Source organism: Nelumbo nucifera, chromosome 5 (genome assembly GCF_055504915.1).
Source record: "Nelumbo nucifera cultivar China Antique chromosome 5, China Antique-T2T, whole genome shotgun sequence".
In the NCBI taxonomy this organism is placed as follows: Eukaryota; Viridiplantae; Streptophyta; class Magnoliopsida; order Proteales; family Nelumbonaceae; genus Nelumbo; species Nelumbo nucifera.
Window position 1 is genome coordinate 30,281,167 of NC_142653.1, and position 121,896 is coordinate 30,403,062.

The 121,896-nt window shown below is 36.6% G+C and overlaps 4 protein-coding genes and 2 pseudogenes across 17 annotated transcripts; 4 read left to right on the plus strand and 2 right to left on the minus strand.

Annotated features, from left to right (window-relative positions):
• Positions 1 to 38,127: 38,127 nt before the first annotated feature.
• On the minus strand, positions 38,128 to 40,841 carry LOC104600056 (pentatricopeptide repeat-containing protein At4g18520, chloroplastic-like). Its single transcript, XM_010262863.3, has one exon. It carries the CDS (start codon positions 40,839 to 40,841, stop codon positions 39,000 to 39,002), a length of 1,842 nt encoding a protein of 613 aa, XP_010261165.1. The 3' UTR covers positions 38,128 to 38,999.
• On the plus strand, positions 40,519 to 47,321 carry LOC104600055 (uncharacterized protein At4g37920). The gene is made up of 6 exons (XM_010262862.3): positions 40,519 to 41,452; positions 42,261 to 42,673; positions 43,033 to 43,201; positions 43,464 to 43,708; positions 46,161 to 46,348; positions 46,838 to 47,321. The coding sequence occupies exons 1-6, from the start codon at positions 41,299 to 41,301 to the stop codon at positions 46,995 to 46,997; spliced, it is 1,329 nt and encodes a 442-aa protein (XP_010261164.1). The 5' UTR covers positions 40,519 to 41,298; the 3' UTR covers positions 46,998 to 47,321.
• A 19,201-nt stretch (positions 47,322 to 66,522) lies between these two features.
• Positions 66,523 to 68,545, minus strand: LOC104600174 (alpha-1,6-mannosyl-glycoprotein 2-beta-N-acetylglucosaminyltransferase pseudogene; annotated as a pseudogene).
• Positions 68,546 to 71,472: 2,927 nt separating this feature from the next.
• On the plus strand, positions 71,473 to 72,028 carry LOC104600173 (putative histone H2A variant 3 pseudogene; annotated as a pseudogene).
• Positions 72,029 to 78,672: 6,644 nt separating this feature from the next.
• Positions 78,673 to 112,994, plus strand: LOC104600052 (uncharacterized). Of its 14 annotated transcripts, none has more exons than XR_735600.3 (15): positions 78,673 to 78,851; positions 79,357 to 79,466; positions 80,337 to 80,424; positions 85,147 to 85,246; positions 85,326 to 85,399; positions 85,512 to 85,583; positions 85,793 to 85,870; positions 86,609 to 86,733; positions 96,812 to 96,884; positions 97,029 to 97,090; positions 97,173 to 97,553; positions 105,281 to 105,383; positions 111,438 to 111,709; positions 112,738 to 112,811; positions 112,908 to 112,963. XR_735600.3 is itself a non-coding variant. In XM_010262858.3 (14 exons), the coding sequence occupies exons 2-13, from the start codon at positions 79,387 to 79,389 to the stop codon at positions 111,636 to 111,638; spliced, it is 1,437 nt and encodes a 478-aa protein (XP_010261160.1). In that variant the 5' UTR covers positions 78,693 to 78,851; positions 79,357 to 79,386; the 3' UTR covers positions 111,639 to 111,666; positions 112,738 to 112,963. The 14 variants fall into 14 exon arrangements, 6 of the variants coding, with proteins under 6 accessions (XP_088743283.1, XP_010261160.1, XP_088743286.1 ...); XR_735604.3 differs by having other exon boundaries at positions 112,743 to 112,811; XR_016075952.1 differs by having other exon boundaries at positions 78,693 to 78,851; positions 111,438 to 111,666.
• Positions 112,995 to 117,610: 4,616 nt separating this feature from the next.
• On the plus strand, positions 117,611 to 120,113 carry LOC104600051 (multicopper oxidase LPR1 homolog 1-like). Its single transcript, XM_019198226.2, has 4 exons — positions 117,611 to 117,731; positions 118,033 to 118,285; positions 118,398 to 119,861; positions 119,962 to 120,113. Exons 2-4 carry the CDS (start codon positions 118,052 to 118,054, stop codon positions 120,013 to 120,015), a joined length of 1,752 nt encoding a protein of 583 aa, XP_019053771.1. The 5' UTR covers positions 117,611 to 117,731; positions 118,033 to 118,051; the 3' UTR covers positions 120,016 to 120,113.
• Positions 120,114 to 121,896: the final 1,783 nt, after the last annotated feature.

Sequence of the window (121,896 nt, forward strand, 5' to 3'; positions counted from 1 at the left end):
TATTGTTCACAGTCAGGAGGTAAAAATCTACCTCTGATCAATTGTTTCATGCGCCTCCAGGTTCGAACAGGACCCCTTCCTTCTCTCATCCGGGTCTCTCTCATCCGTTTCCACCAAACAGATGCGCCTCCCTTTAATCGGAAAGCTACTAATTTTACCCTTCATTCCTCTGGTATTTCCATGTAATCAAAGAACCTATCGACTTCTGTGATCCAATCAGAAGTCCCTCTATACCAAGATCTCCACTAAAAGTAGGAATATCTACCTTGAGTTTAAATTCATCATTATTCCTACGGGGGTTGAAATTACCTTGATTTTGAAATTACCTTGATTGTGCCAATTTCTACCGTTTCTGTCATTGCCGGGAAGAACTGGAGCACCACCAAATTCGAAATCGTCATCACTATCATCGTCAAGAACTGGGCGTCGGGACGCAGTAGCGACGGGTGGTCTATCGTGGTCGTCTCCTGTGATCTGCTGTGGATTTTCCCGGATTCGTGGGACAACCTCCCGTAACAAGGTTTGCAGTTGTTCAGTCACCTCTGCCAACTGCCGTTCGATGTTACGTGTGGCTGTACGCTGCTCTTCGATTGCTCTCCAAACAGCTGGAAACCCCTGATCTCCGTCACGGGGTGGGTTGCGACTGCTACCGTCTAAGTTGGACATGACTGGGCGAATTCCCTGCTCTGATACCACCTGACGCAGCATGGAAGCAATGAGAACCGGAGCTGGCGATGCAAGCACCGGGCGTTCGCTAGCACCTAGCGAAAAACACCGATTTCTCTAGGAGAGAGAAAAGGTGGCGAAAATAGGAAGAAGAGAACTTGAAGAAATTCTGAAAATCTGAAGTATGAATTGATGATTAACTTTGGGAAAATAGCAGTATTTATAATACATTTGGGAATTGTAAAAGAACTAGGAAAGAACATGAGTCTTGATCTTGATCCTCTTGGGCTATCTTGATAAGGTCGAACCCTGTTGGAATTCTTGGGCTTGATCTTCCACCGTCCGATCTCCCTAGCTCTCCTTATGCATGAATCTGGGAGTCTTGGATTTCTTGATGCTTCTTGGAGTCTTTGTTGGATCTTGATTGGAGTCTTGAATTCTTGCTAATCTTGAAGGACTCTTGATAATCTTGGATTCTTGATAAGTCTTGGAGTCTTGGAAGAGTCTTAATGGATCTTGAATTATCCTATTATCCTTTCTTGACTTATCTTGGACTCTTGACCTTATCCTAGGAGCTGCCGCCCCTAGGGGTGAGATGGGCTTTGGGATGGACCTCCATCACTGCCCCTCTATGGTTAGCTAGTGGTTTGTTTTCAGACTAGTCTGGTGTTTAATTTTCTGCTTTTCTGTTTCTTGGTAGGCTTTTAGATTTAGTCTTTGTTGTTTTTTTTTCAAGTTGCTGTTGTTTTCTTTCTGCTGCTGTATTGGCTTTGGCCTTCCTTGTTGTTAGTTTAATGAATGGCTGTTCACCAAAATAAAAATAAAAAAACAAATTATTTTCTTGTTGCTAGTTCTAAAAACAAATCAAGACTATCTGGTTTAAAAAAAAATTTGCTCTTAAGAAAAACTGTCTTAGTTGTATATGTGCTTTTTGTTTCCAAAACTGCAAAAAATAAAAAAATAAAAATAAACATGGTCTTGAATTTCTGGTTTAAAAACATGATGACATCTGATGACCTCTTATCACATTTCACACCGGAGGAGTTAAGCACACTATGTGTATAATGATATAGCAGAAAAGCATGATAAAAAAGGAGCTGTACTTTGTTAGGGCTTCACTTGGCCTGGGCTTGGGCTTGTGATAAGACTAATACCAATATTGCCCTCAAATGAGCCTTGCCTGTCCAAAGTTAAATCTTACTGCACCCATTGCATTATAAATTGAACCTTATGTTAGTGTGTTTGTTGCTGTATAGCTTGAATTTTATGTACATGGGGTGCACTATAAAGAAGCACAAGGTATAACTAAGAAGTGCTTAAAAGGGTTGGCTATACTAATGACTGCACAAATTCCAGTTGTGCCTGTTTGTTTCAACTTATCCAACACAACCAACTTTGTGAGGCCTGTTTCCAAACTCGATGAGACAGAGTGATGCTTAGTTGCTTAGCCTGACACATGACAATTATCTTTTTCACTTGACCAAAAAGACTGAATGATCAAGAGTCTTTCATATAAAATGTTAATCTTGGACCCATTGTTAGAACTTGGAGACTTTTCATCATTTTTTTCCTCCATTGATGGGTTAATTAAATTTGAGACCCAAAACCCTTGCAAGCTGGTAATTAGAATAAAATTCCCCTTGGGGGAAGATTTGGTATTAAAATATTAAAACGTGTAGACTGTTTTTGTTTTTGGTTCGACAAAAAAATAAAAGAGCAATAGAAAGTTAAGGGAAAGTTCTCAAGAAATTTCACAAAGTTTATTGAGAACTTTGCCTCAATTCTCCATTTCTCTCTGACCCAATTAGGGAGCCCCATTTCTTGATTTTGCTCAAAATTTCATCATCTAGGCAATTACCAATAGCCAAATGACTTAAGTCCCTCTGCAATGTCACTGTTTGGTTGAATTCTTATGAATCAACTTCTTGATATACTTCTATTCAACTGCATTATTTGGAAACAAAGAAATCAATTGGGTTGAGAAGAACAGTGGGCTTTAGAACACAAAGGCTGAGATGGCTAAACTGAATAACTTATTGTGGGGGTGTTCTCCAATGTGATGTTGTTTTCTTTGTTGCAAGTTTCAAAAACAAAACAAAACTTTGAAAACAAATTGTTGATTATTAAAGCAAGTGTGTTTTATGCAATCATATTTCATTGACCATATAATTTATATACCATAAAATTTGCTGTGTTTTTAAAAACCATTATTTTAATAGTTTTAAAAACATTTATTGTTCTTTGGAACAAAACCATCTTGTCTTTGCTTTTCAAAACAAAAACGCCATTCAAAAGCATGTTTTCGTTTTCTCACTAATGTGACAATTTCGAAAACAAATGAAGACAAAGGCATTCATGTTGTAGAAAACCCTTAAATAATTATATAATAAAATATTTCAAGATATTATCAAATATAACAATCAACCCAATTTCAGCTCCATCCAGAAGGAGCTCACAACCTTATTCATTAAAAAAGCATTAAGTCATATTTTGTAATAGGCCCATAATTTTCTACCCGGATATATAGCAATCAGGATCAGCATCAAATGGGTCTAATTTAACCTAAAACCAGAAAGAAACAGATGTATTTTTTTTTTCTTTTTTTCCTCCCTCTTACTTCTCAGTTCGAACATCTACCAGGGATCATCAGTGATCCCATGGTTGTTCTTGAATTGTGTCTTTGTTTTGAGAACCAAAAGCAAGTTTGTTTTATTTGAAAAAAAATTGATTCATATTTTGAGAAGGAGGCTCGCATAAGATCTCTTTTTGACATCAAGAGAGCTTTCAGACTTAAAGCCTGATTTAGAGTGTTTGGAAACAAAAGCATTTGGGACAAGTTGATAAAATCAAAGTATATTAGATCCACTCCTATCTACCCCTTTCTTGGACAAACCTAAATCTTGTTCTAGATTATGGCAAGAATTACTCGAGGAAAAGCAAATTAGTGTATGCAGTAATAGGGGTAAGCATTGTTTGGTTAAAACTAAAAAATCGAACTGAAAGTTTTGGTTTCAGTTTCAGTTTTCAGATTTGGAAATTCAGTTAATTAATCGAAAAAATCGAATTAACCAAATTTTATTATTTATAATATATATTGATGAAATTCAGTTTTAACTAAAAAATTTTGTCCCGATTTGGATTTTCATTTAAAATTTCAGTTTATTCAGTTTAATTTTTAACCAAATAAAGTAATAAACCATTGTTCATCCCTATACAGTAGCAGGTGGATAGTAGGTAAAGGAAACTGACTTGGCCCTGAACCATTGTTCTATATATGTGGTTGAAGATGTGTTAGTTGCTGAATTTGAGGTAAACAAGGTTTTAAATGATGAAGGAATTAACTTGGTCTTTTCAAGAGAAGTAAACCATACCTGGTCATATTAGACAGCTTTTTATACTAATTCTAAGTGTTGCTTAAGTTAAGATAATGATAAGTTATCAGGTCTCACGACACTCAAGTTAATTGTTACAAGTATGTTGGGGAATCTGGTCTTCCTCTTAAAAGTTTTTTATGTGAAAATTTGTGCATGGTGCTATCCAGGTGAATGATGTGATTGCTAAAAGAGGGGTTTCCTTAGTCTCAAAATGTGTTTGGTATGGCAGTCATGGCATTGAAACATTTAATCATCTTTTTGTTTCAGGGGTGATGGCTAAAAAGATTTGGTCCTATCAACTAGTGGCTCAGTTGGTAGGATCTCTGACTCATTGTAGCAGAAACCTGGGATCAAATTCCGTTGTCACCAGGGTTTGGGGGGTTAAGGGGATGGGGGATGGGCTATCCCTGTTGTGTAGCTCCATGAAAGAAGAAGAAGAAGAACATTTGGCCTTACTTCAGTTTCTTATTTGACATTTTTGTGTACCTTACTCAATCACTCTATGGAAAGAAAGAAGATGTAAAATAGCTTATGAGAACAAAAATTCATCACCAAATAGGGTCCTAATGTAATCTATTATATCTTCAAATATTCTCTCTCTTTTTAAGTCTTTCAAATTCCAATCAAACCTCTCAAAAAGGTTAAGAGTGAGGTGGATTATTTGGAAATTCTCTATATATCAGTTTCCTTTCAAGCTTAACGTGGATGGAGCTTTTTAAGGATGAATTCCTTGCTCTTCTTGATGGTCTTAAAATATGTATGGATTAACCGCATTTTGGTGGACTCTTTAGTTGGTGTTACCACTTGGCCGACTACTTATTACAAGGATCACAAGCATTGTTAGCACTATGTAGATTTAGGTTGTTCATTCTCTCTCTGTGAAGGAAATAAATGTGTTGACTATTTAACTAATTTGGAGTGAATGAAAGAAGTTTTAAGATCTTTGAAAGTGAATCAGCCCTTCCTAGAACCCTCTCTAAATTGCTTAGAGAAGATTACATGGGTCTCCCTTCTTTGTATATTGGTCAAATCTATGTTGTTTTTTATTTATTTTGTATGGTCTGTTTGTTTGAATGGGATCGAATTTGTGAATGAGTGGATTTACTCTCTAGGCTTGGGGCAAGGTGGGCTAAGTCCTCCTCTGTTATCTTTTTGTTTGATCATGGTTATTGATGGAGTAAAGTTTGGAGTAAAAAAAAAAAAAGATAAATAAAAGGGACACACTTATAACTTCTCTCAAAGAACAGAGAAAATATATTAAACGTTCTAGCATTATGGTGGGAGTGTTTGGGGGAATCTCCCAACCCTCCTTCCAGAAGGCAGGAGTCAATCTCAAAATCTCCACTTGGGGTGTTCAAATTCGATTGTCAAACAGAAAACCAAACTGAACCGAACCAAATAAGTCAATTTGGTTTGGTTACTTCAGTGTTCAGTTCGGTTCGGTTTTATGATTTTAGAAATTTCAGTTTTTGGTTTTTGGTTCGGCTTGAAAAAAAAAACAAAAATTGGATTAATCAAAATAAATATATATATTTATATTTTAATTATATATGTTAATATTAACATTACTATTTATAATAATAATAATATCTAATATGTATTTTAATTATAAATATTGATATAGTTCAATAATAATAATTATTAATATAAATATAAAATACATTTATTTTTAACTAACCAATTTGAATTTGGTTTCAAGTCTAATTCGGTTCGGTTTGGTTTATGAAAATGGCCTAACGGGTTGCTGTGTTCATGTTTTTTTTTTTTTTTTTTCATTTTTCTTTCGAAGTTGTCATACCAGAAAAATTAAAAACACCTTGAAATGTATTTTTGCTTTAACATTACCTATCTGCTTCCTCAGTATAGAATCCAATGTGAAAAATAAAATGCACAGGCCAAGATTGATTCCCACAGAAGTTAAAAGAGCAGAGATAATCATTACTTCAATTTGTTATCAAAAGGAGGTCAGAACAGAGTACATTCCTGTTCTCTTAAATGCCCAAATTCAACTTTAAAAAGGTGAAAACCTGTAGAAAAAGAGCGGGAAATGTTGTTCGAAGCAAATCACTCAATTGTCCGAAAGAAGGTAAACTAAATTTAATGTAAGAAGCCCCAAAACAAACAAGGAGCTACCAGGGAACAATTATTCTGATGGGTGGATAGTGAAACTAGTAACTTCATCCTACAACAAAAGAGCCAAGAAAAATAGATTATTCAGGCCAAAACATCTGTAACAGATGAGCAGATCTCCTTTGCTTGTTTCTTATCTGATTAGCATAAAAGTAAACAAAAGAATATAAATAAGTTTAACTACAATCTTATGGAATATGACAAGTAACTAGGTGGCTGATCATGATTTTGTCTTCTGATCAGAACTTGGGGTGAATTTAAACTTTTGCTCATTTCTTCCCCTTCTGTTCTGAGATGGATACCATGGAACCCGACATGTACAGTGGGTCATCTCTTCCTTTATGGATAGCATTTTTTTACTATGACTGTGCTTTATGGGTAGCATGAAACGAGTTATTTACATGAAGAAGGCTTGAGTTGCCAAGCTGTATTGATTTTTGCAAAATAGAGGGATTCATGGGTGTTTTCTTGATTAAGGCCTTCATGAGTTTAATCTGTGATGCCTATGACTGTTCATAAGAAGGTCCAATCCGACCAAACCGACCAACCCGAACTGAACCAATTAGTTTTCTAGTTCCGTAGTTCCTATTTTCCTACTTAATTAGTCTTCTACTAGAATTAGAACAGCCCTATCTTCTAGTTCATACTTAACTAAATTGTATCTATCCTAATTTCTCTAGTCTTTTACACCAAATAGGCAACCCATTAGGCAATTACAATTAGAATTAGGTGTCCTTCTAGTTCTACGCTTCTCTATCATTTTTGTACAGGAGCAAAACCGAAACCGACCCAACCCGACTCAAACCGACCAGGTCAGTTTTGCCTATCAGTGGGTCGATTTCGGTTTCCACCTCATGTAGCCCGACCAAGTCGGGTCGGTTGGGAAAACCCCTATAAACCGACCCAACCCGACCCGTGAACAGCCCTAGTGATGCCCATTCCAAGCGAAGCGAAGATAGAATGGGTCATGTTGGTCTATGTATGGTGTCCTGTAGGTCTTTTACAACCCAGATCCCGGCCGATTTGACGGAACCGTTTATATATGTAGGAGTTTTTAATTGTGCAATGTCAGCATGACACGTGGCAATGTTAAAATACTATTGTGACATGTCATCCAAAAAGCAAGTCTTATGTTGTAGAATTTGAGATTGTATGGATTTGTCAAAATATAATGAATTCAATCATCCTACAAAATTTTCTCAGCAACCAAACATTGGAAGTAAAATTGGTAGAATAATTGGTCTCAACAACCAAACACCCAGTGACAGGATTGATAAAAAAATATTTCCCTTCTCGTCCCTTGCCAATGCCATCTCATCTCATCCTTTCTCAGCAACCAAACAGATCAAACACAGCCTTAGTTTTCCTTTTAAGAAAATTTTGGCTGTCCACATTCAATGAATGCAGGTCTTTTGCCAACCAAAAAACTTTCCAATATGACAACATGATATGTATCCATACATCTCATACATGTGGATCCCAGTCTTATGATGAGACATGCGAATACAGATTATATTGGAATTGTATTGAAATCAAGGTTTTTAAAACCGACCTAGAGAACGGATCGGTCAAGGGTCCGGTTCCCAGGTTGAACAGTCCAACCGTTCGAACCAAACAATCGGCCTGTTCATATGGTCAAAACCGTTTGAATGATTAATCACCCAGGTCAGATTTGCTAACCAAAATCAATGGTTTTGAGGAAAAATCTAGTTTGGGGAAAAAAATGAAACTGATCACCTGACCGATTCATGGTTTTTCTGATCCGACCATCCGGTCCGGTCCGATTTTAAAAACCATAATTGAAACAGTTTTTATTGAAAGGAGATCCCGATTGACAGTCAACAGCCTTTGATGTCTATAAGACCTCTTCCCATGACACATTAGTGGATACAGTTATACCTGTTACTGTTACATGAAATTCATTTAGACTAACCTGATAGCCAAAGAGGGCCCTGTGGATAGCAGAGATCAGATATGAGAGGCCAAACCGAAGCCCACATGAGTCTTATTAAATTGTTTACATGATTTTGTTTTTGAAAGCTTTTTTTCGTTGGCTTCAGAAATAAGAACCCATATTGTTCTTTTTTTTTATTAAGCCTAAGAACCACTTATGCTATATTTCTTTTGCCGATATTTGTGGTTTTTTGCAAAAAATAATAATAAAAAGAATGAATGAAATTCGCCTTTCACTGATTTAAACATTATTTTCTAAACATCGCTAGTTTTGTCAAATGGAAAATTTTATGATGTAGAAAAGATATGATATGAAAAGAGTTTTGACCAATCAAAATTCATTCATTCATCAATTTTGATAAATAATACCTTATTTGCTATCACTTATGTTATTTCAATTTATTTGTCAGTTGTTTTTCCCATATCATAGTCGAACCCTTGAGAAGCATACGATACATGCCCCATATTGTAATATGCCTGATAAAAGGTGTATCATATCATACTTTGAATCTTGATATCAAATGCTAAAGACGTAGCTGCTGGGATGGTCACTTGGTTCCTCTGCATATAGATGTGCAATGTTTTAAAAACCGAATTGGAGGCTGAACCGTTTTCTAAATGTAACATATGCATTGTTTTATATTTAATTTATATTTTAATTTAATTTTTAAATTTTATTTATAAAAAATAAAAAATTATGATTTGAGGCCTAAAAAGGTTTTTTTGGTGAAAATAGTGGTACAAGGCACTTTCAGGAACTTGGAATGCATAGATCTTGAAAAGTTATCCGAAATAATAAAAAAGATCACCCCAATCGGACATCGAAGTGTAAAGTTATGGCCTCCAGAAGTTTGCATATACATTTTAGTTTGCAACCAATGACCTGATCACCTAGTCAAATGGGTCAACAGTCCAACTGCCTAGATTGAATGGTTTTTTACCAGTTTTTTGGTTCTAGTAGAACCAGACCTAGAATTATGGCTGGGTGAATGGTTCAACCAACAGGGTCAGCAATGGATTGGAAACACTATTGATGTACGGGATCAAATCCGCGTGATTATAGGCTTCCCATGATAAGGTCAATGGACCCCACATACACCTAGGCCTATCAATGATACCCAAAATCCGTGACCCAACCCGACATCCAATTTGATTATCTACGATTCTGATGTGTTTATGCAATCGGATCATATTTGTATTTTACAAAATGCATCTGATTAGTTATCAGATTGGCTCTAATTTGACCCATCAGATCTGATTAAAATTGGAATTTGATTATATTATATATGAATTTATATATATATAATAAATTCAGTATGTTATATTTAGATTAATTTATTATATATAACAGTTGAGAAGCAATTAACTTTCTAAGTTTTCAATAATAAGATCAGATTCGAACTTTGCTGAACCCGATCCGATTAGAGCCTTATATGCACCCTGTTTTTCTTTTATTAGGGAATGGTATGATAAGAAATGTTTCAGTGGGTTCTCATGTTTAGATAAAGAAGAAGAGTAGAGATTGAGATAGAGTTTTAAATTTTTTTAATTAATGCAATTATTTGAATGCAATGTTTTAAAAACCGACTTGAAACGAGAACCGGAGCCACTGGTTTCTGGGTCAGAGGTTTGGCCATCTGGTGTGAATAAATGGGTCATTATAATTAAGAAAAACCATTATGGGTCGATGGTTTAACTGCCTAGATCAGTGGATTGTTGATTAAGTCAATGATTTTTTATCAAAGAACAGGTTAAAAGTGAAATAGAATCAATTGCCTGGATGATTGAGCAATAAACTGACGATGTAGAATGAAACAATCTGTATGAATTTTCAATTTTCCACCAAAAAGAATGTGGTTGAAAGCCTTTTACCCTCCAAAGTCTGAATCATGAAATCCAAGGGAGTGTTGGCCATTTTTGCTGATGTGGCAAATTCACATCTATCTTTGTTTTAGAAAACCGAATCATTCTGATGGGTGCATTTTTTAGTTTGGAACAGCAGACTCTAATTTTGATTATAACTCCTCTTTTTCTTTTCCTTTTTTTTCATGATCAAGTCTCCCTCTTAATCCGACATGGACTGGTCATTGATGTGGCCCATCATACTGGTAGGTAGGTAGGAGAAAACGTTGGGTACAACCAAATGAAGGAAATAGAACTTACACTCATGTGGTGGTTGCCAACATCTTCAATTCATCACCATCTATTATCAAATCTAAAAGTGCTTTCTAGAATGTCAAACAAAGACCGGTCCAAAAGTATAGAGATTACTATATGACGTGGCAAGTTTCAACTCTTCAATTGTTGATTATTTACTTTAGCTATCCAGCCCAGTCCAAGCTTACCACGGGTCTGAGAAGACCCAAATCCGATCTTTGAGAAGTCAGGTTGGGCAGCTGGGCTTGGATTTCATGGTCCACTTTGCAATCCTAGTCACTGGACCACATTTATCACATGGCCTGTGATATCAGGTATTTAGGTGTGATAACTAAAAATGTGACAAAGAAAATGTTTTAAGCGTTTGGTAAGAGTTCTTCTAAGAAATATAATCAAAATCAAAACACTTTTAAGCCCTAAAATACAAAGTCTAAAATTGGGCCTTGTGTTTTAGGGCTTGACACAAACCCAGAAGTTTATCTAAATGAAAGTTAAATAATCTATTTATTGGGTTCGATTATGATACCGGAAAAATTTATAACCAATCAACGGGTATTGACAAAAGCCCAATTTGAGTCACCCAAATTGTACTTCTTATTTTTCAATTTTGTAATAAAATTATTACTTCATAAATAAAAATATCTTGTAAATCAGGTTATTCATTAGATATAAACTAATGGGAGATAAAAATATATTATAAATAAGAGAAATTGATGCAAGATAAATTATTTTACTTTTCAAAACAAAAATAATGTAACTTTACGGATATGAAAACTATGTTTTATTTAAGAAAAGTAAAAAACAAATAAGAGAAGAATTAACTGTAATACTAACGTTGTCACTTCACTTGTCAATCTCAGACCAAACACAAAACCGCAGCGCTCACTGGATCCCGTTGTACTTCTACTCTACCAATTAACCACCTTATTAGTCCATTCAAACCAAGGTTCAAAGTATAATCGTATCCGTACTTAGAAATGACCGAAACTTTATTTTTTTTAGTTTTTTTTCATATTTTGATTTTTTAGAAAATAGTTCGAAACATCTGGAAACTTTTTCAAAAGATACAATATGATACATCCTATATCGAGCATATTGTATCGATACTTTGAATCATGATTCAAACCGTAAAAACTGTCATTTGATCAAGATCTCAGAAGGCCGTTGGGTCACCAAGTCACCGGTTCAATCAACCAATCCAGTCGAAGTAAAATGATATGATAGTGGTTAGTAATTTATTATTAATAAGGCCTCGTTCGCTTTTCGGCAAGTTACTAATTCATTTAGTTAAATGCATTTGGATAATTTTTTTTAAGAAACACTTATCTGAGTAAGTGCATTTACCCATGTTGTTTTATTTCTCATGTAAATAAGGCAATAACCATTTTAACTATAAAAGTTCATTATTAAAAGGGACATTTTTGTTCTATTCAAGTGTTGACAACTTTCCCTTAAGTGGGGAAGTTATTTACCCACATAGTAGATGGGTATCACTTACCCACTTATCCGAATAAGAAAATAAACTTTCTCTAATCCCCACATAAATCTAAAAAAAGAACATGAGATTGAGTTAGTGGAGTCCAAATCACCTATCAACAATATGCATTCCAACACCCTCCCAACTCGACCTTGTGCCCCTCCATTTGTAGTTTGTTAATGAATGCTTAGTTTTATAGCCAAATATAATGGAAATTTTCTGTTATTTTAAAATGCAAAAAAAAGTCAGAAATGGGAAATTTATGGTTTGACCCCTTCATATATTTTAATTGTTTTTTTATTTTATTTTATCAAATTCCCACCTATGCTATAGTATCTCTATTGTATTTTGATAAATTCCTCCACCTATCATTATTTCCAATTGTACAAATTCATAAAAAAATTATGAGACGAGGAACTAATACCCCCAATAACTAAAAACTTATTTTCATTTCGTTCCAACACAAAGATGTATTTTTACCTTTTATTGTATATTATTTTGTATGCATTTATGCTATACATATTTATATGTGTATTCCTTCCAAATTGAGCCTTAGTTTGGAAAGAGTACAAATACAAATATGTAGAGCGCAGAATCTTATATTTTGTATTATTTTGTATGAATTTGTACTATACATATTTGTATTTGTATTCCTTCCAACTAAGCCTAAACACCTAGACAACTAAACCCAAGTGCAAATTCGCTTAAGATGAGAAGAATACTTGACAGTACTTCTTGGCCTAATCTGTCAAAGACGAATGTATGTCTTCAGGCTTCGTTCATTTATGGTAAATGTCTAACTTACCTACTTCAAAGAAGGATAAGTCTTTTTCAACTAAGGCTCCATTTGTTTGTGATACAAATACTGAATCGGGGTATTTATGTACTCCAGTTCGCATTTGTCAGCATTTATTTGATACGTAAAAAAATAATGGTTATCAGAGCAAAAATGCATTTTCTGACATTTTAGTACTCTGAAAAGAGAGCATTACTGTACCTATTTTTTGGATACAATTTCGCATTCTCTTGATAATTAACTTTTTTACCAAAGTTAAGGCATTAAAACATATGATATTTGGAGCATTTAATGATGGGTCCACACTTTTGCATTGATTTCAAACAAATAAGATGAATGCAAAAACGATTTAAAATGTGAACCATGTTTACATTGATGAACTGAAAAATAAGTAAATATATAATGTACATATTTGTGCTTACATTACAAACAAACGCAACCTAAATGATCAAAAACTTATTTGGATGAAGTTTATTTATCATGACACCCATACAATTTTTCAAGTGAATACAAGAAAATTGATCAAATTTCACATTGATAAACTCCCCTTCCCCCCCAATTTACCAATAAACAAACGACGCACAAGTATTAGAGATGTACTTGTGGTGGTGTAATTACCAAACTATCCTAATGTGAAAATGGTGCGAACACCGTTAATTGAATACATGTGAAAGCATAGTGAATGTACATATGATGTTTAATTAATTTTGAGTATTCTCATTATGACGTTCCTACCAAAGGCAACTCGCTGCATCTACTGCTCAAAGGAACGCTACCTGCCCCTATGTCATTTATGAGGAGATTGTCTATCCAATCACAAGTGAACACGCCAATGTTTTAGGTTATAAAAACTCACCCAACCATGTGAAATATCGGTGTATTTATTCATTATCTGTTCAATGCATATCTACAATGTAGTGTTTTTGAACCGTGTTGATTTGAACGGTCAAACCGTTTGGCCCAGAAACTATTTAGGCAATCGTTCTGTTTCATCCTTAACTCGGTCCTTGACCAAAATCCATTGATTTTGATCAATAACCTATAGGTGGTTGAATCATCAATCCATTTGACCTGAATAATAGTTTTTGGGTATTTTTGTTTTAATTTTTTTTATTTATTCACTTAGAATAAATCATTTATTCAAACTGGATGGTTGAACCACTGACCCAAAAACCAATGGTGAAAGCAATTCCGGCTGCAAGTGACTTATGGGTGGCGTCATGGTTTTTAAAACCAAATAGGTCAGGGGTCCAGTTACTGGTTCAAACGGTCCAACTATTCAAGCCGAACGGCCAGCCCGTTCTGACAAAATAAATTAAAAATTTTGAAAAACGATCAAAACCATTCTAACGGGTCAAACGATTAATCAGCCGATTCAACGGTTTGTTGATCAAAATCAACAGTTTTAAAAGAAAAAAACAGTATTGGAGAAAAACAAAACCGGCCTAATGACCGTTCCCAATTTTTTTGATCCGACCGTCCGATTCAATCAGGTTTTGAAAACAATGGGTGGCGTTCTTGTGGGTAAGTAAAGTAAATCCGACAATTAGTTGAAGTTAAGGACATGAGTAACCTGTGGTCCATGTCCATATGATGAATGTACACACTAGTTGAAGCTAAACTCAGCTTGGACTGTCTATCAAAGTAACCAATTCTGTGTACCTGCGAATTTGTGAAAATCTGTTGAGAATAGAGCTGAAAACGACACAGGGCTGGGCTGGTTGCAATGCAGCTGTTTGTCGGCAATGACCCGATAGTTGTGATTGTCATTTGGTGTCTCTCCAAAAATTATCAAGGCCCCATTTTGTTTGTAGGAATATGGGTTTGGAATTTCATTATTGTTGTAAGAGCATTTAGGGGTGGCAACGAGTTGAGTTTTTTACGAATTGCTCAAGTTCGATTGAAAGTATGAAATTGAGGCCCCATTTGGTTTGCAGGAATATGGGTTTGGAATCTCATTTCTGCCGGAGTAGTATTTAGGAGTGGCAACGAGTCAAGCTTTTCACGAACTGCTCGAGCTCAATTTGGCTCAGTTTCAATCGAGCTCAAGCTTGAGCTCAAACCCAATTTATAGACTCAATTAATAAACGAGCCAAGCTCGAACCTAATAGAACTCGACTTGTGAGGCTCGCAATCCGAGCTCAAATATATATAAATAAAATTATTATAATTCTTAATTTTTTAAATATCAAATAAAAAATATTTTTTATATATAATTTTTTATTTTTATAAAATATTTTTCCTCAAATCGAGCTTGAACTGAGTCGAGCTTGAGCTCGACATTCTAACTCAAACCGAACTCGAGCTCGAGCTCGAGCCTTATACAACCTTGGCGAGCCGAGCTTGAGCCTCATACTATTCGACTCGGCTCGAATCCACCCCTAATAGCATTCTCCTATTTGAGGGAATGGTCATTTCCTGCCCCTCCTTTGGAAATGAAATCTCATTCATGTTGATTCTAATTTTCATTCCCATTCTTGCTTGAGCTAAACATATTATGGAAATTGACCATTCCAATTCCCATTTCAAAGGATTCCGATTCCGACTGTAAACCAAATAAACCCTAAAATTTTAAGGGTTGTTTAACAACATGATTTGTATGCTTTAGGAAACAAAACCAACTGTCCACATCAGAAAATATATATATATATATATATATATACATATATATATATATATATATATATATATATATATATATGTGTGTGTATATGTTGTATGTATACATATATACTAATATGACAACACGGCCCAACCCATGAACCTAAAACCCCAAACCCAATATAGCCCATAAAATCATACCGGGCCCATGGCCATCGGCTGAGGTCATGCCAGCCGCGGGCAGCACGGCCAGCCTGAATTACACCTCTATTTATTAAAATCTCGCGAAGGTAAATTGATCCACTAAATAATTGATCAACTTTCTCGTTATAAACTAATTTTTCATGAAAAAAAATAAATTAATCAGATAACCAATATTCTCTTGAAGGATGGATAAATTGCTTAACTTTCCACCCGCACCCGAGTACAAATCCAGCATATTTTCGGTGAAAGCTGCTACGTTTGAAACCAGAGTATTTTTGCTTTCATGCTCAATCAAAGAAACAAATTCTTTTCCAATTTCCATGTAAAACTGTAAAGGCGTAAAGCCAAATCCGTTGGCTGCTTAGTTAGTGCTTACCAGTTTCTACCTAACTAATTCAATGAACTGAGCCAGTTACTTGGCACCAAACCCCAAAAAATAATGCTACGACACCAACCTCCAATATCTATACTACGGAAGATAGACACCAGAATTGAAGAGCAAGTGTCCAGATCTAGACCAGTATCCTGCTGTGAAACAGTAGAAGAATCCAAGCGATTCTGTACGATCTACGAGTCCACCTGTTATTTTGATCGGATGGTTTGATGAGTGAAATTGTTGACAAATCCAACGGCAAGAACGGCGTAGCATTGTAGTTCCAATAGTCCCTCGCCCACACAAATTTCCAATTAACAAGTGGACCGGAGACGGCCCACCCACTGACCCAACTCCCATGGCCCACCCGCCATGTCGCTGTCAAAGAAACCAGAGATGTGAAGATGACTGATGACTTCAATTCAAATATAACTGCAGAGAGAGAGAGAAACGAACCCCATTCGACATTAGTCGCTTTTATATTTTTGCGAAGTTGGATTCATCATTCATTGATCCATTCCTCCGGTTCCTCCTCTGCTCTGCAAGAAGATGAAACTAACAATGAGATCGTGGTCGGAGTTGGTGTCGAACCTTTACACCCTGACCATCTTCTCCTTCTATCTGTTAATGGAAATAGCCCACCTGATCAAATTCGCGGCAGGGAGCGCTTGGCGGTTCCAGAAATGTCCGGTCTCGACGGCCCAGTACCTCGCAATGGTGGAAGAAAAGCACCCGGCGGTTCGTTACCGGAGCGGAGGCAGAGGAGAGCCCAAGGAGTGCGTCGTTTGCCTATCCAAGTTCGAGGAAGGAGAAGAGGTGCGAGAGCTGCGATGCAAGCACGAGTTCCACAAGGACTGCTTGGATAAATGGCTCCAGCAGCGGCAGGCCACATGTCCGCTCTGCCGGCGGTCCGTGCTGGGCGACAAGATTGTGTTCGAACAATGCCAGTTTCAGATGGAGCAGTCGTACGACGGTTACGATGATGACCTGATTTTCCTGTTCTCCGCCTTACACGGTAGTTCCTTCCACGGAATGTCTCTGTCTTAGACGGAACCAGAACCAGAAACACTCTTCTTCCTGTAAATATTTTCGTTACTTTTTGACTTTTTTCCCATTATATATATACAAATTAATTGGATTTTTTTTATTAATTGCAAATATAAATGTCTAAAATTTCATATTAGGATTGAGTTCTGTGCTGGTTTCTGTCAAACGCTTTAGATCCAGGAATCGGAGATTGACAATAGAAAGTCAGAAACAGCTTTTCGTAGCGTAGCCGCGTTGAAAAGCTTGATTCAAAGTTGGTCAATAGGAATTGAGGTGCGGAACGATTACTTTTCTTATGCTTTTTTCTCCTCTCGTATCCTGGGAAACTTCGTCAATAGGAATTGAGGAGACTCAACACAAACAACTAATCTCGACCCGTTCTTTGCGTCACAAATGCGCTTGTCGCTCCAGAATTACGCCCGTATGTCGACAAGACGACAACGACAAAAGAAACAAGCGAACGATTAGATGTCTGGTCTCGGATGGAATCCCAACTCCTGTACACGCAACTCTCGACGGTCGACGTCCAAAGATAGCATACATTAGGATCCCATCCTTAAGATCAGCTACCACTACATCCCAGTCCCAGATTCCAGATTCCCCCCCCTCGACTAAAGACTAAGGCTGTGTTTGTTTTCATGTGAAAAGCGTCCAAAGTTAAAAATGGATAGTCATTTGAAAAAAAAATAAATAAATAAGCCGGAAATGGTTTATTTGTGGCATAAGTAAAAGAGGGAGAGGGTGGTCTGAGAGAAGTACTGAAATCAAAATTTGGATAAGCTTTTGCTTTTGAGGGTTGGACCATAAGGTTGCTTTCAGAAAAGGGGTTTTTATTGTTCAATACACACCCCATAAACTTTTTCACAGGTGGAAATAGTGAAGATGGGACTGATGGAGGAATGAATCAAAATTCAAGGGGTAGTGAATCATAGTTGGGGTGTTTGATAAATAAATAAAACAGAAAAAATAATAAAATTCTTTGAGGTGGACTGAACTCTACATTTCTCTTTAGAAAAAGTGTAAAACGTATATGTATTGATGCCGATGCAAATTTGGTCAAAATTTGAGAAAGCAAGCTTAATTTAATTTAAGTTAATAAAATTTGTATTGTGTTTGGTCTTGAAAAGTATACGTACAAATTTCAAGACCACAATCTATCGCTTTTTCTATTGACCAAATTTGAGTGTAAAAGTTTTTTTTAGAAAGTTAGCCTAAGGCTAAATGCATTCCACGACTCAGTTAAAGATTGCAAATTTGCAATAATTCTTTTAAGAATGAAGGGGTCATAGACAAGTATGAGTGCTATGTAGAGTAAGTCATGACGCGCCACACTGTGGGCATGAGAAAGTAAGCTCCAGGGTGGCATTATATAAGTATACGATCAGCCAGCCCAGGTCATTTCGGTCCATTTTACTAATTAAATTTTAGTGCTGGACATTTCAGCCAATCCATGTCTTTCTTCGTTCATCCATATTAGCCGTTTTCCATCTTCCTATGCAGTCATCCACCATTTTCTTTCACTTTTTTCCCTCTTTTCATCGGAATTTTAGCTCCCATAAACTATATTGGTTTAATCCCTCGTCACAGAGTATCTAGGCAGTAGACCTGTTCATGAACCAGGTAGCCCAACGGGCTGGCCTGGCCTGGCCCGTTATTGAGTCAGGCTTGGTCATAATTTTAGGCCTGTGGACTCGACCTCGGGCCTAAAGCATCTGGCCCGACTTTTTTTTGGGGCAAGGCTTCGGGCTTTCTCCGTGAACTATATTGGTTTAATCACTCGTCACAAAGTATGTAAGCAGTAGATCTATTCATGAGCCAAGTAGCCCGACGGGCTAGCTTGGCCCGACCTGTTATTAAGTTAGGCTTGGTCATAATTTTAGGCCTATGGACTTGGCCTCGGGCCTAAAGCATCAGGCTTGACTTTTTTTTTTTTGGCCAGGCTCGGGCTTTCTCAAAAAAGCTCGGCCCAAGCCCGAACCTGACTTGATACTATATATTAAATAAGAAATATATTTTATTTAATAAATAAATATATATATGTACAATATTTTTCTTTGTTCTTCTTCTCTTTTTTCCAAGTAATAGTGAGATGTTTATTATTTTTGAGTTTTGAAGGCTCTTAATATAAATAAAACACTTTTTATTGAATAAAAAAAAGAAAAAAATTCTATTTTCAAATTTCTGGCTAGACTCAAACTTGGGCCCGGGCTTTGGGCTCAAGACTTAGAACCGATGGTTGGACTGGGCTCGAGCTCGGGCTTAAGTGTATTCTATTGATAAATATACAAAGCCCGACCCAAACCCGGCCCGGTCCATGAACAGGTTTAGTAGGCAGCCCCTCTAGGGTTCAGCCACTTTCTTTTCCTCCCTTCCCCCTTCCCGGTTCATCCACTCAAGCCAACTCCGTGGATTTTAAGGTTTAGACCATCATCATTGTCGGCCTTACACATGTAATTGATCACCAATCTATTAGTCTCCAATGGGGATCAAAAGTCTCCACCGACAAAGGCTTGACAATTGTGAGAGCATCACCTTTAAATATAAATCTAAAAACTCCATTTCTAGGGCAAAGGAAATGACTTCATAAAAAGCATATGCTTCAGCCATTTGAGGATCACAAGGAGGGTAATTACTAACCTAGCAAATAGAAAAAGCACCATTGTGGTCCTGAACAACTAGACCAGTGGAAATGTCCTCTAAACCTACAACAACATCAATATTGACTTTTAATGAGCCCAATTGTGGAGCTTGCCAAAGGGTATGCATTTTTTAGTTTTCCAAGCCCTTAACATATGATATATGCTTTTATAATTACTTTCATTGGATTGAAAGCTAAAGTAATCATACAACCAATCATCTTTCTTGTTGTCATTCTCATGATCCATACTCTACCATAAGGCAATAAAGTTTGCTACATCTGAAAAACAAGCCACACCATATTGGTTGTACGCCATGACATATGAACAAAAGATGTAGAAGATCCTTAGCAATATTGCCACAAATCAAGTAGTTAGTAGATTTAAATTGCATGGACTGTAGTTTGGCTCTGGTAGATAGGGGTGGTCACGAGCTGAGCTCTTCGCAAGTTATTCGAGCTCGGTTTATGAAAAGCTCAGTTCGGCTCGGTTTCAATCGAGCTTCAACTCGAGTTCGAGCCTAATTTATAGGCTCGTTTATTAATCAAGCTAAACTCGAGCCTTATAAAGCTCGGCTCGTAAGGCTCGTGAACTGGCTCGAATAACTACATAATAATAATAATAATAATAATAATAATAATAATAATAATAATAATAATATTATTATTATTATTATTATTATTATTATTATTATTATTATTATTATTATTATTATTATTATAATTCTTAATTTTTTAAATATCAAATAAAAATATTTTTATATATAATTTTTTATATTTTTATAAAACATTTTTCTCAAGTTGAACTCGAGCTTACAAGCTTTTGACTCAAGTCGAGCTCGAGCTCAAGGTTCTAGCTTGAACCAAGTTCAAACCTTGTACTACATTGGCGAGCTGAGCTCAAATAGCTAGTTATTTGGCTTAGCTCGGCTTGAATATGCTATTGCTAGTAGGTAAAATATTATGCACAAGCATTTTACATATGAGTGTACAAGTTTGACTCCCCCTATTTTAAGTAAACTTTACTCTGATTTTGAGTCCAATTAACGGTGCAAAGCAAAAGCTAAACGATACAGAAAAAAAAATAACCAAACATATTAAAGTGATCATATTTCCACTTATCTTCTCATTGGTCCACAATTTAGAAAGTATATTTACCAATTACATTAAGTCATTAACAACATTATAAATAGGGAAAATTACACTTTAGTACCATAGAATTTTGGGGTAGTGTCAAGTTTGTACTCGAACCTTCAAATGTGTCACTGCAGTACCTAAACTTTCAAAAGTGTCGAGTTGGTCTCTGCTGTCAAGTGACCATCAGCTATCTGTTGAAAATGCCAAAACTATCCCTAAAAAAAGACATTGTTCATTGTCTTCTACCTTGAGATTGAACCGGTTATCTTCAAAGAAAAAGAGAGAAAAAACATAAAATGTGATAAAATAAAACAATAACTGAAAGCAAAGAAATAACTAGACAATAATATCTTTCAGACCTAAAGTTAGAAGACAATGACTTCATTAGTCTAGAATTTCAAACACCTCAACCGGTTCAGTTTGATCAAGCCATCAAGGTAGAAGACAATGAACAACTTCTTTTGATGGGTAGTTTTGATATTTTCAACAGATAACTGATGGTCAGTCAGTTAATGATATGGACCAACTTGACACTTTTTGAAAATTTAGGTACTGCAGTGACACATTTAAAAGTTTGGGTACTAACTTGACACTACCCTCAAAGTTAAGGATACTAAAGTGAAATTTCCCTTAAAAATATTAAGTGTGATGTTTCACTTTCTTACTAGTTCACAATTTTGTTTCATGATGCAATTTTTGCATCATAGATTTTGCCCTCCATTTGAATGCAAATGCATAAGAAAAAAACAAATTCACTTTCATTTTCCATGCAAAGATATCTTCTTACCAAACAATTGCAAAGCTGAACCGAAATGCATATTATATCACCCTAGTTCTTCATTTGCACTCTTACCAAACACAGCCTCAAAAACTAAAACGAACCCAATAAGTATTTTGATAATTTAGTAACAATTGTTTTAAAAATGTAATTATTTATAGCCAAAACACTATTGAGTTCATAGCATAAAGCTAAAAATTTGGGACTTTGTGTTGTGACACCATACCTACTTTATCATGGCAAATATTAAAAGTTTTTGGGTTGGATTATTTTTATTTGACTTAGTAAACTAAATTAGGTTTGATTTGTTAATTGTCATTAAAGAATATGACCTACTTTTTTAACTTGAATTATAAAACAATACATATCAAGATCAATAGAGGGCAATTTTATATATTGTTTTGTCTGAAACCTACTATACACGTTATAAATGATGCAGCACCTACGCTGCATTTTCATTTGATTTAGGAGACAAAAGGCTGTATTTGGTACCATTGCTATTTTTACTTGAAAGGATTGGGTCGTCTAAAGATTTCTTGTCACATTGCCTCAACTAGAATAAGACTTGCATTAAATGCATTTTGTTTTGAATCAAGGGGTAGTTAGGCTCATGATTGTGTGTGTCTAACCGATCAGTGTTTTATATGTTATTTGTATGTTATTGCTGATTTTGGAACTAGTGATCTATGGTTTTAGAACTAGCAACATGGCTTTCTGTCAAACACAACTTTTTGCATTAAGTGTTTGTTTGGAACCGTTGTTGTTGCTCTATAAAATGGTGCCACATCAGCATCATGTAGGAAAAAACGGTGCTGCAGAAAATAGTCATTTGTTTGGAATCGTTTTTCCATAGAAAATGGTGCTTCAAGCCACACCTTGGAAATCGGGAAGACATGGCTTGGAGCAACGTTAAATTTGGCGTTTCCTGGAGCTGCAGCTCATTGTTGCCAACAGGACAGTGATGTGGCAATGGATAATGGGTATGTGCAGAAAACGTTTCTTGGAGCATTGGTACCAAACAGAAAAAATTGTTGTGGCTCTAAGAAACGTCCTATCTGATAGCAACGATTCCAAACAAAAAAAAAAATCAGTAGAAAACGGTGCTGCAACTGCAGTATCATGCCAAACATATACTAAAAAAAAGATTAGGGTAAATTATATCTAATAGGTACCCTGTAATTTGGAGGTAATGACAGTTAAGGATTTAAATATTCAAATATGACTCTACCTTAAACTTATTAAAATATACACATAACCGTTGGCATTCCTTCAGTTATCTTGCACTAAACATTTTAAAATCCTAAAACAACCCTTCTTTTCTCATTTTTGTTCTCATTTTTGAACAAACTACACGTTGAAGCAGCACAACGATCCATAACCTACCTTCATTTTCTTTCACAATGCTGAACGAACTAGGCAGAATGGTTGCGCAACTCTGTTCTCTTTTTTCTAGCAACAAACAATGAAATCATGTCTCTTATTTCTATAAACATAAGAAATAGGAGACGTATTTGAAACTAGGGACGGAGTCAAGTATATTGGTTGGGGGGTCTTTTCCCCTAAACTATTTGTTAAAACCAAGTACGTGGAGGTTGGGTCAAGAATACAGTAAAATGGGTTCATGGCTTGAAGCAAACTCCAAATTCAGAGGTTTTAGATATTATTTTAGAGATGTGTTTCTGGTCTCAATACAATCATTCAGTCCTCCGAAATTCTTTCTAATCTATTTTTTTTTTTTTCAAGTAGTGCCATTGATCTTAAATAGATTGATAGATAATGAGCATTTTGGTAAATTTATCACCCATATTAACGTTTGTTAATAATGCTGGACCTGAGTGTATATTTCACAAAGTACAGGGCACTAAAGTGTTACAATTGAAAGTTCAGGCCCTTAAAGTGTCATTACTCCCAAAATAAGAGTACCAATATGTAATTTTCCCCAAAGATTGATATGATTTTCAAACCAGAACGTCTATTTTTAGAAGGGAAAATTTCCAATTAGTACCATATACTTTGGGTCCAGTGTCACTTTGGTCCCCCTAACTTTAAAATGAGACAATTCCGCACCTGAACTTTCAAAATGTGTCAATCCAATACCTACTGTTAATTAGACATTAAGTGGCCCTTGAAAAGACATAAATGCCCTTTGAATGTCATCTAAGTTTCTTTATCAACCATCCAAACCCAACTTTCTTGAATAGAAGATGTGAGGATTTTTTACTGTTCATTTTTATCAACGTTTGGATGGTTGATAACGAAAATTAGATAACACTTGAAGGGTATTTGTGTCTTTTCAAATGCCATTTAACGACTAGTTAACATATGGTTAATGGTAGGTACTAAAATGGCACGGTTTGAAAATCTGGGTATTGAATTGTCACATTTTAAAGTTCGGGGGCCAAAGTAGCATTAGGCCCAAAATACACGGTACTAATCGGGAATTTTCCCTTTTTAGAACCACAAACCACCTAAAATTTCATTAATTCGTTTTTTTAGTGGAAAGCTTGGCCATGGGTCATTCAACAAATAAATATGACTTGGGCTCTCTCAACTAAACACGTTTAAACAAATAATTGCGGTTGGGGCCTCTCAACTAATCATGTTTTTCGTAGTGCTTATTTGAATAAGCACTTATTTTGGGCCGGGGCCACACCAATAAGCACTTATTTGCATTTGGGAAATAAGCCTGAAATAAGTGCTTATTCTAACAATAAGTACTTATTTGAGAAGCCTAAGACTGCATTTGGCATTCCTTATTTTAAGGACCTATCTCCTTTTCTAGTTAAAATGCTCCTATGAACCTGAATTTTTAATTGAAAAAAGGAGACAAGTCCTTAAATAAGGAATGCCAAATGCAGCCTAAATTTTGGGCTTATTTTTAAGTACTTATTTCCTTTTTGGCTTATCTTAGCCTGTCACATCATTTTAAAAATACCTATACTACCCTTGTTCAAAATAAGTGCTTTTTCACCAAATGGTAATAAGTGCTTACTAGAATAAGCACTTGTTTTTAAGCACATATTTTTCAAATAAGCACTCCCAAACTTGACCATAGTTGGAGGGCACAAAACTCCCAATAGGTTGTGATGAAGGAAGATTTGGCCCGACCTCTTGACCACCCAACACGTGGCAGAAGCAACAGCTAGGCACGACAGTACGCTCAAGGCGCGAGCTCCTAGAGGAGGAACCAGTGGTCTGAGCTCCCCAAAAGGAGCCCGAACTCTCCCTTTGACCCCAAGCCTTACGAGGAGCGCAAAGGGCAACAACCCGAACTGGCCCGCCCCAGGGCAATTCGGGCCACACCTCTACCCGAACTCAAGACTTCACCTTGCACACCACTCTAGCACTTCGGCTCCAGGCCGCCGAATTGAACAACCGTACCTGACACCAAAGGAGTCTGTATCCTGAGGCAGTGCACCTGACTGACTTAGGATCTGACACTTGACAGCTGCACTTCAACGGCCACCTGCCACCGCCACCTCCAGTCACAGAGACGGCTCCGACAAAAAGAGCAGTGGCGGTTGTCTGCCCCAGCAAAGGTTATGACACCCGAACTGGAAGAAGTGCAGAGGTAATGATACCCGACCTGACAGAAGCTTGGGAGTGAATGCGCGAAGTGGTTATAAAAGGCTCTCTTCCCCCCCCCCCCCCCCCAAGAAGAGGTATGTGAGAACTTTGCGCCATCTGGTTTATTATATTGCCTTTGAGAAGATACTAACTTGAGCTTCGGAGCACTCTCACCGGGTTCATCCCCGGAGATACTCACTTTCTTCCCCGTTTCAGGCACCATCTGCTCCAACCAGAGGCAAGATCGTTGACAGCTAGGACCGGCCGAATTGCGCTCCATCAATTGGCACCGTCTGTGGGAAACGCTTCTAAAAGCCTCCCTCTAAAACTCTCATAACCCCCCTTTTTTCCAAGAAACCCCAACACCCATGGCTTCTTCCAGCAATGCCGGACGTAGCACGGAGATGAACGCCACCGGGGAACAACTTCAAGTCCCTGTGGTGTGCATCAGACAGTTCACCATCCCCCTTCCGGTGGATGGGATCCCCAGCCTGAATGCGCCACGAACAGTGGCGCCCGTGAATCTTCCCACCATGAACGTCCCCCTTCCTCTCCCTATCGAGACAACCTTTACCGAACCAACTGTTGTCCCCCTGGCGACTAGCCAAAACCAGTTTAATGACTTGATGCAGTGCATGCGGGCAATGCAAGCCCAAATGCAGCAGCACCAAGTATTGCACCACATCTTTCAGTATCACTATCAACAGCAGTTCCCCTAACTGCCTCTGAACCAACCACAACTTCCACCTCGGCACCCCGCTCCAAAGCCGGTTAAGCCCTCCCCTCAGGGCGGATGCCTTCACCGAGGAGAAGCCTTCCAACTTCAGAACCCCTCCAAGAGTCAGGCCTCATCCCCAGGCCAGAGGGAAAGAAAAATCACCCCCACCTCGCAACTCGCCGGAGGATCGGGAACCTCACCCGCCAAGTCAGTACCTCGGCACTCCAAGTCTAAGCTCCCGCCCACGGAGAACCGATTCAGCGTCCTAGCGGCAAACTACCAACAGTTCGGGCCCATCGAGCTCGGCAACACCGAAGCCAGCAGCGCCAGTACCAGGTCCACTCAGCAACGAAGACGTCGGCGGAGTCGCCGAACTACCACCCGCGTCCTACCCGAACTCCGAGGTAAAGAAGAGACAAGCTCGGACAAGGTAAAAGCTGCCCCTATTCTCTTAGTCCCTTCCCCCTCTCATCAGAACTCCTTGCAATCCCCATGCCCAGAGATTTCAAACTCCCCCCTTTAGACAAGTATGATGGGTTATTCGACCCCAACGACCACGTCGATGCCTTCCAGTCCCAAATGCACCTGGCAAGGGCCAGTGAATCATGCATGTGCGTGGCTTTCACTACCACCTTCAGGGGGTGGCCCGCACCTGGTACAGGAACCTAGCCCCCGGGTCAATAAGAAGTTGGACCTAGTTCATGCAGGTCTTCACCGCGCACTTTGTTACCAACAAACGGTGCCCCAGAACCGAGGAGAGCATCTTCGGAGTAGTCCAAAAAGAAGGAGAGTCCATCCGGGGCTACATCAAGCGGTTCAATGATGCGTGCTTGTAGATACCGCGACTGGACCCCGCGGTGCAGCTTGCGGCAGCCAAGAGATGGGTGACACAAAGGAGTTCAGGTGGCACATGGTAGTTAGCCAGCCCGCGACTGTAGCTGAATTCCTCAAGCTCGTGGATAAATTCATGATAACAGAGGAAGAGATCAACCAAAGAACCGAGAGCGGGATCGAGAAAAGGAAGAGGGAAGGCGAGCCCTCCAACCCAGATGACAGGAGGAGGAAAGATCCAGCTTGGGAGATGATGCCAAGCCAGCCGTTCCGAGCTCCCTTAACAGCTCGGACAGATTACACACCCTTAAACGCGAAGAGGGCTGAGATCTTGATGTCAATCAAAGACGCCCTGTACGTAAAGTGGCCACCTCGCCTAAAAGGGAACCCCAACGAGAGGAACAAAAACTTGTACTGCAGTTTCCATAGAGACCACAGTCATAGTACCGAACATTGTAATAATCTCCGGGACGAGATAGAGGGACTCATCCGTCGCGGGTACTTGAGGAATTTTGTACAGCATAGCAATAATAATAATAATAAGACAGGTCGGCAAGGGGAGCACGGTAAGGATGCCCCTGAGTCCAATAGCAGGCTGGCCGAACCGTCACAAAGACAGCCTCCGGAGGAGAGGCCTATTCGGGGAACCATCCACATGATAGTGGGAGGTTCGGTAAAAGCGGGTTGCACTTCGGCAGCGGCCCGGGTGTCAGTTCGCGAAGCTGCCCGAGAAGAACAGAACCCTCCAAAGAGGCCAAAGACGGAGGAACCGATTTTCTTCACAGAAGACGATGCGCGAGGGGTCCACTACCCCCACGATGATGCGCTAGTCATCAAACTAAGGATCAACAACTTCGAAGTCAGGCGCGTGCTTGTTGATTCAGGTAGCTCGGTGAACATTCTCTTCAAGTCGGCGTTTGACCAGCTTCAGTTGCAGAGAAGCGAGCTGAAGCCCGCAAACACTCCTCTGGTGGGCTTCAGCGGAGAGGAAGTCAGGCCCTTCGGGAAAATAACAATACCAGTGGAAGTCGGCACATGTCCCTGTGCGGTCAGACTCAACCATGATTTCTTGGTGGTTGCGACCCCCTCCCCATACAATGCCATAATATGGCGGCCAATCACTCATGTCCTACGAGCAGTGGTCTCCACCTACTACTTGGCAATGAAGTTTCCTACATACTTCGGTGTGGGGGTAGCGCGGGACGACCAGCTCGAGTCCCGCAAGTGCTATGTTGCCGCCCTGAAGGGAAAAACCAAGGTGGCCGACGACCTCGAACTGGAGCGGCCTACGAAGCAAGGCGAAGAACGAGCTGCGCCCACAGAAGAAATGATCGCAATCCAAACTTCAGTTGCGGACCCAGCTCGGATGCTACAGATCAGTGCTTCCGTCCAGGAACCTCTACGATCCGAACTGGTAAGTTTCTTACTTCAAAATTTAGATATTTTTGCATGGTCCGCGACCGATATGCCTGGTATTAACCGCAACCTTATAACTCACAAACTTAATACTGACCCTGTAGTCAGACCCATTAGACAGAAGAAACGCAACTTAGCCCCAGAACGCTAGAGGGCGGTCGACGAGGAGGTCGAAAAGCAGCTCGCAGCAGATTTCATAAGGGAAGTTCACTACCCGAGCTGGGTAGCCAACCTAGTGCTGGTAAAAAAGGCAAACGGCAAGTGGCGCATGTGCGTCGACTACACCGACCTGAACCGAGCCTACCCGAAAGATTGCTTCCCCCTCCCCAGAATTGACCGCCTAGTGGACGTGACCTTGGGACATGAGTTGCTAAGCTTCTTGGATGCCTACTCGGGCTACAACCAAATCAGGATGGACCAGTCTGATGAGGAAAAAACCACCTTGATAACTGAGTTCGGCCTGTACTACTACAAGGTCATGCCCTTCGAACTGAAGAATGCTGGGGCGACCTTCCAAAGACTCGTGAATAAGCTGTTTCAGCCCTTAATTGGCACAAAGATATAATGTTATGTAGACGACATGGTCGTCGAGACACAGTTTTCGCATGAATTAATACAAGACTTAGATTCTGTCTTCCAAATTCTGCGTCAATTTAGCATGAAACTAAACCCAAACAAGTGTGTCTTTGGAGTCACCTCGGGTAAGTTCCTAGGGTACATCGTCAACCGGCGCGGTATTGCGGCCAACCCGGACAAGATAAAGGTCATCCTAGATATGAAACCACCCCGAAAGGTAAAAGCGGTTCAGAGGCTAAATGGCCGCATAGCCACTCTGAGCCGCTTCATGTCCAAATCGGCATACCGCTGCCTGTCTTTCTTTAAAGCAATTAAAGGCAAAGGGTTCAAATGGACCCGAGACTGCCAACTCGCGTTCGACGAGCTAAAGAACTACCTCACTAGTGTGTCGGTCTTAACCAGGCCCGAGGAGGGCGAGGTCTTAGAACTGTACCTCTCGGCAAGCGACAAGGTGGTCAGTTCGGTACTAATAAAAGAAGTAGATTGGGTCCAACGACCCATCTATTATGTTAGTAAAATTTTGCAGGGAGCGGAGACAAGATACCCGCAGATAGAAAAGTTGGCATACGCATTGATAATTGCAGCTCGAAAACTCCGCCCATATTTCCAGGCTCGCACTGTCATCGTCTTGACTGACAAACCTCTGAGGCAAGTCTTACTCAAGCCCGAGGTTTCCGGCCGGCTGACAAAGTGGGCCATCGAGCTCAGCGAGTACGACCTCCAGTATAAGCCACGAACTGCTATTAAGGCCCAAGCCTTGGCATATTTTATCGTCGAGTTCACGTTCAGCCTCGAAGTCCCTAGGCCGGTTGAGCCCGAGATCCCTAGTTCGGGTGAGCCCGGAGCTCCTAGCCAATAGAGTCTGAACCCCGTAAAGTAGCAACCAGGATGGCATCTCTCCTAGTTAGGCCAAACGCGAACTGGGATGAGGAGCCATGGATCCTTCTCGTAGATGGCTCCTCGAACCAAAGGGGCAGCGGGGCTGGAATAGTCCTGCGCAGCCCGGATGGCACAAAATTGGAATACGCGCTACGCTTTGAGTTCGCAACATCCAACAACGAGGTAGAGTACGAGGCATTGATAGCCGGGCTGGCCCTAGCGCAAAAGGTAAGAGCGAAACACATAGTTATCTGCAGTGATTCCCAGCTTGTGGTAAACCAGGTTACGGGCGAATACGAAGCACGCGAGCTAACTATGATCACCTACTTGGCAAAGGTAAAGGAGGCTCTGCTCAACTTCCAATCACACTTCATCAAGCAAATCTCGATGTCAGAGAACACTGAGGCCGATGCCTTGTCCCGGATAGCCAGCATTAGTCACAACGCCATGAGAACCGTGTACATAGAGGACTTACCTCGGCCTAGCATTCTCGATGAGGCAGAGGAGGTCGCTCCTGTCCTTGAAGCAGAGCCGAGATGGATCGACCCACTCGCGATCTTCTTGCTAGATGGGACCCTCCCTGCGGACCGCAATGCAGCCAAAAGGGTGCAGCGCCAGACAGCCAAATATGTCATAATAGACGGACGACTGTACTGACGGTCCTACACGCTCCCCTACCTGCGTTGCTTGCAACCTGCCGAAGCCGAGCTCGTACTCCGTGACACTCATGAAGGTCTGTGCGGCGGACACTTGGGAGGCAGGGCCCTCGCTTAGAAGGCACTTCGACAAAGGTACTACTGGCCAACGATGAAGGCAGAGGCCATCAAGCTCGTCAGAAAATGCGACAAGTGTCAGAAGCATGCCAATATCCACCATCAGTCTGCCGCCAACCTCAAGTACGTCACCAGTCCATGGCATTTTGCACAATGGGGCATCGACCTTCTGGGGCCATTCCCACCAGCAACAGGTGGAAGGAAGTTCCTAGTGGTGGTGGTAGATTACTTCACAAAGTGGGTAGAAGCTAAACCTCTCACAACAGTTACAGCCCGAAACGTACAGAACTTCTTTTGAAAGAACATAGTATGTCGCTTCGGGTTACCTCGGGTATTGATCTCCAACAATGGCAAGCAGTTCGAGGACATCAAGTTTCAGGAATGGTGCCAAGATATGGGGATTCGACAGAACTTCACATCGGTCGGGCACCCGTAGGCAAACGGTCAAACGAAAGTGATGAACAGAGCTATCCTCCGCAGACTGAAAGCACGACTAGACCGAGCTAAAGGATTGTGGGCGGACGAGCTACCAAGTGTTCTATGGGCTCACCGAACTACGAAAAAACCGCCACGAGAGAGACCCCCTTTAACCTCACCTACGACACCGAAGCGGTAATCCCGGCGGAGATCGAAATACCTACACTACGACTAGAAGCATACAACGATCAGACAAACGGAGACGAGCTACATACCAACCTCGACCTATTGGACGAGATAAGAAACCTCGCGTACATCCAAACCGCAGCTTACCAGCAAAGAGTAGCTCGGTACTACAATGCCAATAAAAAAGCGGAACTTCGGCGTCGACGACCTGGTTCTCCGTAAGATCATGGCACCCGAGCCCGGTGTGGGCAAACTTGGACCGAATTGGGAAGAGCCCTACCAAGTAAAGAGGGCGCTCGGGAGAGCATACGAGCTCGAAACATTAGAGGGCAAACAAGTACCCCGAGCATGGAACGTTGTTAACTTAAGACGATACTACCTATAAATTACCAAGCGAAGTGGACTAGGAGTCGCTATCAGAGCTTGAGGGTTAGAATGACGAGCTAACAAGGACCTCGGCACCATAAGACTTAGTCACCTCTTCATGGACACGCAAAGGCAAAATGATAACGAGCTAACAAGGACCTTGGCATCTCATCATCAGAAGCATATGGTCAGTTTGGGAAAAAGAGGGTGACAACTTAATCAAAAGAACATTTCATTATAAAACACTCTGTTTACATTCCAAAAAAAAAAAAAACTTCATTTCCAGTAGTTCGACAAATCTCAGTCCTCACCCTCGGAAGGCACGTCGACGATACCCAAGGGTCCTGCCTCATCCTCAGAATCCGGTTCACCATCAGCCTCATCAGCCATCTCCTGAGTGATGTGCGAAGTAGTTATGACGCTGATGTCGAGCTCGGGGTACGTATTCCTGATCATCCACCGGCTCAGTTTAAAACCCCTTCTGTACGAGCCCACCATCAGGTCGTCAAAGTGCGGCGAGGCAATATAGTCTTCAATGGCCTTTTACTTGGCATCCTCGATGCCCTGAGAAAAGATCTCTATCCTCTCCCTAATATCCTCTTGAAGGTATTCGACCTGATGCTGCAAGTCCAGCCTCAGGTCCGCCATGTGCTTCACCACCACTCCCATGGCCTCGGTATCTCTCTGAGACCTTGCCAACCTGGTCTATGTAGCACGAGAAGCCGCTTCGGCAGCGCGAGAAGACGCTTCAGCAGCGCGGAAAGCCTCTTCGGCAGCTCGTGCCCGCCTCGAGCTCCTCTCTGCTTGGGCCACTAAGGCATGGATGGAGGAGTTCACCTACCAAAATGAAAAAATAACGAGAATGAGCAGCAGCGAGAAAGGTAATGACAAGGAGCCTGACAAGAAGTCGCTGACTTACCACCATGGCATGAGAGGCAGCACGCCCGGCTATATGGTTCAAAGGAAGCTCGGTCCAAGCCGCGACCTCCTCAGGGTAAATGGCCTCCCTACTTTTTTGAAGAGCATGGTTCGGCGACAACACGCTCCTAAACTCGCCTTGGCCTCCCGAGCTTGAAGGCCCAGTTCGCGTATAGGCAGTCTCAGTGTAAGGAGGAGCCCCCGTATAAGCAGCCTCGGTGTAAGGGGCCCCTGCCGCTTCTTGTACGGGAGGGGCCATCTCGGGCTCCTTGGGCGGATCCGCTGGCGGGTAGCCTGGCACCTCGGGCTCCGCATCTTGGGGCAGTTCAGCATGAGCCCGTTTGGCAACTCGCTTCCTCCTCTTCATGGCATGAAACAGGTTCCCACCACGAGTCTTCTCTGCCTCCATCACACCTGCACAAAGAGCTCGGCACAAAGAGCTCCATCACACCTACCCGAACTCAAACCGGCCTGGATGAGCTTGGCCTCCGTCAGATAATGGTGGCATTTTAGCCCAAGTCGGGCCCATTCCCGGAGGCCCTTTGCCACCTCCCTATCTAGCGTAACACCGGCATCGGGGGCAGCCATCCCCCACCCGGTTTGGAACGGCTACCTCATTGCACTTCGCACCCTGAAGTAGTCTTGTTTCCACGTCGGAACCTTGTTGGGAAGATTGTGTAAAAGCTTGAAACCCGGGCGAGGAGACAAGTAGTATGCCCGCCTACGCCCGGGAAGGGGACCCGCTTGCTTCTTAAGCATTAGAATGGAGAAAAAGATCTCAAGGTCTAAAGGCAAAATCTGTTCGCAAAAGAGGGAGATAGTCCCAACCAAATTTCAGATAGAATTCGGGTGGAGCTGACCAACGGTAACGCCGAAGTGGTTCATAACCTCGACGATGAGGGGGTGGAAAGGTAGGCGCAACCCAACGGCGAGCTGCTCCCGGAATATCACGATCTCATCAGGACTGTGTTCCCAAGGAAAGTCACCCGAGGGTATAAAGTAGGTATACTCCCTAGGCAGGTTAAACTGGGTGATAAGGGAGTAAAGCCCCTTAGGCGTCATGGTTGAGGGCCCAAACTTGTCCAACGTCCGACCTTGATGGGAGGAGGACGCCAAACTACCCGAAGCAACTCGGCCTACGGGTTCGAACTCTTCCTCGAGCTCCTCCTCGAGCTCTACCTCGGGTTCACTAAGGCTGTCGGGGGTTGCAGCTCGGTTCGTAGAACCTGCATCTGACCCCCTTGAAGAACCGTCTGAGTTGTCCAAGCTAGACATCAGGAGGAAAAGAATACCAGGAAGAAAGCACCGACTCACCCGGAAAAAGCAAACGGACTACGAAAGGTTGACGCGAGCTAAAAACTTGGACGTGAGCTCAAGAAACAAACGCAGGAGAATGGCAATGGAAAGCGACTGGGGGTCCCCCACTATTTATACCCACAGTGACCGAAAACCGACAGTTCTGATCGAGGCAAATCCAACGGCCCACGATCAAGCTGACCGCAAGCCTCCTAAGACCGAGACGTGATTGGCCGCACGTCTTTTGAAACTGAAGTAGCGCTGGCGCACGTCTCCCCGCATTGAAGGCAGCAGCGATGCGTTTTTTCAAATTTGAAATAACGCCCATTGTCACATCTCCCAGCCGCGCGTTTTTTTAATTTTGAAATAATGTGCGTTGTCACGTCTCCCGGCATTTAAAGATGGACTGGCGCGTTCCCTAACTTTTTGGCGCTCGAGAAACCTGGAAATCTCCTAACGAATGCACACTTCGCGCTATCAGTAAACCGGTTCGAAGTACGGGTCAAATCCACCCGCCACCTCGCGAACTCCCCGCGCCAGGGCAAGCCCCTTAGCGCGAGGAGTGGGGGACAATTGATGAAGGAAGATTTGGCCCGACCTCTTGACCACCCAACACGTGGCAGAAGCAACAGCTCGGCACGGCAGTACGCTCAAGGCGCGAGCTCCTAGAGGAGGAACCAGCGGTCCGAGCTCCCAAAAAGGAGCCCAAACTCTCCCTTTGACCCCGAGCCTTACGAGGAGCGCAAAGGGCAACAACCCGAACTGGCCCGCCCCAGGGCAATTCGGGCCACACCTCTACCCGAACTCAAGACTTCACCTCGCACACCACTCCAGCACTTCGGCTCCAGGCCGCCGAACTGAACAACCATACCTGACACCAAAGGAGTCAGTATCCTGAGGCGGCGCACCTAACTGACTTAGGATCTGACACTTGACAGCCGCACTTCAACGGCCACCTGCCACCGCCACCTCCAGTCACAGAGACAGCTCCGACAAAAAGAGCAGTGGCGGTTGTCTGCCCCAGCAGAGGTAATGACACCCGAACTGGTAGAAGTGCAAAGGTAATGATACCCGACCTGACAGAAGCTTGGGAGTGAGTGCGTGAAGTGGTTATAAAAGGCTCTCTTCCACCCCCCCCCCCAAGAAGAGGTATGTGAGAACTTTGCGCCATCTGATTTATTATCTTGACTTTGAGAAGATACTAACTTGAGCTTCGAAGCACTCTCACCGGGTTCCTCCCCGGAGATACTCGCTTTCTTCCCCGTTTCAGGCACCTTCTGTTCCAGCCAGAGGCAAGATCGTTGATAGCTAAGACCGGCCGGATTGCACTCCATCAAGTTGGTCCCATCCAAGATGGGTAGGGTTCAAAAAACCAAACAACTAGAGGTGTTCAATATATGGTCTAGACCAACAAACTGCACCAAACCAAAATGAAATTGGCGATTTGGTCTGATCTGGCCTTAAAAATTATTTGGTTTAGTTCAATTTTTTGAATTCCAGAAATTAAACCATAAATTAAACTAAACTTAATTATATTTGTAATGTATATGCATGTATGTATTCATTTACATTTAGACATTTCATAATTCTTAAGTAGTTAATACATTGTTGCTTGTTTCAATTTTTATATTGTAATTAGATGTGCAAGAAACTGTTTATGTTTGAGAAATTGTGGTGCTTCTTAATATTTCAATTTGATATTTGAAATATATTATGTAGGTATGCATTGTATTTGGACTTTCTAATTGGATTAAGCCCGATAGAATGACCAAACCGTATAAGAAAACAAACCATTTGGTTTCTATATTTGGCTTGAGAATTTATCAAGCTGTATTTACCGGTTTGATCTGAGATCTTTTCAAACCGAACTAAACAGAACCATGCATGAACACACCTACAAATGACAATATAAAATGGAGAAACAAGAAAGAAATTATATAAATACAAATTTCTGTTACTCTTAGAACTCACACGTGGAAGCTGGAGCCTTATTTTAGTCCATATGATTTTTGGGAAATTATCTATAATCTCCCTTTCACTTCGGTGGAAAAAAGGACCATGCAATGCACCAAGGAGCCTTCACACTTTAGGCCCAGTTTGGGAAGAATACAAATACAATTATGTAGAGCGCAAACCATATTTATATTTGCACTCTTTTCAAACTGAGCTTTAATGAAATGCCTTCAACTTCCACGCTGTGCATAAACGCCCACATAACCAAGCAGAACTACTAAACATATCAGTGTTCCGTATGCGTGGGCCCACACTCTGAAACCAATAATGTAATGGAATGAGAACAAATTAGCTCCCACACAATAAAAAATACATGGGCTCACAACCATTCAGGAAGTGTTTGGTTTCATTGCCGTTTTTCAAGAAAACGACGCCACATTGGAGCCACATCAGATATTCTTGAAAAGGCAAAAAATGCATGCATTGATTCTCAAAAATCGGTGCCACATCAGATATTTTGACGTTTTTTGCATTCTCCAAAGCCCAAACGTTGTAAGGAATGGTCACTAATGTGATTCCAACATGACACCAATTTCTCGGAAAATGACAATGAAACCAAGTACCTCCCGACCATTGCATTGCTGTTTTTCTGAGAAAGAGCAAAGAAACCAAACATCACCTCAATCTCTCACTTAGCATTTATGGCTGACATGGGGTATTATCATTGGTTCCACATCCCACAAAACATCCATGAGCCATCACTTATTATTCACTTTCAGCTTATCCAAATTATTATGAAAGACAGGCATACTCAGGATGACAAGTAGCAAATCCGGGCTCCAATGAGATTTGTTAACAGTCGCTCAGATCGGGTACATCCAAAATGAACCTAATGTGCAGCTGTAGTCTCCTGTGCTGTGGGTAGGTGTGGACAGGAGATCCACTGCCTCCTCATAATGGTATTAAATCGGATGGTAAATAAAAGAAAGTGAATGTACTATACCTCTCATACAGTGTATTGTTCAGACATGTATATTTCAATGTATACAAAATACCCTTAAAAGAAAGTGAATTTACAAATGAGCAAAATGCCACTGACTTAAAGACGAGGGACCCCTTGAAGTCACAAGAAGATGAAGATATATCAATGTTTAGGTGGTGGTGCATTGTATGGACACTCATGATTTAGGCATGTCAATGTACTTTATGGCTTTCTTATCCTTATAAATGTGATTTGAATAAAATTGATCAACAAAAATAGATGAATGGCATTAGTTATGGAACCTTTTTTTGGGCAGGAGAGAGAGAGAGAGAGAGAGAGAGAGAGAAAAGTATATGATTTAAACCTTTAAACCGTAAGGGCATCTAAAAGGAGCTTGAATCTACTACCCACAAGGTACTGCAGATGTTTCCAATGCATGGCTATGGTGTCTTGTGGGTAGTGTGGGTAGCATTGTGGGTAGAAAATGAAGATCCGGAGTCATCTAAATGTCGGGAAGTTTTAAGTTACAGGAAGTTTTAGATAGTTTCCTCTCCTCTTTGCTGATGTGTAAGACGGATTTATATTATTATATACAAGTTTAGATCTTTTCAACTATTAGACAACTCAACATGCTTAATAAACTGATCAACAAAAAATTAATGAAACAGTATTAGTGGTGGAACATTGTTTTGGCAGGAGAGAGAGAGAGAGAGAGAGTCATGAAGTATATGATTTACAAAACCTTGCAGGGTTCCTTGGAGGAGAAAAGATTAGCTGAACTTGATAGGACCAACCATGCGTTTTGCTCCACACCAGCCGTAGATGCAAGTGACAGATTGAGTAATTGTGAGGCATATGCACTTAATGGCTGGTATGGAGCAAAAAGATTGGTCCCACAGCCCATAAAACAGCTATATCAAGTTCAGTTAATCTGCTCTCAGAGGGAAGTATCTAAACATCGGGAAGTTTTAGATGTTGTCAATAAAGTGACAAGAGGTTTTAGATAATTTTCTTTTTTCTTTGCTGATGTGTAAGATGGACTTGTATAACCCTAGAAACTAATAGAATTTTCTGCAAACCCGATCAGATTTGGATGCTCCTTGTGATGAATGACTGAAGCTGGGGCACTCTAACCTAAGAAACAAAATAAAGAATCCGAGACATACAGTGATACAGTCTACTAGAGCAGTATACAATAGAGAGCAACCCAATCCAAATTGGGCTGAACGCAATGGGAGGTTACTTGCCCTTCCCAGTCTGTTATCCCATACACACATCATATAGTATATGAGATGGCATTATATAATGGCTTAATCCAACATTTATTTCCCTATTTTTAAGGTGAGGAACATAACTGATTTGCATGCACTTTGGGAGCAAGATACTCAATAGACTAATTCAAGCCCCTCCATATTGAGATTTGAGACAAGTGTCTCACTGACCAGGGATCTCATCACTTAATCACCCAACCTAAACCAAGCCAAATGGCTTTCTGTTGACCTAATAAGAGCTGGAAATAGGACCCAATGTAATCCAATAACAGTGGTTTCTCCATGCATAATAATTTTCAAGGAAACAAGCAACCAAATATTTTTTTCTTTTTATGGAAAATAGATAATAATAATATAGGAAAAAGAAAAAAAAAAGAATGTTGCCTGTGTGTGAAAGTGAAGCTGAAGCACAGAGATAACCAATCTTCCATCAACATGTAGCTTATCATGACCACTGGATTTTCCAACATGTTGAGGATCAAATGAGGGCCAATGGCTACTCATCCATCATTTTCCTCCCTACAAAGTTATCTAAAAGCATTGAAAACATGCAGTTATATTACTTGAAAAGTTTATTCTTGACCAAGAAAGTTATTAAAAAGACCTAAAAGAACTATTGAAACAAGTAATCCAACCTTCAGGGTAGGTTCTTTTAAAAATGATATGTTTGCATTATTTGCATAAAAAATAAAAAGCTAATCACAGAATAAAAGAAGTGAATTAAGAGAAAGTTGAATTGTATTTTGACCACCCCCTAAAACTAAGGCAAACATTTTTGCAATACAATACTTGGTCGTGGATACCATCCATTCAACCAATGAATCTGCATTTTGTAGGAATACCATGTGATTAAGTATGGTGGAGACCCAAGACATACAGTATTACATGATGGTCAATGAAATTCATTGGTGTGAACTGCCCAAATTATAATTTAAGCAAAATAGAGACTATTTTCTTCCGGTTGGTGAGATAGGTTTTCTTTTTTTTTTTTGATGAATGGTTGGTGAGATGGGTTTCAACAGCAATCTTTTCTTTTTACTACAGATTGTAAATCAAAAAATCAGACCAGAAAGTTCGGTCAGGGAAGTGTACCCATTTCATTTGACACTCTGATTGCCACCTTACTGAATGCCTTTGGGATGCATAAGAGATAGATATTGAGCAACTGAGATTCCATATGAATCTCTTGGAACTAACCTGCTTAAAATAAACATAGATGCATGCATCTGACAAAGCATAGATCATAGAGGAAGCACATTTCTCTTAACTGCCGGGTAGTTCATACATCTCTGAGACTGCTTCCAGCAATTTGTCATTCTCATACTCAGATTGGGACACTGGAATGTATTTGATTTCACTCCTTGTAAGGACTTCTAGGCCTTATTCTCAATCAGGCTTGTATATTTTCTTGTCATTCTCCATCCATAGCCCAACATTAACTAATGTAACATTGATCTACATGGACTAGCTACCATTTTGTCAATCCCCAGAATTCCATCTTTTGCTTGGATGACACAAAGGTTCAATTTGGCTGAAGGCAACGTTCAGATGAGGACTCTAGTTCCAATTCAACATCTCCACATGCACTAAGAACTGTGGTAAGGATGTAGTCATCCACCTTAATTCCTTCTGCTTGCATCCGATACATGAGCTTTAGAGCCTCTCGGCAAAGCCCATTTCTTGCATACCCTACAATCATTGCCTTCCAGGACACCGAATTCCGTTCAGGCATGCTATCAAAAACTTTAATTGCCTCAGAAACACACCCACATTTTGCATACATATCAATTAAAGCACTGCCCACAAACACATTAGACAAAGAGCAAGTCTTGTTAACAGATGAGTGAATCCATTTACCTTGCAAAAGAGCTTTTACATTGGCACATGCTTTTAAAGCTGATGAATAAGTAAATGGGTTTGGCACAACACCTTCGCACAGCATTTCTTTCAAGAACTCCAGAGCCTCTAAACCATATCCAAGATGTGCATAACCAGAGATTATTGCAGTCCATGAGACAACACCCCTAAAAGGCATGGATTGAAGAACTTTGGAAGCATAAATGAACTCTGCACATTTGCAGTAGAACCAGACAAGGGTGCTCCCTACATAGATATTGTTTTGGATGGAATTCTTCAAGACCTGAGTATGAACTTCCTTTCCAGTGGTTAAGGCCCCAATTGAGCCACAAGCCCTAAGGATGCCGACAATGGTCAACTTATTTGCATATATATTTCGCCTCTTCATTACTCGAAAAAGGCTTATGGCCTCTTCACCAAGTCCATTTTGTGCATAGCCTGCTATCATGGAAGTCCATGTGACAGTATTTCTCTTCCTCATTCTATCGAACACTTTTTTAGATGCTAAAACTTCCCCACATTTTGCATACATGCCAACTAGAGAAGTCCCTACAAAAACGTCATCCTTGAACATACTCTTAACTAAAGCACCATGTAGTTGTCTCCCAAAACTTAGATCCTCCACTTCACTACATGCCTTCAGAACACTACACACTGTATACTCATTTGGAATAAAACCCTCAGATTGCATTTTTGCAAACAAATGAAAAGCCTCTTCTTCATGACCATGTTGTGCACAAGCTGTTATGATTGTGGTCCAACAAACTACATCGTGCTCTAACATTCGATCAAATGCTTGAAATGCAGAAGATAGATCACAGCATTGGGCATAGAAGTGAACAACGGCACTATCAACAATCAAGTTACTCCAATTCCCTTTTAGAATGCAAGCATGAATTTGTCTTCCAAGCTCAAAATTTGATCTCCTACTGCATAGGTTCAATATACACACAAATGTTTTACTGTTAGCTTGTACGCCACTTTCAACCAACTCGCTGAATAACCGTGAAGCTTCTTCGTCGAACCCAGCTCTCAAATAACCATTAAGAATCGCAGTCCATGAAACAACATTTCTTTCCATCATTCTGTCGAACACCTTACGAGCCTCCAATAATTTACCAACTCTCGCATAGCTAGAAATCAAATTATTATCTACAAACGTCACAGGAGCCCCTAAAAATTTTACAACGATTGCATGTAATCTTCTAATTTCTTTAACAGTACAAGACGACTGAATCAAGGAAGCAAGTACGCCAAGATCCCTCGACACAGAATCAGATAAATCGGCGTCTGGGTTTTGTGCGGAATGGGAAACATGGCAGGTTTTCTGTAATCTGTTCGAAAACAAGCGATCTTTACAAGAAAAACAAAGATACTTTGTGAGATTCTTGTACTTCTTCTGGTTTATCCCAACTTGCTTGCTCCCTTTTGACGATTGGGATGGTTGAGGAAGAAACAAACAGGGTGGTTGAAATTGAGGAATGTACAAGAAGGAGGGCGAAAGCATTGCAGGGATTAGCCGTTTTCGCGGGAACACAGACGGCTTGAATCTACTGATCCCTGTTCTCACAACCAGTGGTCGTCTGCCTTGTGATATGGTGCTTAACCAGCGTATCAAAGCTTAAAAGAGAATTTTTTTTCACAATTAAGGGATCCTTCATATAAAAAGTGCGGATTTTTGTCGTCAGATTGGAATTTTCTGAACAACATACCCCACCTTGGATTGATAAGGAAGATTTTCATTTTGCTTCTTGCCACGTGTCAAGTGGAAGAAAATCATGATTTGCTGTAATATTGTTGCTAATATATTTACTATTTATTCCCCGAAAGCCCTGCCTCATGCGGGGAGCCCTCTTTGAATCATCACCAAAATCCTAGTTCCTAAATCCTAACTAGTATTCCTGAAGTTCCGTCCAGGTCGAAATTTCTAATACCAGATATATTTCTTGTACGAGTTTTCGTCCATGGAGATTGCTTCTGCGACTATTCAAACATCACGTCTACTCCCAAACCGTTGGTATCCAGTTAGAGGTTCTATCTGTTCACGAGACTTCTCTGTTTCTTTGAGCTTCAAGAGAAATTCAAGTCTAGCTTCTCCATTCTCCTGCGGAAACAAAGGTCAGGAGCTCTACCACTTCTGAGGTTTTGATTTGATCGAGTATTTAGGGCTTTGCTAGGTTAAGCTTTAGAAAAAATCATTTAGTTCTCAGTTTCTGCTTCTTTTTTTATATTTTCTACATTTGCTGTTGAAGTTTTTGTAAGATTAACTTTTACATATTCACTCGTTTTTTTAGAAAGAAAGTAGGAAGGTGTCTGATTGAATACACAAAAACAACAGTCTTTTGCCTAACTAGACATGTAATTGTATGTAACTGTGCTTTTGACGACTGAAAATAAAAGGAGAGATTAAGAGAAGAATGCTAACCACAGTTTTGGTTATATGATTAAAAGAGCGGATTTTGTAGGAAAAAAGGAGTTTGTTGGATAATTTCAGTTCTACATATTCAATTTATCCACAGAATTTGGCAATAATATAAAGGATAGGCTAATTACATTGTCTCCTTTCATTTCGGACGAATACATATGAGAAAAGTTTTATGTGAACGAGTAGTAGTAGCTTTGATAGGTTGGTCAAATATTTTATATTCGATTTTCAAGTCATATGAGTGTTTTCATATTTCTGTCATTCAAGGGTTCTACCTTAAGTGTAAATGCTTCTTGTTTCTTGAATGAAAAAATGTTCCTTTAAGTAAGATTTGTCTGCTAATTTTAGAAATCTCACAAACATTATCTCACACTTTTAGGTTTTCAGGTATTCAGTTCTGTATGGACTTGTTTGATGCAACCATGCTATATTAATGATTTGTACTTGTGATAAATCATAACCTCTTGTCTGTGTTTCACTGATTCAACTGATGCTTTTCAGGGTTTCATTTATCCCTTCAACCAATTCGGCCACAACAATTTTCTCTCAAAGCCATTGCTGGTGATACAGCAGCAGTACCAAATGATTGTGCTAGGGAGGAACCATCATTCTCCCAATCATCCAGCAATATGGATATTCATGAGGAAAGCACAGAAGAAAATAGTGAACTTGTTGATGGGCAAGACAAGTCAGAGTTAGACAATGCTAAAATGATCAGAGTTTGTGACAAGTTAATTGAGGTTTTCATGGTTGACAAACCTACAACAACTGATTGGAGAAGGTTGCTAGCTTTCAGCAAGGAATGGAGCAATATCCGCCCACATTTCTTTGGTCACTACCAGGAGCGAGCAGATAATGAGAGTGATCCTATGATGAAACACAAGCTACTTCGACTTGGAAGGAAGCTGAAGGAGGTAGGTTTCAACACTCATTGGCCATGGATTATTTATTCCATGTAAGCTAATGCTTTCTGCATTTGGCATGCTTGGTTTGATTGATGATAATCTACAAGTATCAACAAGCTTTTTTGTTTTATGGGGGGATTTATTTTTGGAGTGCGTTATCATTCACCATTTGATGAATCTTCTGGGGCAATATGTTCCTTTTTGGGATGCTTTTGAGCTGTTATTTCTCAGAAACTGTTTCCTGTGCAAGTATTCCCTGAATATCAAAGAGTATCTGATTGATCATATGGTTCTACTTTAGTAGTTTCCAAAAGGAAATTAGTACATCAACCATTTCATGAAATCCATATAGAGTTTCTCTTTTTCAGATTGATGAAGATGTGCAAAGACATAATGAGCTTCTTGAAATAATCAGGGGAGCACCATCTGAGATTAGTGCAGTTGTTGCCAGGCGGCGTAAAGATTTTACCAAGGAATTCTTTGTCCATCTTCACACAGTAGCAGAATCCTATTATGATAATCCAACAGAGCAAAATGGTGAGCCTTTTAGGTCATTTGAATATGTAGCTCATTTTTTAGCACCTGATTATCTACTTTGGGTGGATATCAAATTTGGACAGAATGTTTGTGTTTAATTATGTTTTCCATTTGAGTAAATTTTGTGATTCATATTTGATTTTTATCAAATAGCATTGTGACTTCTTGATGATGTTACATCTGTCATAAAATTCTATACCTATCCATGGTGTGGGAAGAATTGCAAAGCTGAATATATATCGTTTTGTTTTTGTTTGAAAAGCTTTGGCCAAGCTCGGGAATACATGCATAGCTGCAGTACAGGCTTATGATACTGCATCTGAAAGTATTGAAGCATTGAATGCTGCTGAGCTGAAGTTCCATGATATAATCAATTCACCTTCTCTAGATGCTGCTTGCAGAAAGATAGACAATTTGGCTGAGAAGAATCAACTTGATTCTGCATTGGTGCTGATGATCACCAAAGCTTGGTCAGCAGCCAAGGAATCAAACATGATGAAAGATGAGGTACAATGATAATTAGCTTCAGAAGGAATCAATTTTCTTCCTTAACATTTTTCTACTTTCTTGCCTAAGGTAATAACTGATATAGTGTTCACAAGTTGCAGTATACATATAACTTGTCTTTTTCTTAGTTCTTGGTAAGTTGTTAATTTTTTTTCATTAGTAAAACTTTGATTATATTAATTGAATGAGAAAAGATAATACAATTTTGATTTGACGATCATGATATCATCCCTACAATCAATACTGTGTTACAAAGATGCCCAAAACAATGGATTGTGCTTCACAAATAATAAATAGGTCTTGTCAAGGACCAATGCGACCTGGCTGAAACATTCCAACCTTCATATAAGGTTGGCTTGGCTGATTTGAACTTTGAATTGGTTTGACTGGGGAGATCACAACTATACATGATTTGCTTTCATTAAGTTAATAGGAACCATTTAATGGTTTTCTTTCTTATTTAAATTTCTATATCAATGATCCAATTATGAATATATCTTGAATAGGTTGACAATCTTAGCTCAAGCCAAACTCGTTGTTTGCAACCTCTTTATATCCTAACCCTTTTTTTAATTCTCACTTCAAGTATTCAATAGTATACCCGATATTGTTTATATTCTTGATAATTGGTTCAATTCTCTCCTCTATTCTTATATCTGGATTTGTTCTCCACTATTCTTTCTCATTCATCCTGTATTGCCTTAACCCTGAATCTTCTTTCTTTTTTTCCTTATAAGTAACCTACAAATTTATCAATAAAGTGGAAATTGAGGAAAAAATTAAGACAGGCCAAAGGGTGAAGTACCATGTCTTCCTCTCTCCTATGAGTGCCCATCTTCGCATCAAACAGAATTTGTATTGCCTAAATTATGCTAAAGTCTCTTGGCCATCAAAAAAGGGGAGCTCTAAATAGAAATGGGCATGTATGTAGTTATATACCTACCTGATTATACATGTTTATAGCTGATTCACACCCTTGCAAGGGGATACCAGATGAAACAATCATCACAAAGGGATCAGTCTTTAGCTGATGTTTCTCAACTACAAGATCTCCTAGACCAAAATTCTTGGAATTGTTTGATCTGAGCTGCCAATTTGTTCCATTTCTTTGGACCAGATAAAAGATTATGTCAAGAGATTAAAATTCATGTTAATTGATGGCTATTATCGACTGATTGATCAATTCATTATAAGTATGACCTCCTGGATGGTGCTGATAGCCTGATACATATTGGGTCCCAAACCTTTTGAGCATGTCCATGTGTTAGCAAGACTGGAGCATATCTTTCTCTAGGTTCCCATACTTACACAAGATTCTTCTTTTTTTTTTTTTTTGATGAATACTTACACAAGATTCTTCTTTGATCATTAGATGAAAACCTTATTGATAGTCAATGTGTATGATGCACAATTTCATGGGTCCTTGCATGAGAAGTGAACACATTAAGAGAGAAAATATTCCCTGACAATAGATGATGGGTGGGGATAGGGAGACCTGAAGAATCCTAACATCCCCATCCCCCATAAGAGAGACTAGCATAAACCATCCCCAATAAATTGCTCAACATAAGATAGGCCTTATCACCCCTCCCCTGAATCATATGTTCATTTTGGAAGCCAGGAGTCTCAAGCTCCAATAGCCTTCTTGCATTTATCGTTAACCACCTCAAACCCCCCAACTCCCATGAAAAAAGGAAAACTTAAATGCCACTGAAATCCTTGTTCTAATCTTTTACTTATTTTATTTTTTAAGGAAACAGTAACTTTCATTGATAAGATTAAAAAAGTATATCTGTCACCACTCAAAGGATGGCTAGAGAACCCAACAACATAAACAATCCTACAAGCATGCCCAAAACAAAGCTTCCCTATTTACTCTTTGCTTAGCTAAAGCATCAACCATTCCATTTGCTGGTCTTCTTGCCCATTTAAACTGCACTCTTAACTCCCTTGCTAAGTTCAAAATTTTTCCCTTAGTGGTTGCCTGAAAGACCACATACCCAAACTTCAATCCAATTAAGAACATTAGTACAAATCTCCTTAGCAAAGTCATAGCCATGATGATTTCACCATGTTATTCTAAATTAACCACCTATTTGTGAAGGAGTTATGTTCCCAGTTGCACAATTGTCAAATTTTAGATTCATAGCTCCCTGTTGTACATGCCAGCCAGGAGGGCCCAGTTGGTGTGCACTCCTGGATTCTTTTCTATCATGTATTTCCTTTACGAGTCTCTCATGGTCAGGACCAACATTGGGTAATGGCCCTTTTTCTTCATCCTTTTCATGTACAATACTTTTTCTATATTTAATACAATACATATCAGTTACTCCCAAATATAAGAAGGAAGAAAAAGAAATGAGAATTCAAACTGATCATCAGAATTGTTTTTTTTTTCATTTGAATATCTGTACAAGTTCTACTACGATTTATAATTTTTGTTCCATTTCAGGTGAAAGATATATTGTACCACTTGTACATGACTGCAAGAGGTAACCTTCAAAGGCTCATGCCAAAAGAGATTAGGATACTCAAGTATCTTCTCACAATTAAGGATCCAGAGGAGCAGCTATGTGCTTTAAAAGATGCATTTACCCCTGGAGATGAACTTGAAGGAAAGGATGTAGACTGCCTATACACGTATGTTTCAAGAAACAATACCTCTGCTGCCCTAGTTATCTTTAATTAGAATTAAAAAAAAAAAAAAAACAGCAAAAGAAAAGCAAAGTCCACTTCTCTTAGATTGTCAGACATTAGCCAATGGCAATATATACGTACATATGCAGGGATTTGAGGTCCCCCTGTTGCTGGAATCATAGGTTTTCATGAAGGATCATCCAATTGTGTCATTTGTTTTTGCCATACAATGTGGATACTTGATGGTGCTCCAGCTTCCTTGCATGTGCATAATTTGAACCATAGTTCTGCTAGTGATAAAGCATTTGTTTCGACCAAGAGGATATCATTTTAGGTTTTCCTGCAGTTTTCCTTTCTTTTCTTTTTTCCCTTTTCATAAATTTTCTGCTTTTTTTAATTACTTTTTTCCCCTCTTGTCTGATACTGTCATTTTTTCCTTCTGGTTCTGGCTATGTTTGTCTTGTGATGTATTGAGCTTCTGTACTTTCATAGGACGCCAGAGAAGCTGTATACATGGATTAGTACTGTTATGGATGCCTTCCATTTCAGCAGAGAAGGCACTCTTGTTCGGGAAGCTAGGGACTTGATGAACCCAAAAATTATTGAAAGATTAGAGGAACTGAAGGTGCTAGTCCAGAAGAACTTCATGTGAGACAACTTCACTTATCTCTCACAGTGGATTTATTTAGGAAAGTTCAACCTTAGACTCTCAACCCACAAGTACGATATTGAAATTCATAAATTTCAACCCAAATTTATGGTCCTCACCTTGCAAATGTATTTCTTGATTCCGAGGCATCATTAAAACCCACTGACTTCATTTGGAAGCCTTAACCTTCTTTCTGAGTTGATTTGAGTGAAGAATCCCCACAAATTTTCTATGGTAGGAGTAGGACTGTCTCCTTTCTGGGGGGAGATATCTGATGCAAATTATATGATATTTTGAATTTATTACATGGAAATTTATTCTCTTACTGATCGTGGACTCTTGGTGTCAAACTTTTCTGTTTTTTTTTAACTTTTAGTCAGCTGATTTGTGACGCAAAAGATCTGTGTGTGCACTCATATGCTCATGCCACTCCTTGAACCATGAAATAGTAGGCAGGCATATTTACAATTTCAGGAGCTTTAAGAGTAAATTAATTGTCAGATTTCAATGTTCTGAATATCCTTTCATTACCGATCCTCTTTTTTCTTAGACCATTCTTGTTGAAATTTGTGAATATAAGCCCTATTTTCACGTCTATATGCTATCTATTGATTGCATCAATCCCAACACCCAGCTGACAGTTCTAGCAAGAACCAAAAGACACTAGCTTTGATTTCAAGTTTCCTAGACTACTCGATCCACACATCTCACCTTATTTGAAACCTTGATATGAAACCCTGTCAACATCCGTTCGAAATAGCCTATTTGAGCCCTTATAGTTATTTGGACTCATTCTATATGTTAGTTAAACCTTGTTCTAAACATTTTTCTTCCCTGAAACTCTCTGAGGTCTGAGCTATGTGATCTTTTTTACATTTCGTTGTTTTAATGCAAATCTACTGGGATGAAGAGAAACACAGAAAATTTGTAATTTGTAATAGCCAACAACTGTGAAATGGTATACAGACAGGCCTCCGTTCTAAATTGATTGCAGATGGTTGGGGCACAAAACCATAACATTGTTCAATTGAGATGCGGAAATGAAGATGAATAGTAGCCTTGCTCCAGTTCCCCACTCAGGTCTAGTTAGGAGGAATCGAATGGACCAGCTCCCTGGATGAGCCATGATACTGATACAGGTTCAGGTTCCTTTTGCTTGTACCTGATCGACGTACGTCAGAGAACTGTGCCTGTCCATTGAAATTGAAATTCCATTGTCACAGTCCTGGTGATCTAAACACAACTGTGTTGGATCCTCATCGTGAATTCGTCATCATCATCATCATCCATGTGTTATCCCCAATTAGGTCAACTGCTTGAAACCCTTGTCCAACTATACAGGGTTTTTGCCAATCAACTTTATTTAAATGTGCTTAAATCATTTCTTATAATTCTAATACCTCAAGTTCTAGTTAGGATTGGCAACAGGGCAGGTTCAAGATGGGGATCATAATTTCCATCATCGATCCCAATTTTAAAATAAAGGTCCGTTTGATTCATAGTCGGAATTGGAATCAGAATCAAAATCCTCCGGAATTAGAATCGGAATGGTCCGTTCCCATAGTCTTTTTGGTTTAGACAGGAATTGGAATGAGAATTAAAATCAGTAGGAATGGGATTTCACTCCCAAGGGAGGGGCAAGGAATGGCCATTCCCTTATATGGGGGAATGCCATTCCAGCAGGAATGGGAATGAAATTCCAATTCCACCCAATCAAACAGTTAGAATGGGAATAGCCCATTCCGATTCCGATTCCATAGCCCTATTCTTGCAAATCGAACGCTAAATTTCTATTCCCTAACATAGATCCTCACCAAGAATAAAAATTATCCTTTATCCCCAATTCCCAACAAAGACAGGTTCAAATTGGGATCATTTGCCAACAAAACAAGTTCCAACACCCTACCAACTTGGTCTAACATTATACATCTCGTTATAAAACTGGGGCGTAACCCACTATGTATAAGATGTCAGTGTCAGATGTTAGTAGGTATTGGACCTAAAATCCCCAAAAATTTTTAAAATATAAATACTATTTGTATGTGGAGATTTCATTCCCCATCCCTGCTTGAGTATCCTATTAATCGGGATCTCCGTCCCTGCCCCATTAAACAATATCCATCCCCAATCCGATGGGAGAGGTTGGGTACTAGAGGGGATGGGAAAACTGACATCCCTATTCTAAACCATTCAGTTCTAATCCGTTCAAATGTGTAATAAATAAAATACTTTTTGGCAAATCTTTGTAAAAAAACTTTTAGGATTTTGTATTTAAAGACAAAAAAAAGATATATTCAGTTTTTAGGGTTTTGTCTTTTAAAGACAAAAACCATTTGATAAATGATTTGATTTATCAGATATTTAAAAACATATTCAAAAGAAGCTATATATCAAATAAAAACACCATAAAACTTCATTTGAAGCTACTTGAACAAAAAAAAAAAAAAAAAGACTAATTTTCCATCTTTCAATAACACTTGCCGAAACTCCGCCTTTTATTCTAATCGGCATAATTAGTGGTTTTCTATGCACGTGCCGAACCACTTAAGTGGATTGAGGAACGAGTAAAGTGAAAAAAGCGGATATTGATTAGGGTCGCGGAGCACATGAATTTGCCCCAGAACCACTCAATTTTAGCCATCCATTCCTAACTTGGAACTTTGCAACACCGAAAACCCAAGTCACCAATAAGGGGAATTTTTGGCATATAAGTTAATGACAGTCAATTATGTAGATTCCTTGACGCGGGTTCCATCGTTAGACATCACAACCCAAATATCTATGCATATGCAATATGTAAGCCAATTCCCACTTCGGCTAATGTTTTGGGCCCATAAACCTCTGAATTGCCGCTGGCTAAACCCCGAGTCCAAAAATCTGAACCCCATGAATTCTGAAATCTGAAGGGAAAAGCGTGTAACAAATTGGATTGGATTTATCATCTATATTATAGGCCTTAAGAAACTATAGGTTTTATGTACAGAAACTACAGAAAAATAGAACTTACAAAGGACCAAATAAAAACATCCGATCAATTGTATAACCGTGGCAATGAACTAGGAACGACTCCCAATTCCCAAAGTCATCAATCAAGCTGAGATGAGACCATCAATTGCAGCAAGTCCCAAATCGCTTTTGGGCTCCAGAACCCTCTTCACCAGATGAAACTTGTCTTCTGCAGCTTTCCTAACCCAAGAGAAGCCATCCCCATCCATCCTGCGTGCCAGGACCGAGACATAAGAAACCAAATGGACCTCCTCCGCCTTGGCTCTCCTCATCCTCCTCTCGTACTCCTCTGCAACCAGAATCGCGATATCCGCCATTTTTCCCTTTCCTTCGCTTCTTCGTCGAACGCTCGAAACCCAAAACAATTTACAATCGTTGGTGTGGTCGCTTACCGAATAATCGTCCACGTCTGGGCATTTTATACCAGCAACTGGGTTGTGGGTTGTGATGATGGGTCGGAATGTGGTTGGATTCGTAGTCATCGTTCATCCCTGCATGTGGGGCGGTTACTGTTTTGGATAAGATCAACTTTTATTTTATGGTTTCATACAATTATACCTTCTCTTCTTTTCCCCCTTTTCCAAGTTTTTTAATGGTTTTATATTTTTTTTTAATCTAATTACTGCGGATTCTAGTGGAAAATCTAGGCTGTTTGGGATCCGAGGAAATACATGATAGAGTCACTACAAGAAGATTGATGAGATCAATAGATCTTATTGCTTACACCGTTGAATTGAAATGGTAAAATAAAGCAATAAATAATAATAATGGTTATTTATTAGAACAATTCCTATAATTTCTCAGATTTATTTGAACTTATTCTATAATTTTTATTTTATTAAGACAACTCATATAATATGCAATAAATTTATTTGATCCATCTTTACTATTAACATTATGTTTGGTTTGAAGGAAAAAATAGGGAGTAAAGGTTTCCCTACATTTTCTTTCCTTTCCGTATTTTTTCCTTTAAATCAAACACAGTTTAAGTGTATATATTTCCATTTGAAAATAATAACATGATCGCCTAAATTGATTTAAAAATGCTAGAGGGCTGAATCCATAATTTTTTTATTTTAAAAATATCCTTAACATTTCGCAGAAAAAACAAAACTAATCAAAAAGAATTAAAGATCCAAATAAAGTGATTATTTGTATTTTATTAAGGGTAAAAATAGTATTTTTAATTTTAATTTTTTATTAAAATTATTCAAATAAACATTAGGATCAAAATTGTTATTTTCTGTGAAGATATATTAAATAGCTCAAATGCAAATTAAAGGATTATAATTAGAGTGTTTTAGTAAATTCATGAAATTGTAGGGTATTTTGATAAATAACCCTATACACGTACATTATGCATTTATATAGATTTGATGGGTAGAGTAGGTGGGTCGTGATCACCGTCCATTAATACTGATCATTGACCACGCTGACTGGTCAGCCAACGCGTTTCCCACCTAGAACTAGAAGTAGATAACTAAATCAAGTTTGATTCGTGTCATTGAAGAAAAAGATTCAGATTCAGCGGTGAGTGACCATCTACGAGGCTACAGGCTACGACCAGGTCATGGACTCATGGGCCAATGGCTGACGACCGACCGACTTCTTGGTCAGCACCCAAAAAATTTAAAAAACAATTGAACAACGGGTGGATTGGAATCTTCTTGAACTTTCTCGGAAGCGTTTGATAGAGTGCTTTCTTACTCCCCTTAATAAGTATTAAGTATTACATCATGGTGATGGTGGTTGAGATTCAAAATATTTTAATCAAAGCTACCAATCGGACAATTTAGGGAGCACCGAGCCGTCGTCATGATTAAAAGAGAGGGCGTCAAGTTGTAGCCACATTGTAGCAAATCTCATAGAGTATGTATCCAGAATAGTTTTAGGATTCGTTTGGTTCGCAAGAATAAGGGTTTGTAATTGGAATCCAATGGTCCAACCATTTGGTTGGGTAGAATTGAAATGGCATTTTCTCATTTTAAGAAATGGTCATTCCTATTCCAGCCATTCTAATTTTGTTTTTGATTCCCGTCAAACTGAATGAACAAGAAAATGGGTGATCCTCGGGCCGGGCTTTGCACTTATGATAAGGGTTATAACCTAGGCCAGAGTCCAGCCCAGTCCGGGGTTTTAGGCCTGGAATATAAGACCAAGCCCAGGTCTACATGGCCTCAATTGAGTCGGGCCTATGTCTTTAATATATAAAATATTACACATATATAATATTTTATATTAAATGACATATATAATATGCATGTAAACTTATTTTATACACTATAATATAAATTATACATATTATATTATAATATTTATATATAATATATAATATAATATAATATAAAATAAAATAAAATAATATGTATAAATATATATTATATATAAAATGTGTGTTTAGATATATGTAGGCCGAGTTAGGCCTAGGCCAGGCTTGAAGTATTAGACACAAACTCGACTCCCTAGGCAGGAAGAAGACTATTAGAAAGTTTTTCCATTTGAATTTTAATATTGACCACAAACCAAACGGATCTTTAATCATGAACATCCAGACCGAGCTACCTATAAACAGTGCTCCGAACATCATATATTAATACCACCTGTCCACCACATTTGAGAGTTTTTGATGTAACATTACGTGTCAATATCAAACACATGGGAAGAGAGTGACCCACCTCCACCTCCGTTTATCACGTCGTGGTCATGGGCCAGTGTGGTAGTGCCGGAACAGGATCTACTCCTCACACAGGGGCGCCTCACAAGCACATCCACCCTGTATTAGGAACATCTCCCGTGAATAATTACTTATAAGTACGGGAGATGTTCCCAATGCATGGTAGGATGTGCTTGTGAGGAGATTATTTTCATTTCAGTGTGATAATGCGACTGCATCCTTAATCCATCATCATCGATAACAAATTTCTATTCTTAACTTAACTAGTAAATACGCATGTGCATTTTATGTGGCAATCTCAAATAATAATGATAATCTCAATATTTTTTCAAAACCTATTTAAAAATATAAATAATCAAAGAATGGTGTGTTCATGGATTTAAATTTTGTATTTCATTTTTATTGTCAATAAAAATACTTCTTATTTATCATATTTATTTTTGTTTAATACGATAAATATATAATATTAGAGATGTGTATATTTTTTAATATTTTTATTGTATCTATTTTTTAGTACTTAATATATAATTATGGCATCATGTATTGACCTATTTTACTTTAAAAAAGTGTATTATTTTTGGACAACTTTAAATTTTCTTTTCATTTTCATAATTAATTCTAAAAATAATTATTGTTTATCACACTTTTATTTGTTTTATATGATAAATTGATAAATAATTCAAAGATATCACATATTTTTTATTTTTAATTTCTTTTCCTACATCGTACTTGTTCTACCTAACATATGCCCACAATATTCATAGCATTTTTGGTCTCTAGATACTCCATAGTATCATTTATATTTGCTACTTCATAATAGTTTGTTTGGTTTAAATAGTGGAATGTCTTTAGGTCTCCAAGGGGTGGAGCCATGAATTTTTTATTAGGGGGGCCAAAACTTATGGATAGCCCATAGGGGGTCAACCATTGGATAGGAAGTTGGGGGAGGGAGGAAACTTACATGGAAAAATGTATTATGTGTGGGGATTTATGGACCATAAGGGGGCCATCCGGCAATGCTTCCCCTGGGTCCTCCCTTGGCCCCTAGCCCCAAAATTCCACTGCAAGTCTACAATGACCAACCTTGAAAGCACCAAAATTCCATTCCAACGGCCCTGATTTAGAAAACCTAGATTAATCATTTTTCTTTTATATTAGAACCATCCACTTGACTCATCACCTTAATCCATGCCTATCCACCAAATTTCATTATAAAACTCCCCCGTTTGACCCATCGTAAAACTCCTCACCTGAATCCGTGCCTATCCACTTGACTCCTCACATTAATCATTATTAATGATTATTAACAATAATAATGATATTGGAAACAATTAATCATTACTATAATTAATCAATTAATGATAGTAATGAGTATAATAATGATAATAACGATTAATAATAATAAATATTAATGATAGCAATGATTAATAACAATAAATAATTATTAATGATAGTAATGATAGTAAATTTGATTATTATTATTAGTAACAATAATAATAATAGTATAATAACAATAACATTGTTACTATCATTACTATCAATAATAAATATAAATAACAATAAATAATTACTATTGTTAATATTTATCATTATATAATGATTATTATTAACTAATGATAGTTAATAATTATTGTTAACTATCATTAATAATTACTATTATTAAAATAAATAAATTTAAAAGAATCTAAAAAGTAGAAAAATAATTATAGCATATACATACATACATATATACATACATACATACATACATACATACATACATACATATATATATATATATATATGTTAAAACAAAGTGGTCAAGAAAGTATAATTAGTAACAATAATAACGATAATGATAATTAGTAACAATAATCATTATTGTAATTAAAATGATTATATAATAATAATGATATAATCAATAATAATAATAATTGTTTATTGATTATTGTTAAGATAATAATGATAAATCATTAATAATGATATTAATCATTATTAATTAAATAATGATTATATAATTTAATAATAATTATAATAATATTTATTATAATTAATCATTATTATAAATGATTATAATGATTTAATAATAATCATTATAATCATTATCAATAAGTATAATAATGATTAATAATTTAATGTCAAGTAATTATAATTAATACTATTATTATTTTCCAATAAATACTTCATTTAGTGAAAGTTAAGTTATAAAACTTTCAATTATTCGATATTATTAAATTTAAAGAATTACAAAAACAAATATTATTTTATGAATTAACTAAAAATCATAATTATAACAAATTAATTACTTAATAAAAATAAAAATAATAATAATAGTAGTAGTAATAGTAGTAGTAGTAATAATAATAATAATAATAATAATAATACTTTAATATTTATTAATTACCATTTAGAATTAATAATGAGCAATATTGTTAGTAATAAATTATCAGTAATTAAGTATTAGTAGCAATTATTATAAGAAATTATTTTTCTGAATTAATAATGAGCAATATTATCCCTAATTAATTATTATCAGCAATTAAGCAATAGTAGTAATTATTATAAGAAATTATTTTCAGTAATTAATTATTATCAACAAGTAATTATTATTAGTAATTAATAGCTGGAATTAATTAATTAGAAATAGTTAATAGTAATTATTATTAGTACTCAATAATTGGAATTAATTAATTAGTTTAGTAGTTAACAATAATTAATAACATTGTTTCCTTTTTGTTATGAAATGATTGAAAGTGGGAGATTCCCACTTCTCACAACTCAAGCATGGTGGTGGGCTCCATTCTTCATGTTAGTGGACTCTTTTCTTAAACTACCACTAATCAAAATTTGGCACATGTCTAGTGGGCTATATTTCTGAACTACCACAAATCAGAATTTGACACATGTCCATTTTGTTTAAATCTTTGGAATGACAATATAGATGGGCCATATGTCTAATTGTAGGGGGCTTTGGCCTAAAATCATTAATAATAATCATTAACAATATTACTATAATAATTATCACTATTATTATTATTAATGATTATTATATGATTATTGTATGATTATTAATGATAGTAATGATTATTAACATTTATCATAATGATTATTATTGTTATTATAATTACACGATGCTAGTTATGTAATAATTGTTATTAATAATGATATAATAACAATAAATATAATTGTTACTCATTATATTAACAATTATTATTGATTATTATAATAATAATTGTTAATTGGTTAATAATAACAATTAATATTATTGTAATTATAATGATTATTAACAATCATTAATAACTGTTATTATAATCATTAATGATATCAATAATAATTATTGATATTGATCCTCATTAATGTTGGAATGATAATTACTATGTTGTTAATCATTAATGATCCTCATTATAACAATAATTATTATTATTAATGATAAAAATAATCATTATATTGATCCTTATTATTGTTATTATATCATTAATGATTATTGTTATCATTATAATTTATATAATTTATTAATGTATTATATAATGATAATTTAATTACATATCATGATATAATCATATAATCAAATTATTATCATTAATAGCAATTAATCATTATAATTATTATCATTGGATATAATTTATTATTGTATGATTATTAATAATAATCATTATAATAACATAATTAATAATGATATCAATAACAATTATTGACATTGATCCTCATTAATTTTAGAATGATAATTACTATGTTAATCATTATTGACAGTAATGATAGTAACAACAATATTATTGTTACTATTGTAATTATCATTATAATAATGATATATGTAATTTCTATTATTATAATTATTACTAAAAATTACTATCGTTAGTAATAGTAATTAATATTATTAATCAATATATCATTATTATCATATTGGTAATAATTATATTAATATTAATGATAATAACCACTATTATATTAATGATAATTACTATCATTATTACAATGATAATGTTAATTATAATTATCATTAACTTACATTAGTAATAATAACAATCTATATATAATTGTTATCGATATCATTCCAATGTGTAATGTAATGCATGTTGTCTTGTAGATCTCCCGTCACGCATCGTAGATTTGTCGTCGCTGCAATTGGGATTTGTCTCTTCGTTTCTGCTACCGTCACCTTGCATGCTCCGTATTCATAATGATTTCTCTTGGGCGAATGATTTATTCTCTTTTTCTTGGATTGTGTCTCTTCGTTTTTGCTACCGTCGCCTTGCATGCTCACCATCCATAATGATTTGTTCTCTAATGAAGTCATGATACCAGTTAGGGCTATTCACACTAGTGTAAAAACTGACCAAACCGATCTAACTCGAACCGGTGTGGTCGGTTTTCAAATAGGCTAGTCTGCTTCGGTTTAGAAATAAACATAGCCCGATTGAACGGTTCGATTGAGATTTATAAATCCGTAAACTAAAATAAAACGGAACCGAACCGAGCACATGTTAATTATACATGTGACCTTAACTTAACCATTCCCATGTCTCAATTCCCATTTTCCAATTGGTAAGAGGCAATTAATTAATGACTGGTGTGAAGGTCTCATTGTTAGGCTCATTGTTAGACATAGCCACATAGCCCCTAAAGATTGTACAAGTGAAAAGTGACTTGACCAAGCATAGCCCTTAGGCATTGCATAGGTGAGAAGTGACTTGACCCCTAGTCCCTAATCATAATTATTCTCTATGTCAAAATTTAAACCTATTAGTTGTTTTCTCTCATATCTCATATTTATTCTATATTTACTTTTAAAAATGAAATAACAATAATATATTGTTTTGATTGAGAGATTAATAATTAATTACAAAACAATAATATTAGGTTTTTTAGGGGTGTATAGGCTATACTCTCTACTCGTTATCTAAACTATTAACAGAAGAATTAAATATTTAGTTATTTACAAACTCTGAACATGTCAATTTCCTTGGGTTGTGGGCCCAAATCAAATCAAGACTAAGGTAAAAGAGTTACTTGGTTTGGTATAAACCGATCAAACCGACAAATCGAAACATATCATTATACTTCGGTTATTGTTCTATTTTGGTCGGTTTCGGTTGATGTAGTGACATGCTTTTTCTTTCAAAGCATTCTATAAATGACATGCTTTTTCTTTCTTTTCAGTATTAGAATTGGGGACTATGGGTTCTTTCCAATATTAGAATATTCTATAAATGATGTTTTGGGGACTACTTTTTCTTTCTTTTCAGTATTAGAATTGCATTAAACAACGGAGGACATGATTTATTTGCACATTTATGACCTGATCTTTTTTCTTCTCTATAAGAAGCAGCTTACTGACAACTAAGAAGTTCGAACGGTCTTTGACTCCGTATTTCATCGTATTTAGGGGAAAAGTTGGAATATTTTTTAGAGGGGTGGGTGGACTATATATTCCTTACAAAAATTTAAGGGACCCACTTAATTAGGATATCGGCTCTCTAACCTTAATGGTATTTAAATTCTAAATGAATTAATTTAGCAATCTACAACTAATTTTACTTTTTCTTGTTGAATAATGTGGAAAGTGTATTACATACTTGAAGATATGGAGGCATTCCCTTGTATGGTCACAATGCATTGTCAGATAGTTGGATTTGTTACATGGTAGAATGTTAGAAAAAGTTAAAGAAAAAACTTTTTTTTTGATAAAAAGAAATGTAATTTCAAATACTAGACAAAAAAAAATGACTAAAATGGTTTGATGCCATTTTTTCATATTGTTTATACTCCATTTGAAGGTTCTTGTAATTCTTGAGTGTATAATTATGTCTCTTAGTAAAAGTTAGAGGTTTTTTATTTTTTTATGAATAATGAGTGATTTTATTGAGAATTAGAAATATATGGAAGTATATTAAGGATTAGAAATAATGAGTGATTTTATGAATAATGAGTGATTTCATTATTAGAAATAATGAGTGATTTTTTATGTATAATTATGTCTTTGTGGCATAAAGTATATGGAAGATTGAGGTTCTAGAATAATAAAATGTATCTTCTGTTTTTGCACAATCTTGAATGGTACAACAATTGTAAAGCGCTTAACTTTCATGAGCTAACTTAGGAAACTACTAATCAATGACTCCTTCCTATTTTTGGTTATGTAACTCTGGAAAAATACATGGAAGTTTATCCTACATTGATTTTTTCTTTTGCTCTTGAGAGCTAAGGGCCGGGTCCAAATTTATCTTCACCTATTTTTAATGGGTCTATTTCAGAGATCAATTTAATTCATAATTGTTCATATTGGCAAATACCTTCTTAGATTCTTAGTTGTTCCAGTTTCCTTATTATCATGGTTGCTTTGCTTGAGAGTTCCTTTGGTCTCTCACCCTTTCTGTCATTTTGTGGAAGGTTTATTGTTGGGTATATTAGGCTGTGTTTGGTAAGAGTTTAAGCAGTGAATATACTGGCATGAACGCAAATTTGTTTAAATACAAGGATGCAAACTTGGTTTGGTTTTGCACTGATAAATTTACAGTGTCATGTTTAGTTGTGATAGAAGCCAACCTATTTTACATTGGTGAACTTTGGGCGCAAAGTTTGCTTCCAATTCGTTCCCATTTTGAATGTAAAAACAGTTTAAAAAAAAAAAGAAATTTACTTTCATTATCAGTACAAAAACATACTCTTACCAATCACCTGCAAAACTGAATCAAAGTGTAAATTCTTTTCTGTTCTGCATTTGCACTCTTACCAAATACAGCCTTATGTACAGTCTATCATTATTCTTTATCATGACATTTTATTACTTGTTTTTCTAATATTCCTGTGTTTTTTTGTTGACATATGCATGATGCCCTTTGCAGGTGAAAGAGATCTTAATTGAGGAGTCAAATGTCTAGCCAGTTAATTGCCCAGTTACTGTTTGTGGTGACATTCATGGCCAATTTCATGATATAATGAAATTCTTTCAGACAGGAGGTCATGTACTAAAGACAAATTACATATTATGGTAATCTTTAAATGCTTGTGTCTATTAACTATGCTTTTCTAACTTGTTTGTGTCACATGTTATTATGCCATTATTTTTGTAGACTTTAAGTCTTCCTAAATCCTTGGCAGGGAGATTTTGTTGATCATGGCTACAACAGTCTAGAAGTTTCTACCCCTTCTTTCTATTTCTCATTTTGAACTCTAGGACTCTACTTTTATGCTAAAGTCAAATTAAAGTCTGTCATTTTTTTTGTTTACATGATATTCTACTTGAATAATCTGACTTGCATCTAGCATAGAAGTAGAGAAGAAGAGGAGAAAACCAGAAAAGAAGGGGAGATTGTGGGATTACTGGACCTGCCATATCAATTCCACAATCCCCCTCAAGCTGGTCAGTTCATGTAATATAATCCCAGCTTGCTACAAATAAAGTCAGCCAGAAGTAGGTTTATGGACTGTGAATAGGTCAATTCATGTTATATAATCCCAGCTTGCTACAAATAAAATCAACCAGAAGTAGATTTATGGACTGTGAATAGATCAACAAGTTGATTCCCCAAGTTGACATGGGGAGTGCTAATGTCTTTACCAAGATGACAAGCACCTTTATCATGTTGTTCAATCACTCATTTAGTTAATATTTAGTTCAATTTGCTTATTTAAATATTACTCATATTGGTTCCAATAGCATGATTGGTTCTAATAGGGGATGTCAGGGAGACCAAAAGAAGATGATGGAGAGAGAGAGAGAGAGAGTTCGGTGATGTTACTCTGTTTGGTGCTTGGCCCATTAACGACTACCATCTTCAATATGATATGATGATGCACATCTACCTCTCTCATATTCAATAAGAAATCCCCAATTTTTCATATTTTCTCATGAATACATTTTTATATTCAAATTTTACCACCATAGCGAGAAAGTTTAGCATAAAAAAAAATCATTAAAAATGGTTGATCAAGTAAACAATAATTAAATAAAAAATTATTAATAAAATAATAATATTATTAAATTTAATATGACTATATGTATATATTAAAGTAATACTTCAACCGGTTAGTCTACTATATGCTCTATTTTTTTTTAGTTTTTTAGTAGTTATTTAATGTTAAATCGGTTAGCTCTGATCGAACTAGCTATCTTTCTGCAAATTTAGAGAGGTTTCCATCTCAAAGAAGTTTGCAACTCAGAGAAATCTGCAACCCAGGGATCTGAACTTCAGAAAACCTTCATTCGGTTAATCTATTATCCCAACTATTAATGTTTCTTCCCATTTAAATTTCATCTAACTGAACTTTCAATGTTTCAGATCAGTCTACATCTTCAGAGAACTTTGCAACTTATACAAGTCTACAACTTAGAGAAGTTTGAAGTTCAGCAATACTTCAATTGGTTAGTTTACTATATGCTCTATCTTTTTTTAGTTTTTTAGTAGTTATTTAATGTTAAATCGGTTTGATCTGTTCAATAGATAGGGTTTAGTAAAACTAGTAAATTGGTTAGCTCTGTTCACCGCTGGCTGTTATCACAACTGAATTGTGTTTTCAATTCATAAATGTTTATGATTTATTAAACCACTAAACTGGTTTTAGTAAAACCAGTAATAGCAATAATGCTACTCATAAATGTTTATAATTTATTAGAACTTATTAATTGCTAAAAAATCACTGATAATATCAAAATTAATGTCAATATTAGAAAAATAAATTTAATTAATAGTGAAACTTATATTTATCAGCATTTTAATTAATTATTAATTTTCCCATAATAATTGACCAAAATAACCGAAAATATTTATATATACTTATTGCTAAACAATTAATGATCATATAAAAATTAATTATATATATATATATATGAATAAATATTAATAATTACTGGAATAATTACTTATATTACTGAAATTATAACATATATATTAATATTAATGATTTGAAAATCAATTATATTAATAATATATTAATTTCTAAAAATAATATTAGTAATTATAATTACTGATATTAAATATTATTCATTATATATCTATAATGATAGTAATATCAGTAATTAACATTATTAATAAATCTGAATATTAATAATAGAAATAATTATAATATTAAAATTACTGATTTTAATATCAGTTATGCTATTAATAATATTGAAAATAATAAATTACCAAAAGTGGCTTTTTTATTAAAAAATTTACCAAAATTACTGTAAATATCAATAACTAGTTATTGTCAAAATGTTACTGATAATATCAAAAATAAATTCAGTGTTAAAAATAATTTCAAAATTACAGAAATAAATTTTCCAATGATAATTATATATTTTTGTTAATTAATTACTGTTAAATGTATTTTTGGTAATTAATTTTAATTTTATTCTATTTATAGCTTAAATTATAATTACTGTTAAAAATCATTTAGTTACAATTTTTAAAATATATTATTTTTACAATTAGTAAATTTTTTAAATAAAAAATTACTGTTAATTGTTGTATGATGCAATGTTAATTAATTTTAATTAAGTGAAATTTTCTGATAATTATAAAATAATTACTGTAAATTGTTGTATTAATTTTATTTAGATTAAATTTTCTGGTAATTATAAATTAATTACTGTAAATTGTTGTATGATGCACTGTTAAATAATAAATGCATTAATTTTATTGTATTTATAGTAAAATTTTAATTTATAGTTAATTATCATAAACATTAAGTGTATTTAATAAAATACGGTTAATTAAAATTTTAAAATACCATTAATAATTAATACAATGGTATTTGGTCATGTACCATTAAAAGCATTAATAATTATCAAAATACCGATATTTACATTTTAACATACCATTAATAATTATTTATCAAGACCTATATCAGTTTAATTCTTTACATAATATTTTGTTACAATTTAATTACTGTTAATTATTGATAAATAAATGTAATTTTCTGTTAATTAATTAACACCAAAATTATAGATAAGCACAGAAAATTCCGAATAAATAAAAAACACAGGAAATTTTATAGATGGTAGAAAATAGAAAAATGTGATAATAATATAATATGTAACAAAAACATAAACTATAAAAACATAATATATATATATATATATATTAAAACTTTCAATTATTCATTATTTTTTTATTAAATGAATTACAAAAATTACTACTTCATTAAATATGTATATATACTATAATTATATATTATTGTTAATTAATTACTGTTAAATGTAATTAAATGTATTTTTTGGTAATTAAATTTACTTTTATGCTATTTATAACTTACATTATAATTACTACTAAAAATCATTCAGTTACAATTTTAAAAATATATTCTTTTTACAAATAGTAAATTACTTAAGTTTGTTAATGGTTATTGAAATTACTTATTTTAATTATTGTCATGAGTAATTATTATTTTCAATTTATAACATTTTCAGAAATTAATGTCATTAATTAATTACCAATTAATAAAACCAGAATAGGTTGATTTAAAATAATGTTTTCAAATCTGAAATTATTGAAAATAAAAAATGTTAATATCAAAATACAAAAAATTAAATAATTATTGGGAGAATTAGTTAGAGTAGTTCTATAATTGGTGAAATTAGTAGTATTAAGATCTGAAAATTCTAATGATAATTGATTTTAAATATTGTTTTGAAATCTGAAATTATTGACACTAAAAATAAGAATATCAATATAAAAAAAATCAAAATATTACTGAATATTTATTATCATTTCAAGTATATTTTGGAATATTTATTATATTTCAAAATAACTAATAATTACTGAATATACTTATTATAATTTATTATAACTAATATCAAAACTAAAAATTCAATATAATTATTAAAATTTTGAACTACTGAAAATATTATTACTGTTAATTAATACTACATTATTTTTCATGTATTTATAGTAATGTATTAAAATACTGTAATTATAAAATAACTTACTATAGTTATCAAAATACTGTTAATTACACTTTAAAATACCATAATTATAATTACTTCTACTTACCATTTAAAAATTATTTACTTACAATTAAACGAATATAATTGAAATTGCACACAAAATAAAAAATTATTTTCAAATTATAGAAACTATAGAAGTTGAAAAACAAAATCATAAAATAAAAATTGTAGAATATCACCAAAATTATATAAAACCACAAAAACTTGCAAATAAATAAAAAAGTGTAGGAAATTATCCATTATTTTTACTAAATTAATTACAAAAATTAATACTTCATTAAATATGTATATATATGATAAGTATATATTATTGTTAATTAATTACTGTTATTTACTGTTAAATGTATTTTTTGGTTATTAATTTTAATTTTATGCTATTTATAGCTTAAATTATAATTACTGTTAATTTTTAATTTTATATATTATTATGATGCCTTCATTAAGTTTTAATTTATACTATAATATTTACACTCATTGATTATTAATTTTTATATTTGTAGTGGAAATCTCTACCCTTTATGATGTTGAAAACTGAAAGATGAAGCCAGAACACAACATGATGCAACATATAGGAACTGTTAGTGACATGTGCTAACAATTAAGTTGTAATAATATACATCTTCCCAATGAAAGGAGGATCCAAATACTTTTGAAATCTTTATCAGATGAATGGAAGCCAATAGCACAACCTATATAGGACAAGTATAAGAAAAAAGAAATACGAAAATTCATTCAAGCTGCTTTCGAAATTGAATTGGTTGAAGAAAAACACATTTTGCAAGGTATTAGGAGGACTGCCACACTCTTTCTCTTTCCAAATCTAAGTAGTGGAAGACATGTTGGCTATTGTAGCAATGGAAGACATGGTAGAGACAGATAGAATACTAGATGATGAATGGGCACTTGATGTGTGTAATGAGTTAATGTATCATCCCTATAGGAGATTAAGTAAAAACATGCTCGGTAATAAAGCAAAATGATATGGATAAATATCCTTCTTATTCTATAGGAGATTTTGTAAATATTGATTGTTGATATTTTTTTAGGGAAAGTATAAATGTTACTCTTATTGAATAGAACCATGTTTCTTAATCCTATTAATTAATATTATGTTTATATTTTCATATAATTTTACTTATTTGTTATTGTTTCTACTATAATTTATAAGAATATCATATCAAATTTATTGAACAATACTTTTTGTTGCCAAGTGATTTATGGATTTGGAATTGAGGTTAATGGGTGACAACCGTACTTTAATATAATAAATTCTTGGAATAATCAGTTAATTATATAATAAATATAATTAACAATATTTTAATTAAATTAATGCCAGTTAAACATTAATAATCATTAATGATTTCAAAATCAATAATGAAAGTTATATGATAACAATATGTATATACATATAAACATTAATTCTTTATTAAAAATAATCATATAAATTCGTGTAAAATTATATACATGAACAAATAAACATCAGAACTTTCATTAATATTACAGATATATATTACAGATATACATTAATAAGTTTATATGCATATACATATAAACTCTCTCATGCATATAATTTTATTAACTATATCAATAATCATTCCAAAGATAAATAATTAACAATAATACATATTACAGTAATTGATAATGTATATTAATGATAATAATAACATTAACAATGATACATTAGTAATAATCATTAATAATATAAATATAATTTAATCACGTTATTACTCATGAATTAATTATAATGTAATCATTATATACAACAGATGTTATTAATAATAATGATAATAATTATTATTATAATTATTAACAATTATATAATCATTATTAATAATAATGAAACAATTGTACTAAGTATAATTAATGATAATATGCATATAATAATTAATTATTATTAACAAATTAATGATATTTTTGTTTTTATATTAATGATTAATGATTATTAATAATCAATAATTATTGTTATTAATCAATGATAATTATATAATGTTATTAATAATTAATTATCATTATAATTATATACATTAATTATCATTAATGATTAATTTAAATAATCATTGATTAATTTATTATATAATGATAATAAATGATTATCATTAATGATAATAATATTGTTATTGTTATATTATCATTTATATGATAATAAATCAAAATTAACCATTATATAATCATTAATAATAATGATAACAATTAATATAATCAATAATCATTATTATTAATATAATTATCCAATGATTATATTAAAGTAATATAAATCAAAATTTATTAATAATTATAATAATCATTATATTAATGTTATTACTCTAATAACAACAATTAATTTTTAATGATTTATATAATTATATAATAATTAAATTAGACAATTATATTAACATGAATATATAATCATTGATTAGTAATTACTAATATAATTATAATTATATAATTAATTTAATTATTTAATAATAATGTTTATTAGTTAATAATTAATATGATATAATGATTATTAATTATTATTGATAATGATTAACAATCATTAAATTATAATGATATTATAATGATTTAATAATAAGCATCATATTAAATTATCATTATAATTTAATAATAATAATGATTGTTACTCAATCATTATTTAATTAAATTATTAATAATAATGATATAAATTATTATTTATTGGATATAATTAATAATGATTATAATAATCAATCATATAATTATTATTATGATTGATTATTGTTAACAATAATGATTATTAATAAGTACGGTATTATTAATTATTAATGACTATTATAATCATTACTATCATTAATATTTATTGTTATTATTAACAATAACAATATTATTATATCATTAATAATATTATAATTGTTAATTATATCATTAACAATAATTGTTACTAATATTATTATTGTTAATAATAACAGTCATTATTGATTAATAATTTTTTTCAAAAAAAAAAGTTAATTTGAACAATAAATATAATAAATTTATTATTTTTATTACAATTGTTATTATAATAATATTGTAATAAATAACAATAATGGTAGTAATGATTTATCATTATAATAGTTAAAATAAATAATAATTATTATTATTGTTAAATAACAATAATGATTATTTATTATCATAAAAGGAATACTCAAGGCAAAGGTAACCCATATCTCACCAGTTGCAATAAATTTGTTACTAAAAACACTGAGAGTTTAATTTTCAATCAAGGTTTTGGGTTATTGCCTGAGTGATACATTTCAGCAAAATCTAAGCACAGTTGATGATCCCTCACATCCCCCCACCCACCCCAACCCATGAATCCAGGTTGATGCAGTGTTTTATGCTTTACCAAATGTATTTCCCAATCTGAGTTGATGTTCACAATCTTATCAGCCTTTTCTAGTACTATGTTCACGGATCCATTATTAAAGCAAGCAGCCTTCTCCTCTTGTCCCAGATGCAAGCCACAAGTACCAAAGTGAAATGCACTTGCCCTAGGTCCCCTCAAAGTATAAACAGGGCCACCAAAGGAGGGATAAACCTTAGCCCACAATGTTACATCCCAGTTGTAATCATCAAATGAGCAGAAATCTCTTGCCTTTGAATGGATCTTCCTCCAAACAGTCCTGTTAAAAGCATAACCAACATTTCCAATCTTCTCCACAAACAGACTCGCCAAACCTTCTCCTCTTGAGCTCACATCAGCAGGAGCCAAATTTACAGCATAGCAACGAGGACATTTCTGAGGCTTTAACATGGTAAGTAGTTGGATGTTCCGATATGCATTAGGAAGAATGAAGTGGTCTTCCTCTATGAAGAGGATATGACCCAAATGTTGCATAGTCTCATTCAACCCATCCCATACTGTGTTCATCATCCACCACCAATGATGCTTTAGCGACACAATTCTTGGAGACCTGTAGTTCCAATACAGATCACGATCTCCCTTGCAGTTCTTCTTGGATGATAGATCATATTTACCTTCACAGTCTCCGGGGGAGACACCAGGAAAGCTATTGGAGAACAAGTGAGGTGAGTATGGAGCGAAAATCTGTTTTACTTGGCAGAACCGAATTCCTTCAACTATCTTATTCATTTCTTCAAAGTACCCATCATGGCTAACTATCAATAGAGTTTCACCTATACCCTCTACCTCAGACAGGCTTTTTACAACTATCTTTAGATACTGAGGTCGGTTGTGAACGTACAGAACAATCACTATATGGTCATTTACTAGATTTGGGAAAAGATCCAAGTTTCTAGGTGGCAACCCATTCCTTTTCTCCAATGAAATTGACAAATTGGTACGTTCAGGGAGCTTGGGTTTTTCTTTCCAATCATGGGTTCTATAGCTCAACACATAATTTTCATCAGAAACCCATGTGAAATGATAAATTTGATAGAGGAAAACCAGCAACAGAACTCCCCAGAGAGCAATCACAATGGGTGGTACTAATCGGCGGAAAGCCACATGCTTGATGCGAGTTGTCCTACGCAAGATCATGAATTTATCTGTTGAAGAGCCTCCAAAAGAATTCCAGTTACAAGACTAACTACACCATCCACGTCCTCACCACAGAGGGAAGCAAAAACTTGACAAATCAATGGCCAAACTTGATAAAATTAGATCAAACGAGGCTATAAGGAGCAAGAGTCATCGATTTCCAATATCATTCATATTTACAAGAAGTATGACCAACCAAGGGCTCAACAATGAAAGCCAAACCAAGATTTTTTGTTGTTGCCAAATTGCGAGAACCCATAAAGAGGGAGATGGCTAAAGACACTGAGTTTTTGATAAATATGTCAAAAATCTTAATCCAAGATAAAGATTATAAATGATTTAACACGCAGACTAAATAGATGAGAGAACATAAACCCACCTGTTGAAGAACACAAAATCTATAGTCCAAACACGAGATTTGTCCAATAACCTAAGAAATCAAGGTGTTTGTTTAGTTGCAGCAATCTGGAAATCATTTTTTATGCACTCGATGATCAGAACATGAAAACTAAAAAGCGAGAAAACTTTGGTTATCCATGTTGGACAGCCTATCAATAAGGCTCCTTTGTATACCACGTCTATCATAATCATGGCTATCCATGTTTGACGGTATGGTTAGGCCTCTTGCATGACACGTTGATCATCATCACAATAAATATTATTATTGACAATATAATAATGATAGATTTACTAGTAATTATTAAAATATTATGATAGTAATGATAGGCTTACTATCATCATAATTTAATATTAATTACTATCATTCCTAGTAATTATTAATTATTCTTAATACTAATCACAATATAAATAATATATATTGTTAATGATAGTAATGATAATAATTATTACAGGTAATGATAGTAATTAATATTCAGATTCATTAATAATGTTAGTTACTGATATTACTAACATTATCGATATATAATGAATAATATTTAATATCAGCAATTATAATTACTAATATTATTTTTAGTAATTAATATATTATTAGCATAATTGTTATTCAAACCATTAATATTAATATCTATGTTATAATTTCAGTAATATAAGTAATTATTCCAATAATCATTAATATTTATTCATATATATATATAATTAATTTTGATATGAGCATTAATTATTTAGCAATAAGTATATATAAATATTTTCACTTACTTTGGTCAATTATTACTGGAAAATTAATAATTAATTAAATATTTTCATTGGAAAAATTATTGAAGTAAAATTAAGTTTATTTTCTAATATTGACATTAATTTTGATATTATTAGTAATTTCTTAGCAATTAATAAGTTATAATAAATCATAAACTTTTATGAGTATCAATATTTCTATTTTTATTATAGTTTTTATTATTAGTCATATTAATTAATAAATTAATATACATATTTTATGAATTATATTAATTATTTAAAATTAATATACATATTTTTATGAATTAATATACATATTTGTATGAATTATATTAATTAATTATAAAAATTAATTATTTTTCGATAACCATAATCACTTATATTAATTATAAATAAATATTATGAACATATTAACAATTAATTTTAGTAAGTTTACTATTAATTATATTATCTCACTACGAACCATCACAGGATTAGATCTTTATTACCATTGCGTGGAAAAATGACCAAAATTTGTACAACTCTATATATATGATACATCCAATAAAGTATCAAATAGGATAAATGCAGTAAATGATAATGTGGGTACCAATGAGGGGTCCGGATGTAGTAGGCATGTTAGGTAAGCACAATGAGTGAGCACATAATAGCTATGTGACACATGTCCTAGTTAATGCGCTTTTCATCCATACGTTTTTGCTCCATTAGACAAAAATTATCTATTATTTTATTATATTTGTCGAAATAATTAAAAATAAAAAAACAATGAAAAAGGAAAGCGTAATTGAGTCCCAATTCCCAACACGTTTAGGTTTTCCTTTTTTATTGTTTTTATTTTTAATTATTTTGACAAAGATAATAAAATAATGGACAATTTCTGTCTAATGGAGCAAAAATGTTTGGATGAAAGATGCATTAACTAAGACATGTGTCACACAGCTATTACGTGCTCACTCAGTGTGCTTACCTAACGTGCCTACTACATCTAGACCCATAAATGAGTTGGATAGAGAAATTGTTGAATGGTTGTTAAATATGTTACATGAACATAATGCCCTTTCAAAGGTATTCAAAATGGCATAGGATAGATTTAATGAAGAAAATCTGATTCCAATTCGATTAAGACTCATTGGTAATCGTCGAAAAGATGGTCGGTAATACAACTTACCTACTACATCTGAAATTGTAGCAATTATTGTTAGAAATGGAGATGAATACGATGCACACCGGGATGTTATTATTGAAGAAATATCAGGTAGTCTCAGGAGAATTAATGAATTGCATCCAATTTTTATGGGAATGCAGTATCCATTATTATTTTCATATGCAAATGATGGATTTAAAGTTGATTTGTTATTAACAAATCCTCAAAATGAGCGTGCAATGAAATACACAAAGATGAGCATGCATTAATATTATGCATTTAAATTGCAACAAAGGCATTTTGAAGGACAAACAATAATTTGAGGTGGACATTTGTTTCATGAATTTGTTGTTGATGCACAGTCATATATAGAAGAGAACAGGTTGACTTATTTCAAGAATAATAGTCAAATGTTTGAGTAGGACTTTATAAGGGTATAAGAGATACAATTACCGTAAGAGACACTAATGCATCATTTGTAGGATGACGCATCATATTGCCATCATATTCCACCGGAGGTCCAAGATATATGGTTCAAAATTATCATGATGCAATGGCCATCTGTAAATGGGTTGAATCGCCTGATCTCTTTCTTACATTTACATATAACCCAAAATGGAATGAAGTAAAGAAATTTGTAGAGATCATACCTGGGCTAAAAAAAAAAAGAAGACAAGATATTGTTGCTCGCATCTTCAAGATAAAATTGGACCAAATGATGAGAGATTTGAAGAAGAATTTCTTACATTTGGGAAGAGTCATTGCATGTATTATAATTATTTGTTAATTCTATTCATAGATATTCAAAAGGTAGATTTCTTAAACTACCCTTATAGTTTAGCTAATTGATTAACTTTACCCTTATTGTTTATATATTGTCTTAGAATGCCCCTATGTTTTTGATAATTGTCTAAAACCTTTCACATCCTTAACTTTCTGTCATATTTTGTCATGTAATTGATACTTTTTTCAAAAATTCGGATATACCCTTTCGGCCTTTTTACCATTTTTGTAGTGATTTTTGGGAGAAAGTCTCCCTATCTGGAGTTAATGACGCTCTTCATCTCTCCCTCTCTACAACTACTTTTGAGTTTGTTTTCCATTCCCAAATCGTTGTAAACTATAATCTTTTTGGTGGGAAAGATGTCGGGAAAAGCGAAAGGTCCAATTACATCATCAGCTCTGAACACCAAAATGGACAAGAAGAAACATGTCTTTCGATCTTGTAGAGCAGGCTTGCAGTTCCCTGTTGACTGTATTCATTGTCTCCTGAAGTCCAGGCCGGATTGCAGCTAATGGAAGAGTAGGGGCAACAATCTTGGAGTATCTTATTGCAAAAGTCTTGGAACTAGAACTGGCAGGCAATGCCAGCAAGGATCTGAAGGTTAAATGTATTACACCAAGGCATCTACAACTTGCAATTTGAGGGGGTGAAGAACTTTATATACTGATCAAAGAAATTGTAGCTGGTGGAGGTGTGATTCCTCACATCCACAAGTCCTTGATCAAAACATCCTCCAAAGACTATACATTTGTAGATTGGTTGAACTCCTTTTCTGCTGTTGAGGCTTTTAAATCCTATGAACCATTCATGACTGACCCTCCCATGTATAAGTGTAATAGGAGTTGTACCTCCCAATCAGAAATAAACACATTAACCATCCTTTGTACATGGGCTCAGAGCTTACAATCACAATAGCTCCATACATCAGCTATGACACCACTTTCAGCCTCGTCCAATGATTAGAATCAGATAGTGTGATCAATAGCTACAGCTGATGATTCTGTATACCTCCCAACCAACATTGCAGTTGATGATTCAAAGTTTTATAAACAAATTAAAAACAAGATCGATTGATAGGGCAGCAAAGGAGGAAGAGAACAAGGAGGCAATGAGGGATTTCTGATGGCGATCTCGGTGGAGGAAACTTGTTCCTAGCTCCTTGAGGCAAAGATTCCAGTGTTACTAACCCAAAACCAATAGCCCTCTTCAGCTCCTTCAAACTCTCTACATCTCCAATACATTATAGGAAATTGTAAATAAGAAAAATAGAGCCGACAGAGGGTAACAAAAGCCACCCATCTCACTTCAATTTTATTTATGGGGTATAAGATTGCTTGTGAAGATGACTTATTGCCTGATGTTACCTTGAGGTGGAATATGGCCTTGGGAATTAACTTTCTCAGAGAAGGATATTGAGTTGCCACAGTACGAGTTGTCCCCCCAATTCAGAATAGAACATGTTCAATGGCAACGATTCCATTCAAATTCAGGGACATGATTCCATTTTCTGCTTTGATGAATGTAGCCAACAACAACTGCAGTGATGATTCCGTTAATTGATGTTGTCAAACTATAGTAAACTGAGGCTTACAAATTTAAACTAAAACAATGGGTAAAATAGTATTTTTCTTCTTTCCACTAACAAACGTTAATGGTAAGGAGGATTTAGTCAATTATCAGAAAACTTAGGGGTACCCTAAGACAATATGTAAACAGTAAGGGTAGAATTAGTCAATTAACTAAACTATAAGGATAGTTTAAGAAATTTGCCCATATTTAAATCATATAATTTTAGTAAGTATAATAATTTAATTTATTTTTAATTTTTTAAGCAATTTATACCATTGAATTTAAAAAACGTGGACTCTCACATGCACATATTCTGTTATTCTTGCACCAAGATGATAAACTTTCAACACCAACAGAAGTTGCTAGAATTATTTCAACTGAACTTCCAGATAGGAATAAAAATCCTGAGGCATATGAAACAGTGGTTCAGTATATGATTCATGGTCCATGTGGAGAATTAAACTCAAATGCTCATTGCATGATTAATGGAAAATGCTTTAAGCATTATCCTAAAGAATTTTGTAATGACAACATTTGATGGAAATGATTGTCCTATATATAGGAGAAGAAATATGGGCGTATTGTAATGAAGAATGAGCATATTTTGGATAGTAGATGGATCATTTCATACAATATTGATTTACTTTATCGGTTTCAAGCACATATCAATATTGAATCATGCAATCATTCAAGATTTATTAAGTACTTATTTAAGTACGTTAATAAATGACATAGGGCTACTGTTGTTATTGAGAATGATGCAGAAGATAATCACTGTAAAATTCGTGAGGTAAGAGAAATTGATGAGATCAAAACTTATTTGGATTGCCACTATATTTCTACGTCAGAAGCTTGTTGAAGAATATTCATGTTTGATATTCAATTTTGATTCCTAAGTGTTGAAAGATTATCATTTCATCTCCCTAATGAGCAAACTATTGCCTTTAAGGATAATGACAATTTAGTTTGGGTTTTAATAGGTCCGATCGGAGTACACTAAGTTAGTCAATGGATTTATGCAAATAGTATATATGATGATGCAATGGAGTTAACATATGTTGATTTTCCTACAAAGTGGGTGTGGAATCAACAAAACAAAATTTATGCCAGAAGAAAGTCGGGTAAGTCAATTGTAAGAATCTACTACTATGTATACCTAATTTCAGGTGAATAATTTTATCTTATAATGTTTTTAAATATTGTAAGAGGTCCTATGAGTTTTGAGAAAATCATAACAGTGAATGGAATCGCCTACGCTACCTTTAAGTCAACATGTTCAACACTTAAATTGTTAGATGATGATTATAAGTGGCAAAAAGCTATTGAACAAGCCGGGTTGTAGTCTACTTGTCAACAACTACGATAAATATTTGTTACAATTCTATTATTTTGTGAGGTTTTAGACCCTAACAAGTTGTAGAATAAACATTGAGAATTGCTTTCAAACGATATATTACATCGTCATAGAATAATATTAGAAAACAATTCAATTAATCTATCAGATGAGCAATTAAAGTATTATGCATTACATGAAACTGAAAATATATTAAACAAGTGTAATAGTTCTCTTAAAGATTTTCCAACACTTTCATTTCCATATATGTCATTTTAAACTTGGGTTGAAAATAGACTAATTTGAGATGAAATGAATTATGATGGAATTTCTTAAGGATTCCATACATATTCATTGAATGTGGATCAAAACATTGTATTTGAAGCAATTTTACAAGCAGTCCATACAAATTCTAGATGATTATTTTTTGTGCATGAAAATAGAGGTATGGGAAAAACTTATCTTTGGAAAGCAATAATTGCACAGTTAAAGTCTGAACAAAGGATTGTGTTACCGTGTGTCTCATTGGGAATTGCAACGCTTTTACTACGTAGAGGAATAATTGCCCATTCAAGATTTAAAATTCCCCTTGAAATTGGGGACAACACATGTTGTCCAAGTTACTGATTTAATAATTTGGGATGAAGATCCAATGACTCATAAAAATGCATTTAAGTTTGTAGATAGAACTTTCAGAGATCTTATGCGTTTAAAGGATCCGAGTTGTTTTAAAAATATTTTTGGTGGGAAACCCATTCTTCTTGAAGGAGATTTCAAACAAAATTTATCGATTGTTAATAAGAGAATGCATGAATCAATTATTTCATCTATGATTAATAAATCATATCTTTGGCATCAATGTGTTGTTTTTTACTTAACAATAAATATGAGGCTTCAAGTTAGACACCTGGAGGATTTGACTGCAAATAATTTAAACGAATTTTGTAAGTAAATATTAAATGTTGGAGATGGTAATTGCCTGCATTATCTTTGGATAATCAACACAAACCAAGTTAAATAAGAATACTATTATAATTTTTGATACCTATAGGGAATAATCCTGTTAAGAATATTGTATTACTGTATATCATGATTTGGATTGTAAATATACAAACCACAATTATTTGACTGAAAGAGCAATTTTAGTACCTACAAATGACAAGGTCAATAAATCTTATCTACTACACTTGGTGACTGAAAAAACAATTTTAGTACTTACAAATGACAAGGTCGATAAAGTGAATGATTATATCTTATCTACTATACCTGGTGATATATCTACATATTTAAGTGTAGACACAATAAGTTATATCTCTAAATCAATTGAGAATCAATATATTTTATTCCCCATTGAGTTCTTAAATACATTGAAGTTTTCTGGAATTTCAAATCATGAACTAGAATTAAAAGTTGGAATTTCAATCATTCTTCTACGAAATTTGAACCAAAGTGATTGGTTATGCAATGAAACAATGCTGATTGTTACTCAATTAGCAAGAAGAGTAATTGAAGCTAAAATAATGTGGGTAAAGAGGTTTTCATTGTAAGGATGGTGATGACATTAACTTATTCGAATCGGCCATTTCTTCTTAAATGAAGACAATTTTCTGTGAATGTCTGTTTTGCAATGACAATCAATAAAAGTGAAGGACAAACTTTGAATTATGATGGAATTTACTTGCCACGACCTGTATTTACTCATGGACAATTATATGTGACAATCTCCTGTGTAACATCAAATAAGGGTTTAAGAATTTTGATTGAAAATAATGACAATGAAACCAGAATGATATATACAAAACATTGTCTATCATGAAGTATTTAATAATTTGTATTTAGGTATATTGATTATTAATAGTTTTTTCTTACTAATTTTTATATTTTTTGTCTAATATATTTCTTAAACTAATGAACATGTAAGTGACAATATGTCTTCAAGAGATTATCTATATATCAATGAAATAAAATCGGATTTTGATTCTTAGAAGATTAAAGTACGAATGTCACGCTTATGGAAAGCAATGGATTTAAAAAATATTGATGAGTCACGGGGTTTGGACATGTTATTAATTGATTAAAATGCAAGTATACATATTTTGCTATTTTTTCATTAACTTTGAAATTATTAATATATTTTTATTTGTTTAATTCTTTTGTAGGGAGAACAAAGACATGCTGTTATAAGGAGAAGTTTGTTTTATAAATTTGAGAAATTGTTATGCGGGAGTTCTTTATATTTTTTCAAAACTTTTAATATTGTTCAAAGTAAATGGTCATACAGAACTGTGAAATTCCAAAGCACATATTTGATTGAACCGGTTACTCTGATTGAACCGGTTACTAAAGAAATTCCAAAGCACACATTTGTCATATATTTTAAGTGGGCTACTCTGATTGAACCGGTTACTAAAGAAATTGCAGAAATTCCAAAGCACATATTTGATTTCATTGATTTTGATAACGTCAACATAAATGAAGATACTAGATATCTTCATTGCTAGTAAATTTTTAACGTTTTTTCACTTATATATATGTATATATTTATTTATATATTAACTTTATATTTGCTGATGTTGTAAATGTAATTGGTAAATTACATGCCATATCTGGTGAAAAATCTATTCATAAAAAAACATACAAACAGTGAAGTAGAAGAGTATTGTTTTGGAAAATGGTAAGTTTCTTAAACTACCCTTATGGTTTAGCTAATTAACTAAGTGTACCCTTACTATTTGAAAATTGACTGACACTATCCATACTGTTTTTAACAATTGACCAAGTCTATCCTCATCGTTAACTTTCCATTACATATAATAATATCATGCGACTAATATATTAATAACAAATTCCAAAAACACCCTTCCCACCTCCATTCCTAAAAATGCCCTCTTTAGCTGTTGTTGGAGTAGTTCCTGCCCATCTTTGTAGCTGAAATGAACTTGAAATTAAAGAAAGAAGAACCAGAGGATAGACAATCATGGATGAAAAAACCGCATCGGCCATCAAACCAACTCTCCACGAAGACGATGAGAACAGTTTGAACAATGCTTTTTTCACCAATAAAGATCATGGCTGGTAGAAGGTTACCTATGCCAAACGCCAACAAAAGAACAAACCCTCTAACTTCGCCGGTGATCCCGACAAATTCCGTCCCAACGTAGTCGCCATCGGCGACAACCCCAACACTTTTTAGTCTCTCGAGGAAAAATCCAAGGAGCGCCGCCGCCACATCGAGGCTCATAAGGTGGCCGCTACTACAACTCTTTTCGAGCTCATTCCCAAACTGAAACACCATCCCGACGATGATGGCGATGGCGAGGTTGCTAGTGGTGGCGAGAATGTGGCCAATGAAGTGAAAAAAGTCAAAGCAGAAAAAAGCCCAAGAAGCCTAAGGTTATTGTCACTGAGGCGGCTTCTAAGATCGATGCTTTTGATCTAGCAGTATACATTTTGATAGGGAGATGCAAAGTGACGAGAGAGTACCAAATCTGTCACTACAAGTTGCAGCAGTGGTGGCGGAACAGAGAGTGAAAGAGGAGGGGATAGAGAAAAATAGAGGAGAGAGAAATAACGAAAATAGAGAGAATGCGAGATAGGGACGATAGGTGGTGAGAGAGTACCAGATCCACTACTGCAACTTGTAGTGGCAGTGGCAGTGGCAGAACAAAGAGTGAAAGAGGAGGGGAGAGTGAAAGAGAGAGTGAAAGAGAGTACCAAATCCGCCATTGCAAGTTGTAGCAGCGATGGCGGAATAGAGAGTGAAAGAGAGAAAGATAGGAGAGAGAAGTAACGATAAGAGAGAGAATGAGTACCAAATCCGCCATTGCAACTATACTTTGGAGCCACCGGTTTTTAAGGTAGAGAATTTGTCTACGGAGCCAGCGCTGGATGCCAGCGCCGCCACCGCCTCTGCCTCCTCCCACCTCTAACAATGTTGCCAGAAGTGGCGGCACACGACAGCAAGCGGGTGGAGCTGATGAATGGTTTGGAGGAAGGAGATGAACAGTGTTTTTGCCCTTATTTAATATTATTTTTTAAAAATTAACTTAATTTTGAATTTTTATTAAAAATATTACTTTTATTGATATTAGAGCCCAAAAATTGCCCTATAATCCTCTAAAAAAATCACATATCCCTTTCCACATTATTTGTAGTAATTTATCTATTTTCCTATGTACAACACCAATGCTGATACGCATGCATATGGCTAGGATCGGGCTTGGGCTCCCTGAGTCCTCCTCAATTGAAGCCAAACAGAACTTGGCGAGGCCCGACTTCCAAAACCAGGACTGAATTGAAGCCCATAAAAAAAGGCCCAACGGTGATGGGCCATCTGTCATCGCAGATTTGGGTCAGGTCATCGTAGCTTGGAGCCTTGACTTGTATGTTCACTTTAGTTAGGATCTGCTCATGACATTTCGCGCCTCACACCGATCTTACAGTATATCCTGATCGCACATCGAGAATATTTCCTGTCATTTATTATTCAAAAGGAAATGTTATTAATACAAGGTGAAATGTAGCTGTGAGGTCGGTGTGAGGAGCAAATCCGAATTCGTTCACTTGCGGAATAGAAAACTTCAGAGACGGCACAACCTATGCGATTAATGAAAAGATTCCAATCCAATGATTTTTGCAGCGAGATGTACAATCCTCAGGAATCTGCAATGGCCCATCACGAAACGAAATGGAATCGTAACGGGCGCCTCTCTGTCTCTGTGCGACGAACCGACGATTGTCGAATTCGAACTTCCAACTCAACGAAACAAATTTCCATCTTACGTGCTAAACGGAGGAGGCTAGGCTTCTGCTTGAGTACGTCTGTATTCGTATGCTGTAAGTAAGCTCAGACGTTTTATTGATAATCATTGTTTTTTTTCTTCCTTTTCTTCCTTCTGTTTTTCTTCTTCGTTTCTTGAATGTCCAAATTGTGAATTTTGGTGATCATCTTTATGGAATCTGTCATTGCTTGAAAAGAAAACCTAGAATGGAAACAGCGAATTTGTTGTTGTGTTTCGTGAGCCTTGGCGTTCGCTACAACCCTAAATACTTTCTGCAATCGAAACTGGGAATCTGTTTCCTAGCTTTCTAAGTATTTCGTCGAAATTCAATTGGTTTGTAGTAGAAATCAATATATGAATCACGGAAGGTTGTGATTCTAGTTGAAGAGATTTCGGTTAAGTAGGTATTTTTAACCTTTTTCTTAATATTTAGTGATTTGTTGCAATGTTTCAGACAAAGATTGATTTTTTTTTTCTTCTTTTGGTTTAGTGGTTCTTATTTAGTATTTTTATTTTCGTTCCTAAGGGATTTTGTTCCAAACTACTAATTTGTCTTCTAGGTTTTAAGGAAAGTGTAGTAAAACCAGACAATGACCAGAAGAGCCAGTAGCTGTGCTATATGCGAGAATTCAAATCACGCTTCAATATGTGCTATGTGCGTTAATTACAGGTAAGATTTCTCGAATCATGTATTTAGTGCTGTTTGATGGTTCACATCATTGAATATTACTTTTTGACGCCACCATTGAATAAAGTTTATTAGCTTGGAGTTGAGATGAATACAATGAGGAATGCTTATCCTGTCATTGTGAGACATATTATCGCAATTCACAGACCGGATATTGGCCGGTTTTGCATGGATTCTTCTAACTGGCACTCCATCAATTCTTGATTAACACTTTTGACATAACTTGCTTATTTCAATTATCAAAAAAATAAAAAAAAACATAACTTGCCTATTTCTCATAAGTCATAAATGAACAGCTAAAATGCACAATTATGCCATTTTTTTCTATAAACTGTTATTAGGAAACAAATACAAAGTTGTAGGCATTCTATATAAAAGTATAAAATGTTAGAACTTGAAAAAATATGGAGTATTTCAATAGTTTATACTTTTATATGGATGTTTCTGTGAGTCATTTTTATTTCATCTTGCCGAGTCAGACTCCTGAACATGTGTTGGCTTCTAATTACCATGTCTGTCTCCATGCAAAGGTGATAGATCATAGATCTATGGATCTCAAACTGAACTAAATGTTAAATAAGATTTTAACGTTGAAGTTGTGAAATCATTTGTAATCCTTTTGGCACTGATACAAAAGAAAGAGATAAAATTGGAAGAAGCCTTATTTAATGGTCCCCTATATTGGGCTATTTTTATGCTAATAATGGAATATGCTCAGATACTTTATTTCTGTCAATTGTTTAATGTTATTTTTTCCTTCCACACAAGTAAAGTTCTAACGAGATACAAGAACAAAAGGTACTTTTTTGTCAGTGTCTACTGACTACTTTTAAAATGCTCTCTTATTTGCAGATTAAATGAGTACAATACAGCATTAAAATCATTGAAGAGTGTCCGTGACTCCCTGTATTTGCGATTGAGTGCAGAACTTGAGGCAAAGGTTAGGCATATATTTTACTGCATACAAGTATCTTGACTCACTTTTCCTCCTTGTTATGCATTAGTTTTATTGCTGTTACCTCTTATCCAGTTATGGATTATGTATTAATGAAACAAAGCATGTAAGTATGTAACAAGGTCCAGACAGTTCTCTTGTGTAATGTGTTTAAAGTCAGAGGGTCTCTATCTGCTAGTTAGATTGTTTAGCAAAGAAGGCTAACTGAAGAAGGAATATTCCAGTGCAAGATTGGACTGGGACCCAAATTGACTCCAGACATTTCTCTTGCTATCTTTATTAACGGGAAAAATTTGAGCCCAAAAACTGTTGCTACATGATCAGAATAAAGCCTTATTTTTGGGTAAGTATTAAAAATATAAAAAATTTTAACAACTAATATTATTTGTCAAGGACACTGAAAAAAGGTGGTGCGCAGAGCTGGTTTGAATTGGAGGATGGAATGGGTGGCCAATCTAAAGGGTCTCCTATTCAATGAATGACTTGGATTGGCTGCATTATGTTTCCACATGGAAGAAACATTACAGGTCACATTGGGAAGCTCCCTACTTGACCTAACTAATAATTTTTTTTATTGTTAACCAGAAGCTTTATTAAATTAAAAAAATAAAAGAAAATAATGATTTACAGTAGCCTGTGCCAAGCACCCCTCTTCCATTGTTACTTTGTTAGCCTAGTCCCTAAGTTTAAGCAACATTTTCTTGCTTATATTTCATCCCTCTTGGGGAATAACCACCCAATGCATATTTTTCATGTTTATTTTTATCCCTTACCTTAGCGGCTTAGCCAGTGCATCAGATAGGAATACATTTTGTGTTTTAAAAGCTGGAAATTCAGATAAATTTCCAATGGTTCTCAAAACTTGAGGCACAAAGTGAGGTTCATGCTTGAACGAATTGAGGTGCTGCTTATAAAAAAGAAGTAAAGAAACCGTAATATATAACAATATGCAATTCTAACTTCTAAAAGAAATAAAATCTTGTTTTGTTGCCTTGTAGGTTTAAGTCCTATATAGTCTAGTCTTAGGGGTAGATTCGAGCTGATCCAAGCCGAATAGTATGAGGTTCGAGCTCGGTTCGCCAAGGTAGTACGAGGCTTGAGCTCGGTTTGAGCTAGAACTTTGAGCTTGAGCTCGGCTCGAGTCAAAAACTCGTAAGCTCGAGCTTGACTTGAGAAAAATGTTTTATAAAAATAAAAAAGTTATATATTTTTATTTGATATTTAAAAAATTAAGAATTATAATAATTAGTTATTATTATATATAAAAATAAAAATTATATATATAATATTTATAGGCTCGAGCATGGCTCGAAGCTCGGTTGAAACCGAGCCAAGCTCGAGTAGCTCATGAAGAGATCAGCTTGTGGCCACCCCTATCTAGGTCATTTAAACCCTAAGAAATCAAACAACAATGTAGTAAATTACTTATTCAAACATGAAGTTTAGGGGGTTAATTTATCAAAACATAGAAAAAGTCTAGGATAGGCACACCTAGAAAGTGAGTCTTGCTTGTGACTTTTTACAGCGCTAATATATGTGTTTGTCACTGTGTATTTAGCAAAAGATGTAGATCTTAATATTTGAGTGTTTATTTTTTTGCATATTGTGCATTTAGTGCGTGCCTCTTTAAAGCCCAATATCAATTTGAGTTTCTAGTTGGGTGATTATGGATCTCTCTTATTTCCTCAACAAAGTTTACTGAGTCCAGCATTGAATTCTCACCAATGTTTAGTGAAAACATCATTGAACCAATAAAGGTCTAGGGCCAAGTTTGGGAGTGCTTAAAAATAAGTGCTTATTTGAATAAGCACTTATTTTGGGCCAAGACCACACCGATAAGCACTTATTCAAGATGCCCAAAATTCTAGCTTATTTCTAAGTGCCTATACAATAAGCACATATTTGAATTTTCCTTCCAAAACACTCCCTGATTATATTTCAAAATGCCAATAAATAGTGCCCTTTGCTCCATAGTTTTCAAGGTGCCTAGGTGAGGCTAGGCAACAGGGGGTGCCTTGTCGCCTAGTCGCCTAGGCAATGGATTTTTTTAAGTGAAAAATACATATTCTAGGTAGTTCCCTAGGTTCCATAACCATCTATCCTTAACAACTATCCATAATTTTCATAAAAAAATTATAAACTTCATGTTTATGTCTAGAAAATCAACATATTTATGAGAACTGAACCATCTTTCCTTAATAACTATCCAGAAATTTCAAAAAATATGGGGACTGAACCCCTATTTTTTGTTATAGGAAAAGAAGAAGAGATGTGTTGATTAGACGAAACTTTAAGTTTTTCCCTTACTTATTGGTTCAAATTCTGAAGTCTTTGAGGGTTCAATACATCAGTTAGCAATGTTTGTGTTGATTAAACCCTAACAAATAAGAAAATAATAAAAAGAAAATAGTTTATAAACACAAAAAATGAATACTTTTGTTTAATAATGTCTATTTTATAATTATAATCTCAAAAAAGTAACAATATAAAAGTATTTTATAAGACAGTATACAAAACCGCTAGGCGACTGGGCGAGGCGAGCCTCCAAGGGCGCCTTGTCGCCTAGGTGTTGCCTTGACAACTATGCTTTGCTCGAAGAACATAGAGTTTTCTTTCTCTATTCGGTGAAACTTTCTTCTCTACTCTTCATGTCACAACCAGGTTGGTTAACATTCTTATCTACTCTATTTTTTCTCCATTTTCTAATCTTCAACTGAACAACCACTACATTTTCTCAAAAAAAAAAGAGCAACCACTACATTCGTTTTTTCATGACTACATTCGTTCAGCTCTGTTTTTTTTTTTTGAAAGAAGGTAAAGTATGATTGTATTAATATACGGTCCTGTGTACAAAGAGAAGCTGTACAAAATGAAGGACCTCAAAAAAAAGGCCATCCTCAAAAAAGTATGATGAGATATACTATCTGTAAAATCATTATGTATAGACATCCAACTTCTCAAAACCTCTATTGCCAAGTTAATGACCTCAGCTTCAGTAGTAGATTTTTCCTCAAAAATCCTGTTGTTCCTTTCTGACCACAGTCCACATAACTGGCAACTGCCAGAGGGATGGAAGCCCAGCATAACTTTCCTTTCTTCGACAGCCCCTGAATATGCCACTCCTCTAGCAGAGCTCTAGCTGAGGCTTGCATGCACCAGCTTAGATTTAGGGATTTGCAGAAGTGTGACCATACTACAGAACCGAACTTGCAATGAAGGAAGAGATGCCCAGAGGATTCCATTTGCATATTGCAAAAACAGCATCTCCAATCTGGCAGATTAAGACCTTTATTTAGCAGCATTTCTTTGGACAGACACCTCATTTTTTTCCCCCTGTAAATGCCAGTTTCTTCTTCTTCCTAAACGTTGGGGATTTTCCAAGCTTGTACATCCAGTTGGTGAACATTCTTCTTGATGCGACACTCTTTAAATTTGTATTTTTAAATGAATTAGTGCTCATTGGAGAAAAAAAAACACTACCAAACACCCAATATAAATAAGTGATTTTTTAAAACAAGCACTTGAAAAAGCTGGGTGCCAAGTGCAAATAAGTGTTTAGTTGAATGGGCACTTGTTTTGAAGCACTTATTTTTCAAGTAAGCACTCCCAAACTTGGCCTAGATTTGATCCTAAGTACATTCTATTATGAAGTTCCCCAATATTCAGAATTTCCTAATTCAATAGTTTGTCCTTTTGTGCCAACTGCCAAACCACATGCTAAAATACCTTAACATTAAGTTTCCCTGAACAAGTCTTCATCTCTTTCTTTTTGACAAGTTAAAGGAAAATTATATTTGAGAAAAAGAAAAACTTGATACAACTTCCATCAACAAGTCTTCATCTTTCATCATACCAAATTCCATCCCAAAACTCCACTTAGAGCCATTGCTTCCTGAATTTTCATGATTTTTCCCACAAAGTAGTCTTTTTGTCCTTAAGTCAAACCTACTAAGAATTCTATTAGTTGCCCTTTAAATCCATTATAACCTACTTACAAACGTCCACTGAAAATTTCCAACCGAGGACCTACTTTTCTCAATTTGAAACTTTTCATGGTCTTGGGACAAGTTTATAGTGTTTGTAGTGAAGCCCCAAGAACCTTCATAAGACAACCTATCATACCTTTTCACATTTATCAGTAAACCTATTTAACCCTTATTCCTAACTTTACAAACCCATCTTGAGTTAATGCACCCATATTAAAGTTGTGTTGATGTCCATACTGCTCATCAGTTTCCTTCTTTTTACCCAATAGGCTTTAGATTATCCCCTGTTTAGAGACCTACAATTGCTAAACAAGAAAACATTCTTAGAGTTACTGTTCTCATTTTTGTCATTTTGATTGATGAACCTCATATTATTAAAATCTTGCTGAAAAGTTTAACAATGAGAATTTATTAGGAGTTCCATCGCTATTGAAAAATTAGTTAATGTAGTATAAGGTGAAGAAAAAGTAATATATCTATTTTATCTCTTTAGTAAAAAGTTTATGGGTTAGCTGATCTTAATCTTTCAGTCCATTAGATTCATGTTTGTTGGTCTTCTTCTAGTTTTTTCTCCTTAGTCCTTACCTATTTCCTGGTTGCTGCTGCTACCATGCCATTCTGTATAACTTATAGAAAAGCTGTTTTATTCTTTATTCTTTTTTATATTCCAATGTTGTCATTTTTATTATTAATGTTACTGTTTCCCTGCTTCACTCACCAGGGTAAAACGGATGACCAGATCAATTGGAGAGTTCTTCAGAATGAGAAACTTGCAAGATTGAGGGAGAAGCTCCATCTTGCAGAGAAACAACTACTGCAAAGTTGGTTTCCTTATAAGCGTTGTTCTTTGTTGTCTAGTTGTACATTAGCATAAGTTTTACCAGTTGATAATTCTTGTAGGGAAGGCTATGCTTCAAAATATGTCTAATGATTTAAAGGTTAGATATGAGATGCTTGAATCAGCTCAGTGCACGGTAGTACAATTTCTGACCTTACCATTTTCAATTGACTTTAGAGTTTTTAGTTATAATCTCCAAGAGGTTGTTTTATTGTGTAACTTACATACGTTGGTCATTTTCAATGCAGTTGGAAAAGAATCATGTGGAGCAGATAGAGAGTTTCTACCCAAACCTTATTTGCACTCAAAGCCTAGGTCATGTAAGAATACTTGTCATATTAAGCTCTTTTTTTATGTCTCTTCTTTGGAATTGAAAGTTAATAAATTTGTCAATTTTTTTTTATCCCATTTGTCCTGTCTGACTGTTGTTTTCTGAGGCTCATATAAACCATGACTTGTCTATCATTGTTAATGTTTGAACTATTGGATGCACTGCAGATTAATACCTAAATTTTTGAATGCATTGCAGATGGCCATTACCTCTGAACGCCTTCACAAACAGTCAGTAGTTATAAAACAGATTTGCAAATTGTTTCCACAACGCCGGGTAAGCACTTAGTGAACTCTTAATGTATCTTCAATTTAACATGAAACAGTCTTTTTTATTTTTTTATCATCAACCATATTTTCTATATAAACCCCAGTGATGACATAATTATTTAGATATATTCTTTTTAAATGCTATTTCATATTGATCTCAGCATGATCTGCATTCGTCTTCCTCTATATTTGAGGTGGATTGGCTGATTCTGATGGTTGTTATATAGGAAACCCAAACCATTATGGGATTGGGTTGGTCATTTTGGATAGGAACAGAATTAACAAAAAAATTAATTTTTTTTCTTCGTAATAAAATTTAAAATTTTATTCGTAAAATTCTATTGCCTAGGCAACTAGATGCTCACAGTCACCCAGAATTGCCTATATGCCTTGACAACTATGTATTAACTTGGGATTTTCTGATTACCCTTACACTGATACTTATTAAACCTTTAGTCATAGATCCAGTACCAAAGTATATTTACTCATAGATCAAAGAGGCCTTCAAGGACCTTGACAAATAACTCATAATGATATATGATTGCTATGTTTACCAGACTATGTAGCGGTAGAATGATGTCATATCTTTTCCTGTTTTCATCAAGCATAGGTGGTTGTCCCTTTAATATTATGTGCTATTACAAGTTAATGTTGAGCCATTGTTGCATGGTTTAGATGGCATAAGGAGCTATGTGGAAGTCATTGTTGCTAGGTATCTTTGAGTAAGATGTGATTCTGTTTCCAGGTGAATATTGATGGAGAGAGAAAAGATGGATCTAGTGGTCAATATGATCAAATATGCAATGCTCGCTTACCAAGAGGTCTTGATCCCCATTCTGTTCCACCTCAAGAGCTTGCAGCCTCCCTTGGGTAATTTCGCTTACTTGAAATCTGGTCATCCCTTTTTCTGAAAATATAACTTTTAAGTTTCTTGGGGAGGCCTTAGAGTTTCCTAAGTCATGCACCGATGTGTTCTTTCATGCATTTCCTGTGCATCTTTTGGTTAATTTCAAAATTTTATGCCTTAATATTGGTAAAATGGATTGGTAATCTGGTGGTGAGATTTTTGTGTGATCCACTGATTGGACATTTGCAGATATTTTCTACATTATTACTGTCTGGGTTCTGCTAACAGAAGCCCAAAGGTTAATACATGATTGATGTCATTACTCATTATCAACAAAAACATAATGGATATTTCTTCTTTATTAGTATGGAAAAAGATATTTCTTCCTATTGAGATTCAGGAGTTGCATCTTTTTGAGAAAATTTAACCAAGATTTATTGAGAATAAAAGGGGGGGGGGAACCCCTACAAGTTACAAAGGAGGAAGCTTGTCACTATATAGATGCTCCAAATACACACCAAATTTAGCTAGGCCATCTGCGGTATGATTGCAATCCCTAGAAATCCAAACTAAGTTAACATTCAATCCATCCCAAAGAATCCCAAGCTTCAGTCAGATAGTGATAAAGTCTCCAAGGGCCCCCTTTTTTGTCTCTTAACCATTTTATTGTATTTGCTGAATCACCTGCAATGATCAAATTCTGAATACCCAAATTCTTAATTATCCTGATTCCGGTGAGAGCAGCCATCACTTCAGTCTTTGTGGAGTCGGCCCAACCGATTGGGCCACTAAAAGTCCAGCAGATATTGCCCCTTTCGTCCCTTACTGTACCACCAATACCTGCAAAGCCTGGATTGCCTAAGACACAACCATCAAAATTAAGGATTATCACACCTTCACTGATGGAAATGGGATGCCTCAAGGGAGTTTGCTGAGGATGAGGCAGAAACAGAAAGGGGTGAATATTTCTGATAATATCATTGACTGAAAATCCTTTAAATAGATCTGAATTCACCGACCAAAGGATGCAAAGATAGGTAATATCTGAGATTAACTCCTACAAGGTTCTGTTTTTATTGTCAAAGATACGGGTGTTTCTTTCACCCCAAATGCCCCACATTACTGCATGAGGCACTGGTTGCCAAAAGACTTTACCCCTTTTGCTAAGCCCTATTCCTTGCCATTGGTCAAGTTGTCCATAATGTGTTTTGGAAAAGCCCAGCTGTACCCTGCCATATTCAAGAAATGGGACCATATCCTTTGAGTGAAGCTGCAATGAAGAAGGATGTGATCTGCAGATTCACCCTCGCTGAGACATAAAATACAAACATGAGGAGAAATGGAGTGTCTTCCCGAAAGCTTTTTTTGAAGGAGATCACAGGTATTAATTTTCTGGAGACAGGCTTCCCATACAAAGAAGCAAATTCTTGAGGGGATGTGGCTGCACCAAATTTTCTTGTAAGGAAAAGAGGGATGCTGATCTTCAGCAGTCAAAAGCCCTGAACATAGACTTAGAAGAGAATTCGCCATTTGGGTGAAGGGTCCATATATTTTTTTTGATAGATAATGATAATGAAAACTTTATTAAATAAAGAACTAAGTATTCATCATACAATTCCCCACAAAGAGGTGCGAGGTGCAGCCTCCAAACTACATCATAAAGCTTACAATTGAGCCCAAAAGAGTTGATTCCTATGTACTCCTTGTTTAGCTAGAAGGTCTGCCAGCCCATTTGCCGATTTTCTTTCCCATTGAACTGTGACTGAAATATTTGAAGTCAGCCACTTAAATCTTCTCAAAGCCCCCTTGTACGGCTAGGCTTCCGTCTCTGGTTCTTTTAGCCATCCAATAACCAATTTGGAATCACCTTCAATCATTAAATGCTCCACTGCCAACTCTCTTGCATATTCTGCTCCTTGTAACACAGCTTGGAGTTCTGCATTTACAGTCTCCCCACCCTATAGGACCAGAAAATAGAGCTACAATCTGACCCTCATCATTTCTGAAGACTCCCCCTATTCCAGATGGCCCTAGGTTGCCCAAACTACTGCCATCAAAATTTAGTTTAATGACACCTGCATTAGGAGGCTTCCAATCCACCACCGGCTTGCTTCTGATTGCAGAACTTTTAGTTAGTTGTTCCCAATTTCTCCTTATGTCATCGAAAGTGTAGGTGGAAAACAGATCCAAGGATTTTACCCAACTTATGGCCCTGCATAAGATACTTTCTAACACACATGTTTGATCCCTCTCCTTGTCATTAAAGATTCTAGCATTTCGTTCCTCCCACACAGTCCACACCAAAGCAGCTCTAACACACCTCCACAAAACTCTTCCTCATCTCTTTGGCCACCTGAAAGTTGTAGGATAAAAAAGATTGCAAATCTACACCGGTTCTGTCCACCTGCACCCAAAAAGATCAAAAAGCTTTTCCCAAAGGCCTACAACAAAAGGACAAGTGATTAGTATATAGTATCAACTTTCCTTGTTAACTTTGCATAGGGTGCACCAGTTAGGAGAGATACAAAGACTAGGTCTTCTTTTTTGCAAAACATCCAAAGTGTTGATTTTCCCGAGGGAGACTTCCCAACAAAGGGCTCCAACTTTAGGAGGGACAGGTTTGGACCAAACTTCCTTGTTATGAAAAGGTTGAGGCAATGGAGAGGAGCACAAGGAAGCAAAGGAGGCACAAAACAGGAAGAATACTATGAATAACCTTCCATGGGGATTTCAGTGTAGCATGCCGAGATACACCAGCATCCCATCCATTGTCTGCAACACCATGCACACTCCTTACCACTTTATGCCAAAGTCTCCCTTTCTAGAGGTCACCTCCATAGCCATTTACCTAATAATGTTGTATTTTTCTTCCATAGATTGCCTAATCTCAATCCCCTTGCTCCTTCCTCCTACACACTATTTCCCACCTAACCACATGATCCTTCCTCCCTTCCCCTGACTCCCACAAGAAATCCCTCATGACTTTCTCTACCTTCAAAATCACCTTTTGTGGCATTCTAAAGACAGATAGAAGGTAAGTTGGCAAGTTCGCAAGAGTAGCTCTAATTAAAGTGATCCGACCTCCATGGGAAATGTAGTTTCTCTTCCAAACTGCCAGCTTCTTTGTGCAATTTACTACGATTGAATTTCAAAAACTTCCTTCTTTTGGATTATCTCCTAGAGGCATACCCAAGTACTTCAAGGGCCAACTAGATATAAGGCAACCTAAGGACTTTGCTACCTCACTCAATTCCTCCATCTCCAAATTTACCCCCACTACACAACTCTTTTCAAAATTGACCTTCATCTTCGACACACATTCAAACAACTTTATTACTCCTTTCAAGTTTCTAGCCTTTGAAGGATCTCCAGACTCACAAAAAATGATTGTGTCATCCGCAAATTGCAAGTGTGACACCACAATACCCTCTCTTCCTACCCTCCATCCTCTAAACATATCCAGCCCATCAGCTCTCGAAATGAACCTACTAAATACATCGGCTACCAAGGTGAAAAGGAAAGGAGAAAGAGGATCCCCTTGTCTCAACCCTCTAGAGGCTGGAAAGAAGTCTCTAACCACTCCGTTAACTAAAACTGAAAAATGACAAGTTTCTAAACAAGCCTCAATCCAGCCACACCATTTCTCTCCAAACCCAAAATTCCTCAGGGCTTCCAATAGAAAAGACCAATCGACCATGTCATACGCTTTCTCCAAGTCCAGTTTACATACAAAACCTTTCTTCCCCCTTCTCTTGAAGTCCTCCACACATTCATTTGCTATCAAGATTTGATCTATGATCTGTCTACCTTGAATAATGGCCTCTTGTGATTGGCTTATTAAAGTTGGCAGGGTTGATTTTAACCTTAATGACAACACTTTGGCCAAAATTTTATAAATGCTAGTCACTAGACTGATGGGTCTAAAGTCTTTCGGTTGAACAACCTCTCCCTTTTTAGGGATCAAAGCCAGGAAGGTGGAGCTGATCCCTGGACTTATAAAGCGAGACTCCGCAAACTCCTCAAATATTGCCAATAGATCTAACTTGATGATATCTCAACAATCCTGAAAGAAAGCCATAGTGAAACCATCAGGTCCAGGAGCTTTAGGTCTATCCATTGAAAACACAACTCCCTTTATTTCTTCCAATTCAAACTCCTTTTCCAACTGATTTGCCACCTCTGAGTCCAATCTAAGCCACTCTAACCCATCCACTCTAAGCCTCACATCCCCCTGTCTTTTGTAAACTGCCTTGAAATGATTCGTGAAAACATTAGTAGTCTCCTCTTGATCATCCACTACTTCACCATTAATCTCTAACTTTTCCACGAAGTTTTTTCTCCTTCTTCCATTAGCGATTGTGTGAAAAAATTTAGTATTACCATCCCCTTCCTTAATCCATTGATGCCTTGATTTTTGTCTCCAACACATCTCTTCCTTTAGCACTATCTCTTCCAATTCCTTCTTTAGATTCCATCTTAAGGTCCTTTCTTCTTCTGAGAGAGAGTTGTGTCCTTTTTCATCCAAAAGTTCAATCTGGGAAATAACACTTAATTTCTTCTCCTCCACTCTCCCGAAATGCTCCCTATTCCACTCTTTAATTTTACATTTTAGCCTTTGAATTTTCTTGTGAAATTTGACACCCCTCCCAAGGGTACCCACCACTTCTTCACTCCACCACTCTGACCTTTTGGGTAAAGTCTGGATGTGTTAACCATATATGTTCAAATCTGAAAGGTTTAGGCCCACTCAGGAAATTCCTAGTTCCAATGCTTATCGGCCAATGGTCTGAAGTGACTCTTGGCAAGGCCCTAGCTGATAGACCTAACCAATGCTCTCCCAATCTGAACTAAAGATGAACCTATCCAGCTTAGAGCATCTCAGGTTAGATTATAGGTTGGACCAAGTGAAAACAGCTTGTTGGAGGGGGATTTCTAACAGACCACACTCATTAATAAACTCATTGAATTTTCTCATGCTAATTGTGATCACTTGATTGGGGTTATTGGTCTCATTTGTAAACCTAATCACGTTAAAATCCCCACCTAAACACCACGGACCCTCCCACAAACCCCTTATTATCATAGAGCTCTTCCCACATTTCGCCTCTCTCTCCATATCTATTCGGGCCATAGACATTCGTCATCAGTCATCACCCAGGTAAACTCTTCTCCCACACCCTTAAATTTCAAAGAAACCGTAAACCGACCTATTAGCTCTTCCATTGGCTCCACTACCTCTTTCCTCCACAAAGTCACTAAACCTCCTGAAGCCCGGCTGGATGGCAAAAAAGACCATCCTACTCCTCTAGAATACCACACACTTCTTACCCATTAACTGCCACTTTTGTTTCTTGAAGCAAGACTATATCCGGGTTTTCCTTTCTAATCAAATCCTTTATTACCCTCCTTTTCCTAGCACTACCCAACCCTCTGACATTCCAGCTCAGTATCTTCATTGGATTACTTAAATTTCCACCCTAGACACCACCATCCCTTACTTGGTTCCTTTCCTTCTTTCCCCCCTTGTACTGAATTCTAAGTCTGCTGCTGATTTTAATCTTTCTACCTCCAAAAGCTTCCTCTTTCTTGGATGATCTTTTTCCTTCTTTCCCTTCTTTTTGGAATACACTATGACACTCACTACTTCTTTCAACTTCAAGCCCATCTCTTCAGCCACTTGATTCATCGGTCACTTCCCTATTCCCTCACCCTCATTTCTTTCCTTCCCTTTTCTTTGGCTAGCCTCCTGTAGATTCACATCTTCTTCAATGTATCCAACTTCTGCATCCCTCCTAGTCAGCTCCTCAAAGGAATCAAAGATTAAATCCCAAATTTTATCACCTTGTGCCTTCCATTCAGCTTCCATACTCCCTCCATTAAACCAATTTTCCTTCTCTCTAACCAGAACCTGCTGGATTGTGGCAGACAATGGAAGGGTCTGGATGAAATCTGTTGCACTCAAAGAAGGCCCATTAGTATTCTTAAAATCAAAGACTAACATACCTGGAGAGGATGGTTTTGTTAAAGGACTTCCAAAGAAAGTTTTTGTCTTGGGACTAAACCTACAAGAACCGGTTTCCGGAGGTTCGGTGTTAGACTGAAGTTGAATGGCGGCTGAACTTGAGAAATCGGTGCCCCCTTACTGGTTACACCCCTACTTTGCTTAGAAGAACAGTTAGAAACCAAAACCACAACACCCTGCACCTGTTGAGACCTCGAGATAGCTTCTGGATCCCCCGGGCAGTGTCCAATACCCAGGCTGGTTGGCATCTCTTCTTCCCTACCCGCCTACAAGGCGGCTTCAGAGGTGATGATAACAGTCTCACCGTCATCTTTTTTGCCTTCGTCTTCCTCCAAGAAAAGCTTTGTGTCAAAACTTTCATCCCCTCGAAACCCAAGGGATTTCTCTGGCTGAATACTCCCAATACTTGAAGTTTCAGATTCGTCAAACTCAGAATCTTCCTCACTGAGTTCCAGAAAATCGTCCTCCTTTGCTACACCCTCTGTTAAACCGGCTCTCTTGTTTCTTGGATTACGTCTTTCCGGCGAGCCTAGCTCCGGCGCTGACACAGGTCTCCACTGCAACGAGCTGAAACTCCCAGGACCTCCCCTCCCTGCGTCCTTTCGAATTGGAGAGGTCCATCATCTGTCCCTTTAGTTGGCCCACGTGACCACTTAAGTGGTTACATGACTTAATTTTAAGGGCTGGCTGGGCCAGACCCAAACACTCCTTTAAGGACCTGTTGACAATCAGCCTTTGAAATGACTCGGCCCACCCCACCTGCCCTCTTTAGGTCCATTAGAACAACTTTCCCTGTGGCTAAGACAAGTTCCCTCTCTACTTGTGCCCATGTGTCCCTCTACTCTTACCACCTTACCACCTTGCTTTTTTAAAGAACGTTTCAGTCCTTTCTCTCCACCTTGACTAGAACCACTCTTATTTGGTGAAACCTGTCGAATAGCCTTCTCCCTCCTCCCTCTTTCTGTCAGAACCTGAGCATAAGACCTATAGCTCACCACCTTTTCCTCTTCTCCTAATGGCTCTTTCCCCTTGGTTGCTGGTAACTTTCCTTTTGAGTTATCCTTTCCCAAGAATACCATTTTAGTGTAAGTGTCTGCCAGATTTGAATACACCAATCCCTCACTTTCTCATAGCCTTTCTTCTTCAACCTTCTCATCCTCCTTCCTTCTCCCCTTACTCCACAAGGCAACTTCAATGGCTGTAACCAGCCAGGCTACATAGAACACTCCATCAACCATCAGCTTTACTGAACGAGGGGATATCTTCCAGATGCACATTACTCAAGCAAATTGCAGCTGAATGGAGGTCTTCCACAAAGGAGCCAGCCAGTCTTGTGATAGATACAGAAGCTGAGTGCAATTTACAACACAAAGCATATAGTTGTAACTCCTCTCCAACTACCTCAAGCAAGGCCTTACAATACTCAAAGGGGGTTAAGATGGTAGTACAGTTCAAGTTTAACTTCTTTAATAACTCTTCTCCAACTGTCCTCCAGTTTTTCGGAGGTACTATAGAAGTTACTATAAACTTTTTCTCCCACTCATTCTTGAGTTCATAGCATACTATTCTGCTATCTTTTGCTGCTTTACCCAGAATTTGTACACTTCCAACCTCTTTCTGGAACTCCTGTTTCCTAGCTCCACCAACTCCATTCACTACCTGTAACTGTTCTTCCTTCTCAGAACTGCTACCTTCTCCAAATCCCTCTCGGGCAAAGAAGTCCTTCAAAACAGTTGACACTTCTTTCCATTCAATCCCCAACTTTCCTTTAGGGAAACAAACCATTTGTTTTTTTCCTTCCCCAAAAAACTCCAACAAAGCCACAAACCTTCCTCTAGAGTTCTTTGCACTCTAACTTTCCACTCACCTGAACTGCTTTCTCCAAGAATGTCCGAAACCATACTACAGATTCTTTCCCGACCAGTAATACCATAGCCTTGTTTAGTTCTCTGATTTTCTGAGCTTTCTTCCCTTTCACCCAAAAGCTTTCAAAAAGAAACTGTTTAGTCTCAACCTTCAAGGTCCTTCTCCAGCTTGTTGCCATGATAAAATCTCCTTCCTCCAATCCTCCCCTAGCCATCTCCTTCCTTTTTGATATTACTGCTTGGGTGAAGGGTCCATAGTCGGGTGTCAGAATGAGAGGGGGATATATAGGCATCTTTGAGGGTTTGGGTTAAAGATGCCTATATATCCTCCTCGGTCCATATTCGGGTGTCAGAATGCAATCCCCCTATGCTAGTTTCATGAAATGTTCCCTTAGATCCTTACTGAGTGATAGATGACAAATGTGGATGCTGGTAAACAAATCGAATGCAGTCACAAGCTTAATATGAAAAAAAAGGTAAATATGCACTCACTATATCAGTCATCTGGTATATGGATTGCATAAGCAAGTGTAACTTAATCAACCCAGTTTTGTCCTTGTGCTGCATGCATGCATGACTTATCCTCCTCATCCAGTCACTCTAAGAGTTTTTGGTATAACCAATTTAAGCAAGCAATTGTACATATGTTGGGACTTGGGAGCTTCTGTATTTTTTGTTTGCTCTTTCATTTTAATGCAGCGATTTGCTACTAAAGATGAAACTATAGCACTACATAAGACCTAAATATTTGATTTTTCAATATATTTTAGGTTCAGTCACTATATCTACGAGTTAGCTTACTTCCTTTTAATCCTCACGTCCTGCTTACCTTAAACTTTCACTAAGCCACTTGTTGCTGAGGTGATTGATATTTATTTCACAAGTCCAAACCTCCTAGCTGGGTTCCTCTTCTCACCAAGAGGGCAGGATTCCTCCAATTTCTAAATTTAAATCTCCTAGTCTTCTCATTCATTATTCTCAAAATTGTTATTGCTGCTATGTTCTTCTCCATACAGCATGCCAGTCATATTTGTCATTCCTACAAAGGCTTTACATATCTTTGATTACCATGTATCCAAAAGTCATAAAACAGTAGAAATGTGTATTTGTATTCCATACAACTAACTCTGAGTAATATCCCGTTCAATCTCTCTCATTGTAGTTTATCCTATGGGTCCCATACTAAGTAGGGAAATACTTTTTTGAGCTATTTTAAAAGAAATGTATATTTAGGCTGTGTTTGGTTTGAAAGAAATACCTTGTACAGGTTTCCACACCTTCCCCTCCTTTCCCTACCTTTTTTCCTTCAAACCAAACACAGCCTTAGGGTGCAGGTGGCATTGAGATATTTAAACATCTATGGCATATGAATCTAAATGAGGAGGCATTCAGATATTCCATGATCATGGTCGACATATGTTACCATATGTTCTGCAAGGTGCCAACTGGCTGGTTGGTAAGGTCTCCTGCTGGTTGTAGTGGAGACTAGGGATCAAATCCCGCCTGCACCCTGGTTGGGGGTCTTGGGTTTGGGGGATGGGCTACCCTCCGTTGTGTAGCCCCATGGAGAAAAAAAACATATGTTACCATTTGTTCTTTTCTGTTCTGTTGTGCCTTGAATTCCTTTATTGCAGTCCACTCCATGACCCAACTCGACTTTTGTGGAGAAGAACCGAAGGGGAAATTTCATTGAGGTCTGTGATGTTTGCAGAGGCATGGACCTGATCCGTTTTCTGTTTATGGGCCTGACCAGAATATGTTGAGTTGTTGGGTTTTCTCAAATATGTATCTCATTGTATTCGAGCGCAAAGGGAACACTCAGAGAATGAGAACTCTGGTGTATTTGGGGTTTAGGCCTTTAGGGTTTCTATGAGAGGTTTCTCATGTACCCTCCATTGCTGTTTTCTATAGTGGATTTCTACTCCTCCATTTCCCATGGGCATAGGCTAAAGGCTGAACCACATACACGTAAACAATTGTGTGTGCTTTCTTCTCTTCTCTTGCTTCTCATATCTCTGTTTTACTTCATTATTTTGTGCCAATCAAATCTGCTGTTTCTGGGTTTTGAGTAACATTTTTCTTCATTTTTGCTTAAAATAATATGACCACAGTTCTTAGGTGGATTTAAATTTTGTCCAGCTTGTTTATATTCATATAAATTATTCCTTGTAGATTTAATGTATTTCAGATTAATACCTAATGGTTGCAAAACAGGTACATGGTGCAACTTCTAAATGTTGTAGTTCAGAACTTGGCTGCACCTGCACTTCATAATTCAGGTTTTGCGGTAAGTTTTGATGCATGCTGCATGTAAGACATGATTGTTCTCTCAGATAGTAAAGAGTTCATTGTCCTAATTTGTTTCAAAAATTGAGGGTTGACCCATATTCACATTATTATATTTACTATAAAATTCCGAAATTTGATTTAGGGTTCATGCTCACGTATATGGCAAAGGAATTCATATTGGGATGCTCGGCCATCTTCTCGGAGGTATTTTTGCCTAGAATTTTATATCATCTTGCTATCTTATCTTTTGCAAGAAAAGTTACATGATAAGATATGTGCCCTGCAGCAATGAATATCCCCTTTTTATACCCCGTGAGAACTGTTGCTCCACAAGTGCAGAGAATTCATGGTCTGATAAAAGTTCAAGTAATTTTGGTGTTGCTTCAATACAGTCAGAAAAGAAACCTCATCTGGATTCTGCTGGAAGTGGTAGCATTAATTATTCTTCTGCTTCTGTGCATTCAGTTGAAACTCACAAGGACCTGCAGAAAGGGATATCACTTCTCAAGAAAAGTGTAGCATGCATTACAGCATATTGTTACAACTCACTGTGTTTAGATGTCCCATCTGAGGCATCCACTTTTGAAGCATTTGCAAGGTTGTTAGCCACACTGTCTTCCTCCAAGGAAGTTCGATCAGTTGTTTCCTTGAAAATGGCAGGTTCAAGGTATATCCTCTTTTTTTTCCTCTGTTTTATATTGTTATTTTTCCATGTGTTGGACATTAGTGGCTAAAATTGTTTTTGGCTGGTAACATTGAATTTTACTAATAACTAGAAAATATGGTGTAAATTTACACCAGCACTCACCTTTACCCTGTCAGAGTTGCCAATAATCATCATGGATGTTCCAAACCATATATGTTGGTAGAAGAAACTGACTACCATCAAGAATACCCTGAAGTCAAACTGTCAAAGAGCTTCAATAGAAATATCTCTTCCCTACACCTACTTTTTCAAGGTTGTCTAAGTGAGCTGAACTGTCTCAAACTGCACCTTCTCCTATTGGATTACAGAACACAGTCTCTCCCGTTTGTCCCTTTGACTACCACACTTATTTCCAAGGGGCCTGATACCCACCAAACTTCAGCTCGATAGGTCCTCAGCTAGGAGGAAACCATTTTCACGTATTTTGCTTGTTGCTGATTGATGAGCATAGCATGGTAGTAATCTCCAATGGATTTATAATTTATTGCATTCGATCAATTACGATGCAGAACTGATATTTTCTTTTGATACAAGTTTTTACTTTCAAAAGCCCATCTAAATCCTCAAATGAGTACCACTTGACGCCACAAGTCCCACAAAGTTCAAATCACCATCATAGTTTATTGTATTTGATCAATTATAATGCAGAATTAATATCTACTTTTGATACAAGGTTCAGATTCCCATCTAATCCCTCAAATGAGCCCCCACTTGATGAACGTAACATGGCAGTATCAGTAATATCCGATGGTTTTTTTATCAGTAAAGCTTTAATTATATTAACTATATGTGAAAAGACAATACAACCTTGATTTCATGACCATGATATCAATCCCAAAATCAACTCTATGTTAATAAGATGCCCAAAACAATTGTTCCCTTTCTACCCCTTGTTTAGCAAGGGAGTCAGCTAACCCATTTGCACTCCTAACCCAGATCTATTGCAATCCTTTCTACTCCCCTATAAACATTCTTGAGGGTCCAAGAAGTATTTCTGTTACATATTGCCCAAGAAATGATTACTTTTGAGTCACCTTCCACCTCCAATTGACTGAAGCCCAATTGCTTAGCTAACCTGAGACCTTATAGTGAAGCGACCAATTCGGATTTTATGGAGTTAGCCACACCAACTGGTCCAGAGTAAAGAGCCAACAATCTGCCCTCCGAATTTCTTATTGCCCCACCAATACCTCCCATGCTGGGGTTACCAAAGGAGCTTCCATCAAAATTCAGCTTTACTACCTTGTGGAGGTTTCAATTCCATTTTTATTCTGTCTTTGTCTCTAGAGGAAAGTGCTATCTCCTTCCAAGCCCTTAGAATATAGTCACTGTTAAACTCCGAAATCAATCCAAAGTTTTAATCCAAAATGCTACCTTCACTTTTATTGTCTCTATTATGGAGTTAGCCACACCAATTGGTCCATAGTAAAAAGCCAACAATCTGTCTTCCAAATTTCTTATTGCTCCACCAATACCTCCCATGCTGGGGTTACCAAAAGAGCTTCCATCAAAATTCAGCTTTACTTTACTGCCTTGTGGAGGTTTGCATTGCATTTTTGTTCTGTCTTTGTCTCTAGAGGAAAGTGCTATCTCCTCCTAATCCCTTAGAGTATCAGTCTCTGTGAAACTCTGAAAGCAATCCAAAACCTTCACTTTTATTGTCTCTATTACCTCCTCCACAGGTCTACTTTTGCCATTAAAAATTATGTTGTTCCTCTCCTCCTGAACCACCCAAATAGTTGCAGCCTTAGTAACTTTCCACATCAATCTTCCTCTTTTCTTTGGGTGCCTTAGGAGATTGGGCCTGAAAATGTATGCCGCCTCTTGGGGAAGGATCCACCTACAACCATAAAGATCATAGAAAATCTCCCAGATATGTCGAACAAAGGAGCAGGAGATTAATAAGTAGGGTAGGGTTTCTCCACTTTTCCTACACAAAAAGCACATATGAGGAGAGAGGCAACAAAAAGGCCTTTTCTGCAACACATCATAGGCAACGATTCCCAACAGAAAGCTTGAACTTTTGGTGGGATAGGCCTAGATCACACTTCTTTCACCAAGAAGTCCACTCCTTGTAAAGTATGTAAGGTTAAGAAATTAAAAAGAGAAGAGCAAGAGTCCATTAGGTACCCAAATTCTAGAACCATCCAAGAGAAGGTCCAAAAAATAAGTCTTCAAGATATTAAGAAGGTTAATCACAGGAAAAAAAGAAACTTGCTCACCCTTAGGCCTCTTCTAAAACCCAAGTCCTAGTTGTTGCCTGAGGGGGAGGGGGTGCCCAAAGAGGATACTAGTGCACCTTTATGGTTAGAAAGGGCAAACAGGTCAGGGAACTGGTCTTTTAAAGGATATTCCTTTATCCAAAGGTCTTTCTACATCAGAATTTTATCACCCCTTTCCAAATCAAAGCTTGTAGAATTGAGGAACAAAGGGTATACCTCATGAATTGCTTTCTAAGGGGAGGCTAAAGTTGAATGAGGGTTGAGTTTAGCATCCCAGCCATTACCTTCCACACAAATGCTTGCTATAACTTTGTGCCATAGCTTATCTTCAAAGGGGAACCTCCATAACCATTTGTTCAAGAGCAATATTTTTGAGAGTGATATTTCCTAACCCTAGACCCCCCTAGTTCCTTTGGCTTACATGCATGTTCCTACTTAACCAAGTGATCCTTTTTTCATTCTTTGGTTCCCACAAGAAATCCCTCGTATATTTTTCTATTTGTCTTGCAATCCTTGCTGGCACATGGAAAGTGGATAGGAAATAAAGGTAGGTTTGCTAGAGTGGCTCTAATTTGGGTTATTCTTCTCCTAGGGAGATATAGTTTCTTTTCCACAGAGCTAGTTTTTTAGCAAACTCTAGTACTGGCTTCCAAAAACCATTGGCTCTTGGGTTTCCCCCAAAAGGTAATCCTTGGTAGATTATAGGCCAGCTCATCACCTTACATCCCAACACATTCATTTGCTATTAGGATTTGGTCCACAATCTGCCTTCTACAAAAGCCCTTTAAAACGTGAAATGACAGAAGGTAGAGCCTGCTTAATCCTTTCAGCGAAAACCTTTGATATGATCTTGTGGAGACACTTTATCAAGCTTATGGGCCCGAAATCCAATGGATTTATAATTTATCGCATTTGATCAATTATGATGCAGAACTAATAATTACTTTTGATTCAAGGTTCAAATCCCCATCTAATCCCTCAAATGAGCCCCACTTGAAGCGACAAGTCCCACAGAGTGTGTCAACCTTGACTGATTTCTTTTTTTTTTTCTTCGCTGCAGGGGAGGGGACTCTTCCTATATCCTTACCCACAAGACACTACCACCATGTATAGGCCTGAAATCCAATGGATTTATAATTTATTGCATTCGGCCAATAATGACACAGAACTAATATTTACTTTTGATACAAGGTTTAAATCCCCATCTAATCCCTCAAATGAGACCCACTTGAAGCAACAAAGTCCCACAAAGTGTGCCAACCTTGACTGGTTTCTTTGTTTTTTTCTTCGCTGGGGGGGGGGGAGGACTCTTCCCACATCCTTACCCACAAGACACTACCACCATGTACTGGGAACATCTCCTCATAAGTCATAAATGACAAGGGAGATATTCCCAATGCATAACTATAGTGTCCTGTGGATAGGGATGTGAGAAGAGTTTGTGGATAGGAGATTCAATCTCAATATATAAATGGTACACGTCTGAGAAATGTAGTAGATGACTTTGTTTGGAGACTCAAATTGTTCCAACTATACTTGCTTCCCTTTACTTTACACTAATGGTGGAAGCTTTGAACCCTAAAGTACAATAAATGAATAATGCAGTTGTTAGAGATGTGTCTCTTTGGACAATTCATCTTCTTGTAGATGAGGTTCACCACATTTGCCCAAATGAATGTGGATCAGTATCCTCATAGCTGTACTTTAGGAGTCCTTATTTTTCTTTATACATGTTTACCCTTCCATGGGCCCAATATTCAAATAAAAGTTGATAAGTACAAGGGTATGTTTTGTGGAAGAAGTTATCTTATTTCTTTTTTGTTTATTTTCTTTTTTGATTGGTTGCAGTTGTAGTTATTTCCAGCTCTAGCGCAATCTATACGAGTTATTGAAGCTAAAAATAAAAGCTAAAAGAAGATTCAATTTTTTTTTTTTTAAGAATACATTGTAAAATATCTCTTTATCAAGAGATATTTTATTGATGGCCTCTATAAAATCATTGATAAAGTCTTAGTAGGCAGGTTGAAGACAACTTTGCCTTTAGTAGAAGGGAGAGAAATAACAGACCAAATACTAGTGGCAAATGATGCATGGTGGATAAGAAGAAACAAGGAGGGAGAGGTCTAATTTGCAAGCTAGATTTGGAAAAAGCTTATGATATGATATTTGGTCTTTCCTTCTAGTTCTTTGGGAAAAAATTGGTTTGAGAGAGGTGGAGAAAGTGGATCAAAGGGTGCATTAATTCAGTACACGTCTTGATTCTGGTAAATAGAATAGCTAAGGACTTATTCCTAGCAAAAAAAAGGCAGGGAGATCCATCTCCCCTTTCATGTTTACTTTTGTTGCTGAAGTTCTCAAACAGACTAATTTTTAAGGCCAATCAAGACAATTTAGTTGATGGCTTTCAAAGGATCTCAACATTGAAAGTGAACTGGGGGAAGAGCTAGGTGGCAGGATTTAATATGGGGTAACAAGATATTCAACCAGTGGCAGGAATACTAGGTTGTGAGGTTAAAAGTTGGCCCTTAGAGTATCTTGTATGCCTTTGGGGGTAATCCGAGATTAGAAAGTTTTTTGGAAACTGGTTGTAGAGAGATTTACGAAAAAATTAACTTTGTGGAAATGGAATTACATCTCTATGGGAGGAAGAATACCGGGTAGAATAGCAAGGCAATTTGAGAAAATTATGATCACTTGGTCAAATGGGAATAGGTTTGCAAGTCTAAAGAACAGGGCAGACTTGGTATTGGGAATTTGATTAAGAGAAATACAACTCTGCTCAGAAAATGGTTTTGGACGTTTTCTCTAGAAGAAGATAGATTGTGGCATAAGGTCATTGGAAGTATTCATGGTGTGGCGGAAAATAGCTGGGATGCAAAGTTGGCAACTCATGCTTCATCAAAATCCCTTTGGAAAGCAATAATAGAGGTATTGCCAACCTATCTCAACTTCATTTGTTTTGATATGGGATGTGTGGAGAGAGTATTATTTTGGGAGGATCTTTGGAGTGGGGACCTTCCCCTTAAATTACAAATCCCTTACTCTACTCTTTATCCAATGACTAGGCTGAGCCATTGAACCTATCTCTAAATTTGGTTTGTTCTTGGAACATGGGTTGAACTGGGATTTTGGATTTAAGAGAGATCTGAAAGATAGTGAATGTGACTCCCTTGTTCTCTTACTTTTTTTTGATGAATGGGTGAAAAAAATTTATTAATCTCAAAGAGTTGCAAGCATCCCAAGGAGAGGCATGAGATGTGACCCCTCAAGGAAAAAACTAATTACAGCCTTTCAAACTCAGCTAGAACAAGATACAAAGTAGCCCAATAAAGACAGTCCCAAGAAGCCCCTTGTTTGGGTAATGAATCAGCTACAGGATTTGCCAATCTGCTCACCCATTGAACACTAACTATCATACTGCTATTAGCCATTTCACTTTTTTGAGGTCTCTCTGGCCCCAAATGACAGCATCCAGGTTCAAGAGCCACCCCACAACCGCCTGATAATCACCTTCAATTGGTAAATGCTCCGCCCCTAGCTGATCCGCAATCTAGATCCCTTGTACAGCAGCTAGTATCTCTGCCCTTGTAGAGTCTCCCACTCCCACTGGTCCCGGAGATAAGGAAATAATGTAGCTGTCCATATTTCTTAGAACCCCTCTTATACCTGAAGATCTGGGATTGTCCTGGCTACTCCCATCAAAATTAGCTTAATGACACCCTTCGGAGGACGTATCCATTCTACTAAACTTCTATTCTTCGTAGTAGCAGTATTAGCCACTCCTAGTTTCTCCAAGTATCATCAGAGGAATAGTCAACAGAGAAGTTTAAGGTTTTCAACCAATGGGATGCCCTTGTTCTCTTACTTTTAAAATTGGAAAATGCTTCTTTGAATGAAAACATTTCAGATGGTAGAATTTGGTCTCTCTCACCTGATGGTCTCTTCTCTTGTGCTTCCTTTTTTTAACCTTCTTGCCATGTCAGAACCTTCAGGGGTAAACTTCCTGGTAAAAGAAATCTGGTGCAAACCTATCCCTCCTAAAGTATAAGCTTTGTGTTAGGAAGTGTTCCTTGGAAAGATCAACACTTGTGACATGCTACGGAAGAAAGGCCAAATAAGTGCTTCTCTCATGTGTGCATCCCTTGCAAGGAAAGTAGTGAGACTCTCATTTATTGATCTCCTGCTCCTTTGTGCCTAGCATTTGAGAATACTTTGTTCTCTTTTTGGTTGCAGATGGGTTCCCCCACATGATATTGGTAGGTTTGTTCAACTCCAGATTCTTAAGGCAACAGAAAAAGAGAGGAAGACTGAAGTGGAGGGAAGTAAGAGCAACATTGGTGTGGACTGTTTGGGAAGAAAGGAATAAAAAAATCTTCAATGAGAATAGTAAATAAAAGGTGGGATTGATTGAAGCCATAACAGTAAGGACTGCACATTGGGTTAAAACTTTGGTCCTTTTTCGAGAATTCTCAACCAATGACATAATAAGGTCTTGGATTGAAGTGGCGCAAATAGGTAGACATGCAGAAAATGTAAGAATGGAATGGAAACCTCCAGCTACAAATAAGCTAAAGTTGAACTTTGATGGTAGCTCGTTTGGTAATCCAGGAAGAGTAGGAATAGGGGATCTTTTTAGAAACCACCAAGGAGTGGTAGTGGCCTTGTTTTCATGGTCAATTGGCTTTGGGGACTCGATTCAAGCTGCAATATGGGCTCTTTTACAAGGAATGAGATTTGCAGTACAGATTGGAGTTAGGGAATTGGAAATTGAAGGAGATTCATAATAAGTCGTCTCATGGACCAAGAAAATCAGTTCAGCTCCTTAGAAATACAGACGTGCTTTTAGGGAAATCAATCCCCTAGTGCAGAGATTTAATTCTAAGTTTAGCTGGGTAAGGACTGCAAATGGGATGACAGTTAGGCAAAGTTGTAATATGATGCAATTTGGGTGGTGGATTGCCTAATGATTGTACTAAATTTTCCGAAATTATTAATAAAATCTCTTGATAAAAGAGGGTTGTGAAAGCTGTATATTAGTATCTCCTTAGATATGGCTCTATTCGGGATCTTTTATGAGATGCCATACCCTTAATCTTTTAAAGAGTTAGAATGTTGATGACTGGTAACTAGAGGCTGGATTTATCTTTTTCTCTTACTGATTGATGATTGGAGGCTTGAAATGATCAGCATCATTTATGCTTTTTATGATATCAGGTCAAGGCACTAATATGAATGACAAAGTATGTGCTAGTTGAGGTACAACCACATTCTTTTTTTCCTTCTTCAACACTGCTTAGGTGTATCTAATTTTCTAAAGTTAATAAATAATATTAAAATTTGGTAGCTTATGAGACTCCATATTACCTATGCATAAGTGTGCAAATTGACCATGCAAGTTGTAGGTTGGTAACACAGATATTCTTACTTTATTTTACATGACATTTTTCTGTTTCATTTTTTTTCCAGGTCTTGTAAGCAAGTCCAACAATTGAATAAATCTGTATGGCATGTGAATTCAGCCATCTCATCAAGCAGTTTATTGGAGAGTGCACATTCGACACCTACAATGGTAAGACTCTGGGTCCTTGTGTCTATTTTAGAAAGGACTTAAAATATATGAAAATTAGTGCTTGGGTGATATGAAAATAGCTTCCAGATTCCATGGCATTCATCTATTTGATTGTGAAGTACTTCCACAAAGGAGATTTTTTTTTTTGGTTTCCTGAAATTTGTTAAATTTTTTGATGTGCTTCCTTTTTTCTAATTTGAAATTAAAATAATATACCTTGAGAAAATCAAAGAAAACCATTTCCAGGATATGGGTTATAAGTTTGTTCATTTTTTTGGCTACAATAATGAAACAAAGGCATCTTATTTTCCTCTGTAGAGAACACTGATGTGGACCCCACTGATGTGGTCCCCACTATGTTTGTATGGCAGCATATTTCTTTTAGTTATGTCAGTGTTAGTTGGTAGTTATTTCAATTTGTTATTTCAGCTTTATTATTAGTTTATTTGCCATGTAAGCAATAAGGGCAATTTAACCCTTTTCCAATTAATCAACATATATAAATATTAAGAGTGGGTCGGCAGATGTTAAGATCGACCCTCATTTTTTTCAATATCTCTTCGTATGCTTCTTATCTTCTCTCATCTTCTTCTTCTTTTCTGAAATTTCTTCATTATTTTTTTTTTGAATTCAAGACTGATTGTAGTCTTGATCGGCTACTTGGTATCAGAGCCGACCTAGGAGCTCTTATGTTAGTTTAATTAGATTGACTACATGAGAATCTCTTAGGTTTAGAAGTTTTTCAACAAAGAAGGAGGATTGGCTGATTCTTGGAGGTTATTGGTAGTGTGCGGCTGCTACTAAGAAGATTGTAGAAGGTTGGGAGAGTTCCAGTAGTCAGGAAGAATTAGAAAAGGCTTCGGATCCTCAAGATTAGGGTTTTGCATCAGACAGAAGGTGGTGGCCAGAGATTTTCTTTCATAAAGTAAGTTTTTCTTGAGAATAACTTTGAACAAAATCATCTTGGTCTATTCTGAGAGGTGCGGCTGGAAAATCTGTTTTTTTTCCTTTAGGGTTTTGAGGGAAAACCCTAAAATTCAGAACTGTTGTTGGTTTCAGATCAGATTTTGAACTGGTTTCATACATAATTCTGTCTTCTTTGTTCCTTGGAAGACCTAGGCCAGCTGTTATCAGTTGTTTGGGTGCTGTTTTTTCTATTACAGTAGTTTGAATTTCTTTTTTTATTAATTCTTGACTAAGAATGGAGTTCAAGAATCAGGGGGGAGGTGTTTTTGGGACTAAAAATTCTGGTAACATGTCTGAGAATGCCTTTCAGATTACAAGTGTGAACTTTGATGGATCAAACTACTTAGATTGGGCTCAATCGGCCATGATGGCCATTGAGGGTAGAGGAAAATTCAACTACTTGTTGGGAGATGTGAAAGAACCAACTAAGGAGGACCAAACTTATACCAAATGGGTTCAGGAGAACTGTTTGGTTATGACATGGTTGTGCAACTCTATGCAGCCACATATCAGCCGTAACTATTTGTGGGCCAAAACAGCCAAGGAAATCTGGGATGTCATGAAAGAGACTTACTCCCAACCCCTTAATGTTGTTAGGGCTTATGAATTGAAGTGTGAGGTTAACAACCTTAAGCAAGGAGAGAAATCAGTCTCGGTTTACTTCTCTACCTTGAAATCTCTGTGGCATGAAATTGACCACCTAGAAACACTTGAGTGGGAAAGTCAGAAGGATGCACAGATTCATAGAAAGCAAGTTGAAACTAATAGGGTTTTTGAATTCTTAGATGGTCTGAATCTTGACTATGATATTGTAAAACAACAACTACTAACAAGGGAAATGTGACCTTATCTCAAGCCTACTCCTTAGTGCATAGTGAAGAGACTAGGAGAAAGATTATGATGCAGCACTAGCCCTTACCACCAGCCTTGGCAACAGTTAAACCTAATTCTGGGGGTGATACGGAGAGGGATATAAAGAAGGAAGATAAGTGGGATCCAGTGTGTGGACATTGCAAGAAACCTAAGCATACTAAAGACGCATGTTGGAAGCTGCACCCTCATCTAGTTCTAGCAAAACTCAGGAACAAAAGGGGTAATGCTAATATGGCTGTTAATACTAATTTTGCATCATCATTGAGCACAAAAGGCACGCCTCTAGACACCCTAGCTGCTGTCCGGGCCCGACTCAGTTGGAAAAGGAAGTTGGGAATTCAGCTCAATCATCTCAACCGCCATCAGCTCCTCCCACATCAGCCTTTGCTCATTCAGGTACTCGGGCCTTAGCTTATCATGCTTCAGCTTCAGGTAACACTGAACATTGTTGGGTAATAGACTCAAGTGCATCTGACCATATGACTGGCTTGCCATCACTATTCATTACCTTTCACTTATCTTCTAGCAGAGATAAAGTGTCAATTGTTGATGGTTCCCTTGTTCCCATTTCTGGCAAGGGAGATATTAAGTTGTCTAATACCATTTCCTTATCTTCAGTTCTACATGTTCCTAAGCTTAGTACTAACTTGCTTTCAGTCAGTAGCATTACAAAACATCAGAATTGTTCAGTAACTTTTTTCCCTGACTGATGTGTTTTTCAGGACTTAGAGACAAGGGAGGTGATTGGGACTGGCCGTGAGACGAATGGGATCTATCTGCTTGGAGAGAGTTTTCATTGGGAAGATAGTGAAGATTGGAAGTCTTTTGTTTCTCAGTTTGTTAGTTAGGTTATACTTTGGCATAATCAGTTGGGTCATTTATCCTTTCGGTCTTTGATGAGTTTGTTTCCAAATTTATTTGAGTCTATTCAGATGTCCAATTTGAGATGTGAGAGTTGTGAGCTTGCAAAGTATTGTAGAACATCTTATTCATTGAGTAATAAAAGAAGTAGTAATTCTTTTGATGTTGTGCATACCAATGTTTGGGGCCCGTATCACATCACTGCTATGGGGGATACAGATATTTCTTGTTGCTTGTTGATGACTATACCCGTTTTTCTTGGGTTTACCTTATGTGTTCTCGAGATGAAGTTCCTACTTTGACCTAGATCTTTCATCAGATGATTTTAACCCAGTTTGGGGTCAAAATCAAAATCTTTAGATCTGATAATGCGAAAGAATACTTTACCAACTCATTAGCCTCTTATTTGCTTGATCATGGGATTATTCACCCGAGTACTTGTCCTTTTACACCACAACAGAATGGGGTTGCTGAGAGGAAGAATAGGCACATATTGGAGGTGGCTAGAAGCATTATGTTTAACTCCAATGTGCCTATTCGTTTCTGGGGAGATGCTATTCTTACAGCAGTGTATTTCATTAATCGGGTTCCTTCATAGGTTCTTGACATGAAGCCTCAATTTCCGCTTCTATACCCCGAAAAAGAATTGTTTACTGTTCTCTTTAAAACCTTTGGTTGCACTTGCTTTGTTCAGATTCTTGGACCTCATCATTCCAAATTTGATCCTAAGGCCTCCAAATGTATTTTTCTCGGTTATGCACAAATTCAAAAGGGTTATTGATGCTATGAACCTACTTCTGGGAGGAGATTTGTCTCGATGGATGTTACTTTCTTTGAGGAGGTACCCTATTATCCTAGGGTTTCTCCTCAGGGGAGAGTAGTGAGAGTGGGGTTAACTCATTAGAAGTTCCTTTACCTGTTCCATTGAGTGATGAGGGATGTAATGGGGAGGGTTGCCAGAGGTGTCTAGATTTGAGAGTCATAAGCAGTCCAGGCCAACCCCAGTTCCTTTTGCGGATCCAGATCTAGGTACCACAGTCCCTTTATCTGATCTAGGTCCCATTGTTGCAACCTTACCTCCTTTGGATGACCTTGACCTCCACATTGTAGTCCGTAAAGGCAAACGGCGTTGCACCACATCCACAGCTCACTGCATTTCCCAGTTCCTATCCTACGATCGCCTTTCCCCCTCTTACAGGTCTTTTCTCACATCCATTGCTGATATTCCTATCTTCAGAACAGTGCAGGAAGCCTTGTTAGTTCCTGAGTGGAAAGATGCAATGAAGGTTGAAATGGATGCTCTTCTGAGGAATAATACTTGGGAGCTAGTTGACTAGCCTAAAGGGATGAAACCGGTTGGATGTAGATGGGTATTTACTGTGAAACATAATGTTGATGATTCCATTGAAAGGTATAAGGCTCAGTTAGTTGCAAAGGGATTTACTCAGACTTATGGTATAGACTACTTGGAGACATTTGCTCCAGTAGCAAAGATGACCACTATTAAAGTTTTGTTATCCCTTGCAGCCAGTTACTCTTGGCCCTTGTTCCAGATGGATGTTAAAAATGCCTTCTTCAATGGAGACTTACAGGAAGAAGTCTACATGCAGTTACCTCCTAGATTTTATGATGCAGAGACAAGAAAGAAGGTTTGCCAGTTGAATGAAGCCTTGTAGGACTAAAGCAGTCTCCCAGAGTTTGGTTTGATAGATTCAGACAAGCCCTTGAAAAATTTGGCTATGTATAGGCCCAGTCAGACCATACATTGTTCATTAAGAGAGTGGACTCTTCCTTGACTTTGCTTGCTGTATATGTGGATGATATTGTAGTGACAGGGAATGATAACAATGAGAGTGAATCTCTTAAACAATTCCTTCATCAAGAGTTTGAGGTGAAAGATCTGAGAGAGTTACGGTACTTCTTGGGTATTGAGGTAGTTAGATCTAAACATGGGAATTTTGTTTCTCAAAGAAAGTATGTTCTAGATCTATTGGAAGAAACTGGAAAGTTGGGTGTTAAGCCTGCAGATACACCTATTGAACATAATCACAAGATCAGTGCAGAGGGTGGAGAGCCACTTGAAGATAAAGCTATGTTCCAATGGTTAGTTGGAAAACTCCTCTATCTTTGTGTCACACGACCGAGCATCGGTTATGCAGTCAGTGTTGTCAGTCAATATATGCACTCTCCTAGAACTACACACCTCCTTGCAGTTGAGAGGATATTATCATACTTGAAGAGGTGTCCAGGTAGAGGTATATTATTCAAGAATAATGATCACATGAAGATAGAGGTTTATATAGATGCTGATTGGGCTGGGAGTGTTGATGATAGAAGGTCTACCTTTAGCTATTGTGCTTTTGTAGGAGGTAACCTTGTCTCCTGGAGGAGTAAGAAACAAAGTGTTGTTTCTCGTTCTAGTGCTGAAGCTGAATATATGGTGTGGCTGAAATCCTATGGTTGAAGTCATTATTTGAGGAGTTGGGTATTACTTATGAGAAGCCCTTAATGTTGTATTGTGATAATCAGGCTGCTATTAATATAGCTCATAATCCAGTACAGCATGACAGAACTAAGCATATTGAAGTAGACCAACATTTTGTCAGAGAAAGGGTTTCGTCTCAAGAAGTGTGTCTCCCGTATATCACCTCCAGCATGCAGCTCGCAGATCTTCTCACCAAGGCTGTTCCAAGGAAGAAGTTAGAGTTAAACCTATGCAAGTTGGGAATGACAAATATCTATTCCCAACTTGAGGGGGAGTGTAGAGAACACTGATGTGGACCCCACTATGTTCGTATGGCAGCATATTTCTGTTAGTTATGTCAGTGTTAGTTGGTAGTTATTTCAGTTTGTTATTTCAGCTTTATTATTAGTTTATTTGCCATGTAAGCAATAAGGGCAAATCAGCCCTTTTACAATTAGTCAATATATATAAATATTAAGAGTGGGTCGGCAGATGTTAAGATCAACCCTCTCTTTTTTCAAAATCTCTTCGTGTGTTTCTTCTCTTCTCTCCTTCTCTTCTTCTTCTCTTCTGAAATTTCTTCATTCTTTTCTTTTGAATTCAAAAGTGATTGTAGTCTTGATCGACTACTTCCTTGAAGATCTAATGGGCATAATTTAATAAGTTTTCTCATGGTATGCTAAAGGCTCCATTCATTGATCGTATATTAGCTGTGCTTCTGTTTATGAAATCATGTTGATTCTGCCATTTTAACAGTTATTTTTGTATCCTGTAAATTTTCTATTAAAATGATTTTGGCTTTCTTGTAAAACAGTGTTGTTAGTCTTTTTAAGGATGTCAGTCTTTTAATATTCTTTTCTTCCTAATATTTGTTCTCTACTGTTTGGCAGCGTAACACTTGTGAAAATAACCTTTCAAATTCTGCTGCTAGTTTTCTTTATGCTCCTGAGATGTCTGATATTGGAAAAGTGGAAAGCCTTGTTGAAGGGTGGGATATTGTGGAGCATCCCACTTTGCCCCCTCCACCATCACAGACTGAGGACATCGAGCATTGGACAAGGGCTATGTTTATTGATGCTACAAAGAGATGATGATGCTGAGAAATATAGTATTTTGCAAGTAAATATTTACTTGAACTCATCTTTCTGTTCTTTCAGAGAAGGTAAAGTATATGATACATTGTGTCAAAAGCTTTATGCATTTATACATATAGCTCATGTACAACAGTGTGTTATAAATGAGATGATATATATTTCCCAAAAAGAAAAGGATAAAAGACCTGTTTGTCTCCCTCCCTTCACCAATTTTGAATTGATCAATTTCATGTGGACAATTTTCTTCACGTTCCATTTGGCTGGTGCAACCTTTGTTTCTGTACTTCCTGTAGGTGAAATTCCATTATCTTTTGTGCTACACATCTGAGTTTTAAATCAAGATAATCAACCACATTGTAACAACAAAGTCTATTGCAAAAGGCAGACTATTAAATACTTTGTCTTATGGTTATCTTGTGGCAAGATTAGAAGCCTCAAGTATTTTTTGGAAGAATAGATTTGTCACCAACATCTATACACTAGGATCTGACATGGAAGAGTTTTTCTTTCTTGTGAAGTATTACAGTCACAAAGGCAAAGTAGAAAATAGAAGCAAGCAGACATTGCTAGGGCTTAGGAGTTTTCCAAATACTTGCAGTTAATTTTCTTTTTGATGAAACAAACTAAATGAAGATAGATTTGTTAGACTTTTCATCTTGCTTGGAGATCTAAAATCCCAGCAATTTTCTACATGTAGTGCTGGTTGCAGAAAAAGGGCTTTACATGTTTGCAACACCACGTCTCTCTCTATAAGTACTAAAAGGAACATGATAACAGATTAAATTTCTCTCCTTCTCCCCTTCCCTCTCTCCCCCTGCCCCAAGAAAAAAAGGAAAAAAAAAATGCTTTTCCTTCTACCTTGAGTTTATTTCTTTGGTCTTTGGTACTGTATTGTATGCTTATTAATTTTACCTTGAAAATTCTAGTATCCTTTCTTTGCAGTGAGTCATGTGGTTCTATTTTATTTGCTCTGACCCAGTAAATATAATTTGTTTAGTTCTTTTGGAAGGTTTCTTGAAGGATGGAATAGAGGCCTATGAAGCAACATATATGGGCAAGCTTCAATTCTGATCATGAATTTTCTTGTGTTTTGTAGGACAGGTTTCTCCAATTATGTAGATAAAAAACAGTTAGAGAAGTTCGCATATGTAAATATATATGGGTTTTAAGGTTTGCCTATCTCCATTTGCTTCCAAGTCCCTGCAATTAAAATTCAAAAGAAAGTATTTTCTTCTATATTTGAATATTTTTTGGTTTGAAATGTAGGATTGGAAAATGCGTTGTAAAGCATCAATATACAACCCATGTTACTTTTCTTTTTACTGGATGATCCATTTCTCTTTTCTTTTATCCTGCTTATAGTAGTTAAAAGCATCTCATCAGATTCGCAAATAATTTAACAATAGATATGGCATTAAATAGAATGGAATGACAAAACAGGATTCATGTAGCCAACCCCTTACAGTTTTCTTATTTATCCAATGAAATCAAGATCATGTAAATGCTATATGCTTTAACTTGAGTGATAAAGTTTGTACCAGTGATTTATAGTTGCATCTCATTGCACTCCACGACCATTTGCAATTTCACAAGTTGGTATTGCAAATATATTGCTGCAACATTATATAGCTCTTTGTTTCAAATCTACAATTTAAGTGTTTTCATCTATTACCAAAAAAGATAGACATAAGGTGTTTTCATGGTACTAGTATTGAAAAAAAAAATGGCTGAGCTAAAAATACTGAAAAAAAAGAAGCATCAATATATAAATATTTATTGTTTACCATCCCCTTCTCCTCTCTCTCTCTCTCTCTCATGCCAAAACCGGATTTTATTTTATTATAATGACTATTAACATTTTGAAATTATAAAAAATATCCCATGCTTCTTAGTCGAGTTTGATAGCTTTATTTGAGTGGAGTCAATTTTGAAAAAAAAAAAAAAAGTTAAACCTAGTATAAATTGCTCATCCTCATCATAATGTAACTTCACATTTGCTTAAAAATGTGGTCTTTCTTTATCAGCTAAGTGAGTTTGCACAACCACACATGTTCCCAGAACATTTGTTTTAATAGGGAGATCATGTGGCACGGTTGTCTACCTATGCTATTTAATTAAGTCTCCATACACCATAACTCATGGAATGTGCATCAAAACACATTGTCATACTTAAATTGCATAATTTTCCAATATTTTCATGAAGTTTTATGACTTGTTTTGTCCATGCCAATTTTGTTAGATATCAAACTAAAATTTTAAGTTTTGGAAATTTTAGACTTTGGTCGAATTTGAGTGTTTTATATTTATATTTACCGACTTTTATTATATTAATATTATATCCAAATTTCCAGGCAGAATAAGTGAGAAAATCCCAATATTTTGGATGCGATTTCAAAATTATATTCGAAATTCATTAATTAAGCATTTAACCCTGCATTTTTCATACTTAGCATTTGTGGCTGTATCAACCTAAATTCTCAAAATTTCACTGACATAAAAACCATGGTCAACCCATTAGGATTGCTTTATTTAATGCTCCAAAGTCCTAAGAGTGAAAAAGAAAGCGAATGGACAGAAAAGAAAATAGAAAGATTGAGAAAATATCTGTTTCAATCAAAATAGCTATTTTCTAAACAATTGTGAATAGTTTATATATTGTATAACTAGACACTTCTTAACGCAATTGGATTGTATTGCATTCAGAAGTTGACTCCAGACTTGTTGACAACTGACCATGCACCAATAATCCCCATCTGGTTTCTACAATATTGGTTCGTGGACATTGTTAATAGTTGCACTGTTGCAGTCCAAACTCCAAACAAATCAGCCATCGCTGTCCAGATTTCACAAGATTAGTAATTGAATTAAATATTTGGATTCAAGAAAAGGCACTTCAGCGTCTCTCGCTTTCGTTAGCTTGCTGTGATCAGTAATTCTGATTAAGAAAAACGATTACGCAAGACCATCATTGAAGTAAAGATTCAAAGCCGACCAATGGAAGGTTCATGCCGATATTGATGGTTGACCTGGTGCTTTTTGGGTATCCATTGTCAAAAGAGAAAGTGTTCCGTTTCAAAGAGCTAGAACTCGATCGTGTCTGAGGGTCACTTATCAATGAAATAACTGGACACCACTATAAGTCTACAACCCAAGCTTAAGCTCTTGTTTGGGAGTGCTTTTTGTAAACGTTTATTGGGGAAAGTATTTAGAAGCTTTCAAGAAGGAACTGAAAAAGCACTTACGGGAGTTTGATTAAAAAAACTATAAGCGATTTTTCAACAAAATAAACCCATTTTGAAGAACAGAAGAAGCCCAAATTTTAGGCTTTTCTTATTGTGTTTCTGGCCCATCTTGATCCACCACCTAATAATCCCAATACCTATATTATTCCCCTTTTTTTGGTAGTCCATGCTACTCCCCACTTGAAAGAAGTGTTTTTTCATCAAACACTCATAAGCTGTTTATTTAATAAGCAATTATCCAAAAAATACCTGTTTAGAAACAATAAGCATTCCCAAACATTACCTAACTACTAGCAGAGAAAATGGAATAAAAAAAAAAAGAAAAAAAAAAGAGGAAAGAAACATTGATTCGGTATACAATATAATATAAAATGGAACAAACTATGGTATATAGACTGCAAAATCAAATTTAGTTTTGAAACCAACACAACAGACCCACAAGTATGTGAAGACTGAACAATACAGATACCTCTGGCTCTCTTTGAAAGGGAATTAAAATCAAAACTCATGGCTCCCACTGTGAAAGGGTAATGTGAACAATATTAAACATATGTATACACGGTATAGCTTCCAGAAATTACAGTCAGATGGGATCTACAGAGCTGCATATGTGATTGTCGGTAGGAATTGGCCAGTTCAACCAGCTAGGAAAAAAAAGCAAAATGTTGAATGGTCCACTCCACCAACTTGGAAAAGTTTCAGACGCGTACTTGGACAAGGTTCTGCAACGACGAAGTTTGCGTAAATATGGTTCTTTTTCAAATTGACATTTTCTTATGTAGAAGTTCTGAGTTAGGAAAGAAGAAAATTTTGATTATTTAGGCATGTTAATACTTGAATATTATTCTCCGGAGCAAAGAAGTCATTGTTCCTAATAAAAATAAAATGAACTATATATATGATTGACTCTATACAACATTCAAACCAACTCTACCAATATATATACATACTGATTTTATGCAATTAAGTATTTAAATACTATGAGATCATATCTGATTGGGGTGCTTCCAATTCAATTATTTGCGGAGTATTAATTGAATTCGAACTCCAATTTAATCTACCCCAGTCCAATATAAATCCATTACAAATGGACCAGGTTCAATCCAATTTCGACTACTAATCTGAACTGGCCCAATTCAAAATTGGTTTGCCGAATCCGTTTAAATTGATTCTGAGTCGAATTGGTACAACCCAAACCCGGTCCGGTCCATTGACACCCCAACCTGAAAGCCTCTGGTGTCTTTAATTCTTACTATATATAAGAGGGATTCAGATTTCCCCAACTTTGGAAATTAAAATAGTTCACACAAGGTGAGACACAGAAGTTCTATATTGGATTGATGAAGGACCAATTAAGGGGTATATTATTAAAACCCCATTTACAAAATAAAATTTTCAATTAATTGGTGAAGGCGAAATCAGACCTACTTATAGATCTAGCATTGAACCCTGGCAATCCATCTTTCTTGTCTGCCCACCAAATTTGTTTTTTTTTTTTCTTCTTTTTTTTTGGGGGGGGGGGGGGGGGCTTCAAAGTTCAGACCACCAAATTAACGATTTGCTTCTTTTGGTGCCGCCGTTGTTTCATAAACCAGTTTCGGCACGATTAGATGATATATCATATTGATACCAAAAGGTGGGGAGAGAATGAAATGTACCTAACCCACAACTTCTCCCACAACTTCTCCCACCACCCCATTTCATCTTTATAACCTGAAACCACGCTTCCATTAATTTACTTGCAACCGGAATTTGCTCCAGTTTAGTCGCTGAACTTGTGCTCTCTAAAGTTTAATACGAATCAAAGTGTTAAATTTAAACAGTTGTTGACTTGTCGAGGTCTTAATTTCAATAAATTTCCATATATTTCTAACTAGGAGGTGGAAGAAAGAAGACTCTTGGGACTCATAATTAATTCAAACATCAGCATCATCAAATAACGAATGTCTGAGACCAAGAACCAGTCAGACAATGGTTTATCTCTGGTGGGTAGACAACAATGAGGAAGGTTATCCAACCATGGCAGAGTAAGACTTCCTCCTCTTCTACGATTTCCTCTCTCTTAATTAAAAACTTACGTTTTCTCGTCAAGACAAGAAGCACGCTAACGTGTGAAAACAGAAAACTACCCGAGATTTGTCCATCGATCAGTTGTCCCCCACAGAGCCTGAGTTCAATGCTGGTTAGAACTTAGACCAAGCTCTGAAATAACTTAACATAACACAGATAATGACTGCAGGGATCACTAGCTTCGACAGTTACAACGACTGTATCAACCCTTTTAACAGCTTGAATGATTTATATATAAGAAGTTAGTAATGCATTTTGATAAATTAACTTGCTATTAGCTAGAGTCCAGGGGGATAATTCTAGTAAAACAGAAACCTTGCTATAGAAGCGAAACAAGCATCTAGACATTTCCATTCATTATATGTATGAACTATGAAGTAATTAATAATAAGACCTCTGTTTGTTCTCTCTTTGTGGACCCCTTAATTGACTTATATCAGTCCAGCTTGTAAATTCTTAATTAATTCTGTGCTTGATGTTCAAGTAATCTGATTAAATGTCTCCATTGTTTTTCTGGGTACCACTTCAAATTTCAACCTGAATCAGACCAAATCTCTTGCGGCCGGCTTTTCCTTTTTCTTTTTTTATGCCACGCGGTATTGGCCATTTGGCAGGGTTTTCATCAACCCTACCTCTTTCCATTGCAGAGAGGAGCCATGAGATTAACGTAGGCCATGATTTCTATATATAGCTGACTTGGTGCTTGTGTGCATGCCACACGCTTCCTGTTTCTTCCTCCTCCTGGCATACTCTCTCTCTCCTCCTCTGAGAATCGTAGGTATGTCAGTCTGTCTCAGTTTCTCAGCTGCTAAGGCTTCCATTTCTTCTCTCTTTTAGTCTTAGCAATATACTAATGGTGATGAAGATGATGATCCTGGTGGTGAAGTTGGGTTTCATCAGGGAGTCACAGTAAGGAAGTAGCCTCTCGAGACCTGCCCTCCACAGTTTGAGGCTCGAATTAACTTATCTGTTGGCGCTAAGTCTACTATACTTTCGCCATCTTCACCACCACCACCACCATCTTCATCTGAGTCTAAGTTAGCTTAATGATCGATAACCCTTTGCTGTTTTGCATGCAGAATTGATACAGGCAGAGAAATGGCGATGGGTAGAGTATTATTGGCTTCCATTTTGTTACTCCTGACGATTTGCAGCGGAGCCCTGGCACGAGCTCCGCCTCCGGTAACCGATGCGGTTCTTACTCAAGTGGCCAGTTCTCTGCAAATGTTCGTCGATGAACTGCCGGTGATGCCCAAACTCCATGGCTATTCCAACGGACCCAACTCGCCTAAGCCCGGCAATCTCGTCATTGGCATGTTTGAGAAGAAATGGGTTTGCATCGACCACCGTACCCTAAATTCCTTCATGAAATGAGTAGTTAGCTTAGTTATTTCTGTATATGTACGTAGTCAGTCAGTCACCACTTGTTCAAACTTTTACGCAGAAATTCCACCGGGATTTGCCAGTGACGACGGTCTTCGCATTTGGCACTTGCCCAGAGGAGGCAACCGTACCGGGTCCCACAATCGAGGCCATCCAAGGTGTACAGACATCCGTGACGTGGCAAAATCATCTCCCTGAAAGCCACATCCTCCCGTGGGACCCGACTATCCCCACCGCCATCCCTAAAAACGGTGGGGTCCCAACGGTCGTTCATCTCCACGGTGGCATCCACGAATCACAAGACGATGGCCACCCCGACGCCTGGTTCACCTCCAACTTCAGGGAGACCGGGCCCACGTGGTCCAAGGCCACCTACACGTATCCCAACATTCACCACGCTGGTAACTTCTGGTACCATGATCACGCAAAGGGGTTGACACGTGTCAACTTGCTAGCTGGCTTGATTGGTGCTTACGTCATCAGCAACCCCGCCCTGGACGCGAAACTGAACCTCCCCTCCGGGCCGGAGTTCGACCGGCACCTGATGATCTTCGACCGGAGCTTCAGTAGGGACGGCTCCCTCTACATGAACTACACCGGCGTCGTGCCGTCCATTCACCCGCAGTGGCAGCCGGAATACTTCGGCCACGCCATCGTCGTCAACGGCAAGGCCTGGCCCTACCTGAAGGTCCAACGGCGGAAGTACCGGTTCAGAATCATCAACGCCTGCAATGCTCGATATGTGTCGCTGTTCCTGAGCAACGGGCTCTCGTTTACCCAAGTCGGATCCGACGGGTCCTATCTGCCCGCACCCGTACAGACACAAACTGTTGTGTTGGCACCCGCCGAGATTGCTGATGTGATTATTGACTTCTCAACTTCAAGCGCCACCGAGGCTGTTCTGAAGAACGACGCACCGTACCCGTACCCGGTCGGTAGCTCCGTGGATCAGCTGAACTCGGTGGTGATGAAGTTCATAATCCCGCCAGGGAACCCGACCGAACCAGATACCCCCAAGATCCCAAGCAGTCTAGTGAGTTACCGAGCAACGGCGACAGTAGATGGGGCGGCCAAGAGAAGGTATATCGTGTTCTACGAGTACACCACCCCGTCGGGAGACCCGACGCACTTCCTAATAAACGGTAAGAAGTTCACCGACCCGGTGACGGAGACGCCGAAGTCCGGCAGCACAGAGGTGTGGGACGTGATCAACTTGACCAACGACGATCACCCGCTGCACATGCACTTGGCCACGTTTCAGGCAATCAAAGTGCAGGAGCTGGTGAACTTGGCCCAGTTCAACAGTTGTATGACGACCAACAACGACGCCGTGGCATGCAACGTGGCATCCTATGTAACAGGGAAATTGACTGAAATACCCCCTACAGAGAAAACGTGGAAGAACGTGGTGAAGATACCCCCTGGAAACCAGACGACCGTGGTGGTCAAGTTCAATCTGGTGGACACCAACTCCCCGTATCCGTTCGACCCGACCGGAGAACCGGGCTACGTCTACCATTGTCACGTAAGTCCGAGTTCTGTTCTTTAGGGTTTGGATTTGGGTTTGGGTCGCTTTAATTTTTTACTAAGTAATTAATCCTGTTTGGTTGTTACTGTATGTGCAGATTCTGGAACACGAAGATAACGTGATGATACGACCACTGAAGTTGGTTTGGTGATAAAGGAAAGAGATGGAGAAGAGTTTGATGTTTTGATTTAATGATTTTGTTGTATTGGTCATGGACTCATGGTTCTATGCTTCTATTGTATTGTACCAGAATTGAACTGAGAATGGATTTTGTTTTATGATAAAACCAGGAGCATAACAATAAAGTGCGTTGCCCTTCAGCTGGTTGTGATTTAGATAGATCAATACTGCATTGAACCAATAATTCTTTGCCAAGTTAACATATAGATGAATATTAATTACGGATCGTATTGTAGATCGGTCAAATTCGAATTATGTCAAATGGATGCCATTTACAATTACAACCCCTAAAATAATCATAATTACTTGCTTGCCATTACCCAATGGAATCGGGTCAGCGTCGGTTTACCACTTAACCCGATCAAATGGCATCCCTAAAATGACCACTGAAACATCAAATTGAACAAGGGCAGCTTTTTGCATCGTATTATTAATAAAAATAATATTTTTTACATAATTTTTAAAAGAAAGTAACTTTTATAAAAAAAATATCAAAAAGGGATAAAAATACTGTTCATTTCCTTCTTCCTTTAGATAACGGATCACGGCTAATTTTCCTCATTTCTTTTGTTTCTCCCCGTCGCTTATTCTCCACAGCCGACGAACCAGAATCAAACCAGCTCAGCCCACCGTCCCCTTCTCTTATTTTTCTCCTTCCCCTTCTTCTTCCTCCCTCTTTTCCTCCCCTTCTCTTATAGCTGAAGGAAGAAGGAGATAAATAGTATTTTACTATTTTTACTTTTTTTCCACAATTTAAAAAAAAAAAGTTACTTTATTTTAGAAATTATGTAAAAAATATTTCTTTTATTGATAATAAGATCCAAAAGCCTTTTATCAGCTATAATCCTTTTTTTTTTCATTGAAGTGAATCCCTTGTATAATTTGACAACTCATCTTTCTCCTCAATTTTTATTCATAAACCTCTGAGCGTTTCATGAAGAAACCTCAATGGTGCCAAACACAACCTTTGATTTGCCCTACGATTTGATTTGTATATGAGTGCAATAACTCAATCAAGGAAATCCTCCATATGTACTTTGTAATCTGTATACTACTTGAGCAATGAACCCGCCTTATGACTTCATTGTAATGAAGTTCGATTCAAATGCATATAAAATATAAGTATTTGTATTCCTTCTAAACTGAGCCTTAAAAAAGAAAATTTGTTTATGCTCCTTTTACATGAAATCAACACAGACTAAGAGACAAAATCACATCTTCTTGACTTAAAAATGAGGTATTTGTAATTGTAATAATACAAAATATTCTATTATGGACATGGTACAACTATACTCACAATACAATTTAATCACCACTCTTTTGCATGAAAAAAAAAAAAAAAAACGAGTAATCTTTGTCAGTTGTTAGGCTTGATTTGTAATTCAGTTGTTTACACACCGAATAAGGAAAATAACAATTTGATAGCAATTTCAGGTACATATTTTCATATTTTACATAGGTTACAAGGCAGATCATAAAAAGTGTTGTTAAGTGTAAGACATTTCACAAGCTGAAAATAGCACACCTGGGCACACAGTAAAGTGTAAAACACATCGCATCACTGCCCCCACATTGCATTTAGTAGGTGTTTGGCATCGGTGTTGGGAATATTGCATTTTTTCATAAAAACTATGTTGTGCATGTGAAGTTATAAGCATAGGTTTATGATAAAAAGATGTTTTTTATTTTTTGGAACGGGTGCTACCATATATGTATTTTCTAAGAAAACAACACTGGTTTTGTTTGGTACCAATGTTTTAAACATTGATCTATATTATTCATTGTCCATGATGATGCTACATTGATGTCACATCATTGTATTATTGGCAGCAATATGTCATTTTCTCGTAAA

What these genes read in the sequence shown, in the direction of transcription:
- LOC104600055 (XM_010262862.3), top strand. Translation starts at nt 41,299, where the DNA reads ATGGAGATTGCTTCTGCGACTATTCAAACATCACGTCTACTCCCAAAC. An exon ending in TTGGAAGGAAGCTGAAGGAG is followed by an intron (nt 42,674 to 43,032) that starts GTAGGTTTCAAC and finishes TCTCTTTTTCAG; the next exon opens with ATTGATGAAGATGTGCAAAG. An exon ending in CAAACATGATGAAAGATGAG is followed by an intron (nt 43,709 to 46,160) that starts GTACAATGATAA and finishes GTTCCATTTCAG; the next exon opens with GTGAAAGATATATTGTACCA.
- LOC104600052 (XM_088887157.1), top strand. Translation starts at nt 79,387, where the DNA reads ATGACCAGAAGAGCCAGTAGCTGTGCTATATGCGAGAATTCAAATCAC. An exon ending in GCACTCAAAGCCTAGGTCAT is followed by an intron (nt 85,584 to 85,792) that starts GTAAGAATACTT and finishes AATGCATTGCAG; the next exon opens with ATGGCCATTACCTCTGAACG. An exon ending in AATTGTTTCCACAACGCCGG is followed by an intron (nt 85,871 to 86,608) that starts GTAAGCACTTAG and finishes TTCTGTTTCCAG; the next exon opens with GTGAATATTGATGGAGAGAG.
- LOC104600056 (XM_010262863.3), bottom strand. Translation starts at nt 40,841, where the DNA reads ATGCTTTCGCCCTCCTTCTTGTACATTCCTCAATTTCAACCACCCTGT.
- LOC104600051 (XM_019198226.2), top strand. Translation starts at nt 118,052, where the DNA reads ATGGCGATGGGTAGAGTATTATTGGCTTCCATTTTGTTACTCCTGACG. An exon ending in GCATGTTTGAGAAGAAATGG is followed by an intron (nt 118,286 to 118,397) that starts GTTTGCATCGAC and finishes ACTTTTACGCAG; the next exon opens with AAATTCCACCGGGATTTGCC. An exon ending in GCTACGTCTACCATTGTCAC is followed by an intron (nt 119,862 to 119,961) that starts GTAAGTCCGAGT and finishes CTGTATGTGCAG; the next exon opens with ATTCTGGAACACGAAGATAA.